At 42.0% G+C, this 130,969-nt stretch overlaps 1 protein-coding gene across 3 annotated transcripts; it reads right to left on the bottom strand.

Annotated features, from left to right (window-relative positions):
* Positions 1-33,904: 33,904 nt before the first annotated feature.
* On the bottom strand, positions 33,905-129,804 carry GAK (cyclin G associated kinase). 3 transcript variants are annotated; one of them, XM_072991944.2, is made up of 28 exons: positions 129,533-129,804; positions 107,975-108,036; positions 103,351-103,410; positions 101,639-101,753; positions 99,936-100,078; positions 91,086-91,211; positions 88,248-88,337; positions 84,718-84,853; positions 83,806-83,918; positions 81,435-81,546; positions 80,454-80,568; positions 70,832-70,881; positions 70,563-70,711; positions 68,728-68,850; positions 68,193-68,326; positions 66,275-66,469; positions 64,780-64,897; positions 63,989-64,068; positions 61,537-61,730; positions 61,221-61,376; positions 58,906-59,397; positions 55,645-55,809; positions 42,207-42,344; positions 39,958-40,077; positions 37,985-38,227; positions 36,501-36,649; positions 36,042-36,218; positions 33,905-34,645 (listed from the first exon to the last, which is right to left on the bottom strand). In XM_072991944.2, the coding sequence occupies exons 1-28, from the start codon at positions 129,672-129,674 to the stop codon at positions 34,544-34,546; spliced, it is 3,999 nt and encodes a 1,332-aa protein (XP_072848045.2). In that variant the 5' UTR covers positions 129,675-129,804; the 3' UTR covers positions 33,905-34,543. The 3 variants fall into 3 exon arrangements, with proteins under 3 accessions (XP_072848045.2, XP_078240950.1, XP_078240951.1); XM_078384824.1 differs by having other exon boundaries at positions 80,454-80,578; positions 81,436-81,546; XM_078384825.1 differs by having other exon boundaries at positions 55,708-55,809; positions 80,454-80,578; positions 81,436-81,546.
* Between the last annotated feature and the right edge of the window lie 1,165 nt (positions 129,805-130,969).

Here is a 130,969-nt window from a genome sequence, read left to right as displayed (position 1 = left end):
TAGGTAGGTAGGTAGGTATTGACAGGAGGGAAGGCCTGAGTATACATCCATGTTTTAAGTTGTCTCTTAAAGGTGCCCAGCGTGGGGGCCGCACAAATCACCGGAGGAAGGTTATTCCAGAGGCGTTTAAAAATTACCGTTTTAAAAAGTAATGGTGATAATGGGCAGCATTGTTGTGTTCCTTTCTGTATTTCTATTTCTTGTGTACATTCTCCATTGATTCTTATCTTTGCTGTCTGTCTGGAATAGATAATCTTTATTATTTCAGTGAAATTTTGACTTGTCCCCATTTCTTCTAATTGTGATATCATGAAGTTCTAATTTACATTATCAAAGGTTTTTCTGCATCAATGAAGAGACTTGCCATCTGTTTAGCTGGTTGTGCATAATATTCCAAAAAGCTGATGAAGTCGCTCGCATTAGAACTTAAATATCTCTTCAGGAAAATCCTGCTTGGTCTTGATGAATAACTTCTACCAATACTCTCTTTAATCTCGTTGCTAATGTTGCAAATATCTTATAGTCTATATTCAAGAGAGATATGGGCCTGTAGTTTGATATTTCCTCCACTTAAACACTGATTTCTCATTACAGTACAGTGGTGCCTCGCTAAGGTGAAAAAGAAAGAAAGTGTAAAAGAAAGAGAATGAAGAAAGACAGAGGAAAACCAACTAATTTGAAATGTGGTGTTGGGAGAGAGCCTTACAGACACTACAGATAATCAGAAAGGCAGAAAACTGAGTGCTCAATCAAGTCAAGTCTGAACTCTCATTAGATACAAAAATGAATAAACTTGAGGCCATTCTACCATGCATGTATAATGAGAATACAGAACTGACCAGAGAATACAATATTGCTGGGGAAAATGGTAAGGGGACAGTAGGAAGAGAGGAAGACCTAACATGAGACAGATTGTCTAAATAAAGGAAGCCACAGCTATTAGTTTACATGACCTGAGCTGTACTTACTTGCATAGGCAGTATGGCTAAGAAGATGGGGAAGGGGCAGTAGAAACAGAAAAACCTGAGATGCTGTTGATTCACAAGATCTCAGCAGAGCTGTTATGGATATTACATTTTGGAGGTCTTTAACTCATATAGTCACCACACATCAGAACTGACATGATGGCACATAACATCTTTGGAGTTTTTTCTTTAATTATCGAACAACTGTATAGTGACAAGATGGGTGGAATGGTTAAGACTATGAGAGGATATAGGCACTACACATGGGAGCTTTGTATTCGTATCCTGGGAGATACTAATACAAAGTTCTGCGCCACATGTGCCATGATGGTCCATTCCCCCCCCCCAGAACCAGCCCGGTCCACTCAATGGCCTCCTTGCAGCACACATGTCTACCAATGGTGACATCATACCAGTTACAGACATAATCTCGCCAGTGTTGCCCCACCTCTCCCCACAGCCAACTGCTCCAGCAAGGATACGAAGACAAAGCTCCCACGTTTAATAGGCACCAAATCTCAGCTAACATTGAGTAAGACCACCTCTAGTCCCAAAATAAAAAAACAGTAGTTTAACAGGTTAAACAAGTGAGCTTCTGAATACTTGTTCTCTATTTTAAAAAGATATTTTTAAATATTTTTACAGCTGGACACAGAATACCTTTGCAAGCACAAATCCCTGTTTGGCCAAGAAAGAATTTAAAATTTAATTGAGTACTTATTGACAGGTTCAAAAGCTCAAATTGTCTCAGACTTGAACTCAAATGTCAAAACTTTTTTTCTTGTACATATTATGGATGATTTTGATCTTGGTTTCAAGTGACAATCTTTGCTAACTCCAAACCCACTCTTTAAAAAAAAATCAAAAGGTGAGGGGACATATTTTGGAAAATATACACAACAACATGTTCATAGAGGTTTTGGTACTATTTAGCTTTTCTTCCTCAGGTTGGCAAGTAAAGAAATTGGAAGATAGGTTCCTAATCTGCTTTCTGTGGAGTGTGCATGGTAACAGTAGTTTACCTGAGAGGTATAAGGGTGTGTATGTTTCTCCATTGTCACACTTACATCTTTGTTCCACCATTTCATAAAATCAAAAACAGTCCTTCAAAATATTTTGACACGGAGTGACTAGAGCCACATCCCACCTGCTCTTGCTTCTGTCCTATCCCTGCAACCATGGCACAGATAATGTGCTCATCTTCTGGGGTCCTCTATCATTGGGTAATTCTACAAGAGGGAAGTTTGTATTGGGATTTGTGTGTATTGTATGTATACTTAAATTTATGTATTGAAAAGCCAGGAAATACAATTCTTTTTAAAAAAAAAATACCTTGAGTCTCTTTTTGAATGACAGGGAGCAGAAGAGGGCATCATGTAGACCATCTTACTCCTCTGGAAAAACATCCACCATAATGCCCTCTCTCAACAAGAGTTAGAGTCCCAGAAGTGTCACAAGCTTGTTTCCAATTTACCCTATATTCCTGTGGCCTTAATTTCGGGGGGGAGGGGGAGGTTTGAGATACCTACAGCTGCTCATCAATTGTGATTCCTTTGCCACCACAAGGTTGATCCAGCCATGTGTGTGTGTACACATTATATATATAATGTGTGTGTATATATATATATATGAGGTATATAATAAAGTAAATGCAAAAAATAATAAACCTGTTTCCTTGTCCTTGACTTTCATATTCAGCACACACACACACACACAAAGAGCTTGATTGCTGTATTTGGCCCATGGTACGTATTTTGGCATTCTTGAGCTAGAGTTTGGAAATGGAATTGGAGATCCTGATTTAGCTCCTCACTGAGCCATGTAATACACTGAATGACCTTGTGCAGTCCCTCTCATCCAGTCTGTTTTTTGCTATCTGAGAGGATTGTTGTGAGGGATATCTGTGGAGAACCATGTATATCATCTTAAACCAATTGGAGGATGAGGAAGACATAAGTGGTGCTAATAAATACACATTCCTTTGTGTTACTGGCAGACACACAGACCCATGGTGCCACACCATCATCTAGGCTTCCCTGCATTATGTGTGTGTGTGTATAGCCTCCATTTTAAGAAATATCAGTTGGAGACTTTCACCTTCAGTGACTTTGACTGCAGCTTTGAATAGACAAAGATCTTTCACATCCCTTCCCAATTTGAAAGGGATCCATACATTAATCCCATTTTTTCTGTTCCACAGTCAAAGGCTCATTACAACTTTGATTCTTGCCATAACACTTTTGTTGAGTCAGTTTACAAAGTGACAGGCCTAATAATCCTTTTCGAGTCCTTCTCAGCTTCAAAGTTTGTTTTAATTTCTGCAAAATCTCTCATGTAAGATTAAAGTTTGGCCCTTTTACATTTCTTTAAAGAAGCTTCAGTGAAGAAGACCCTCTGTGCTGTGTGCTCTGAAGATCTCTGCTTCCCCACTGCTCCTTCTTTTTTACATTCAGATGCTGACTCAAGAGGTGAATGTGCAGGGAAATCAGATCCCTTTGATGTGGGATCTTGAGAGATGCACCAAAGCGGGAAGCTTTTGAAAAAGGAAGTTGGTGGCTGCTGCAGCAGTTGAGGAGGAAAGCTTTCCACTCAAGTGACTCTTTGGGGACTGAATAATCTCATTTTCAGCACAAAACCTAAATGAAACACCCCATCCAGGTTTTCCTACAAGTACAAAATGGCAATAAGCATCCCTGAAGCAGCACATGCGGAGTGCATTGTTAGATGAGCCACATTCATCAAAGCAGGCCCCCAACTGAGACATTGAGGCCAGTGCAGAATTTAAGAACTACAGAGACATTGTTCTACTTCCAGACAGGGCTACTAAAAGTCTTCCAATTACCTCCAATCCGGCAAGTTTTCCATTTGAAAGCAAAACAGATACTATTCTTTTATTCTTGTCCAGATTGCCGTAATTTGCGCAAATCCTCTCCGCGCTGGTCCCTTCCATTCTCAAAAGCAAAGCACATGCACACCTATACACACAGGGCAAGTGACACAAGTGCTGGCCAGTTTACAAACAACGTGAGTAACACCACAGATGCTTCGGATCCTTGAATGTCCACATGCCTGAGCAACCTGCTCAGTCATTTTACTCATTTACTTCGTGTTGAACCGCTGTTTCTGTCAGTGCACAGTTTTGCTTCCTTGGCACAAGGAATCCTTCCCCGTGTTCTCTCCTCTTGCAGGCAGTGCCAGAAAATACTGCACCTTCTCATGGGGGGAGGAGAATACCATTGCCATTTCTTTGGAGGACAACAATGGGGCAAGGTTTTAGATCTGTACTCACAGGCTCATTGTGAGGATAGCAGTTGCAATTATGGTGAAGGGCCTTTCATTTATCCTTCAAGCTTTGAGCTCTCTGGAAAAGAAACAGCATATACTGTACAGGGAATGCCCTGATAAAAAATGCCAAAGTGGCCAAAATTCTCCCCAAAGAAGGAATATTTTAGGAAATACGAGTAAGGATTACTCTTTATTTATTTATTTTATTTCATTTACAAAAGAGTCTGAAACAACAGAAGATTAAAGTACAGTAAAACAACGCGCTTTAAAATATAATTAATTTTAAATGCCATTACAATTAAACTGTGTACAACCGCTTAATTAAAAACTGTAATAATAGATTAAAAGAGTGAAAACAAGTGCTTCAGCCAAGGTCTTATAATTGGAGGCTTTTAACTGTGGAAAACATGCCTAAAGAAAATGGTCTTTGCCTGCTGCCAGGGGGAGAGCAGAGAGGGGACAAACCTAATCTCTCCTGGCAAGGAATTCCAGAGCTTGGGAGCAACTCGCTAGAAGGCCCCCTCTTGAGTTCCCACCAGGTGAGCCTCTGAAGGTGGTAGGAGTATGAGAAAGAGCCTCTCCAGTAGATCCTTATGGCCGAGGCCAGTTTGCATGGACACACGTAAGAGACAAAGTGGCAATGCATCATTAATACCATGAGGATTTTGCAAGCCCCCTCCCGTTCCCAACCTGCTGCCTTCCTTCAAATCACCAGTCATAGCTTCCAGTTTAAATTCAACAGGTTCATTAAACATGGTACAAATATTTGTCACCTCAGGGATATGTACTGTCTATAGACATTACATATCCCTTCTTTCAAATGTCAATGTCCCCTTCTTGGGTTTGAACTGAACTTGGAACAGGTAATAACAAATTGGCTCCATAGACAGCCACAGCTAACTCCATGCCTGGATCAAGTGATGAAACACCCAAACTATATTTGGTTCCCAGACCTTCCTGCCTGAAACACTACAGATTTGTGAGGAAAATGGTCTCCTCCGAAGACGGATCCCAGGGGAAGTTAGGCATGCCCCATTTTGCTCTATTCTGTCTGTCTGTCTGTCTGTCTGTCTGTCTGTCTGTCTGTCTGTCTGTCTGTCTCTCTAAACGCTCTTCTTCCTTCTTTCCCTCTTGGCTGTTCCTCCTCCATAAGGAGGTTTCCACACCTTTTTACTCATCCACTCTCTTTCAGCAAATTCTCTCGGTACCTTGAAAGTGACCCATTCCCCTGTCCATGGATCCTCTTTTATTATTTCTATCCAGTCTTCCTTCACTTCCTCCTCCTCCTCTTCCTCCTCTTCCTTTCCTCAGCACTCCTCAGCAACTGTCCATTGCCTCCACCACTCCCCCTTTGTTCCCCTTGTCACCTGCCAAAAAGGTCTCTCCCAACGGTTTTTCCTTTGCAGAACATTCCAGAGTTACATTATTCAAATCCATCATCCTTGGCCTCAACTCTGCTAACAGAGGATTGTCTTCAGACAACTCTTCAGGTTTTGGGATTGGAGAGGACAGTGCACCAATTGGTTCTCTCTCTCACACACAAATACATGAATATGACTACCAAGTTGTTAATTACTTGCAGTTGCAAGCCGTAGCCAGAGCAATAAACTGTAAGCCAAATAGATTTGCTTATCACAGAAATGTTGTGTTCTTTCTGGGTCAGAGCTCAGAATCTATCAAACGGTTGACATTCTGCTGGGCTACTGGAGCCAAGCAAGTTTAATTCATATTCCCATTAACCTCAGTCACCATGATCAATGGTAAGGGATGATGGGAGTTCTACTTAAAACTTGGAATAATGTACATAAAGAATGAAAAAGGTACTGGAGATGGTCTTTTCATCTATCTTGCACTTCCTTCAATGAGTTCAAAATGGAAGTGACATTAAGAGGTGGGAAATGATCTGCTTCTTTAAATCTTGTTGAAATGTACACAGAGTATTAAACACACACATGGAGTATATTCTTCCTTGTGTGTGCCAGCAGCTGAAATAATATTCACTTGGTCACAGTGAAAACTTTAAGAATTTTTACTGTGAAACATATATGTAGAATAAACTAACACTGCTTGAAACATTTGGCTTGCTACTTTGATACAGGCTTGTTCTTGATAGACTTACAGCAGTGGTGCCTCGCTTAGCGATTGCTCCGTTTAACAACGAAATTGCTTAGCGAAGCCTTTTTTTGAGCATTTTTACGCTTCGTTTAACGATGGTCCCTATGGGCGATTTTCGCTTAGTGATGGTTGGGACCATGCTTCGCATAGCGATTAAATTTTGGGTCCCCTGTTTCGCTTAACGATAGTTTAAACAGCCTCATGTTTGCTGTTTTTTAAATGTTTTTCTGTTATTTATAAAGTTAATGTTTACAGTTTAAAATGTTTGAAATCATAAAGTGCACTTAATAAACCCTTTGTTAACCAAATTTGACTTTGTTCTGACTCTTTTTAAATTTGTTGTTGTATTTTTCCCCCATTAAGATGCATTGAATAGGTTTCAATGCATTTCAATTGGGGAACTGCGTTTCGCTTAGCGATGTTTCCTATGGCGATTTTCGCTTAAGGACGGCAATTCATTCCTATTGGAATGGATTATCTGGTTTTCAATGCATTTCAATGGGAAACTGCGTTTCGCTTAGTGATGAAATCGCTTAGCAGCAATTTTTTTGGAACCAATTAACATTTTTAAGTGAGGCAACACTGTATTTTACTTGGTACTGTATATACTTATCATACATAGTAACAGAATAAGCAGACTACATTTAACTGACATCTCTAATAGACAACTCCCAGACTATCACTACTATAGAACTGAATAACATAACTAGCACTTGTTTTTATCTATTGGCCGGTTAATCCTCTTAACATCTAATGGCTGACACCAGACAGAATTCGATTGGTCAAAATTCTCCACCATGCAAAAAAACACATTCCAATCATGCTGGGTTGTACAACTGTATATTCCAATAAATCTGATTTTCATACCAATCATGCCATCTTAAAATCCATCCTGTACTTCTTAAATTAGGGCTGTTGCCTGCTGAAATATGTTCTAGAAGAACAATAGTTTGGCTCCTAGTTGAATACCCATTGTAGAAGTAAACTAGCATTTATTTCCTAAAATGACAGAGATTCTGGACAGGGTTTTACATATCTTAGGGTGTTGTTTTGGTCTATTGTGGTGACCTCTATCCCAGAAATACCTCCTAGCATTCCTATGGCTGCCAAATCTACTGGCCTATAGCTATTGCCCTCACCAGGACCTGCTAATTTAAGTAATTTACAGCTCGAGAGCCCCATTTTTGGAGGTCACTCATTCATAGTTTCCCCATAAGTTGGAGGCAACATGACTGAACATAACACTCCCATTTCTGTGTTAATGAACCATTGTCACTTTGTCGATTGTCTGTATCCTCACAATGGTCAGCATGGGGATACGAGTTGCTTTGGGTCCCTTGTTGGGAGAAATGCAGCATATTGATAAAACTAATAAAATATTCGCTTTAGGGAAGCAGATAAAATGCTATGTGGCACTGTGTGCCCTATTTCCTGAGTGATGTTTGATGCCAAAACACCACACTCTGTATCAAATGTGTGATTATTTCTACACTTTGACACACACACACCCCAAATTGGCCGAGCCATCTCAAAAATACTTCATATTTCAGACACACACGTGCACGCACACACATCAACATTATTTTGTCATTTCTAGTTTCTATGGCAAATGTGAACACATTTGGAAACAATTACTGTGCGAGCAATTCAACAGATTTCAGTATTATCTGGAGATGTCATGCAGAACAAGCTCCCCGCTCAATCCCCTTTTGGTTTGTCGGGTTTTCTTTTTTGGTTGTTCACAGATGGCACCGCAGATATGCCACAATTACCAATTTTGGGAACAATGGAAGCCCTCTGAGCAGTGGAAGCTAGCTGCACTGTCAAGCAACTCTCCCTGCATATCTTGACAAGTCTGTCAGCACAATTATTCTTGCAGGCTTCCGGGAGCAGGGAGCTGTTTGTGGAAAGCAGAGAGCAGGAGAAGTACAAGACAGAAAGGCTATTATAGCATCTGGGTTTGATATCCTTCTCCCTGCTTCATATATCCACCTTTTTCTTTCATTCTTTTCTTAGGAGTGGAGGGGCAGATAGGACACATCCCTTCCAGAAGGAGACTGAAATGAATGATGAAAATGACCACAGTGCCAGCCAAGGGACACAGGGTAGGAGGTGGCATGAGACACACTCTCCAAACTGTCCTTTTCTGCGGGCAGGATGGCCCCCATGACCTCTTACAGAAGCTACTCCTTTGTCTAAAGAGCTGCTAGAGGACAGACTTCCTCTTGAACAGGTCCTCTGCATAAGAGGCTCTCCAGTTCAAGTGTGACAATGGCTGAAACGACACAGTCCAGAAAAAAAAATGGACTGACTCTCCAGTGATTCCTTCACACGATATCACACAAAAGAGCCTCGTCGCCCAGTGCTTAAACTGCACGACTGCGACCAAAATGCTGCTCACAATCTGGGGAGCCGGCTCAAGGTTGACACAGCCCTTCCATCCTTCTGAGGTCAGTAAATTAAGTACCCAGCTCCCTGATGAGGCAATGTGAAGCCTGCATAATCCAATTGTAAACCACCCAGAGAGTGTTTTAAGCGCTATGGCTTGATATATGAGCAGAACACTTTTTTAAAAAAATCAAGCCCTACTGCAGTTTAAAGTGACATCCAATCCAATTCTTTTCTGCCCCCATCTTTAAAGATACAAAATAGTATCAAACAGTACAGCCCCCCTTTTTTCCCCCCACCTGTTTTCTGCCCAGCTCTTCTTTTCCACCTCTTTTTGTTCATGTGGATGGATATCAGACTACTTTTTCTTCAACCTGTATTTAAAACCACTTATTCAAAGATGCACATGAACACTTTTAATTTTTTAAAGGGGGAGGAGACTAGAGCATGATCTCATCACCATCATCTTAGAACTGCAGCCTTGCATGGGACCCTATGGATGATCAAGTCTAGCCCCTTGTCAAGGAGACACAGTCAGGAATCGAACTCATGACCTCTGGCTCCGCAGCTAGATGCCTAAACCACTGAGCTTTCCAGCAGTCCAGCTACATTCCTGACAATAGTGTGCACACCCATGCTGGATTAAAACAAGGGGGGGGGGAGCATAGAAGTTTGGGCCCATGTGTTATGAGTGAGGTGCAGCTCAGGCAGTTTTTTGTTTGCTGTTGGTCTGTTCAATTAGTTGCTAAGCATATGTGCAGTAAAGAAAGCACAAATTGGTAGTTTCAAGCAATTGTAAGTAAATAATATTTTAAATGTTTTCTCTTACAACTGTTCCAAGTGAGTTTTTGAGACTTTTAAGTGCCAGTTATCAGGAAAAGGTGAACTCTGGGGAACTTGTAATTAATCTCATCTGTGAGTCTCTGTACTTCTCCTGCATAACAGAAAGAGACTTTTAGCAGAAATTCAAAACTCTGTGACCACATGCCTTTCCAGGATCCTAATTTTTTTTAATATTTTAATGTACATATATGGATGTACTGTATTGTAGTGGCACATAGAGTATACACAAATTATGTTGCCAGATCACTATGTAATCTTGTTCCCTCCACCTCAGAAAAAATCCTGCAGACTCTCTTGATGTTTGTATGCCACATTTTGCAGTCTTAAGATGTCCCTTGTTCTACCAGGACATGCTGTAGGAATGTGGGGGGTGGAAACAGGAAAAGAGAAGAAGAAATATGTATTAGTTCTGACATAGCAGGAACCTCTGTTTTTTATAAGAGAAAGTCCCTGTTCAAGTACAAATGCATGAAAAATGTGCATAGATGCCCACAAAATGGGTCCACCTTTTCTCGATTTTGAAGAGAGTCAGTGAAAACCAAAAGGGGAGGATGAAGCCATGTAGGTAAGGAGGTCTCTGTCTTCATCAGTGAGAGTAGAGAAGGGAAGAATTGCTGCAAACTGTAGGTGGGCGAAGATCCTTTAAAAAAAAAAACTCCAAGAATTCCCTGGCCAGTAGGTTGACTAATATTCTGGGAGGCCTAGTTCAAAGAAGGAATGTTGCCCCTCTCTGCCAGGAAGCAAGAAAAACAAAATGGCCGTTTCGTCCAGGGTAACAAGATGTGGAAGAAACAGACTGGTCCCATGAGACACAATCCTTTTTCATGCTCTCTTATACAATCCTCTCCTAGAATGAATGGAAAGGGTGCAAGAAAGCGCTAATGCACTGCTTGGATGCCTTTCAAAGAATGAGAATAAATTAGAGCCTATGTATGAGTCTTCTTTAGGAGCACCTCATGTCACAACACAGTTCTACGCAGCAAAAGATTGCTTGCAATATTATCTACACCTGGACACACACACAGAGAGAGAGAGAGAGAGAGGAACAGAAGACAGTTCACAGATACTGTACATAAATAAAAGGAAGAGGAGCAAGAGTAAAACTTCAGCAAGATATATTTAATTTAATACTTGAAGCATTCTGTAGAGCACATGGAATTTGTGGAAAGATCCCTGGAGCAGCAAAGGAGAATAAAGCCAAGATCACAGAGAAAGGCAGGGCTAGATGCCGTTCTAGCATGTTTCCTAAACTTTGGGCAGTACTGGGAATGTTCCCCCCCAGTTAAAATTGGGAGTCCCTGCATTCTTAGAAATGTGACGTTTTGAGACTGGATCTATGCAAGAACAGCTTTCTCCCACTTTGTGTGTTTTGCGTATACTTCACTATTCCACCATCCTTCAGGATAAGGAGTTTTATTATGTCTCTACAGTCCTTCAGGAATAAAGGAAAATGCCTCTCATGGCAGGTGATTCCAACATACTCCTGCCGTAATGGGAAACAGAGGAAGCTGCCCACTAACAGCCAGTCCTATTCAGGTTCGAGAATTTATCCATCTAAGTCACTTCTCTGATGGACAGTAGAAGTCTGTGGCTGATGGCCTTCCATGACCTGATTGCTTGAAAGGGCATCTTGCCAGGGACCTTCTGGTATGCAAACCATGTGCTTTGTCCCCTAAATTCCCTATAGAAGATCAGATCAAAAGGCCAGAATCATCCAGCATCCCAACAGAGGTTGATAGCAGGTAAGCAAGTCAGAAGAGCCCAAGGCATCTTTCTTGCTGGGTCCACACTTTCAAGAATATGCCTTTAGCTATTTAATACATTTCTTACAATATATAACTCATTCCCTTCTCATTCAGCAATGGAAGACAGTTAGTAAAAACAACACTGAGCACATATTTGGAGGATCCGAGTTGCAGAGCACGAAGGAGCAAGTAGTATCTCCCACCCCTTCATTGTATCATCACCACCCCCCACCATCAACCACATGTTTCTTCCCCAGTGTAAAACAGTTATTATAGTCAAGTGCCCCAGTGGGGCAATTTCCTTACAGCACTCTATTGTTTTTGAATAACGAAGACCATTATTGAGGGCAGCAACCTGCTCCTTGACCAGCTGGAGACTTGGGTGCCCTTGAGAACACCCTGTCATCTAGCATTCGCATAGCTCTTAAATTAGAAGCACTTCCACTCATCATCTATCAACTGGAGTCATTCACATTACGCTTGACATCAACAGAATTGGTTTCTAATGCATGGCTAATTGTGTTTACTGTACACAACTCTTTTAATGATGTTGAGAACAGTCTCTACCCTCAAATACAAAGTTTAGTGACCAGCTATTAGGGAATTAACAGTTAACCCTCTATTCTCTCATTATACTGATTATGTGATAAAGATGGATTCCTGTGAGAAGTTCAAAGGTTTCTAACACTGTTTTGTATCATCCATGATGATACTTCTAGATGTTCCACAATAAACTGTCTCGATGTGTGCCTTCCATCCCTGCTTCTTGTGACAGCGGTATGTACTGGAGTTTTTAAAACTTCACGTGCTTTCTATGGTTTGTGTGGCAGGGAGGGACCTTTCTGGGCTGAGGTGACTGTCAATCTATCCAGCCCTAACCAATGTAATTCCTTCCTGCCTCTGAATTCAAAGAGAGCCCCGCCTCTCTTCTGAGTCCTCTTTCCTTCCCTTTACTCCATTGAAATCTGTTGCTTTGCTTGCTATTGATGTGTTCACAAATGTAAATAATTAAACATTTTTATTCTTTGTCCTACAAACATCTCAGAGTGAGTTACTGAAACGTTAAGTGCCTGTTGATGAGAACGAGGTGGGCTATCTGGAGAACTTCAAGCTATTCTTCTCTGTGAATCTCTGTACTTTCACTACACAGCAAAAGGAATTTTACCATAAATTCAAAACTCTGCAACAGTATCTCTCTTCATTCTTTCATGGGCAGAACTAAAAAGCGTACATGTACTCTCCTTCCCAACTTTCTCCCAATCCTGTTTTTACCCGTGGCCCACTCACTCATCTACCTATTTCCCTCACTGTGAAGCAACACTGATTACTGTCTATGTGGTCATGGATTTATCTTCAGTGAAGTCTGTCTTCCAAGGATACTGAATGGCAACTTTGGCTTGGTTGAAAAGCAACTGATTGCTTTTTTTTTTTTTTTTTTTTTTTTTTTTTTGGAAAAATCAGGATAAGGCTGCATGGTTGTGGAAGCAATACAAGTGCAGGAGTAGGTGATACCTTTAATCAACCATTAAGAATATATATAAAACAAATAGCGAGCTTTGTTTATGGAGGCAGCAGGGTCTCAGGTTACATTTGCTTGGATGTTTTTCCTCCATTTTGGCAGGGAATTGGGTTGTTTCTCATCTCATCATTCACAACAGCTTCTCTCTATCATGTTTCAGATCCAGAGAATTGCACGATACGTTTGTCCCATTACATTACATTGGCACTGACAATACTCAATTACATAATGCAATAGAATTGCTGGGACATTTTCCCTGCACCTTTTTTTTTTGTCTCTTAAAAATTGTATGTAGAACATGGCTGAAACTTGGAGCCAATATTTACAGCACTTCAGATGGCAAAACTGTAAAAATGATACCTCGATTATTGCTACCTGAGAGTGCAGCAATGACCTTGTGCAGTAGAGCATTCTTTATTTATTTATTTACTTATTTATTTATTTATTTATTTATTTACAATATTTTTAACCTGCCTTTCTTCTTGAAAAGGACCCAAGGTGGCTTACAACAATGAAAGAAAATATTTAAGATGACAGCAATGAGTATACAATAGTGGTTAACATCATTAAAATACGATATTTAAAAACTATGAACAATTAATGAGGAGGCATCTTACATGATTGACAAGCAATATTTAGGCAAAAATCAATAAGTAAAGACAAATTTTAAAAAATATTACTCTGAGAAATGGAGAACACAGAAATGGAAAACACAAGTACTGTAGTACTAAAAGTCCAGTCAAAGCTGTAATGCATAAAACCTAACTGAAAATCACACACAGGGAGCTGGTTACTGAGGGGAGGCTTGCTTGAAACGAGAGGTCTTTGAAATTCTGAAAAATGGGGGCAGCCCAAATAAAAATTAAAACTTTTAAGCTGGACATCAGATCATCATCAAATTTGTCACTGTTGTAGCAGAGAGTATGATTTTGCTCTGTGCCAAACTTGAGGGAAGTTTGGAACAAATGATTTTCAAATTATAATTATTTAAAAGTAAAACTGTTTTAACAGGTGACCCTAAACTATCCCAGATAATTACTCTGATAAATGCTTTGTGTTTGGGTGAGAATTGGTTAACTGAGGAAAAATGAGTCAGGTTCTGGGATTTCCCCCAGTTTGGTGTCTTTCTGTGAATGGTAGTGAGCACAAGAGAGTATCCTGAAGACCAGCTGATATTGGTGTCATCAACATTTAGGCTGCCCTTTGTTACTTGTATGTAAAGCTTGCAATCCTTTTTCCTGTTGGCAATGTGGACATGATGTTGTGGAGCAATATTGGGTAATTTCCTGGCATTTTGAATCATGGCTACAGAAGCACAATACCCCCCATTCATAAACAAGAGACGTTTTTAAGATTATGTTTAAAGGACTGAATAAAGTTCTATGAGAACTCTGCAAAAAATGTGTTTGTAAGGGACACAAATATCCTGCTGACATAGAGGAGGCTTAAGTATCTTCCACAATGATTAGCTTAAAGGCTTACAGTTGAATAGAGGAAGTAAAAAAAATAGTTGTTGTGGGGTTTTCGGGTTCTTTGGCCATGTTCAAGAACACGGCCAAAGAGCCTGAAAAACCCACAACAACCATCAGAGCCCGAAAAACCCACAACAACCATCAGATCCTGGCCATGAAAGCCTTCGAGAATATATCAAAAATAATAACTAAAGAATAATAACATAATAGAATTATGGAGTTGGAAGAGGCCTGTAAGGCCATAAAGTCCAGCCCCTGCTCAAAGTACATTGCTTAATATGGAATGTGAAGAAACTGAAATTTTTAAGGATTTTCTGCAACTTGTTTCAAACGATTCATTACTTAATGTAATTGAACCAAGGTACGGTTCAAATGAGACTGCAGCCAACAAATATAAAAGGAAAGGCAGTCATGTAGGAACCAGAAAAGATTGCTAAAAGTAAGAATGTGAATCTGTTTTATATACAGCTTCTCTTTCATTTCTCCATGTAGAAATACATTTTGACATCTAGGTGCTTGACTTGCATCTACTTGGAGACTGCCACACTCAGGCGCATTCTTATAGTGGTGAGCTTGACAACAGGAGCAAAGGTTTCCTTGAAATCTTCTCTGTACTTGAGCAGGAATCCCTTGGCAACTAGTCTTGTCTTATAGTGCTCCACTTCTCTGTCTGAACTTTTTCACCTTGAAACCACTTTCACCTGATGTCTTTCTCACCTAGTGGTAGCTCGGTCAGGGTTCAGATCTCGTTCTTATGTAGTTCTTCTGTCTCTTTTCTTACAGCACCTCTCCATCTGGCATCTTCAACTACTGGCATCTGTTCAGCTTCTTCTCAGGCCTCTGGTTTCTCCATCAGTGACAACCTTGTGAGGTAGGCCAGGCCAGGAGCTGGCACACCTTTGCTGAGCTGTGATGAGCATCCGATGGCTAGCTCTGGACCATCTGATGGCAAAGGCGCCTCTTCCAGTTCCACAGCCTCAACTTCTCCATTGCTTTCCCCTTCTGTTGGTGTACTGCTCTTATCCTGTGTGTCCTCAACTTCCTCCTCCTCTCCCTTTGGCTCAAGTTGTGAAGGAGTAACTTTTTAAAGTTCTATGGGGCTATAAAGGCATTGGCACTACTGTGCCTAGGAGAAGATCAACACAGTGATCTTGCTCTTCAGAGCTATCTAAGACAGACCCTCTTTTGTCAGCTTGCTTTTGTTCATCCAAATGAACCATATGTTTCTCACTGACATCACCAGTTTTTCAGTTCACTGCTTTATATAGCCTTTGCAGCAGGAGCGTAGACAAGTGAAACATTCTCTTCAGTTCTAAAGTCCAGTTTGTGCCCTTCCTCTTTTGGAATATAGGCATATGCAAGGCCTCCAAAGACTCTAATGTCTTCTACATATGGTACTCTGCCATGCCATAACTCAAATGGTGTCCTTGTGGTGCCTTTGGTTGGTAATGTGTTCTAGAAATGTGTAGCTGTCATGATTGCATCACCCCAAAACTTACTGGACAACTCTCTGTCTGCAACCGTGCATCTTGTCCTCTCCAAAAGAGATCTTAGCTGCCTTTCAGCAATCCCATTCTGCTCAGGAGTGTATGCAACAGGCCCCCTGTGCAAAATGCCCTATCCCTCCAGGAAAGCTTGTATGCGGTGCGAGAGGTACTCCTCACCACTGTTTGTCTGAAATGCCTTGGTTGTTTTCTCAAACTTGTTGCTCACCATGACCATGTGTCTCGCTCTTCCCCTTCAGCAGGGAGGTGACACAGTGCCTTGAAAAACCATCTACAAATATTAAAATAAATCTGTTGTGTCCCAGTGATGGGATACTGAGCGGTCTGCACAAGACACTGTGTATCAGATCCAACACCTTGGTGCTCCTTTTCTCAGAACTTGTACTTTCTCTTCAGATCGTTCCCAGTGACACTAGCTTTTTGAACTGTGGCCCTGCCTTATCCTTGCCTGGATGATAGGCATGCAGTCATAGTGTGAGGGCAGAGAGCATGCCCGTGAGGATGTGTGCACAAGGGAGGGAGGAGAAATGGGGTTTTGAAACGGCCGCTAAGGATATAATGAGAACAAACGGGAGAACTATGAGAATTACTTTTCAGCAGAAACATACTGTAGAAGTGCATTACTTACTGTAAGCCACTGGGAATCTATGAGAAAAAAGAAAGGATAAAGGAGTCTTTATGCATAATGAACGTGCCTGCTCAAATTCAAGAAGTATAAATTTTCGTTTAGGTTTCACCAGATGGCAGCATGCATTAAAATTCCTACCTTGTCTGACAAAACAAATAGCTGTTAAGTTAGGAACATGGTATACTCAGGAAAGGATCTCACCGGATGAGTCATTGGCTCTGAGGAAAATAGATTTCTGTGTCCATACTGTTTTTGTAATCCGAAAGCCCTCAGAAAGTTTGCCAGTTGGTCCACAGGAGAAAACGTGTTGATTTGGATGCTAATTAAAGTTCATGTAAGGTATTCTAGAGTAGCCGTTCTCAGTGGGGGTCATGTGGCCCACATTTGAAGGGGGCTACAGACTGGAAACAATTCTTCACACACCACCTTATTAGGTTTGTTATGAGACTATATAAACCTGATTTGGCCGATATTTCTTTCCTATTGTGTTTATGGTTATGCCCCCCCACAAAAGGATTGAGAATGTCTGTTCTCGAGGACAGTTTCCTGTCTATTCTGCCCTCTTCCCTGCTGCCTCCCTCTGTGACCCATCATAACTTATTTGGGATCTCTCCTCCCCTGTCATCCTTCAGAAGGACATTCCAGGGGCTGCAGGTAATAGTAGGAGACAGGAGAAAGTTTAGAGAGGGACTCTATACTTCTGTTGTGGGTCCAAGAATTGTTTGTGTAGCTGTACGTCTTCACCTAGGAGGCAAATAGCAGTGGTGGGGAGGGGCAGATTTAGGCCAGGAGGAGAAATTGTATGGGAAGTTGTTAAAGCAAAAACCTGAGGCCTGGTGAATGTCTTACTACACAGTTGACTTCCAGGACAGAAGACCATTCTAGCTCAGTGGTTTGGTCTCTGGCTCTGAGGATGTGATTCCCCACAGTGCCTCCTTGACAGGGGCTGGACTCAATGATCCATAAGGTCCCTTTCAGCTCTGCTGCTGTTCTAAGATGATGATGATGATGATGATGATGACGATGATGATGATTCTTTTTTTAATTAAAAAAATTCCTTTCACAGAAGCCAAAGTGTCTCCCCCTCTCCAGCCAACTAATTCCTGTCTCCATCCCATTGAGATCCAAATTCAAAGGCTGGAAACCATGCATTAAGATTTAATTGTGTTATTATCAAATATTAAAAATTACACTAGGACCAAACACAGTTCAATTTTTGAATTAAAGTCTTACCACGTTTTTCTGAAAAAATTTTTGAGGCTTGTATGAAACTGCAAACCATTGAAGTGTTAATTTTATGGTAGAAGATTTTGTATTCACGAAGGCTTTCACGACCAGGATCTAATGGTTGTTGGGGGTTTTTCAGGCTCTTTGGCTGTATTCTGAAGGATGTTCTTCCTAACGTTTCGCCAGTCTCTGTGGCCGGCATCTTCAGAGGACAGCACTCTGTGCTCTGGTGTAGTTGGCTTGGGAGTGCAGTCACACCCAGCAAAATTCCTGTGGAAGACATAATTGCCAATGTGGAATCAGCATTATATCATCTTCCAGAAGAAAAAGCAGAGGAAATAAGAGGGGAAGTGAATCCCACTCCCAAACCCACTACACCAGAGCACAGAGTGCTGTCTTCTGAAGATGCCGGCCACAGAGAGTGGCGAAACGTTAGGAAGAACAACCCTCAGAACACGGCCAAAGAGCCTGAAAAACCCACAACAACCAGTAGAAGATTTTGCTTGAGAATTTTCTTGTAATATTAATTTCAGCTCCTTAACGTCATGGTGTGTTTGCATCAAGCATGTGTGTATGTGGTACTCAGAACAAATAAAGAAAATGGGTGTTTATTTTAAAAAGCGGACAGAGGAATCAAACAGAATCAGGCTGAATCCTTAATTGCCCCTGTCTTACAGAAGTGTCATTATTTGTTGCAGCCAAAACTGGTAATTTCTGCAATTTATAAAGGCTTAAAAATTATCCAAGAATGCTTTACTCTACTGCAGTGTTGTCCATAGTATTATACGAGTATGTGCCTTCTCAGAAGTAAGTCCTATTGTGCTTAAAGGGGGTTCCCTCTCTGTTAAGCAGTTATGGTATCCTTTAGAGAGATACATACAGAATATTTCCAGAGGGAAAAAATGTTATTTTACAGAATCCCAGTTTCTTTTGTTGACTGAAAAATGTGAAATGTATCCATAACGAAATCAACTTATACCTACTTACATTCTTTTGTGGCTTTATTCTTAGCCCTCCTGAATTTTAATGAACAAGACTTGTACAAATTAGGATGGATTGATTCTCTGCAGATTTTTTTTCCCTTACAAGAAACAGAAAGTAATGAGGAAAAAACCGTACAAAACAAGATGAGGAATGTCTGACAGATGGCAGGGAAATATGACTGGCCTGGCCATTTAGCTGGAGTGAGGCAGGTGCCTCAGGCAACAGAGTGCTTGAGAGAATGGCCGGTTGTTTCAAATCACCACCGTTATAGTAATTGTGGCAAAAACTTCTGTCCTACCTGAGCTGCATACACCAAGGACTGACAAACAGTGGACTCAGAGATGTTTTTGGTCTATGTGTGGTAGAGAATTGAAGTGTGGGGCCCACCATTATGGGCAGGAAATTATGGACAGAGTCTCCAGTCAATGGCTCAACGAGGCATGTTTGTTTCTGCCGAACAGTAGGATGCTATAATAGTGACAGGCGTGAGGCTTGCTTTTGCAGCCATATCCCCGTGCGGGACCTCTACAAGGGTGGGCATTTGTGTATCACCAAAAGGAGAAAGAGAACGGGAACAGCAACATGAAGAGTACGTGATAAGAATCGATGCAATAACACCCAGAGACAATTCTTAGATTTTTAAGGCAATGTAGTCACATCCTAACTTAACAATACAACTCCTTAAAATTCCTAAGGTTGTGCTTGGCTTAGAAATATTTGGTTTCAGTTTAAAAACTCACCACTTTACTTAAACACGGGTTCTGGCTTGACCAGCAGCTTGACACCCAGAAATTCAGCAGGCAGCCATTTCCCATTCTTGTATCTGTTTGGATGGGTGGCTTTATTACTAAGCTAGGAATGGACAATTGCTGGTGTCTGAAAGGGAGAAGATAAAGAGGGTTAGGGTAAAGGTCTTATTCCCCGCCCCCCATAAAGGTTGCTACCATGTGGGGGTTTTGTTAACTGAAAAATGAGTTTAACTTTTTAAAAATGGTTTTCAAGCTGAGAACACCATCTAGTGGCAATTTTCTTTTTAAAAATTGGAAGGTATGTGGGGGACAGGGATGCTGGTGGCTTCTCGCAACATGGCACAATTGTCCTTATACCCCCAAGTGGCGCAAGAGGGCTTTGTGAGCAAATCAATTCCCCCCACCCCAAAAAATATTTTGGAGGGTATCGGGGTGGGGTGGGTGGGAGTGTTGAGAGGGGCCTGAAAAAACACCCCAAGGAAGCTACACAGGACCTCTGAGCCACCTTTTGCCCACCCTTACACTAAGTCTATTGAGACAGTTCTTCTGCTTGTGGGTAGTTTGCCGTACGTCTTTAGGTCCCCAGGTGGAAAGGAGCACCAGAAAAGATGAAGGAATGAGCTTTGTGTGAGAGGTGGCTCTGAAACCTGGACCTCCATTGCCATCCATTCTCACCTGGTGCAAAGGTTCATTAGCACAGTTTAAAGGTGTTCCCATGTGGGTTGTGCTTGCTATTTTGAGGTGACACCAACCAAGTAATGACTTTAATTGCTGGATAGCTCAGTGATTTAGGTATCTAGCCAAGGAGCCAGAGGTTGGGAGTTTGATTCCCCAGTGTGCCCCCTTGACAAGGGCTGAACTTGATTCCTAGGGTCCCACCCATTCTGCAGTTTAAAGATGATGATTCTAAGATGATAATTATATATCTGAGACGTGGCTGACCGGGCAGACCAACATACGTCGGTGAGTAATAAAACCAGTAATATTAGGAGACCTAAAGACCTTTACTTTCTATGTTGTTCCCTCCTATTGTTCCCGCCTTTCCCCTCCCATTACCACTGTTACACAAGAGCGCACCATGTGACACTCTGCCACCTCACAAAGCTCCAATCCTTCAACAAAGGTTTTGACCATGATTTTCCATGGAACAGGAAGATTTTCTTTCTAGCAAGTCCCTGAATAGATAGGAACTTGTTTTCATAAAGCCGCAAAGATAGAGCAACATAGTAAGAACAGAAAGAGCAAGTTGGAGAGGAAAGACTAACTGAAATGGAACAACATTAAATATATGGTTTGGGGCTCATTTGGAGTTGTTAAGAATGGTATGGAATAGTGCTTTTAACCCAGGAGCGAAATAATTAAACAAGACGTATTATGTAAATAAATACTAAATTATGTAAGAGACTGGCATTACTTATTTGCCTGCACAAAATCCCTTTTGCTATGAATTTCTCTAGAGAGAATTCTATAATAAAATTATTGGTTTTAAAACGCACCAAAAGCAGATTTGAATGACACAGTGGTTACACTAGCACATTGAGCTCAGCAGATCTGGAATACAGCCCTAACAACAGGGGAGGGAAAGGTTGCCACCAGTTAATTAAGCTGTTTCTTGGCCTCACCCATAACCCATATATATATATTCTTTTAACTTCTGCATAATCTTACGTTTCACCCTCCTCTGTTTCTAAGGTCGGTTTTCAGTTGAGAAAAACAAATGCATTTCCCCAAGGACCTCTCACTGCCCTCTCCAGCTATTAAAAAAAAGAAAGAAAGATAACAGCTTCCCGATGGAATCAGCATTCAGAGACAGGAGGACGTGAGGTCAAATATTCCATTAACAGGCAACCAGAAAGGGTGCCAAGATCACTTAGTGTTATAGAAATTCATAGTGCAATTGACAGGATCCAACTAATGGGCATTAAGATGAGAAATTAGAATGAGGATTAGAAGCACATTAAGGTGCTGTCAAATGAGCAGAAAAGTGGAGACAGGCAGAATGGAGGAGCTCTAGACTTAAATGGCAAAAGGCTGAATCAGTGGCACTGGTTTCTTGCCGCTGACTTCCAACCTTTCGATTTTTTGGTAGGCGTCCCCATCCCTACCCGAAGCAGCCCTTTTGTGGCCACTAGGCTAATTTTTGGAGTGTCTGCCTCCATCTTTTTTTCCTAGGAAACTTTCTTATATTTTGCTGGTATATACTGGTAAGCCCACAGGGACCTCTTCTTGGGTGTCGGCACCTTTTTGATTGCAGAATCAGTGACATACCCAGCCTGAATGTACAGAATGTCCCACATCACTGTTCACTCAAATGGGATCATGGCCCCGTTGTGACTTTGAATATGGGAAAACATCCATGACGGAAGGCGCATACATGCTTTTAGCAAAAGAGGTTGTCGGTGGGAAGGGGAAGCTAGCAAGGAGCCTCATGAGGTTGGAGACTCTTTGGAACATCAACCTAGAAGCAAATTTGTGCAGTTGTTCAACCACAGAGCAATGGAGAAAGACAGGCAGTAGAAGGTATAGTTAAATCTGTAGCCAGACAAAAGCAAAGGGGGAAGGGAAGGAGTGGAAGTTCAAAAGGAAATTGAGGAAGAAAAAAAAAGAGAAAATAAACTTCTGGGTATAAGAGAGGCTTTGCCATTCATTTTGGCTTCTGTCTTTTTTTCACCTCTCAGAAGGGACACCATGTGTTCTGGTTCTTACTGAGCCCTTTTCGTTTGCATGAAGAGAAACGACAGATTATTTACCTGTAATTTTAGTTCTTTGGGTGGACCTCTGTGATTCACACTATGGGCAATCTGCTCATGCGCAGAGTCTTGTTGGAATATTCTAGAGCTTCTGTGGTAGCAAAGGAAAATACATTAGCATAGACACACACACCCCTGGTATATGTACCTTGGTGCCAAGGCTCTCCCTTCAGTTAGGTCAACCGCCGCTTAAAGAAAAGGGTGTGACAGTGGGGAGGCCAGGTCGGGACGTGTGAATCACAGAGGTCCACTCAAAGAACTACAATTACAGGTAGGTAACCTGTTCTTCTTCTTCGTGGCCTCTGTGAATCACACTATGGGTGACTAAAAAGCTACCGTACCCGGAGGAGGGTGTCATGGCAAGGTAGATGATAACACAGCACTTCCAAAAGCAGCATCAGATTACTGCTGAACGTCCAGTCTGTAGTGACTGATAAACGTGGATGCCCGTGACCATGTGGCAGAGACACAGATGTGTCAAAATGGAGGTTGCTGTCAGTGTTGAGAGAGCTGTTCAGGTGGTAAAGGCGTCAATGGACGACACTGTATTATGGTGGAATAGACAGACGCTGGTGATGCTGAGTGGGATGGGCACTCGTGGTCCTCCTAATGGAGAGGAAAATAGTAACTTGCCAGTGCTGCAATGTGCCCAGAGCTGAGGAGTATTGATCGGCTTGGTTGGGGCTCTTAGGTGCCGGCAGATAAGAGGTGCCAGGTAGTCCTGGATGATCACGGTAATAAGATTGCTTCGACACCAAAGGCTCCCTAGCAGAGACATCCTGCAGGGACAGCATCGCCAGACCAGGAAGAGCAACTGGCCGATAGTGTTTGGCGGGCTTCTCCGTTAGGTACAGATGAGGACAAACGGCATCCTAATGATGGTGCTGAGCATGATCTCTTTCCGCGCGAGAAGGCAAGCGGACGCTCATACAGGCTTGATGCCTTTGGTTATGTGCTGGAGGCCGAGGTGGTAGGCCTACAGGGACAGAGTAAGGCACAATTGCTGGTTGCGTTTAGCGCCATGTATGTCTGATGAGACAATTTGTGAAGATGCACTTGGAAAGCCTGAGGATTGTCGCGGGCTATCAGGGGAATCCGTGAGTCGATCAACACACTGTTTCCATTCGGGAGACTGCGATGGTGAGGTTGATGAGGTGGAAGTGCCTCCTCATCTGAAAGAGAACCGACGTAGATGAGGTTTCTAGACTCTGGTGGTTGTGGAGTAGGGAAACGGTTTCAGAAGGCTTCAATTTCGAAGACTTAGCCTTCTTCGGAGGTGACGGTTCCAGTGCCAAGGAAGCGTCCATGGACAGGTTTTTTTTGAGGCTGTTTTCGATATCGAGGGTTTCAACGTCGAATGTTTGGCTTTGTGCACTCGTGTGACCGTTGATACCAGGGGCAGAGTAGGTTATCGATTAGAACGAGATGGAGTAGCTGATGGTCGCTGTTTTGTCGCTTTGGAAACAGCTTCATCCATGGCTTTAGGGCTTGCTCCCAGAGCCAAAGCTTGAGTCTAGAGAGGCGCATGTGGAGAACTTTGCATTTAAAGTTTTTGCAGTGAGGGGACGAGGAAGGTGGATGGCCTCACCAAGGCAAAAAGGCATTTAGGGAGGCCATCAGAGAGCGGGATCTCATTATCACAGGCTACACAGCTTTTAAATGGGCCTGAAAAGGCCATGAACCAAGAACCAGTTTTGAAAAGAAAACAACAGAAAGGTGGGGGGGAACACATCAGCCCTAAGGTTGGAGCGTATCTTGTTTTGAAAATAAGAAGATAATAAATAAGTTTTCAGATTTCTCACAGAAGCAACGATTGAGGCTCTCAACACAGCAGTTGAAAGAAACTGAAGGGAGATCCTTGGAGCCAAGGATACATATACCAGGCGGGAGGAGTCTACGCTAATGTATTTTCCTTTGCTACCGCAGAAGCTCTAGAATATTCCAATGAGGCTCCGCGCATGCGCGGATTACCCATAGTGCGATTCATAGAGGCCACAAAGAAGAAAATACAGATGCTCCGATCTCTGAGGCAGCTGGCCTTGGAGAAAAATATGCCTAGCCTTCTGTTTCTTTTCTGTAAGCATTTGGTTGTGGACTTTCTAGGAGAATGTGGTTTGAGCTACCAGCACTTTATGCCACATAGAAGCAAGGAAGGTGGTTACACAGGTAGGACAACATTCTTTGAGGAAAGGGGTCAAGAAAGTTAAGGAAAGAAGGGAAAACAACATTTGGACCCTCCATGAAGCCACGTACTTTTCCTCTTGCTCCTTCTTGTGGCCTTGGACTCATCCTCAAGAATCAAGGACCAGCCTGAAGGGGAGCCGGCGTTCAGTGAAGTGGATCCTGCTGAGGCCAGGGCAGCATCAGGTTGTTACCCAACAGGTTATTCTGGCCTTTGCGCTCTTTGCAAAACCAACCCTGGTTCTGAACTGCATCCACATGTTCCTTTTGTCTTCGACACTCACCTTCATCATGAACATTTCTTGTTCACCAAAAGCATATTCCTTCTCCAGTGAATTCCCCTACAAGCCAGACCAACAGTCCACAGCTGCTTCCCGATGTTTTGGATGTCCATTGGTTTCTTTTAGGTGCAGAAACCACTGCCATGGAATGTATTCTCTTTGCCCGTGGGTGGCTCACTTTGCAACGAACAGGATGGAGGCCCACAAGCACCTTTTATGCAGCATTTCCTATCGTTTGCACTAGTTCACCTGAGATGTGATTTGCACCACCTGGGAACACTGGAGCAGAGCAGGACAAGGAAGAATGTACATTTTTGCCAATAGTGGTATTACCTTCACACTGTAGAGAGATTGGGAATAAAGGACAGCCTAAACTGTGTATTTGAAAACAACAGTAGGCTGGCAGTGTGAAATCACATAAACACATAAAAAACGTCTTTCACGAAGTGTCTCTTTAATTAAATGTGCAATCCTTTCCTGTTACTCCCTCTCTTACCTCAAATTCCTTTGCCAGCTATATTTACTCCCATTTTCCTTTTGGCTCATTCTGTTTCCTAAATCCATTATTCCCGCCCACCCCCATGAATGCTGTCTCTTACTATCCTCCCCTCTCAAATTTCTCTCCTGCCTTATCTTCTATGTATTACATTTCTTTCACAATCATCATAACGCTGTCAATCAGCTGCAGAATCTAAGTGAATCATGGAGGTCTTAACACACAACTTCTAGCTTTCCAGAGACTGGGTGTGGGGTGATGAGTTTACAGGCCTGTACTCCTTTCTACTAACTCCCCTGGTTTATCACAGATGTGCATCCGACAGAGCTATAGCCAATTTGTGGTCCTGATGAATCTTAATCATCTTGCCATCAAAACCGTGATGGTACAGGGAGGGCTGCTGCCTTCACACTCTGCGCGTGATCGTCCAACAACTCTGTGTGTGGCTGTTGCTAGAAACAAAACTCTGGGGTAGAGATGGCATGAACCAAACCACAAACCAGAAAAACCTACAAGCCAGGCTGTTTTATGGTTCGGTTTGTGACCCGGTTCAGAGATCCCCTTTTGGTGAAGCAAAACGAAGCACTGAACATTCTTCTGCTTGATGCTTCATTTTCCTTTGACCAAACGGGTTGTCCTGCCTGCCCTCTTCCCATTGCCTCTGCCTACCTGGTCCTGTACTGATGCCATCTTCAGAGGTAGCAGAAGGCTCCTGGCAGGAAAGCTGGCCCCATTGCCTCTATGCATATGCCTGCCTATCGGCTGGGCGGTGGGCACATGTGGAGAGGCAGCAGCCAGCTCCAGGAATGCAGGCCTGCTGCCTTTGTGTATCCACCTGCCTATCAGCAACCTGGTTTGCCTTTCAGGGGGCTCATGATAGTTTGTGGGTAGCCACAAACCATCATGAACGGCTTTCTGGTTTGTGCCATTCTTTACTCTGGACGAAACAGTTGATCACAAAGGGAAATAGAGTACAATTTTGACTGCTTGTGGAGTGGTCCACTGTGATCTAATTCCCCGTGATCACACAGCATATGGGGAAATGCACTCCAGCTTGACCCTAATCCGTCTTCAGGCTGGACCTTTTTGATCCAGCTGTAAGGCTTCGACATTTCTGGGATGGCTGCAGCAATTCCTTGGCAGACAGAAAGGTTACTTTAAGGAAGATCACTCCTGATGAAGCGACCCATTCAGGTAAAATTGGGTGGCATCTTTGTGACTGTCTGATCACATCCTAAGTGAATTCTAGGTCTCTCCACCATCAGGGGGCTTTCTGGCTGAGTCAGCTCACTCAGTCAGCTATGAATCCTCAGAACATGTAAATCATGCTGGTCCAGATTAATGGCCTATCTCGGCCCACATTTCACTTTCCCCCTCCTGATTAGCCTGGTATTTCTGAGAATCCCACAGAGAAAACATGAGTAACAACACCCTATTTCTGTTGTTGTTCCCTAGCAACTGCTATTCAGAGACAAGCTGTCTTCAATCGCTGGGCAGGAATGCCTGAAATATGATGAATATTATTATTATTATTTTAAGGGGAGATTCACAATGACAACACAGAAGGGTAGACAAAGATGACAATGAACAGGTAAGAACTATTTATAACAATCCAATGAAAAAGGTTCTAGCCAATGCTCCAAGATGTTTCCTCAATGGTGGCTGAAAGGGAACTGGGGTCTGACCGTGAAGTACAGGAGCATGCATACTACAAGGAGTTGGTCTAATAGTGTGTACCCCCCGCCCCCAGAATGTTCCAAGGAGTATCATGCAGGCACAGAAACAACCCACGTGTGATTCACAGAGACTACAAAGAAGTGTATTGCCACCAGGACTGTTAACCATTGTTTTTCCTTGCCTTGCCTAATTCCCTTTTCAAAGCATCCATGCTGATGGCCATCTCTCCACTGAATTTCACAGCTTTAACTACAAACTGTGCAAAGAAGTTACTTCCTTTCCTCTTGACTCTACTGTCCATATACATTAGATAACCCCAGGTTCAAGTATTTTAACAGATGATGAAAATTTCTTCTTACCTATTTGCTCAATATCACATTTTCCTACAACTCTTGTCTCAAAGATAGAACCAAAAATTGGGAGTTTGATTCTCCATTCTGCCTCTTGGCAGAAGAGTCAACCTGAGTGGCCCTGGGCAAGGTGAACAGTCTCAGGGCACCCCCAGAAGAAAGGAATGGTAAACCATTTCTGAGTACTCTCTACCTGGAAAACCCTGAAAAGGGTTGCCATGAGTCAGAAATGATTTGACAGCACATGATGATCATCATCATGTTTTTGTTACTTGCATTTTACTGAACTGAAAAGCCCCCAAACTTTGTACCCTTCTGTCAGACAGGAGTCATGTATCAAATAATCCAACTATATGCATATGTGAACTAGATCTATGACTCTCTCTCTCTGTATTGCTTTTTGTGGAAGAATCTTGTTTACAGCTGTTGCTTTAAGCAGAACACAAAAGGTGGATCTGTAATAAAAGCATAAGACACACGTGGAGGTGTTATCAAATCACAAATGCACAAGGAGCCACCTGGTCTTTGTAATTATGAAGAAGGGAAGTTATGTTTGATTTCTTTTAATCATTGAATCATCATAACTTCAAAGCAAGATACTTTGACATGATGTGCCAAACATTCAAATAGATTATCCACAATTGTTTACAAGGTGCAACACTGTTCATCTTATATACATATACATTTATACTTTTTGCATTTGACCTTTACCAACCTTAATCAGTACACAGCAATTGCCCACCCCCAGTGAAGACAAAAATAAGATTTGTTTCCCTTTTGCCCATCCACTTATTCCCCCACCCCAACACACAAGACAATTTATAACAAGGACTTGAAATGATGATGTTATATAATAGTGAGCAAAATCCTTATTCAGTCCGTGTTCTTCAGTTCTGTAAGACAATATACAGTACATTCACCAAAGGACGGATTTCCAAAAGTGTCCAAGATGCCGCAAAATCCTGCTTTGATTTGCTTTTTATTTTAGAAGATTTTTCTTCTAAAATCTGGGGGTGCCCAGGTTACATGAAATGAAGCAAAGTAAGGGGAAATATGTGGAAACCGGACTGTCTCTCCCCCCGCCCCCATCCCCTGTGGGAATGATAAATCCTTTTTTATTGCCTTAATACAGTTAGCTTGTGGCTACTGCGCCGGAGGACGAGGCAGACCAAAGTGAGTGGGAGTTCCTTATAATCCAAAATATCTGCTTGCACCTTAAAACAAGAGAAAATTTCAATTGAAATAAAAGTGATAACTGTGGAAGTGAAAAAGAAAGAAAACAGCTCTTACGTGCCTAGGGTTCACCAGTTCATAATAAGGATGTCAACATGGAAGAGGCACCTAGGTTTCAGCTAACCCAGGCCTTAACCATCGCCTGCCCCCAACTCTCTTCAGATATAGAAAAGTGCAAAATCATTTGATTGGCAGAGAGGAGGAGATTTCTGGACTGTCCAGGCATAAATATTAGTAAACCTGGCGGCTTCTTTCAGGCAGTCTTTATCCCCAGCTCCTGCCACTCTCTGCAGAGACCCTTGCTTAAAAATGTACAACAACAGGTAGCCCTGATAAGTCTGGCGAATAACAATATACACTGGCGGAGACAGTACTGTAGCACCCACAAGACTCACCAGCTTATGCCTTCATATGTCTAAGCACACTTCTTCAGAAGAAGCGTGCTTAGACGTGCAAATTTATGAAAAATTAAAACTATTTAGCCTCACATGTGCCACATTACTGTTTCTGGTATAAACTGCTTGGGCGATATACATCCCAGAATGGTTTTAGTCCAGGAGCCTTGGCCTGAACATGGATCACTGCTTATGTACATGCATTTGTTCCATCTACACATAAGCCCAACTGTTCACTGGATAAGGGAAAGATGTCAAATAACTATCCAAGGGGGTTATTTAAAACAAAGAAAAGAAACAGACAAGCAGTAAAATGGTTTACAGAGTTGATTCCACAATACTGCTTTCTTGGTTACTTGTTCTTATCAAGCATCCCTTTGTGGTAAGGAGGAGATAACACTGGAAGAAGAGAAATATGGAAAGAGGTCACAGAATTGCTGAAAAAATTTGACAAGAAATATCCGGGTTTAACACACTCTTCAACATGCTTTACAAGGACCAGAGCCTCTGAGAGAGCAGCAGGCCAAGAAAAGGGAAGTCACAAAAACGGGTGCCGAGTTAGCAAATTCAGACGATAAATATTAATTACATTCTTAGAGGGCCTGAAAGACCAACGAAGGGCATTACATCCTTAAGAGTAATTCCTCACTGACCTGCAGTTGCAACTGAACTGAAACAGAAGAGCAGCAGCATGGAACGGTTTGGGGGGGGGGGAACCCTGGTGGGCTCTTCTAACGACATGAATGGAAGATGCAGTTTCTTAACTCCAGCCAGAGTTGACGGTGTACGGGGAGGTACACAGACATCCTACTGAGTTTTGCAAATTCGGGGCCAACAATAGGGTAAAGTTCTTTTTTGGTACAGCTTGGGCTGTCTTGCTAGGCTACAGCCCTTCTTTTTAAGCTACATGGGAAGACAGCACAGCTCTGTAGGAGAGCACAAGCAATGCACGCAGAATGTCTTGGGTTCAATCCATGGCTGGTGCTCTCCAGATGAATTGGGACTGCAACTCCACACTGACACATGGTGGGACTTAACAATCCAGTATACCTGGAGGACAGCAGGTTGAAGAAGGCTAGTGTCAATCATACTGACTGAGATGGACCAATGGCCTAAGTTAGTAGGAAGCATCTTTCTTGGTTTTCAACCCCAGGAATTGACTGGAACAGGTAGAAAACACATAGGTGATGTGTGGCTGGCATGCAGTCTCATGGCTATTTTTTGTGGCCCCTCTGGCCCCCTATCCCCCCCCCAAAAAATGCAATTAAAATATATTAAAAGATGTTTTCTTGTTCCTGGAGAGATGGATTTTGCATTCAGGGCATCACAGAGTCCTTTCAAAGCCTCCCAAATCTTGACGTCCCATAGTCAAAACCAGAGGTAGACTTCCAGTTACTTCCAGGTACAATTTTTCTTTGGCTTTCCCACCTGCTTTTACCACTTCTCCCCGGCCCCTTCAAGAACACTTAAAACAAGCATCTTCTGCCTGTTGCAATAGATCTTAGGAGTCTGCTATCAATTCTGGCTGTGCAATTTTGGAGGGGAGGGGGGAATCTTCAAAGCTCACCCACCCTTACTTTAAAATAATCAGTCTTTGAACTGCCTACTTTTGAACACATCCTCCGTTTACCAAAATTTCAATAAAGGTGGTGGTCAGAAAACTGAAGATTTTTTAAATAGTTTGAGCCTTCAGCATTTGTTCCTACACATCTCCTATTTTCATCTCAGTCACAAGCATTCAACAGGAGCAAAGCAGTCTTTTAAAAGAAGGTGTCCTGTCACCCACAGCATCGACCATTAAAGTTGGCCACTGCTGAACTGTGAAAAGTTTGTTATCCCACCTGACAACTGTCTCTCTTCTGTTCTCTTCCTCTTTTTGGTCCCTGTTCCCCATTAAAACTTAAAACTGAAAACTCCATCAAGCAAAGGTCTGTTTCTTGTTTCTTTCCTGTTCCATGCGATATAATACATACTAATCAAACCATGCAAAAATTATTTAAAATGTTTCTTTCCTTTCTTCCCCAGGGGCTCAGGGCATCACACATCAGATACAAGTGCCATGGCATGCAAAGGAATTCTTGATGGGACCTTCCCAACAAGCCCAAGTCTTCTGTTAGGTTAAGACAACGTTCCAGAATGGCCAACATCCAAAACAATGGATTTTTCCTAAAGCAAGAGATATGCATTTAATTACCCATCCCCAAATTAAATGGCCTATGCTGGCTTCAAGCAGCAACAAAACTTCATATTCTGGAAGGAGGTGAAATAGACTTATTCCGTCTGTAACCACGTTGTGACATTTGTAGAACAACTGCTCAGGAGAGTCTTCCTGCAAAATAATTTGCTGCACTTGCAGTATCAGAAGACAACGTGGTGCAGAGTTATGAAAAGGCAAGGTTTAATTCAGAGTGGGGGGTGAGGCATGGAAAGAAGCCAGTAATCTGTAATCTTCATGTTTGCTACAAACATCCTGAAAGTATGTGGGAAGTTTCGCTGATATGAAGCTGACCACAAGATATGGCTTTATTACAGATTACACTGGGAGAAGGAATTTGATGCGAGGCTGTTTTTTAAAACAGGAGACCTGTGTTCATTAAAATTTTATACACATCTTCTCCAAAACTAGTTCCATCCACCAAGAGACAAAAACGGGGGGTGGGGGGGGGAGATACTGAGTTACATTCAGCAGGTTCCTCAAAAGAGAAAATTTCTAGGCTCTGCTTGCAACTGTGGTTGTGCCCAGAGTTACTACAGGCAAAACAAAGCACCAGACATGGTGAATGCGTTAGCAAACATGTCCACTTTTCAATGCCAGGTGGCAGCTCAGCAAAGACCTCTTGGGTTAGCTATCCTTTCAATTGTGTTTTGTAATAGTATACACACAGTATGGTATCCTATACCACAATGCTGATGTTCCCATCCATTAGACCACATATTACTGCAAAATGGAATCAAAGGCAGCTGAAAAAAGTGGAATCTGGAATATGGCTGGCCCACGTGATATGCTGCCTATCACAACAGTATGACCTCCTTTACCGGACCTTTTGCATGAACATGGGGTCGGCATAGGAACACTGAACATGAACTTGTACTATTAAATGCAGTGCTGTTCTTTAGGCCAAGTTCTCTCAAAACCAGAATCTTCTCAGATAAGCAAATATTGCAAGGAGACATTCTTCCATAGCTGGACGAAATGAGGTGCAACATGGACTGCAGTGACCCCTTAACTTACGCTCCCAACATTTCTTATATAAAGTGCTCTTTTCCAGCAGTTGCCATCACCACACTGCCCAGTTGACTGAAAACTTTGACAGCTCTAACCTTCTGAATTCCTCTTCAACCTTCAAGACTGATATGGTCTTCTCAGCCACTTTACAATTCTCAAAGGCATTGGGGAATTCAGCTCATTCATCAACACTGGACAACTAAGAGCCATATAATAAATAACTGTTTTAAGAACCCTACCGACTGAATCTATACAGGATGATTTTGAATGGCTCCTTGAATGAAAGGCAGTTTGAGTTCATGAAAACCAAATTCAGAAAGTTCCTTATAGGGCAATGTTTGGATAGCCCAAGTACCATCCAGAGCAACATGGAATCCACATGAGTTCTGAGCCCCCCCCCCAAAAAGTTAAGCAACCAATAACTGTTAACACATAACTCAGCGCAGCTGCCTCATCACAGGGCTCATATAGCTGTTTGGCACCCAATGCCACAAGAGAAGGAGGCCATGTTCAACCACATCTCAATGTGGTTGAGTGTCTTCCCTAAGAAAAGCACCACCACCTTGTTTTCCGAGTATATATCATGAGAGAATTACAATCCACTGATTTAACAGTCTGTATAACATTGACATTAGGGATGGGTGCGAATTTGAGTTGACCCAGTCAATAGGTCAGCCCACTGGTTGCCCAAGCATCTGATTTCCTTTCCAATAGTCTTAACCAGTTTGAGTTTGAGTTACAATGCAGGTTTTCTAAAAAAATGCCTCAGTTTCATTTAAATAAAAATGACAATTAAAAAAAACATGGCACACACATACTCCACACTTCAACAATCTTTGGGTTTGTACTCCTTCCCCAGGTTGACCAAAATTTGGGAGTCTTTTATTACCTGGCTGTACAATCTACAAGCAAGAAGACAGGTTGTATAATGGCAACTTCTGCATCAGTCAACCAATCCCCTTTGATCCACTCTTTGAAGAATAGAACAGGTCATCTGAGAATTAAAAGCCAGGTCTTTGTGAAGTCTCAGTTCACTGAGCTCTATATGAAATTTGTCCAGAAGCTCAGCATCTGAAAAATACTCCTCTCTGACTATTCCAAATCAGTTGTTTCAGTGAAGAAGCTTTAAAACCAGCTGAACAAACTATGATGATGACTTGGAGGCAGATCCCACTTGAAGCAACTTGAATGATAATAGTTACAAGGCCAACACAAGCTCTCTAGACCATAATGCTGATTGCATAAAGTGAATCCTAATACTCAGCACCGAGTATTGTATTAAACCCTTCAGTTTACAGAAGGAAACAGAAAGCACAGATCCCTTTCCTTTACAACTAGCCAGGGGATCAAAAGGTAAAAGAAGTCTGAGGCTGTTTTGAAGACAGTGAGAACTATATGGACTTTTGAACCACACACACAAACATCTTAATCCACAAACTATCAAACCTGTGAGCAGGAGTTATCCATGGCTGACAAAAACATGTACACACTTTCAAAATGGCAGCTAACGACACAACATTTACTCAGTTTCATTCAATAAAAACCAAAGCAAAAAAACCACTACGCTCACATTTTGGATGTCAGCACATCTGCTAACTGCCAACAGAAGGTACAGACACCTCCCATTCAGTAAACTAAGGAGGGAAAGAGATGATGCATATAGTTTCAAATGAACACTTTACAATTAACACTTAGCATAGTCTTGCCTCCAAAAAACCATGATAAATAAGGCAAGGCCATGCAGTTCTTAAATTAAAGCCCAGATCCGTCCCCGTGTTTCTATTTCATAGATTCAACCCCACCCCTCCCAAAAGTTGCCTTAGCCAAATTTTCACCCCACAGGAGCATTTTGGCTAAGCAACTGTCAATGCAGTGTAAGGAATGCAGGTGTTGTCAGAAAAACACTTTAATTATTTACAGGATGATTATCGGAATGATTACATAAAATACAGAAGAAGAAGAAGAAAATGTACACCTCTCACAGAAACAAGAGACGCTGAGCAAACGCAAAGCTGATACGGAAACTAAAGCACTTTGAATAAGGCCAACAAGTTAATAGCAAAATGAAAAATCACAAGGACTACCTGGGGGGGAACAGAAATGCAAACAAGAGGTTGTGTGTTTCTTCAAATATGGGGGTGGGGTGGGGAGGGGAGTTAAATTAATAATTCAGGATTCAAAGTGGATGATGTTCCCCACAGCAAACTTTGCCCAGGCCAACAGCTAGTATTCGAATTAGAGGCGTATTCCACCCCATCTCAGCTGGCCTGGAACTTTGCACTCCCAGGGCAGAAGCTTCCTCATACTGATGGAGCAGAGTGCCACCGGTGTAATCTTTTGGATTCTACACCCTGCAAGAAACACCCGTGTTTGCGAGTGCTGAGTTTCAATGTGTGCAAAAACGGGGAAATATCCCCCACACAGAGACAGGCTCCTCGATCTACGGAGGGAACACGAACAGCACACACGATTCGGTTTTGGTGCCGATACATTTTGAAAGCTACTCCCTCGTCTCTCAAAGGAGGTGCACTAGAAAAGGGATTTTGAGCCTTGGTTTTCAAATTCTGACCACGCATCATTCAGTTCCATGAAGATCATTTTGGCATACTGTTCATAAGGTAGCCCCGTGGCCTGCAAAGAATAAGAGAACAAGGGTTTCAGCATAAACAGCCTCTATCTCCATTAAGAGCAACTGCCCTTGTTTCTAGAATTAAGTCCAGAAGACAAAAGGAAGGCCATCCTATGGCTACCACCTGGTCAGTGATGCACCATTCTCACCACTGTCTGTCCTCCCGCCCCCATTCCCCAACGACTAAAGGACAAACAAGCTTTGCGCTATGGACCAATGCAATGGCAAACGTAACTGAAGACAGCACTGCAGACTGAGATGGGGCAGAAGGAGCTGGAGTAAGATTGGACAAGCCACGCCCCAAGCATGGAACCACTCTTGCTTCTGCCATGGAAGCAGTGTCGCCTAGCCATGACAGAGAGAAAGAAAGAGAGACGGACAAGCAGCCTAAATGTTCAAAGAGGCCCTTGGAGCAAACTTTACTATGGCTGCAGTTTCTGTCCTTACTTTGGTTTTGTATCTGGTTATATCATTTCATTATATAACCCTTCTGATCTGATCCTTTTATTGGATCTTCTTAAGGAATTTCCTCAGATACAGCTGTGTTAGTCTGTCTCAGCAAAATTAAAGAGGGAAAAGGAAAAAAAGAACACAGGTAAAATATTGCAACACTTTAAAAGTGAAGGACACGTTCCAGTGTAAGTCGATCAATATCCACTTGCAACTGAAGGAGTGGTTTTTGATCTATTGACGCTGATCCTGTAAGTAATGTGCTAGTCTTTAAAGTGCTACAATATTTGTTGTTTTCTACCTTAGTTTTCAGTTTCTTTTCCTCTGTTAATTGTGCCTGCACTGTTAAGGATGGTGTGCTTTTTTAGTTATTTTACTAACACTTGTGTCAGACCTCTTCTGTCAGATTGTTGTTCAGTCAAATCAGCAAAAGAACAACAGGAGAACGAGAAAGCAGCGAGAGCAGATTTCTCCTAGCTGCTCATGTGCCCTTTTTAGATGGTAGATCAGTGTGAAACTCTCACTTGCTTAAGCCTACTCAAGAAGATTCTTTGCTAGAGTGACCGGCCTCTCTGTAGCTCCTTCCTCTGGTCAAAAGGTGGCGATGGCCGCACACATGCTTAAGTGCCCATAGTTTCTCTCTGCTCTCTAGTTCAAGACCCAAAGGGCCTTCTATGAGCTGCCATTGCTTTTGCTGTATAAAAGGACTTTCTTCCTAGCGGACATAGTGGAGAGCACTCTGTACTTGGGCAATGAGTGCGCTGAAAATGATACAAAGTGCAGATGTTGGGAATGTAACTCTGATAACTCCTTATTCATTGAGTCATGCTACCTACGGCTAGTGGGAGTTCATCACCATCTGGGCAGGCAGAATTTGCTCACCCTGGCATTATGTAAACAGGAGTAATCTGTCACTAGCAGTCTGATGAACGCTCTTGAAACACTCACCTTATCTGGATGAACCACAAGCACTGCCTTCCTATAGAACTTCTTCACTTGTTCTGGAGTCACGAGGTCAGCCATGCCGACAGGCTTCCATTTGGTTTCACCTTCCCAAAGCACAGTATGAAGAGTCGATAATAAAGCTCTTATATTCCTCTCTTTTCCCTCAATCCAATCTAGAATCTTAGGAGAGAAAGCGAAAGAAAGAAATAAGCAGTAACTACTACTACTAAATACTCTGATTTCTAACTTGTATATAATATTCACATCAGGGGAAAGCAACCTGGCCTTCTTCAATTGTCTTTCCCACACTACCAGCACCAACTAGTTCTCACCGACCAAACTCACCTCCACCTCTGCCCTCTCCACCCCTCACACTGAAAACTGAATTATACACTCTCGTTAGCTCCTGGCACACATAAGAAATTTGCAATGTGACTAAGAATTCCATATAAAAAGTCTAACCTTTAATTTTAGAGGATCCATATCTTTAGACATTTCTTGCTTTCTCATCTCTGCAATGGTCTTTGGTCCTTTTTTGTCAGATTTCGCTGCAAACCCTTGATTTGACAAAAGGTCCTCAAAATCATTTTCTGAAACTTTGGGCTTCTGTCCTAGTAAAATAAAACAAGAACGATGAAGTTCCTTGACCACTGGAAAGTGACAGCATCTTTTTTTTAAAAAAAAACTGTTTATTCCCCACCCGCTGCATATACTTTTTAGTAATTAAGTGCTACCAAGTTAACTCCAACTCATGTCAACCATAGCACAGTTTCCAAGGTATGTGAGATATTTAAGCAGTGGCTTTACTGATGCCACCCCCTAATGAGCTGTGACCGCTGAGCAGGGATTTGAATCCAGGGCTCCTGAGTTCTAGTCTGACATCTCACTCCACTGGAAGAAACTGTATTTACCATAATCTACTGTCATTGAGAAATATTTACATATTAACAGCCCATTTCCTTGCAGGCACAGACCAAAGATGAGATGGATTGGCTCCAAAAAGGAAACCACTGACTCAAGTGTACAAGTGCAAAGCAGGGCTGCTGAGGACAGGATATGTTGGAGATCTCTCCTTCGTAGGGTCGGCCTAAGTCAGAGAGGACCGGACGGCACACATAACAACATCAACAATGACCCGATGGCCGTTAAGGTTTGTTGAAAGTCAGATAAAAATAAGGGAACCTGATTTGTATGGGCTGGATCCAAATTCAGCCATATTTAGAGTAGTCCCATTATGCTTCTTGAATCAGACATCATAAATGAATCCCATTTCTTTTGCTGGATTTACTCTAAATACAAATCCAGTCCAATGTATTTTAGAGAATGAAGGCTGGAGATCTACATTAACGGATCTCCCTCCCAACCCCTACATCATAAAGACATGTGGGGAAATGACACACAGGGAAACATGAAAAAAAAATGAAGGTAAACTATATTTTTGTGAATATTCTCTTCTACATAGTTCAACAAAAAAGTTTCGCAATCAGTTCTTAACAATGCAATCTGTTACACGTGCATTTAGAAATCTCTCCCATTGAGAAGAATGGGACATACTCTAAGGTTGGGGAGTACGATACGATAAACCTTTATTGGCATTAGGAGGTTGGGGAGTATAGCAGGGATGCAGGGAATGTGGGGTCCTCCAGAAGCAGATTTATTTTATTTCCTATGCTGTTAGATTACTTGATAACCAGAACACCCTGGACAGGGTTACAATACAATAAAGATGCACACTTGTATACAAATCTATATAAATGGATGACTGTGCTTACTGCTTACTGCTCACCCCAGGGATGGGGGCCATGTGGCTGTCTTCCCATCAGCTTCTGGGCTACCTGAAGCACACATCTGAAGGGCCACACATTCCCATCCACTCCCCCATCGGCTGCATATAGGGTTGCGCCTACAAAATCTCCTATGTGTCGTCATCAGATGGAGGAACTTACCAAAGCCAGGGGCTCGGATGCCTCTCTCTTCCCGCCCTCCAATAACACTGAAGTTCACCGTGTAGTTGGGCTTTGGCTGGGCGCTTGGCTTGGCTTGTTCCGGTGGTTTCGGCTGTGCTTGGGATTGCCATGATGTGCCTGCCGCCGCCTGTGGTTTGGTTGCCTGCCACTGATTCCCTGCTTTCTGAGACGGAGTGGATTTCGGAGGGAAATTGCCAGCTGGGAATCCTCCACTAGAGATACCTGGACAGCAAGGATCAGTTCTTGGTTAGCTTTCCCACCCTTTGTTTCAAAGGACAAAGAAACTTTTTTTATCTAAACAACTGAGTACACAAAGAAGCCAAAGGCTGCATCAGCATTATTAATCAGGGCTGGTCCTTGACTTTTTACTGTCTGAAGCAAAAGAAAAGCCCGCCCCCCAACCCCTGTTTACATACATAAAGTGGTTGGACTGCCTGTTGAATCCAGCACTGCAAAGAGACAGTGTCCTTCATTGCACACAACAGCAGGAGAAAACTCCTCATCTATTTAATTATCAGGATTCATAAACCACTCAAATATGTCAATTTCAGACAAGATTATTTTAGGGGATGAGGGTGGGCAGCACGGCACATACAGCTTTGCCCTCCGGGAAAGGGTAATAGCAAGGAGGCTCAAGAGGCAGAGAAATAAATACTAGCACTACCATTGCCCCCAAACATCTACCAGAAGAGGCAGTTGCTGTATTCTGCCTAATGGCAGAGATGGCTCAGCTATTAACCAGGTGGCACTCTCCAACAGCAGAATTTCAGAGCTGCACCTTGAAGTGAAAAGGCAGCACAGAGGCACCTCCGACAATGTGAAGTACAAGCTTGGTGATAAAAGGTAGGAGCCTCTCTGAGACACTGCAGTTCATGTTAGCCTGATGGGACAAATGGAAACATGGCATTTCTATTGGCTTTTCAGGAGGGTCTCTAAAGCAACAGTTAACTGGGCGAAGGTAGAACAAAGGGTTCCTTCTGCTGAAGGAAAAGACACTGGCTCTAAAAATAAATAACTACGACTATTAACAATGAGCTCACTGGTAATACGATGCCCTACACATTCAATGTTCCATGGTCAGAAATGATGAACTCTCTGAGTACTGGATGCCCTGAACAGAGAAGGGCATTTCATTGTCCTCTGTTTGAGGCAGGATACTGAGCTACATCATGGCAATGACCAAACTCTATGGCTGAGAAGGTGCAAAAGTAGAAAGAGAGAGATGCTCTTTTTTAAAATAGGGGTATCTTGTCAAGCAGTCTCTGCAAAGCAGGGGAGCCCAACCGGTTCTAGGTCTATTCAGACCTTTAGGTTAACTAATGAAAATAAGCCGGACGACTAAGCGTACTACTCCTGGTAGCATTAGGCGAGTATTTGACTTAGAATGTAATCCAGAAAGCAAGATTAAAATATAGAGAAGAACTTATGACAGCTTTGAAAATTGTCGCAATAAAAACCTGGCCCTGTTTGGCTGTCAAAATCAATTACACAAAGCATTTCTGAAGCACAGCTTTTCTTCCAATGGCTTCTACACCTTGAAACTGGGCTGGAGGGAGGCTAGGGCCCCTCTGAGAGGTTTTAGCAGTCAAGAAGCTTGTTACATGTGCGTCAAACACAGCCCCTGTTTCTTAGCCTTTCAGAGATGTTAAAATGCCAACAACACCCTGTAACTAGAAAATTGTCCTAGTTACACTGTGTTCCCAAGAGTACACACCTCCAATTATGTCTCAAGCAGCCTCTTGACCTGTCAGGCAACCAGTGTTAAACACCAGGACATGAAATATTTGAAGATGATGCTGCTCAATTTCAATCTCCTTGTTTCTAGAAGACCATATTTTACTCTGAAGATCAACCCCTGTGTTTTAGGGAGTTACATATGCTAACCACCCTAGACAGATGAGATATTCATATTCACTAGTTGTTTTCCTTTTATTAGTCGCTCACACACTTACCTGGAAGGCCTGTTTTCAGGTTAGCAAGGTCAGCAAAAGGGTCAAAGTTATGTGATTTTGCTTGACTGAATGAAAGGCCTGAGGAAACACTCGTTGGACCGCCTGTCGTAAAAGCTTGGCCTATGTAGCAAAATGTAATTATTATTACAGGATAAAATGTCACATTGACAAATACTCCTATGTTCCCATGTCATTAGCCTTCTCTTCCAGTTGTAGGCTGAGATGCGCTTTTATAGCTTGAAATCACAGCCTAGAATTATTAAAGTGTTTCCAAGGGAGAGCAAATTATTCTCACGGTGGAAATCAGATGTAGAATTATAATAGACGCTTTTGTACAACGTGCCAAACTGCACATTGTTTTGTTCCCAACATGGAAGACTTACTATATGAACAAACTTATTGCCACAATATTTGTATTTGTATACATGCCTAATTTTATCTATCTATCTATCTATCTATCTATCTATCTATCTATCTATCTATCTATCTATCTATCTATCTATCTATCTATCTATCTATCTATCTATCTATCTATCTATCTATCTATCTATCTAGAGAGAGAGAGAGAGAGAGAGAGAGAGAGAGAGAGAGAGAGAGATGCATACAATATATATGTTGCAACATTTAAAATATGCTGACTTTTGCTAAGTTTATTTTTCAGGCTGGAAAAATAAAAGAAACTGGAAGGATAAACACAATAAGGATCAGAATACTCGTCATTTCTGCAAATTGTAGAGAGCATTTTGACAGAAATCCTGTTGCTTAGCACTAGAGTAGGCTCATGATATCAGTGAGGATGTGGTGAGTCAACTCTTCCATAAAGAATGGGCCTACTCTACTTGCAAATTAATGTGTAAAAGTAAGCTGCAACTAGAGTAGGCCCATTTGAATTTATGGAACATACAGGGGGTTCACTCATCAAACCACTGATTCAGTGGGTCTCGTCTAGTGTGACTTAGTATGCTAAGCAACAGGATTTCAGCTAACGTGTCACTGGGAGAAGGGATTATGCTCTACCGCTTGTATACACACAAGTTCAGTTGCTATAAAGGGGTGATTTCTGGCTCATACAATTGTGAATTAGAGACCATCTGGTGAACGATCACCTTGTTTGATTCTTTTATTAGTAATCTACATATGAAACATGTAATCATCCCAATGGTCCCCAACTTTTTAACTCCACAGACTGGTTGGGGAAGGCAGGGCTCACACGCGGGCATGTGCACACTTGTGCGCATGCATGAAGAGGTGCTTGGGGGCACTCGTGAAGGGGTGGGGGTGCTTGCACACTCGTGCACATGCACAAAGGGGCTGTGCAGGTGGCAGGAGTGCGTGCGGCGGGGGGGTAGATTTGTCTGTGGCCCAGTCCGGCCCAGGCCACAGACTGGCACGGGCCGCAGACTGGGGGAATGGGGACCCCTGCCTTATTCTACTGACTGCTGCTATTTTAGATTCCAACTGATGTGACCATGATGGGAAGTCAGTTAAAAACCGCAGCCCACAAGAGCATCACAGATTCAGTAGTGTCACCCACGGCAACTTTAGCATTAATATAAAATAGAGGCTGGGGTTTAGGAGTCGCTCACCACTCATTTGTGTTATACGGATTGCCCACATTTGGGAGAATTTGTTGACAAGAAACTTCAGCCCTTTGCAGGCTCTGAAATTGTGTGATACTTATTTAAGGATTCTTGCTAACTTTTATGCAATAAGTGGGTGGAGAATATCAGTGATGAGGGCAAGATGTGTTGTCCTCCCCAAAGCCAGGGTGGTCTCAATTGTACCACTACCACACCTGAAACTGCTGCTACCACCTGTACAATGTAGTGATGCCAGCAAAGAAGAAACAATAAGAAAGAACAACTGTGGTTTACTTTTAAAACCAAAAGACAATGAGGATACTATAGAAACAAGGAACAAATTTTCCATGTGCTTTGTTTGAAGGCAATTTCGGAGCACCATATATCACCAAAATTCAGCAGCAAATACAGCCAAGGTCCCAACTTCAAAAATGGGCACAGAAAACTAGGCTTAGCCTATGTTTTGCACAACCCTAATTTAGTATTGTGAAACTACTGTTGGACGGGAAAGGGGTTTTTTATAAATAAGCTTCAGGGTTTCTACACAGCAAAGTGTTTCATATAAAAACAGGCATTCCATTCACCCAGCAGTCATGCCTCATATACTGGAAGTGTTACGTACTTCTTCCAATTAACTAAAAATATAAGGTAACGTTTCTGTGACAATACCTTCCAAAGTGGCCTTCTTCGGTGCCACTGGTGCCGAGGTACCAACTGAAGGGGAATCTGCCCAAGACTCCCAGCCACCTAGAAGGTCAGGCTGGCTTGCAGAAGAAGCTATTTTAGGTGGGTCTGGTGCTAAACCTCCTATAGGAATAAAAACCAAAATCCAAGCATTAGGGGGAAAGCATGTGAAGAACTTGGCACGTACTTGATATCATGCAAATTAAAACCTATCGATAATACCAAGATGTCAACCCTCTACATCCCCCAAAAATTCCTTTAAATGTGAAGACGATTGTTTACCAAAGTGCTATAAAGCTCCTTTGAGAAATACTCAGTAGAAAGAATGACCTCTAAATCCTCCCCACCACCCCCGACTTCTGGAAGAACTTCACATCTCTGTTACAGCAGAACGACACTTCTTTCCCACATCCTCCATGTTGGAAAGAGGGAGGGAAAGAGGAAAACATTCGCCAAAGGCGACACACTGAACCTTCATACCATGTTTCCCCCAAAAATAAGACAGGGTCTTATATTAATTTTTTGCTACAAACAACCCTTTAAAATTATCTTTGCACAAAGTATCTTTCTCAAGACCTCAGGAAGCATTAATTTTCTTTACTTCAAAAATCATTAACCTCTTCAAAGCACTGGCCAATTTCAACACTGTAATACTGAGTTTACCAAACATCTTGAAATAATTTCTGCATTTGCATGGCATATTTTTGCTACAAAGAAGCCAATCCATAGGATGAAAGTTGATTAAAATGAAAAAGAGTGTGCATTTTTTTTATCTCTCTTATCTTTACTTCAGAAGATAGCTCACAAGAAGATTAAAATGGGATATCAAACAAAGAAACCTATAATGTTAAGATACAATTAGAAAAATTATGAAAGATGTGAAAGGAGATTTTTTTAAAAAAATATATAAGCATATATAATTTGGTGGCATACTACTGTAGATGAAAGTCCATTTTTAAAAGAATTTAAAATTGGCTCTTAAAATTTAATTTTAGTTTTTAATTTGAAACAGAATTTTAAATCTTAATATTTTTTGAAAAGATTTATCATAGTATTAGTCCAGCGGTCTGTAGTTCTAGTTCTAACTCGATATTTGCACCACTGCCATAGATTTATGCTGTTTGCATTCTTTGCCTTAGGGTGTAGAGTCTATTTCAAACCTCAAATTCACAGCTTGATGAAGGCATCTGGCAAACTCAAAAGCTTGCACACCTTTGTAGTATTTTGGTTGATCCTAATAAAGGTATGGCTTAATTGCAAATGTGAAGGGGGTTGCCCCCCCCCACAAGACCTTTCATTTTTATTCTTAATACAGATGTCCTTTAAATTAAACAATCCTTTATTGAACTTGAGAGTCTAATTGGCATTCCTGCTCATAATGAAACAATTATTAAAAAGCACAGCAAAGAGACACAACCCAGATGTATTATAAGCCTTAGGAGGAAGATCTGTTAATGGTATGAATAACAAAACTCACACATTGCTGAGAAGGGTGGGAATCTACCGATTCTTAGGAAAACATCCTGAGCATTACTAATCTGCACAACTGAGTTTTCTGTCACTGCTGTGCCAGTGGGCCTCCTACAAGGCCTTAAGACAGCCTTGCACAAAAGAGATCTTTTAATTCTCTAATTAAAGATGACAACCAGAATTTCCTGAGATTCAAGATAGTGGCTTAGGATGACATAAGATTTAATTCTAAGATCAGCTTCCACTTATACTTGCTCTTCATTATCCAGCTTCCATCATCTACAAAGGGCATAATGACACAATTTAAAATCTACTTCTTTATGTTCATTGCTGTTGGACTTCTAAAGCTTATCCTGCACAACCTCCCTTTTGGTGCCCTGTCTTTCTGCAGCAGGGCTAGTGAGTCTGCGGCTTTCCAGATGTGGGGGCTGCAGTTTTCATCAGCAATTATCAACTTGGCCAATGCTGAGGAACAGTGGTAGGAAGAACTCATTACCATCTGGAGGTCCGCAGGTTCCAGAGGCCACATTTCCACCTCCTGGAGGCAGGGCAGACTGTGCCACCCACAAAAATGGCAGGGGCAAAATGAAAAAAAATATTAGAATGAAGAGTGATTAGATATCCCTTCCATTTCCATTGTTTTGGGTTTGCAGGGGCAGAGTTTAGGACAGCAGGGTCAAGTGGTGTGATGGTATAATTGCCACTCCTGAAGGTTTTTAGGCAAGAAAAAAGACCTTTCTGGCCAAACAGATACATATAAATATTGGACAGGAGACCAGCAGAGATGTTCTGGAGTGAACCGGGGGGAGCCTTAGAAAAGCGCCTAGTGGTTGCATACAGTTCCACGGACCGCACACACACACGCACACACACACAATTCAAGAGTGCTCAGAATTAATAATGTAACAATAAAACATGTTCTCCAGCGCATGTTCTTAAGGGAAACAAGATCTATTAAATCCCCCCCCCGGCCCAAATGTTTTACAAAGTCTGCCCTTTTGAATTGGAACAGAATTGTTTTAAAACCACAGTGAACTTTGTAGTCTTACCAACAAGTAATCTTAAGAAATTATTTTAAAAGATGAGCCTATAGTTTGACGGTAAAAACTCATACAAGATCAACCTTCCACTGCTTTCTCCTATTAAAAGATCACAGGTTAAAAAGCTAGCAAAGACCTAAGGACTCCACTCCAGTATTCGGCAAGCCATTGCCAAGTTCTGGAGCAGTCCAATCTTCCCTAGCTTAGTGCCCTCTAGGTGTATTAAGGACAATCCCCATCATTCACAACCAGGATAGTCACTGCCAATTGTTAATCATGTTCATATTCATGAACTTCCATTTGTCTATGGAGCATTTTATCTTACGGCATCATCTAACAATAATAGGACCTTGAGGATTTTCTCAGAACATTAGTGAATGAAAGTTACACGTTGACACAACAGGGTAAAAACTAGTACCTCATGAGTTTCCGCTCTTTAGTGCCAAAACCAGGGCCAATCTTATCACTGGGTGTAATGGTTTACCATTTGCTTCTTCTGGGGATGCCCTGGGACTGTGCAGCTTGTCCAAAGCCACACAGGCTGGCTGCCCTCCCAGGAAGCACAGTGGGGAACTGAACTCCTAACCTTTTGCTTCACAGCCAGATACCTAAACCACTGAACTGTTGAAATGAAACTATCACAATCCAAGTATTCCTGACAACACTTCTGCTTCAAAGCAAGCCACATGCGTTGCCATGCAAAAATGCAAGCTGAAATCCTATTGCTAAGTGAAATAAGCCAAAATTAAACCCATTGAATCAATAGCACTTACAGAGGAGTCGACTCACCAAATCTGCACTGATTCAATGGGTCTACTCTAGTTGCAACTTACATACTGGCTTCTGCATTCTGAATACTTATAGTACTATCTCCAGATGTTTGGACACCTGAAGAGAAAAACTAGATAGCACCCCCTCCCCATTCCACATACAGAAGCTGATCAGCCTGGCAGGTGAGTTTGACTTTGATATCAGTGATAGGACCACCTCTTCCGTGCCACCTATGGAGAACAGGTGAGATTAGAGGACGTAGGGCAGGTTGCCCTAGACAAAGAGCTTCAATGGAAATAAACAGTGAGGGGACAAACAGCGCTGGTTCCTCCACACTACCCAGCATCTGTTACTTGAGGCAACCATACCTCTTTGCCCAATGGTAGGGCCAGCTCTGATCATATATAATTATAGGCAAAAGCTCCAGTTCTTTGTCATGGGTATTGTGTTTTTGTCAAAATTTACTTGTTTCTCTAATTTTCTCTTCTCCTTCAAAAACATTGCAACATTTTGTGTTTCAACCTTAATCTATGAACTCACAGATTAGTGGTATTCCAAACTTAATGTTGGTCTTTGTTTGCAGACTGGTATGGCATAGACCCAACTTGATCCTATGGTCATATATACATTTCTTCATCAACAGCAAAAACCCCAATCACTCTGACCAACTTTAATGGAACTAGTTTGTAGTTAAGTAGTCAGCCCAATCCCAAAGAAGGGCAGTACCAAAGAATGCTCTAACTACCGTACAACTGCATTCATTTCACACACTAGCAAGGTTATGCTCAAAATCTTACAAGATAGGCTTCAGCAGTATGTGGACAGAGAACTCCCAGAAGTACAAGCTGGATTCCGAAGGGACAGAGGAACTAGAGATCAAATTGCTAACATGCACTGGATTATGGAGAAAGCCAGAGAGTTCCAGAAAAACACCTACTTCTGCTTCATTGACTACACAAAATCCTTTGACTGTGTGGACCACAGCAAACTATGGCAAGTCCTTAAAGAAATGGGAGTGCCTGACCACCTTATCTATCTCCTGAGAAACTTAAACGTGGGACAGCAAGCAACAGTTAGAACTGGATATGGAACAACTGATTGGTTCAAAATTGGGAAAGGAGTACGACAAGGCTGCATATTGTCTCCATGCTTATTTAACTTATATGCAGAATACATCTTGCGAAAGGCAGGACTGGATGAATCCCAAACTGGAATTAAGATTGCTCAAAGAAATATCAACAACCTCCGATATGCAGATGATACCACTCTGATGGCAGAAAGTGAGGAGGGATTAAAGAACCTCTTAATGAGGGTGAAAGAGGACAGCGCAAAAACGGTCTGAAGCTCAACATCAACTAAATCATGGCCACTGTTCCCATCACCTCCTGGCAAATAGAAGGGGAAGATATGAAGGCAGTGACAAATTTTACTTTCTTGGGCTCCATGATCACTGCAGATGGAGACAGCAGCCACAAAATTAAAAGACGCCTGCTTCTTGGGAGGAAAGCAATGACAAACCTTGAAAGCATCTTAAAAAGCAGAGACATCACCTTGCTGACAAAGGTCTGCATAGTCAAAGCTATGGTTTTTCCAGTAGCGATATATGGAGGTGAGAGCTGGACCATAAAGAAGGCTGACCGCTGAAGAATTGATGCTTTTGAACTGTGATGTTGGAAGAGACTCTTGAGAGTACTCTGGACTGCAAGGAAAACAAACCTATCCATTCTGAAGGAAATCAACCCTGAGTGCTCACTGGAAGGACAGATCCTGAAGCTGAGGCTCCAATACTTTGGCCATCTCATGAGAAGAGAAGACTCCCTGGAAAAGCCCCTGATGTTGGGAAAGTGTAAAGGCAAGAGGAGAAGGGGACGACAGAGTACAAGATGGTTGGATAGTGTCATCGAAGCTACCAACATGAATTTGACTCAACTCCGGGAGGCAGTGGAAGACAAGAGGGCCTGGTGTGCAATGGTCCATGGGGTCACAAAGAGTCAGATACAACTTAACAACTAAACAACAAGTCAGCCTGCTTTTGAAATTTTCATTTGCCATCTTAACAGAGTGCTTATTAACTTGCAGTGAGATTCCTGGTGAATTTTCAGGTTGTTTATTTATAATAGTTTATACCCTGTCCCATTTTTTTAAAAAAATCTAGTGTTCCAGGCTGTTAACAGCAAATCCATAAAGCCTATTTAGAAGTACAATATAATGGCAATAATAAGACCACCAGTTATTAAACTGATAAAAGCAGCAGATAATTAAATCAGAGACTCGCATAGATCTCTATGGCCCAGGGAGTTATGTGCCATGCCGTATTGCCATTCATTCTTTTATCATCTTTTTGGCAAAATATCCTAGGTGTTGGGAAAGATCAACTCAAGTTCGAATACAGCTTCTATTGCACGCTTGCTAAATCTCTGAGAATGATACATTTGGTTTAGTGATTCCAACAGACAGAAGCCATTATATTAATCTATCAATGGAAATTAAAATATGAAAGCCTTGATTTTAATGTTGGCTCTTTTTTTTTTAAGCAAAGGACATGTGCTGGGGAGATACACTGAAGGTTACACTGCAGTTTCCGCAGTGGTTCATTTTTGCATTCAATTTATATGTCATTTCATTCCTGTCACCGTCAATGTTAACTATCTTTTGTGTTGTGAGTTAGCCTTCCTTACAAAGGCAGCTGCGTTTTGCTCTTCCCAAGTAGGTAAAAATTCACAGTGTCTACAGGTACCTGCAGTTTAGGGTTGACAATCATCAGAGGTCTGGGCCATGCATGTCCATTAAAAAGGGGGGGGCCCTCAAAAATAAGGCAATTTTTCCCATCAGCCCCAAAGGACACAAGGAGTAATCTATTTCCCCCATTCCTTCTAAAAAAAATTGTAAGTCATCTTAGATCCCTGTACTGACAGAAAGGCAGGAAATAAATGAAGGAATAAACAAGACCCCAATGAATTGCCTTCTGTTCCCAACCAGCCAGATTTCTAAGTGTTACATGCATCCAGTTCTGAAATTCCACCCCCCTCACCCAACAAAAATAAGAGTGGAGTAAAACCAAAACAAAGAAAGTTGATACAACAGGACAAGATCAGCATATAAGAGTTCTAATTTCTGTTTTCCAACAGTCACAGAGCACAGGCTAAAGTCTATTTTTTAAAATCTGGGCTCAATTCAAGATGGCAGTTATAGGCAGAATTATGTTCTGTTACTCTCTCGTGCTTTTTATACATTTACATTCTGCAAGCCAGGGATTGTGAGTAGTGACTACTGAATGTCCACAACTCCTTCCTTAAGTTTTGATTAAAGATACAGTATACTCACAATTAAGTCTGGATTTTATACCAGGGACTATCAGTTAACAGGCAAGAATGTATGACTATTTCCAGAAATGACTGAGGGCATGTTTCAACTAAGTTGTGCCCAGGAAAGAAACCCCATGATCTGATTCTGCCTTTGCATTATCCTCCTGTTTTAAACAATGTTATCCAAAACCTATTTTGCATATGTAATAAAACTTAACTCCCTCTTAGATAACCTTCAAACTGTCCATTCCTTTTCTGTCCATTGCCTTACTTCTGCACACTTAACAGAGATTATTGCAGTTAATAAAGAGGAAGTCTTTAGCACTGGGTTAAATGGTCTCCCAGTTCAGAGAGAGAAACAGATGCTCAACGATAGATATTCTCCCATTTCTTGAGTGACATGGGGTGTTCCTTCATCTCTGTTGGGTGAAGGGATGGTGCTCACCAAACAGTGGGTGAAGGAAAAATCCTTGGCAGGTTACTCTCCAGTTGTACACAATATTTTAAATTTATCTAGTAAGTTTAACACTTCAGCACAGATAGACAACTATCCAGATGTGCTATTTTTTTCTCAGGTACAACATGGAAGTCACCCCAGATCATATCCAATAGGGCTTTTTAAACTACTCTGAATATAATGATTGATATCTGTCTTCCAGATGCAACATGAGACTATTTTAAGAAAGCTGTTTTCCCTAATTCGGTTTGCTGTTGCAACAATCAGGCTAAAAAGGTTAAAGGTTCCCCTTGACAAGTTTTGTCCAGTCGTGTTCGACTCTAGGGGGCGGTGCTCATCCCCATTTCCAAGCCATAGAGCCAGCGTTTTTGTCCGAAGACAATCTTCCGTGGTCGCATGGCCAGTGCGACTTAGACACGGAACGCTGTTACCTTCCCACCGAGGTGGTCCCTATTTATCTACTTGCATTTGCATGCTTTCGAACCGCTAGGTTGGCGGGAGCTGGGACAAGCGACAGGCGCTCACTCCGTCGCGTGGATTCGATCTTACGACTGCTTGGTCTTCTGACCCTGCAGCACAGGCTTCTGCGGTTTAGCCCGCAGCGCCACCATGTCCCAAACAATCAGGCTAGCTAAGCAAAAATAAATACTATCTAAGTTTGCCTTCCTCCTCCCAGCTCTCATCCAGAATTTTTGAACAATAATTTAATCAGTGGTATCTGAGGACACTGATAAGGTGCTTGATTGCTTTTGTACAACTATTTGTGTGTTATGTATTGATTTACTCATTTTCAAATTATGTATCTTTTAATCTTCAAAATGCCTGGTAGTGAAGAAACTAAATAAATACATGCATGAATGAACGAACGAATGAACAAACAAACAAACAAAAAAAATAAGCAGTCCCATTTTTCCCACACAGGATACCAGAAGAGTATTTATCAGGTTGGGGGGTGCTGCTCTAGGTCAAGTGGGAGCAACTGGGAAGCTCAATTGCACATATCTGAAGAAAAAGAATACACAGAAACTGTTTCTGCTTTCTTGTTTGATTAGCAATTAATATTAAAAAGTTAGTATTCAGGTCTTCACGCTCAAGCACTCTACATCAGTGGCTCTTAAACTGGGGTCCCCAGATATTCTTGGTCTGCAATTCCCAGAAGCCTTCACCACTTGCTGTGCTGGCCAGGATTTCTGGGAGTTGCAGTCCCAGAACCTCTGGGAACCCAAGTTTGCGAACCACTGCTCTACATCAGTGGCCCCCAACCTTGGGCCTCCAGATGTTCTTGGACTACAGCCCCCAGAAGCCTTCACCACCACTTCTGCTGGCCAGGATTTCTTGGAGTTGAAGTCCAAGAACATCTGGAGGCCCAAGGTTGGGGACCATTGCTCTACATCACTGATCTACAAGGTTATTTCACTGTAAATGTCCATTATCTTGGGAAACATCTCTTAAATGTACAAGGCCTGAGCATATACATCATTCCAGTCGGTGCCCCCAAAGGATTCTTTTTAGCATTGCACTCTGCAAAGCTGGGAAAGATGGAGTTATAATCTGTCAGCACCATATTTCAAAAATACTGTTTCTAATGCAAAAATGCATTGAGGTCAAGAGGTCAACACTGGCTTACAGCAAGCCCACTAAGTCCCACTTGTAGACTGAGCATGATAATTTTAGAAAGACTCTGTTCTGCTTTACAGAAGGTGTGGACTGGATGCTATTTCTGTGTCACTAAGTCGGCGAGAGCTCTCTCTTCCTGCTTCTGCAAACTGCTATTTATAGCTTTAATCAGGAGAGAGGCCTAAACAGCAAATGTAATCTTCCTCCCCAGGACAGTTCTAAGCCACTATACAAGGGGGGGGGGGCATTTGGTTTATTTTATACATCCTGTTAGTGCCCATGCACGTAAACATGCAGTGAGAGTTTCTGTGCGTTTTGGTGGCATAGTACCAGCTCCAACACAGAAATACTGGTGCTACATTCCATAGTCATGATGACACTAAAGAATGAGTAAAGCCAAGGGATAGTTTAAAGTCATTATGATCACCTCTCTCATTACCTGTAGTAGAGAATACACGCATGCACAGTAAAAAGAAAGTTCAAATATGACCAGGTGACTCCCAATGTACTTTCTTATCATAAGGAAATTATAAAACAAGAACACCTCTGTTTGCAAGGTGGGGCTTTGGATTGGCACTATGGACAGTGCAATGAATTCACTGATTTCTTGCCAGTTTGAATAAAACTGAGGAAGCATATCCTAAGCCACAGAGACTTACTGTGGTGAATTCAATTCAACACTTTTTTAAAAAAATGAAACAAAAAAGGGACATCCTTTTTCATTTCATTTTTTTAAAAGGTTTTGAATGGATTCTCAGAGGAATTTAAAATGGTACACGTGTCTACATCTAATTTGTATTTTACTGTGGTTACACCAAGTTATTTATTTTGAGGATTTTTGAGTCAGAAATCTAGAAATGAACTTCCCACTTAAACATCTCTGCTCCCCTTACAGGTTCCAAGTCAAAAAAGCCATTTTGAAACACCACGATTAGTTAATACCTATAATTTGTTCCTGGGTTCAATCTAAGTGACTTCATATATACCAACAGTGTATCTATTTTGCAAATGCCAGTCCTTATGTCCCAAACGGCATGTTCTAAGTACACAGTGGAGATATCAGGAGGTTAGCGGGAACCCTTCTCTTTACAAAAGTACAACAGAATGTGCAAAACACATATCTGGGGCAGAGTCCTGCTGCAAACATAATCCAAGAAAGACATGGAATACCAGCCAACAATCAAGAGTGGGGAATAGAAAACCAAGAGGAAGGCAATATAGAATAAACTACCCTGGAAGAAGGCAAGGTTCCAGCCATCTGCTATAAAACAAAGCATTCCACTTAGTATCCTTTGTTTTTTTTTGTAGTTCCTAATTGTAATCTATCATTGTTAAGCAGCTGCTTTGCCTGCTTGCTTGTTTGTTTAAACTAAATGGTGGCAACCAGTCTGCATGGTACCAAAGATGACAATAAAACTAATCCAATTAGTTCCTAGTAAAAATATATTTTTTTAATTATATTCTCTGCACCCAAAGATGGAGAAGTGCTATAAAGTCAGCAAAAATAAGACTTGGAGCTGATCGTGGCTCTGATCATCAGCTTCTTATAGCAAAGGTAAAGGTTCCCCTTGACAATTTTTGTCCAGTCATGTTTGACTCTAGGAGGTGGTGCTCATCCCTGTTTCCAAGCCATAGAGCCAGCGTTTTGTCCAAAGACAATCTTCCGTGGTCACATGGCCAGTGCGACTTAGACACGGAACGCTGTTACCTTCCCACCAAAGTGGTCCCTATTTCTCTACTTGCATTTGCATGCTTTCGGATCGCTAGGTTGGCGGGAGCTGGGACAAGCGACGGGCGCTCACTCCGTCGCGTGGATTCAATCTTACGACTGCTGGTCTTCTGAGCCTGCAGCACAGGCTTCTGTGGTTTAGCCCGCAGCGCCACCACGTCCCTCTTCTTATAACAAAACTCAAGCTTAAATTGAAGAGAGTAGGAAAAACCACTGGGCTAGTCAGGCATAATCTCTAAACCAAATCCCTTATGAATACACAGTGGAAGTGAAGAACCGATTTAAGGAACTAGATTTGGTGGACAGAGTGCCTGAAGAACTACGGATGGAGGCAGCAACAAAAATCATCTCAAAGAAAAGGAAATGCAAGAAAGCAAAGTGGCTGTCCAACGAAGCCGTACAAATAGCAGAGAAGAGAAGGGAAACAAACTTCTCTTTTGGAGATAGGCAAAGTTACAGAAAATGCAATGCAGACTTTCAAAGAATAGCAAGGAAAGACAAGAGGGCCTTCTTAAACGAACACTGCAAAGAAATAGAGGAAAATAATAGAAAGACAAAAATCAGAGATCTGTTCAAGAAAATTGAAGGAACATTTTGTGCAAAGATGGACATGATAAAGGACAAAAATGGGAGGGACCTCACAGAAGCAGAAGACATCTAGAAGAGGTGGCAAGAATACACAGAGAAATTATACCAGAAACATCTGGATGTCCCGGACAACCAGATAGTGTGGTTGCTGACCTTGAGCCAGACATCCTAGAGAGTGAAGTCAAGTGGGCCTTAGAAAGCATGGCTAACAACAAGGCCAGTGGAGGTGATGGCATTCCAGTCAAACTATTTAAAATCTTAAAAGATGATGGTTAAGGTGTTACACTCAAGATGCCAGCAAGTTTGGAAAACTCAGCAGTGACCAGAGGATTGGAAAAGATCAGTCTACATCCCAATCCCAAAGAAGGGCAGTGCCAAAGAATGCCCCAACTACTGTACAATTTCACTCATTTCACACGCTAGCAAGGTTATGCTCAAAATCCTACAAGGTAGGCTTCAGCAGTATGTGGACAGAGAACTCCCAGAAGTACAAGCTGGATTTCGAAGGGGCAGAGGAACTAGAGACCAAATTGCTAACATGTGCTGGATTATGGAGAAAGCCAGAATTCCAGAAAAACATCTACTTCTGCTTCATTGATTATGCAAAAGCCTTTGACTGTGTGGACCACAACAAACAATGGAAAGTTCTTAAAGAAATGGGAGTGCCTGACCACCTTATCTATCTCCTGAGAAACTTATACATGGGACAGGAAGCAACAGTTAGTACTGGATATGGAACAACGAATTGATTAAAAATTGGGAAAGGAGTATGACAAAGCTGCATACTGTCTCCCTGCTTATTTAACTTATATGCAGAATACATCTTGCAAAAGGCTGGGAGGAATCCCAAACTGCAATTAAGATTGTCAGAAGAAATATTAACAACCTCCGATATGCAGATGATACCACTCTGATGGCAGAAAGTGAGGAGGAATTAAAGAACCTCGTAATGAGGGTGAAAGACAAAAAATGGTCTGAAGCTCAACATCAAAAAAACTAAGATCATGGCCACTGTTCCTATCACCTCCTGGCAAATAGAAGGGGAAGATATGGAGCCAGTGACAGATTTTACTTTCTTGGGCTCCGTGATCACTGCAGATGGTGACAGCAGTCACAGAATTAAAAGACGCCTGCTTCTTGGGAGGAAAGCAATGACAAACCCTGACACCATCTTAAAAAGCAGAGACATCACCTTGCCAACGAAAGTATGCGTAGTCAAAGCTATAGTTTTTCCGGTAGTGATGTATGGAAGTGAGAGGTGGGCCATAAATAAGACTGACAGGTAAACAATTGATACTTTTGAATTGTGGTGCTGGAGGAGATTCTTGAGAGCCCCCTGGACTGCAAAGAGAACAAACCTATCCATTTTGAAGGAAATCAACCCTGAGTGCTCACAAGGACAGATCCTGAAGTTGAGGCTCCAATACTTTGGCCATCTCATGAGAAGATAGACTCCCTGGAAAAGACCCTGATGCTGGGAAAGGCAAGAGAAGGGGACGACAGAAGACGAGATGGTTGGACAGTGTCATTGAAGCTACCAACATGAATTTGACCCAACTCCGGGAGGCAGCGGAAGACAGGAGGGCTTGGCGTGCTCTGGTCCATGGGGTCACAAAGAGTCGGAGACGACTTAACGACTAAACAAAAAAAAATGTAATCTCTAAAGGTCAGATAGCACAAGATGCTACTTCAATGCTAAATACAACTGAGTAAGGATGGTCCCCATCTGCACAAAGTGTTGAAAATAAACTAAAACATTCCTATTATCTTCCAGGGTGACATGATCTTTCGTAGCTACCTCTCACTTTCAATCAACCCCAAATCAACTATGCTGGATGGTTCCCACTGCCTCATGCTGGATGGGCTTGATGGGAGTTATAAACCAAAACGTCTGGAAGGCCTGCTTTAATTGGGATCCAGGGGACCCAAAGCACTTTGAACTGCCTGCCTTCAAGAACCACGGTGAAAAGGTCAAATTCAAGAGTGGTAGAAGACTGTCCGCAATTTCACTCCTACAGAAAGAGCATCATGGCTCCAAATTATAAGGAAAGCCCTTTCAATGCATCTGTTTGGCATTTTGCATCCACTGCCTTAGCACAAGCTCTCCACAACACAGAAATTGGCTTTCTTTGCTTTAACGTACTGGAGCCTTTAGACACTATGAGGAGGAGGTCATTCACTGGAAAGATAACAGTGTCTGTTCCCAGTTCAACCCCCTGCACGCACAAAGACTCTGAACATAAGAGAATGGTTACCTGTGTGAAACATCAGCCATATTACTGTGGAGATTATGACACATACAACTGCAACAGAAAGCTGGTTAAAATAGCAACACTACCAAGCTGATTTGTTCAAAGCTAATCCACCTTTCATAATCTGGGCGCACTGTGTTACTCCGCATGCCGTGTGACTGAGGATGGGGAAGGAAGGAAATCATGACACTTACCTAAATTAAGGAATTCTGTGCTGGAGGAAGGAGGTGGTGCACTGTGTGTGGAAGGAAACATACCGGATATAGTTGCCGCATTTGGACTGAGGAAGTCGCCAAAGAGGTCGGGACCAGCAAGAGACGGATTGTCTGGCGTGACTGTGAATGGGTCAAATGGATCCGCTAAAGATGGAAACAGACGGCGCTGGTGTTACTTGAGAGGAGGCCTCACACAATAAGTCACACAAAAAGAAGATGAAGAGTGACATGCTTAGGATAGCATAAATGGTTGTGCACACTGTTGACTTTGTTACAAAACCATTTATTTTATTTTTAATTTTTATTTATTTATCAGATTTCTATCCCGCCCTTTTAGACAAAGTCCACTCTGGGTGGGTTCCATCAAACATTAAAAGCTAAAAAGAGTTAAAACCAATTAAAACAAGTATAAACAATAGTAATAAGTAATGGTTAGTAGAGCTCAAGATGGAAAAACAGAAAATTATAGTAAAAATAAAGTCAAGTATTGACAGGAGGAAGGCCTGCCAAGAGAGCCAATTTTTTTGGCTCTTTCATGAGGCCATTCTGACCTCATGAGCACCATCAGTTTGGGGAAGCATCTCATATTAAAGCATCTTCCTCGCAGTCTGCGTCTCGGCCTCCCGCCCTCGAAATAAGGGCTTACATGCTATTACATAACCTGAGGATTTGGATTTCTGCCAATTGACAGGAAGCAAAACAATCTGTCAAGATAAGTCCTCAGACCCCTGCCTACATTTCATCCTGCTAAGTCCCCCAGCTCCTGATGGGGAAAACCCTGCAAACCCTAAAATATGATCTGCAAGACTCGATTTATCATTCTGCAAAGGAAAAACCCAGTTAAAAAGTGATATCACTACAGAATAATCAGCAGAGCGGGAGCTGGCCAGGGGCTTCTAGGAAAAAAAAATAACCCAACTGGTCTAATAGTCACCCTAGTAGCAGTCTGAAAGTCATACTGTACCCGTCTGGATGGAAGGCATTGCTGGTATTTTCAGAATCGCAAGCAACAGGGCAACCAAGCAGGCAGAAGGGATGCAGAAAGGCAGTCTCTAGACAGAAAGTCTTTCCCTGATCACTGTCCAGCAGGAGATAATTGGAGCCGCTCAGGGAACAGTATTTATACTCAACAGGGAGTGGCATGCCATGGTCAGCAGGGATCGCGGCCAACTCTCTCTACCTTGCGGCTGTCGTACTCAAAGGTCAAAATCTCTTAAGAATCAAGCCTGTTCTGACACTCTCACTCTTACAAGCGTAGAGGCAGGCACATTCGGTCGGGAATCATGTGTTGCCCATTGCTGAAATACCACACCAAGCTTTTCCCTGCCACGGCAAGCATATACTTAGTCTCCCCTCCCCTTTCCCCAAACACACTCATTTTCACCATACATCAGTAGAATTGAATAATGAACGAGCAAGTTGTCCGAACCAGTGGACATTTCTCATATTCATCTTGCATTAGTAAGCATTCTAAACAATCACAGTACTGTTGCCCTCATGGGACACCAAGATCTATTTGCAAACACCAGAACAATGTGCTTTTCAAAAGCATTTTGTGTGTTCGGTGGTATGGGCTGGGAGAGAGGGTTGCCATGTGACAAAGTCATACTACTTCTGCCCATCACCCACCCAGTCAAGTTCCATCACATTTCCAACTAACAGAACAGAATATGGGGGAAAAAGTGATTAGTGCTCATACTGGCTCTAGGATTGTGGGGGGTCTGTAGTCCAAAATTAAGCTTTTGAAACCAGGGTGGATATGATTTAAATCCATTTGATTTAATCATGATTTCAATTTTTTTAAAAAATGAATTTTTGACCATTTAAATAAAAAAAATCTATTTTTAACATTTAAATCATGATTCAAATTAATTTGATTTTCAAAAATCATTGTTTTTTTAATGCACCCTGAAACTCTGCATCAGAAGACGTGATAATTTTAGAAGGATGAGCCTGCTTAAGTCCAGCAAATATTGATGACCTCTCCAAGAAAATAAACTTCTCATGCATATCACCTTGAACGTGAACATCATCTTTTTCTGGGGGCACAATTTCCAGAAACATCTTGATTGAAATTCCTGGATGAGTTATAATGAGAACAGACCAGCATACCCTGTTGACCAAAAGCCAAATGATAGGTCCAGAGCTACCAGAGAGTGACAGGAACTTTTTCAGTGGGGCTGCCAGGATGCTGAATCTCCTCAACAACCTACTGGAGTCAGCCGGGTTTCCCAGCCAGAGTAGGTGTGTAACAGATCTATGAATTCCCAACAAGAAACCCAACCACTGGAGATACTCCCTACCAAAAAAAAATCTAATTATCACAATAATTTTGTACTATAGTTAGCTTAAAGTAGCTTGCCCAATCTGGCACTGTCCAGATGTCTCTTATAAAACTACCCATCATTCACAGCCAAGGCAGCAAAAGAGGACAATGGGAAGCTGTAATGCTTCTTTATGGTTGGTTGAGGATGGCTGGCTTAGAAACAAATCTCCCGCAGATCTTCTTCACCAGTGGTAAATCTGTTATCCTTTTTCTGAGAAAGAGATGGGACATTTGGGGCTCACACACAGCATCTTCCATGCTCACAAAAGATGCAACAAGGCCTCCTGTACTAGTATATGAGATCACCCTGAAACTGTAAATGTGCCCCTTTCCTTTTCCATTTGAGAAGAATTCACAGATCAGCATGTTCTAACAAGTAGATAAATATTTCATAATCCTCATTTCCTAAAATAAAAATTACAAAGTCAAGGTAATACCAAAAGCGGCCCTGTCAACTAAGGTTTTCTGAATCTTGAAGCCTCAACACACTGAATGTCTGCTAGAGTAAGAAACCAATACCTCTGGTGTTGCTTGTGATTATCATGCTGAAACCTGTAGTCCAGCAATGTCTAGAAGGATTATACATAGCTTATTGCATTTAAGGATACTCAGTATGCTGCAGTGGATAAAGTGATGGACTAGAGCTTAGGAGCCTGAATTCCTGTTCAGCCACTGAAACTCACTGGGGGTGCAGAACAGGCAAAACCACTTCTTAAATATCTCACTCACCTGGAAAGCTCCACTGGGGTTGCTATAAGTTAGTTTTGACTCGACGGCACACAACAACACAGCAACATCTCATCTAAAGACTTAGCATGATTGAAAACTGAACAGAGGACCGAGCACAATAAAAGTAAAGCGGTTGTGTCACTTTACATCCGAACCCCAGTGAAAAGGAAGCCCTGGTTACATACCTCCAGAAGCAGAGGCAGCTCCTGCTGAGGGCGCGCTGCTTCCTGGGCGTTGTGTCGAGGACTGGGACTGGCCCCCGAAAAAGAAGTCCGTCCCTCCTCCCAGAAGGTCTGCAGTAGAGTCTCTGGAAGTCTCGGCCGTTCCACCCACAAACAGGTCGTTCAGCAAGTCTGCATTGCTTGAAGAGCTCTTCATTTCTGAAGGAGGCTGGAGGCATTCTGGGGGCGCTTCTGAATCCAACCCAAGCAAATCAACACTGTCTTCCACAGGAGTCTCTTCTGCCGGAGCAGCTGGAGTGTCAAAGTCAGCTTCAAAAAGCTGTTCGTCGTCCTCCTTGTCTGGCGTGCATTCTTCCTCTTCCTCAGCTGGCCTGACATCACCAGGAAAGGCAGCAAATTCTTCATCAGAAAGCTCACTGTCCTCCCTCTCCTCAATAGGGCCAGGACTTCCTTTGGAAAAGTGAGCCTCAGGGCCCCCTTCAGCATTTCTGCCTTCTGTTCAGGAAAGAAGGCACCATGACATTCTGGTAACAACTTTTAAGTGGTGCCATCCCTCCAGCCAACAACGACCATATGTTTCCATGTATAAGACAATACTTTTGTCTAAAATCTTTAGACTAAAAATTGAGGGTCGTCTTATACACAGAAGTAAGCCGAGGAAAGAACAAAAAACAAGTGGAGGGGGAAAGGGATCAAAGTGATCCTGCAACACTTTGATCCCTGTTTTCCCCTCCACTTGCTAAGCCCCACGGGTGAAGGTTCCAATTTGTATTCCTGCACTGGGCAGGGGGCTGGACTTGATGACCTCACAGACCCCTCTTCCAACTCCATTATTCTATGATTCTAACCCTTATTCCACAAATGAATGCTACACACCTCGTTCTTTCCACAGGCTTCTCTCAGATCTACTTCACCACCATGTCAACAAAGTGCCAAATGTGGAATGGGAACTCCAGTTGCAGATCACCATTCTTGTTGAAGGGAAATCGGGGAATGTTCCAGGAGCAGAACTGACCAGAGGAGAAGCGATGCTTTATGGGACAAAGGGGTGCTTTGGAAGCCCATATCCAACAAACTCAAAAGGAAACCAATAGGGAAGCAAGTACGCAGGAGTGGGCAAAGCATGGCCTTGGGACTACATGTGGCCCCTCCCAAGTTGCTTTTTGGAGATATCAGCCACCCCCAGCCCACTCATTTTCCAGCAAAAAGGATCAGGAGTGGCAATTCAAATCAGTCACAGTCCCTTCTTCCAAACTGTTGAATACCCATCAGGCTTATTTTTCACAACTGAAAATTGATTCATGGCCACTTCTTTCTTTCTATGCTTCTTTGCCCGCTAGAGCAAAAAGATGCAGGGGCAGAAAGCTTGTCCTATGGAAACTGCCCACCTCTGGTTCTATCCCTCTAGTAAAGCACTGGTAGACAGCTGTGGTCCTCTAAAGGTTCTAACCCATAATGCCTATTAGCTTTAGCCAGCCTAGTTTCTTTCAAAAGAATTAAAACAGAGGAAGCAAAGAGAAATGCCACCTCATTTTTCATTTATCTGCAGTGAGAGGAGCTTCTCTAGGGTCCAAGCAGTCCAACCTTGGATAGCCCCTTAACTGAAGGCAGGCTGTTCAGGTGCAGCCAGAAAAGGAGCAAAGTATGCAAATAACATTCCTCCAGAAACACCTGGACCACCACAAGGCAACTGCAGGCTCCTGACCATGTTGCAGACTACAGCTTTCCTGAGCAAAATCATCAGCCTCGTTGTTGGCACCTTCTGAAGGATTTTAAGACGTTAAGTGCACACAAAGTATTGTCCTTGTGGATTTTTCAATTGTTGGAGGGAGAATTCTTAAAGCCAGTGAAGAAAAGAAAAAACAGCACAGAGCAAGGCCACCCTTTTGGCTCTGCTGAAAAAAGACAAACCCTACCCAGCACCTTCCTCTGTCAAGAATATCAGCACTCCGTCAGCTCTGGTGACATACTAGCTCACTCCTCTACTCCCCTCTTAAGCTACTTCCATGCTAGCGAGATGTTACAGTAACTTCTCTAGACCATTACTTTAAGAATTATTTTCCTATGCTCTCCATATCCTTTTTTAATCCTGCATCATACCCCTGAGACTATAAACTGGCAGGCAAGGCCGGCCTTTTATTTATTTATTTATTTATTTATTTATTTATTTATTTATTTATTTATTTATTTATTTATTTATTTATTTGCTGGTCATATATAAGCTACTCTGGGAGACTCCTTAGCACAAAAGCAGAGCAAACATCCCTTAAAGAGCAAAGAAACAAACAAACAGCCTATTAAGTAGCTGGTTCTTTCACCTTGCCAGTCTAGCGTATGGAAGAAATTGGCCTCCATGCCGCTGCTCTGTGGTGATTCTGGCTCCACAGGTGTACTTTCAGAAGATGGTTCAGACTTCGATGCCTCTGCTTCGTACTGGGCTGTTGACCCTGGCTGTCTGGGCAGTTCAGGCTTACCTACAAGGTGAGAATTCAAACCCAAGAAATTTAGCAACACCCCTTTCTAGACTCCCTCCCATTATAGTGGGTGAATGTATTTAATAGAACCCATATTACAAATTAAGACACACACACAAAACGGTGGAAGGTTTTGAATCTAGTAGCATTTTTTCTTTACCAAATTTCGTTAGAATCTCTTGCTGTTCCTCACGGCTGGAGAAAAGGATCTTGGGGTTCAAACCCTTGATGTTCAAGTTATCCCAAGGGGCTCGTTCAGTGCTGGGCCTGTCCCGTGGTTCCACTTCAACCTCCAGATTCACTTGGAACAAGTCGGGATACTTCTCCTGAATGTCACAGGCATCCAGGTCATATCTGCAGCAATTTTACACAGTTAGGAAAGCACCATTTGTTTTTATTTGAAATTAGAGCCTAAACCACCTTGAAACAGTCTTGTTCAATCAAGCTGCACCACAATGTCCACAAGCATTTCCCTTTTATTTCAGTTGTACTTGTCAGGCACACCTTCCAACAGATTGTGCAGTTAGATATTACTTATTTATTTGCTTGGTATTATCTAACACCAGTGTGGTTTAGTGCAGTGGTTCTTAACCTTTGTTACTCAGGTGTTTTTGAACTGCAAATCCCAGAAACCCCAGCCAGCAGAGCTGATGGTGAAGGCTTCTGGGAGTTGCAGTCCAAAAACATCTGAGTAACAAAGGTTAAGAACCAGTGGTAATGGACAGAATAACAGGCTAAGGAGATCAGGGTTCAAATCCCCATTCAGCCATGGAAGGCCACTGAAACAACTCCTTAAGTATCTAATTTACCTTGAAAGCCCTATTAGAGTTGCTATGAGTCAGTTATGACTTGACAGCACATAAAATCAATTATTTATCGACCCCACATAAACTCTCCTAGAGCAATGAAATATAAGCCTAAAAGCATTTTTGTAAATCATAAAAATCTTCCACTCCTTCTTAACAAAAAATAAACAAATCAGATTGACAGAGCTATCATATGAAAAATATATTGGAAGTAAGTCCTAGTATGTTTGAGTCTTTGTATATACAGTGGTGCCTCGCTTGACAAGAATAATCCGTTCCAGAAAAATCGCTGTAGAATGAAATCGTCGTCAAGCGAAAGTAAAAAGCCCATTAGAATGCATTAGAAACCAGTTAATGCGTTCTAATGTATGAAATACTTCAGCGTCCAGCAAAGATCCTCCATAGGGTGGCCATTTTCAAGTGCCTGTAATGCAAGGAATCCATCCTAAAACACAGCAGGGAGCCATTTTGCACAGTGCGCAGCCATTTTGAAGAGCTGACGATCAGCTGTTTTGATCGTCGTTAAGCGAAAAATCGGTTCCCGAAACAGGGAACCAATCGTCGTAAAGCGGTTTTTCCCTCTTTAAACATTGTTTTGCGATCGCAGAAACTTCATCATTAAGCTATTTCCTCATCTAACGAGGTAATCGTCAAGTGGGGCACCACTGTAATGTTAAGACAGGCTAATCAAAACAGTTTTCACCACAGATAATCGTAAGTAGACATTACTGGTCTCAAAATAAATACAATGTAACAGAAACATATACATATACATATAGAGCACTCCCCTGCACTCCCATGTTGAAAGCCTATGATACTTGCTGCTCCTCTTCCCTTCTGTCCCACTGCATGCCTATGATAGCTGCATTGCCAATGTCTATTAGGAATGTACCAGTCATGTTTTTTGACTTCCACTCCCAGAATCCTCCAACATGGTTGTCATGTTAACTACACTAACCTGGAAACATATTGGTATAAATATGCTTTCAAGTACACGAGTGATTGGAAAAACTCTGCCTGCACTGGTAATTGTGGAAACAATCTTCCCCTTCAGCAGACTGTCCTTTGCATGCCTGCTTTTGTAGCCAATGCACAACTGGCTGTGCAATAGACAACATACTCCAGAGGGAAACACTGCACAAGGAAATTGTGCAAACATAACCCTATTTTTTGCACAAGACTTGTTGTACAAGCCACATAATTTATGAGTCCCTCCTTAGCACCTCCCATCTTGCAGATTAATTCTGCTTACCCAGCTCTACCAGTGTTCTAGTAGTATGCCCTTGACCTTCAACATGGGTTCATGATAAACCTGAAGCCTCCAACTCATTTTCAGAAACCAAAATTTAGAATTTGTCTTAACTCAAGTTAGTCTTGGAGTGGCCAGATGCAATGGCAAGTGCTGTTGAGCAGTGATGAAAATCTGCAGGACAGAGAGAGGGGCCACGAATCCTAGAATCCCCACCACAATCAGTATGTCCAGTATTATACAATCTGAGGATTCTGAGAACTGTAGACCCCAAAATTTAACTTCTCTAAGCTCTGAGAATGTCCATATTAGGACCAAATGGGAATGGGACACGCATTTCCCAGCACCCTGCCATTTCTTTAAACACTGGTTCACATTGCATTTGTACTAGTCCAGCGTAAAATGCATGACTGAGGAAGAATGTCAACAGAAATATCCATTTAAAAACCCAACCACAAGTGCAAGACGGCAACTCTGTCCCATTAATTAAAATCATACATGGCTGTATTCCTTGCAGTTATGTTGGGAGGTTCTTTCCAAAGAGGTCATCAACATACTTTGCAAATTTCACAGTTGTGGCATTCCGAGGGACAAATCCTGTATGAAACTGGATCTGGAACATCTTCATTGATGCCATCTTATGGAGGAGTAGAAAAATGAACAGAATTTATAAGTGGGACAGCAGACGTTGGAGGCATTAATATTACTCAAGGCATTTGACTCTTGCTCAGCTATGTTGCTGTGAATTTAGTGAAGGTGTTGCTTTATGTCACAATAATTTATTTATCACTCCTCCTGTATAATTAGTAACAGTTTTCTTTATGCTTTGCAGGTACAGGCAGACAACAATAATCAGGATTGTCAAATTAAATGAGCAAGTACATTCTTTGACTTAGTAGCTAGATATTATAGCAAACAAGCATACCTTCGAAGAACCATGTAGCATTCAACACAGCAGCATTCAGATTGGCTAACTATTGATCCTGTTGCCTGGGAATTTTAAGTCCAACAACAAGGTTGGGAACTATGGCTATAAAACAGTGGCTCCCAAGAGGTTCTTGGAGTCAAACTCTCAGAAGCCTTCACCGCTAGCTGTACTGGCCAGGATTTCTGGGAGTTGTAGTCCAAGAACATCAGGAGACCCAAGGTTGGGAACTACTGCTCTAGAACAGTGGTCCCCAACCTTGGGCCTCCAGATGTTCTTGGACTTCAACTCCCAGAAATCCTGGCCAGTAGAGGTGGTGATGAAGGTTTTCTGGGAGTTGTAGTCCAAGAACATCTGGAGGCCCAAGGTTGGGAACTACTGCTCTAGAATATAAAAGGTACATGTTTACAACTATTGCCTTACCTTGGCTTGGAGTCTGCCACCTAAGGTGGACCTGGCATGATAGATTACAACAAGTACATCTCCTTGGACTGTTACGCCTAATGGGATTACTGCTTTGCCATCTTCTATTTTAAAATCCCTGAGGGAAGGAAAAAGCAAGAATCATTATGTTAAAGTTTGGTAGCAACCGGAATTCATAAACAATAGAATGACAGAATACTGAGGGTGATTCCTTCCAGTCCCTCCCCTTGAAGACAGCTTTGGAATGCCAAGACTTGGTTGGCTCCCAACTGGACTTGGAGGCTGTATTGCAGCCAAGGTACAAAATGTGCCATTGGAAAAAAATAAAATAAAAGTAAAATCTTTATTTGCTAGGGAATAGAATTAAGTTTCACTTTAGGATGAGACTTCAACTATATGTCAGACTTCAATGTTTGCTTCTAAATGCTGACAGAAGCCAAGATGAGCGGACATCAATCTGCCTGCAGTGTTACCTATGTTTGTGAGAGACTGGCTTTTCATGAAGAAATTGCATGTTAAAATCTAATTCTGGATCCAGAGAGATTGGCCTGAGAGGACCAAGACAGGCCACTAAAAGTACGTGGGAGAAACCTGCTTGATTCACATTTTAATATGACCCAACCTAATTTGTACTAATTATAGGGAATGCAATGCAACTGTCCTTCAGCTGTCGTAGTTCTACACATTTTGCAATGCAGTTCTCCCATTTAAAAATTTGTACAAAAATGCACATCATTATGGATCACTAGGCACATAAATGCTTATCTTTTTATACATGTACACTTCTCTCCAATTGTATGCCTTTAAGCATACACTCAGCCTAGGAATTTGTGGCCAGAACCTGAACCAAAGTCACAAGTTCTGGCACATAAAAATCCACTCCTGGCTTTCCCCCAATTCTTTTTCAGCAGACTAATTTAGAGGAAGGAAAACTTCTCAGTTTTTGCTGCTGGAAAGCAACCAGGAGGTGGAAGCCCATTCTCATTCATGCAAATCAATTTGATCTACCTTCTGTCCAATTCCAGTTGAAGAAACATAAATCCAAGTATTTCAGAAGCAAACAGCATTTGTGGAATTCCAGCTATAGTATTACATACTGGTACTTGTAGTAACTCTCTGTAGTGCTTTCAATTCAGCTGGTCTTTATAAGAACTCTGTAAGTGTAAGGAGCAGTGCATAACTTTTTGTTTTGTCTCCTTCTTGCTTACCTCTTCCTTATCTTCTGAATTGTAAATCTAGGGGCACAGACTGTATTTCTTTTTTTTTTTTTAACTTGAAATCACTTTGAGGGTCACTGGTTGAACAGAGGGTAAAGAAATATTTTAGATAAAGTAATCTACTTTGTTAGCATATACTTGATCAAGTGGGCTTTACCTGGTGAAGGCTCAAGCCACAATAAATGTTGTTTAGATGCCAAGATGCACTGGGCTTTTTATGGCTGCTGTTCACTTTGCTGGAAGTGATTAAACAGCTGTCCTTCAGAACTGGCACTTACTTCATTTTATCATATTCTTGTGAGGTTGTGGCAACTCTTTCATCCCCAACATAAACTTCACAGAAAGGTCTGCAGCCATTGCGCTGTTTGCTGAAAAGAGGGACTGGGGTCATGACGACAGATTTGATGAGAATTGGCTTGCTGTGAGGGATAATGGGTTCTTCTGCCATCATGTCACACATATATTCAATATATCTAGGAAAAAACATAAAAATGTATCCAAAATGTACCATCTGTAAGTCAAGCCAGGTGTATGGAGCTGAAGTGTTACAATTCCTTCAGCACCACATTCACATACATCTACCTCACATTAACCTTGCACGTCAGTCCATATTAATCCTTTTTTTAAATTAACCACACATGGGAAGATTATCTGCTTTAAACCTTTTCTCACATATTTTCAAATGATATGGGTGGGGGACCTAGTTTTAATTAGTAAAAGCTTCCTTGGAGGTTTGCATGCCATATGCAGTGAGACAAGTCACTGATTCACAGGCAGGCCTTGCTGAAGGTAAGGAATTGTGGGAGTTGTACTCCAAAACACCTGGGTGGGCCAGGGTTCTTCAACACCTCCTTTCTAGAGAAGGTCAAAGCATGCTGCTTATATACCGCCTCACAGCGCTTAAAGCACTCTCTGGGTGGTTTACAAGTTAATTATGCAGGCTATACATCCCCCGCCCCACCCCCGAGCTAGCTGGGTACTCATTTTACTGACCTCAGAAGGTTAGAAGGCTGAGTCAACTTTGAGCCAGCTACCTGTGATTGAACCCCAGGTTGTGAGCACAGTTTTGGCTGTAGTACAGCAGTTTAACCACTGCGCCACGAGGTCTCCTGTGGCTCACCCATATTTTGATGTTGGGACTTAAATGCCAATATTAAAATTCTTTGACTGTAGGTAGAAATCTCTTTTGGGGGGGGGTGACTCTCGCCGTGAAGAGTGAGGTTCGCAGCTTGGGAGTACTGTACATCTGGACCCGGTGCTCACCATGGAAACCCAGGTGGTGTCAGTGGTCCGCTCCGCCAATTACCATCTGTGGCAGATTGCCCAGCTGCGTCCCTATCTTGATGGCGGGGGCCTCACCACTCTGGTCCATGCGCTTGTAATCTTGAGATTAGACCACTGTAATGCGCTCTATGTGGGGCTACCCTTGAGATGGATGCAGAGGCTTCAAATGATGCTGAATGCGGCAGCCAGATTACTTAGTGGAACGAGAAAATTCCAGCATATCTCTCCCATTCTGGCTGCTTTGCATTGCCTGCCCATTCGTTTCCACATTGACTTCAAAGTGTTAATGATGACATACAAAGCCCTAAACGGTTTAGGACCTCGATACCTGGCAGAATGCCTTCTCCCACCTAGATCTACTCAAGTCACTCGCCATAGCCAAGAAAGAGGGCTGAGGGTCCTGATGCCGAGAGAGGCCCGGAAAGAAAGAACAAGAAACCGGGCCCTTCTCGGCAGTGGCCCCTCAACTATGGAACAGCTTGCTGCCAGAGATCTGCCTGGCACCCTCGCTGGGTGTTTTCAAGAGCCAATTAAAAACTTGGCTCTTTAGGCAGACCTTCCCTCTTGCCAATACATGATTTTTATTTTTCTTGGTTTTGTTGCTTATCCTCCATCTTGGTTATATTATTATTGTAGATTTTAATTGTTGTTTTAATTTTTTTTTATGCACAATATATTGTGAGCCGCCCTGAGTAGACTCCTGTCTAGAAGGGCGGGATAAAAATCCAACAATAAATAAATCAAGATCATGCAAATTGGCTCCAATGCTCAACCTGCTTCACCCCTGTTTATATTTGCACAGGGTGTGCATATACCAGGTCTGTTTTTGCATAGCAAGTCCAACATCCTTTGCCCAAACATAACGTGAGCACAGTTTTCAAGAAACTGGAAATGTTTCTGTAAACACCTCACCTCTTATGTGATGGCCAGATACCTGGGGGACAGCGCTTCATACTAAACATATAAACAGCAGCTTCAGCAGTAGTGAAAAGACGACAGAAACACAGAAAAGAACAGACAACAACAGCTGATGCTGCTCTTCCATCCTACACACACAAAAACAAAAGAGAGAGAGAGAGAGAGAGATTAAAATAACCCCAAAATCCAGGAAAAAGGTAAAAGTTTAATTACGCTAACTAAAGGCAGAGAAATTCCATTTCCACTTGGCATCTCCACTCCACCCCACTGACTCACTAAGGACTTAATCAGCAATTTTTTTGCGCTAGAAGATACAGCAAGCTTTGCTGAAGCTACAGAAATATTTCAAAACCAACTGCCATTTACAACCAAAAAAAGTGGCACCTTAAAAATATTACTTGGACTAAATATTCATGGACCAATTTCTGACGAAAACTTCTTTGGAGTTTTGTTTATTTTTATTCTGGAAAGTTTATCCTGGAATAGATGGCCAAAGGACAAGACCATCCCTTTGGAAATTGCTACTTACAAGGCAGTGAACGACACAAACATTCTTTGGGTCTTGCTTCAGCCATACGTGCATGTTCTTGCAAACAGTATAAAGGTTCTGAAGACTTGGGGCACGCCTTGCTGGCCAGCCACATTCAGACACCTGTTTTAAAGATAGCACCAGATAGGAAAGAAGAATATTAGCTAGAGAGGAATTCTTGAATTTAATTACTTCTGCAGCATGCAAAGAACAAACATTCCAAGCACACCTGACTCCTGCACGCCAAAGCAACTCACACATCCTGGTGGCCTGTTTAGAAGTCCAGATTTTTGACCTAGAACTCTCATTCTGAACACCATCACTGGCACAATAGTTAACTGCAGTTAAGTCTCTGCTCACAACCTGAGTTCAATCCTGACGGGCTCAGGTAGCCAGCTCAAGGTTCACGTAACCTCTATCCTTCCGAGGTCCCTAAAATGAGTACCGAGCTCGTGCGGGGGAGGGGGTGGCACAATGTTGCTTCCGTAATTATGTTGTAAACTGCCCACAGAGTGCTCTAACACTAGGAGGTGGTATATTTTGTAATAAGAAGGAGGAGGAGGGGGGAGGAGGAGGAGGTTACTTTTTAAAAGTGATTTCATATTTTACACATTGTACACACACTTACTTTGTACAAGGCACTTACTTTTACAAAACAAGTGTTTAGTGACTTTTTACACTGCTTGTTGCTTTTCCATTCTCTTTTTTTAAGGGCAAAAAACATTAAAGAAAATAACATAAAATGTGGGAGGAAAATCCACTTGAAATGTCACTAGAAAACTTTAAAAATGTTACTTATTGTATCACCGAAGACCCCAACGTTTCAATTTATTATACTACGGGTACTTTTGAAATGTATTCTTATTACACCTTTGATACAAAAAGAAAAAAGAAATAGTGATTCACAGGGAACAGCCTTACTTGTATCTTATTATGTCCTGGTTCTGGGCCATCCCTGCCAGGACTCCTGGCCCAAAGCTTGGGAATGCTCCATTTTTCGATGGCAACCCAAATCCTCTTGCTTAGTTATGCTTTTTGAGGCAAACTGATGCGCGTTAAAAAATCCCTGTAGCCACTGCCAGTCGCATGCTGAGTCACACAGCTCCATATGCAACGGGTAATGTCTATGATGATTTTTTAACCTAAGGCTATTTAACTCCAAAGGTTACACAGTCTGTGTGACGCCAATGTAACTACACAAGGGGATTTGCATCTGTAACTTCCTGAATCCTTCAGATAGTATGTTCATGGGTTCGCAATATGTCCACATTGGCCACGCTGGCTGGCAGATTCTAGGAGCTGTGGTCCGTATTTCCAACCTCTGTGCTAGCAGCAGATATTCTAAAGAGTGTGGTGCCTTCCTGTCTTTTCCCTGAGACCAAAAAGGTCACTTTTTTGAACCAAGGCTCCCACATCCCCTAGAAATGTTATTCATTTTTGTGCTGAACACAAGATATTCTATTGGACCATCAAGACCTATACAGGGTTGGTACACATGTTCTCCATGACCAGGTATGATACACTATTAAACCTACCTCGGGATGGCCATCACATTTTGCCATAGTTAGTTTCAAAACTGTCAGCCTTAAGCAATGGAACTGAAACCAAGGGTTGGGAAGAAGAACTTTAAATAAAAAATGATTAATGATTACTGTTATAAGCTACCCATTCAATTAAATGATGACCTTGGTAGCAGGAAGTTCAAATAGTTCCTCTTTCTGCATTGCAGCACTCTTGTAATTTCACACAAATTTAACATGCAATGGGTTCACACTGGGAAAGTATCACAACAGATCAGCAAACAAATGGCAGCAAAGCAGCGCTGGTGTACAAACCCGATTGTGAAATCTTGAAGGCCTGTACGTTCTGGGAGACAGATTGTAAACAGCGTAGCGGCCAGGATGTTTCGAATCTAAGAACAAACGCACATCTTCTATGTTGTTCTTTATGGCAGACTCAACACCTTCTGCTGGAAAGGACATCACTGGGGAAGGAGGCAGTAGGAAAAAGACAGAAGGGGGGGGGATCAATGGTCAAGGCTAAACTTGGATTAATTAAAGTAGCTGAAGTATATAATTTGATTTAAAAAGTGATAATATTGTACCAGCAATTCTGGAAGTGATGTATGATATATCCAGATCTCCCTTTGCATAACTGAAATATAAAAAGAGAAATACTGAAACTGACTGACCAGAATCAACATTTGTTCAAAAGTGAAATGGAGCTTTCAGTCTGGGGGGTAATTCACTAGCCTCTCTCTACTGTCTCTCTTGCTCTTCAAGAAAGAATGATGCCAACTAAATCAAAATTGTCTCTCAAACATCTGTCTCAAATAACTAAATGAGGGGAGGTATCTAAAGTATTTGGAACAGATAGGTGACCATTCCCCCAGCCTGATGGGCCACTTATCTGGAAAATCTGTCTCTCAGGCAGAGTAGAGTAAATACCAGTCATCCAAAAGCAGAAAGGGCTTGTTCAGCTAAGGCAAAAAAATTTTTTTTCATAAAAGTCTGGAAATAAAGAGAAAGAATTCTCAATGGAATGCTGGAAAGAATTCATGAAATGAATTACCTAATTTAGTCAAACAGCCACTGCAATATTCGTTAGTGGCTTCAGCCACAGCACCCAGAGAATCTCTTCTGATTTAGCTAAACTGGGCACGCATGTCTCACTCTTCCCATCTGATACTTTAAACTCTCAGTACAGTTCAGATTCTAGAGCAAAAGCTCTATCACTGGCATCACTTCCACAGCCAAATGGAAAAAAGAGATCCTACTATGTTACGCCAAGAACCATGTGGGGAGAACAACTTCCAGCTAGTCCTGCTCTGAATATGCTTCATGGCATGGACCTTCCAACCTATAGAAGTCAAAGAATTGGATGCTGGTGCCACTGAGGTAAGAAAAAGCACGCGTACCCATGTTAAGGTCAGGTCTCAGGTTAAGACGTTGTTTCCTTACCATCAGCACAAGGGCCTCCAAACCCGCTGCCCTAGTGTCGTATCTTACAAGAGCTGGAAACAAACTGGTTGGGTTCCACATAGGCTTGTGCATAACTGGGGTGAGGAACTTGAGGCCTCCTAAGATTCTGGAGTACTTTTTCTATAATCCTTTACACTGACCATACTGGCAAGTGCTATGAGGAGTTATAGGGCAAGCCATCTAGAACGCCAACGTCTCCTCACCCTTTGTTTAAGCACCCCTCCTCCATGAAAGATTCTGCAACATAAGCAGATCTGAATCACTGTGACACTAATGGGAGAGGGATACAAATTGAATAAATAAAGAAATACATTTTATTTTGCAATTCTTTTACTTTTATTATTTTATTTTATTCTGCTTTTGGAAGACTGAAAGAGGGTGAAGGGGGCTATCCTGTGCTCTGAGCCCCCAACCTCTGGGTCTTCATATTCAGCAGCTCCTCTGGCTTCTCAGATGTCACCAATAACTACTTACCTGCTTTTTAGAACATCTTGGTAACCATGAGGACTAGAAAGTAGGGTGTCTTGTTTCAAAACAAAAGGTAATCTCTAGACTCTCATGAAATTGATACACTGAGCCTAAAGTACACCTTTACAAGGGCACCACCGGAAGCCATGATTCCAGACAAACATTAAATCTACAGGATTTCACAGAGCTGTAAACATACTGAACACCATCTCAACAGAAGGAATAAAGTCACTCTTAGACAAACAGAAACAAGCTTCCTAAAAGTAAATTATATTAGGCTGCACAGATTAGCACGAGAAATCTGTAAGATCATAGTACATCACTAGTATTATATTAAGATGACCACTCTCAAGCAGCTAACAGAAGTAGTTACAGTACAAAGAAATACTGATCAACAGAGATGTCACTTAGCCTCCTTAATTGAGTTAAGTGTGTTTACAGTTTGGAAAGCAGGATTAGCAGCATTAAAGAAACATTGGGAAGACAGAAAATTAGGGTGCAGTTCACATCCACCCTCCAACCCAGCAAACCTCTTTAACTCCTTAAAACATTCCTGCTTTTGCTGTAGCCAGTGTGATGTCATGGCTAGAGTGTTCATCTAGGACCTGGGAGATGGGGTGTAAATTCCCACTCAGCCATGAAATTTACTGAGTGACTTGGGGCCAATCTGCGTTCCCTCAGGCTGACATACCTCATACGGTTGTTATGAGAGGAGGGGAACAGAAGGACAGCCAAGGGCCCCACCTTGAGCTCACTGGAGGAAAGGCAGGATAAAAATTTAACACACAACTGCACAAATAAACAAATGCTGTAGCAAAGCTACACAGTAACTTATTGTCTCTCTCTTGCATATCCATGCTCACAATGCCCAGTCCTAGCAAGGGTATTCTTAATAACTCCTTCAACAGAAATCAACAGTCAAGGTCAACAAAAATCACACAGAAGAATCCTTTCTAGTCTTCAGATGGCAGGGCAGGAAGCAGAATTTCTGGATCTCAGAAAAGGGCACTGACATGTAGAAAATTAGCACATAACAGTCGGAACCCAGTTGGGGAAACTGCATATACAATGGCAATTGGTCAAGTGTTCTCTCCCACCATCCTAGGCTGTTCATCATGTCAGTCCTGCTGTGCTTGTCTTCATAAGCAATATATACCAGTTGCAGAGAGGAGAGTTCAGCTGGGGAGAAAGTGGTTGTATAACTGTCCTTCCATTCCATGTTTTCTCCACAGGGTTCTGGCCTAACAACGAAAGTTATAGCCTCATCTTCGCTCTGTCCACACCAGGGACGTCCAATCTCCCTCACATCTCCACCTCCTGGGCAACATGATACAGCCCCAGGAAGGAATGCATTCTTATATTCTTCTGAGTCCATAGAACGCTTGGGACAATCACAGGCCTCTGTTTCAATATTTTAGGACATAGATCTTTCCGATCAGTAGCCCTTGCCAGAATTCTTGCCCCTTTGGTACCGCCAGTCAAATTTTTAAACCTCTGAAGGAAAGCACAGAGCTCGGTTCAAAACCACACAACCTTTCATTTCAAACCTGCTAGGACTTGCCTCTCCTTAAGCACAAGTTGGTCTTTTCCCCTCTTTAACAAAGACAGGTCTCTTTAGAATACCACTCAAATCATAAGTTTTCTCCCAAATCATCCCTTAACAGGACACACCAACACTACTGCTTTACGTATCTTAGGAATCAATTTTATTCTCTGTGTCCAAATTTGATACACTGAATGGGTTACAAATAACAACAGCCAAAGAGAGTGAAAAAAAACACACCATGGATCTCTCTTTGTGTCCTGTAGTGCAGTGGTCCCCAACCTTGGGCCTCCAGATGTTCTTGGACTACAACTCCCATAAGCCTTCACCACCACCTCTACTGGCCAGGATTTCTGGGAGATGAACTCCAAGAACATCTGGAGGCCCAAGGTTGGGGACCACTGTTGTAGTGGATATCTCACTAGTAAAATACAAGACTGAATCCATTCAGCTGACCAAAATTGACCTGGGTACAGTTGCTTGTAAGTATTATCAAGACTAAGAGGCAAAGACCATTTTTACACAGAGGGCAAGGCTTGCCTGCACAGGCCTCCATGGGTTTTTGGACTGCATAGCCAACCAGGAGTAGACATTGAGGGCTGCTGGCAGCTGTAGTCCCATATATCAGAAAGACCAGACTTTGCTTGCCTCTAGTCTAAAGCAGTCAACTGATAACAGAATGCACCCAAAGAGCTTGCTCACACACATATGGCCAGAGCTTTAATGTCCTCAATTTAGCATGAGGTCAAGTTCCAAACGGCAGCCAGTGCAACTCAAGACACTCGTGTCTTCTCAGTGCTTGAAGAGACCACCAATGTAAACCCAACAGTCTTCCAGCCTTCAATATTCTCTGTGCACACAGTCTGACAAGCTGCTTCCCTCCTGAAGAGAAAGCACACTGCTGCTTTACATCATCCTAAGGAGTTCCAAATAACTCCAGGGCACCTTCTCACTTAGCACTGGGAGGTATGTGTGCTGTGAGAGAACTTGGCCAGCGCCACTCCTTCAACAAGACTGCACAAGGCACAATGAGAAGGAAGCAACACATAGAATCAAGTGATGGGCTAGAAGCGGCACTTAGATTACTGGTTCACCCACAGCAGCAAAAAACAAAGGCAACATAATGGCAGTCACACAACAGTTAGGCATTTTAAAGGGCCTAAATATCAAGGTCTAGAAGAGGGTTTTGATGAAGCTCAATCAAGCTCACCAATATGTATTACTCGAGAGTGTGTGGTGGTTCTTCTTCACAGGGAGACTGGATGTTGCAACTTTCCTTTTTAAGAAAATGATGTTTCCCAGTCAACAAAGAGTGCACTGCACATGAACAATCCCCAAAGTAATATACACTGACATGACACTACTACAAAAAGATATCATATCAGCAAATGAATTAGTTTAAGTTCAAGTTGCTAAGAAGCTTGTATATGTAGAGTTTCTTCACTCTGGTGTGGTCATACAGCATTCAAAAGTGTAGTTGCTTTTCTGACCCCTAAGAATTAGGGTGAACCAAGAAGCTTTTGTGCAACCCAAAGAACAAGATTTCTCTTTTTCAAGTGAATTTTTCATATTCAAGAAAATATGAAATATGCGGTATTTTAGCTGATTAATAAAGAACAGACACTCTGAAGTTATATGCACATAAGAAATAATAAATAATGTTTCGATAAAGGTAAAGGTAAAGGATCCCCTTGACAATTTTTGTCCAGTTGTGTTTGACTCTAGGGGGCGGTGCTCATCCCTGTTTCCAAGCCATAGAGCCAGCGTTTGTCCAAAGACAATCTTCCGTGGTCACATGGCCAGTGCGACTTAGACACGGAATGCTGTTACCTTCCCGCCGAGGTGGTCCCTATTGATCTACTTGCATTTACATGCTTTCGAACCGCTAGGTTGGCGGGAGCTGAGACAAGCGACAGGTGCTCACTCCGTCGCGTGGATTCGATCTTATGAGTGCTTGGTCTTCTGACCCTGCAGCACAGGCTTCTGCGGTTTAGCCCGCAGCGCCATCACGTCCCTTAATGTTTTGATACTCAAGTATAATTTAGGAGTTACATGGCAATTCCTTAAATCATTCTAGTGCAGGTCTACTGATGTGTGTAGACCGACACAACAAATGTTACCAAAATATTATCTTTTACATATAACTTGAGAGCTCTGGACTATTTCAGTAGTTAAGCTGTTAAAATTAGCAAGTGAGGTCAAAACATTCCTGTTAGTATGCAGCACTCAGAACATGTACTAAAAATTTTATGCATATTTACCTTGGACTGGTAAGGAACGTGGATATGGAATGATGAAAGTTGAAGGGGAAAAAATGGGCAAAGCAATAAGCATCACATCCCAAATCAAAATAATCGAAATGCAAAAAATAAGAAACAAAAAGAAATGTGGGGAGGGGAAAGAAAGGGAAAATCCTCTCCGTACAACTCTCCCCATACAAAGCTTTCTTCCTCCCCTCATAAGAAATGCTTTACATCAACTTAGAGGAACACTACTGTATTCCAAAAATAAAAGCCATTCATGACAAGCACCTATGAAAAAGCATTAGCCATTGCATTTTCCCCCCTTGCATAAAATAAGAAGAATGTAAAGTTGGGGTTGTGAGTAGAGAAAGGAATATTCATATTCATATATGAATACCCCCATCTCTAGTTGCATTAACCCTACATCCAACCAATTCATTCCACAGAGTAGAAGGGTGAACAAATTCCAACCCTGCAGACGCTGCTGTAATTCCTAGTACCAAAATCCATAGCAAGGAACACTGGAAGGTGCAACTCAACTGGTGGGCTGCCTTCTGACCACCACAGCTTAGACCAGTGATTCCCAACCATGGATTCCCAGAAGTTCTTGAACTACAACTCCCAGAAGCCTTCACCACTAGGTGTGCTGGCCAGGATTTGTGGGAGTCGTAAGGACATCTAAGGACATACTGGCACCCACAGTCGGAAACCACTGACTTAGAGGACCAAACAGTAATTACACTTAGCCAGAACAAAATATTGGTTAGGTGTCGAGAGAAAAACAGTTCATTTTAGCCAACTTAACCATTTTAATGAGTGCTGCCTACGCCACACTGAGAATGGCTTCACATGCACTTCAGAGTTCCAAAGAAAACTTGGCATATTCAAATCATAAATATACATTTCCTTGGAAGTCCAGCCAGCTCAACATAGCTTGCTTCTAGAGAAGCATGTTTTGGGAAATGATATACTGTATAGCAATGCTCATCAAATGTGTAGATTATGATTTCCTGGGTGCGACTTCACAGTGGATCCATTCGCATTTTTCCAGCTATGTGCAGTATCACACCCTCAAATCACTGATAACTAACCCAACACATCTCTAAGGGGCTTAACAGGGCTGTTTTAGGTAGGTGCCGCAAAACACTTCCTGCTCCCCTCTCTAAATCCCTCATATTCTTTGTACAACTGCACCCACATGTGAGCCACAGGGTGTCATAAGGACCTTTACTGTACAGTCAAATGCTTCACCTTGCCCAGGAAAAGGACTGTTTGAAAGTCACAGCTCCAATCCATCCCAAAGGTGTTTGCCTCTGGCAGAAGACAGCAGCTAGCATTGAACCACCACGTGTCTAAGCAAGGGGAGAAGACAGAGGGTCAAACTGATCCTACTCTTGACCCTGGGGCCCTCTGTACTGTCATGGCTTAGTATAGCCAATGGAACTGTATCATGAAAAGTATTCATGTAACATGATTTCCAATTGGTTACTTAACCCTGACATCATAAATACCCCTGAGGAATTGGACTGACCTTCCCCTATGAATCAGCTGAAGGTGAATGCCTAAGGAAAAGGACCTTCCCTCTCCAAAGTCCCCTTCAGGGGTGACTCAGATGCTGAGTGTCCAGGGCAAGAGGTCAAGGTCTAACTCCAAAATTTTCTTCTAGTCCACTCTTGTTGCTTTCTCCCATAAAAGTATGTGTTCTGTACAATACTATGGGAAACCTGCACTGTTGATGCAGTGAGAAGTGATGGTTCCAACTCCCCCTGATGCCTTCCACTGCTGCACTCCTCTTGGGAGTAAACAAATGGATGCCAGCCAGCTTACTGGGAAAATGTAAATCCACTGAAACACCACTTTGTCACAAGTAGGATGTCTCCCACCAGCACACACATAAACACTGTTGTTTCCACTAACATAAACCTTATTTATTTACTTTCTTCCATATAGCTGCAAAGAGAGCAGCTGCCTTCTACGAGGGAAAGCAACAATCACTTCCTATGGTCCATTCTGAAAAACCACTAAAGAAGCAAATATTACCTACAGATCTGGCATATTTCCCACATGAGATATCTGTAAGCAGTCGGACAGCCAGGTCCTGAGGACCTCTAGTCCTGGACTTCCTGTATCAAGTAAGACAGGGTGGCCTCAAGACCTCCCAACCCCAGGATGAACATATGTGGAGAAGGGAAGAGATTCCATTTTCTCTTGCAGTCAGTATACTGTATGTTCTCATTAAGAAAAACATGTCCTTCTGGAGTTGAGAGTAAAAGACGTATATAGCTGGATCAAGCTGAAGAATTGGGGCAAACATCTCTACTGAAAACCCAGGTGAGTCTCAAGTTAACACAAGAGTGTATGTAAACATGAATGGATTCCTATTCTAGTGTGAAGGCCACACACCAACTGTTAGAAGTCCAGCATCTAATAAACAAACACCAAAAAAAGGACAAATTTAACCCACACTGTGGACATCAAATTCAAAAGTTACACTGGAAAAAAGTAATATGTTCAAGATACCAAGGTAGTGTGGCAACTATGCACAAAACCCAAATCCATATAAATGGTCCCATATCATATAATAACCCATACTACATGAGGACTGATCGCTTTTATACCTACATGCTCTATATGGTCATGGAAAATAGCTTAAGAAGAACTGAAGTGTTCAGTGTGCTTCATAAAACTTAAACCTTCATAAATGATGAAGGCAACAGGAGATGGAGCCATAGAGGAGAAACTCTGCTTCCTGACCCCACTTCTATTGTAGCCACTTTTGACAGAATAACTGATCCTAGACCCAAATAGAGACCAAAACAATCCCTTCTGATAGGTGTCAAGCAATTTTTCAAAACTGAAGTAACACATGCTTTAGGAAGAACCCCAGATGTATTTCTGGTCTCCTTCATTCCCTTAATGCAGGTGATTGTGTCCTCTTACAATTCTGTACTAGGCTAAAAATCAGAACCCTGTAGCTTTCTGCCCAAAGATACCAACACGCAACCTGCGCTAAAAGCAAGCAGGAAGCTAGGCCACTGTACACTCCTTTTGTCAGATTCCAACTCAAATGCTTGTTAGTGGGCAATCAGCCACATTCTTAGCTATTCTTACTGTGGTTCTGGGTGAAGGTGATCTTGCTTAGGTCAATACAGTTTTACAAACGGCACCAGCAAGAGAGTTTACAATCAGACACCCATACTGAGAGAATGCCACTAGATACCAGTTCATTTCCATACATGCATTTGGTACACCCATCCTGAACTTGAAAGGACTATCGTGATTCAAGACATATGAGGTCTCCACCAACAAATCACTTCATTACTCAACATTACTCAACTTCATTACTCTGATTACTAAACAAAAGCCTCTTTTAAGTGCCACAATCCCCTTGGAACTATGGAGAGAATAGGAGCTCCCTTTAATTACTCAATGATGGAACTACTGCTTACTCTCATTCCAAATAGCAACAACTGGCTGCTCGCACTTTCAAGCCCACAGACCAGTCACTCCCCTGGTTTTTTGAGGAATGGGGCTTTGTGGGGAGCGGCCCAATCTGGAAGATCCATGCATCAACCCTGGCAGGCTAAATTAGGACCCCTGGGTGAGAGGTTTCAGATTCAAGATGCAAGGTCTTATAAGATACAAGCTCTTAATATTGGTGTGTATGCATATTATATTTCATATTTCAGTTTCAGGTTAAACCAAACACACACACACACCAGGGTATCCAGTGTGGTCTAGTGAATACAGTAATTTATTAGGACTCAGGAGACCTGGATTTGATTCCCCGACTATGCCATGGAAACTCACTGAGGGACAGGAACTGGTAAAACCACTCCTTAAATACTTCACTTACCTCAAAAACCCTATTCGGATCGCTATAAGTTAGTTATGACTGGACAGCACATAACAAAAATATACAGTATAAACACAAATATTAAGAATTTGTCAGATGCAGCAAATGGCCACTTCTGTGTTGCTTATTTTTATACACAAATGAAGCCAGCGAATCAGAAACGGCCATGTGGCAAATGTTCCCTTTTTAAAAAAGTATCTGCTGCACAGCAAGGATTCTCCAGTTGATTCTTCACCTCCTTCTCCGCAAGATTTTGAAGTGCATTACTCAAAATGAATAAAGCACACATATCAAATAACACAGAACATGAAATACGTAGAGCATGAGGAAAGATAAATAATTAGTGGTTTTACAACTCCTTTATCGACACAATGGCTGGAGGCTGGATAGCTCAGTGGTTTGCATATCTGGCTGTGGAGCCAGAAGCTGGGAGTTCAATTCCTCACTGTGCCTCCAGAGAGCAGATCCACCATGTACGGCCCTGGGCAAGCTGCACAGTCCCAGGACACCCCCAAAAGAAGAGAATAGTAAACCACTTCTGGGTACTCTATACCTGGAATACCCTTTAAAAAGGTCACCATACCACAATTGACATTGTTATAATTATTTATCAATACAATAGCATTTCTACTTACTTGGCCACAGACTGAATAACTTTCGAAGACGTGTCCTTGATATTTGTGAAAAGCCTCTCTGTCCCGCCCCTGAGAATATCGAAGAATCCTGCATAGGTCTGGTCATATTCTGCTACTGTCAAACCAAGAACACGGGATTACAGCCCAAAGACCTTTCACCATCATGATTTCTATTCAGATCCCCAAAACAGTGGCGCTCCTCAGTTTTTGCTGGACTTCATGTCCCAGAACTCCTAGCCAGCATAGCTGATAGTAATTTTGGGAGCTGTAGTGCAACTGGATGCAAGACAGGGAACCACTATGCTAAAAACTATTTACATCTATTTCAGTTCATATGTTTCCAACATCAAACAATTTGCTTATGTATTCAAATGTCACCCTTTTTATTCATGATTTGCTTTTAGAAGGGTTACTCCCTTATTTAATCAAACAGTCCACTGATTCCTGAGGAGCTGTTATGAATTACTAACAAGGAATTAAATCAAAGGCGGGGTACACATGCCCTTCCAGATGTTTCTGGACTGTCGCTCCCAGGAGACCAAGCCAGCAGAACCCATGGTGAGTCCAACAACATCTGGAAGGCACTGCATTCCTCATCCCTACATTAATCAATATGCAGTTAGCATAGCCTCACATCTAGGAAACATCACATATGTTTAGCTATGCACAACAGCAATATATCTGATTTCAGATAGCAGTCAGCTACTACTATTCTAGTTAGCCAATGTTCTGGCCTACATATTTTACTAATAAAGGCATGTATTGTGGATCCAAAACAACTATGGCTTTAAAGAAATAAAAACATTTGGAATCCCACAAATGCAGACAGGAAATTTCTCATAGGCCCTGCCAAGAACAGACACTGATAAGGGATGATGGGAGTTACAATCCAGCCACATGTGGAAGGTCACAGATTGCCATCACTCCTTCCGCCTCCCCCTGCACTGTAATTTCTGAGGAAAACACCATTCAGCAATTTACCTGCATTGTACATATTGCTGAGCTGCCCTGCAGGTTTTGAGTTTTGTGGCACTAGAGGAGATGATGTTCTGGGCTGAGCATTATTTCCATAGCCTCCATTTTGTTCCAGAAGCTAGAGAAAAAATAATTTCCAGAATAAATTAGTATAACTACATCTCTCTCACATACCAAGAAAAAAGGACAAACAGGTAGGTCTCAGAAACAGAAAGTTGTGAGACACACAAATCAAATCCTGACTAGCACAACTGTTAATGATTCTGAAATAATAAAAAATTTCCCCTCACCCCCCCCCCCCAAAATGAAAAATGCAAGAAATATATGCAAGGAAGAGGGCTATTTATGTGTTATTTTGTATCCTAAACTTCCTCCACTAATCTCAAGGCAAAATCCATGGCTCTACTCCCCTAAACTCATATATTTGCCCCAGTTCTGTGAAGCAGGTCTAACTGAGAGATGGACATAGGCCCATAGTTGCTGACTATGTTTTATATCTCAGAGTCCCACGTTGAATCTCACAAGCACTGGTTGGGTATACTGTTGTCAAGTCAAAAGCAACCTAGAGCAATCCTAACAGGATTTTCAAGGTAAGTGAAATATTTAAGGATTTTTTTTACCAGTTCCACTCCCCCAGCCAGTTTCCATGGCCAAGTGGGATTTGAACCCTGTTCTCCAGAGTCCTATTCTGTCATTCTATCCATTATACCACACTGGGAACTACACTGGGCATATTAGAGCTCTTTTATTTTTCTTATGTGGAAGAAGAAACAGCTTCCACTGGTATAGCTTTTGCAACACCCACCAAGATTCCTTCCTATGCACTGCATTGCCTTAGAAAGATGGAAGGCTGGTGCATACAGCAGAAATGTGCCAGAGGGTGCTATAATACAAGATGATTTTAAAGGTGGTTCTGCTTTGAGAAGGTGGAAGATTAAAGTTCAAGCTTTTAGTTCTGACAGCAGCATACCTCTCAACCACTCTGTGCTAACTCCTGAATTTTAGTAAGTGGGCTTGGGCAAGCTACGGTTTTCTGTCCATTCAGTCTCACTCTCTTAATAAGAACGTTTCATGAACTGGAAGCCTATGAGCAGTGAACACTGTACATTCCACATAGTGATCAAACATGCCAAATATTATTAGTGCCAAATATTATTATAAAAAGTGAAGCAGGTGCTGCTCTATATACCTCTACTGCTCAGTTCATTTATTCCTGAAACCACTCCAAGGGAGGAGAGAAAACAGAATTTCATTTAAAAAAAACTATTTAGACAAATTTGGTAAAGCAAAAACCTGCTGATCTGCTACATTTATTTCAGCCTCCAGAACTGAAGCATCTTTCACTGAGCAACTGGGAGTTTCATTCATGGATCAGGACAGTGTAATCACAGTGAACAACAACTCTGGCAGCCTCCTGACTAGATTACAGTAACACACTGCACATGGAGCAGTCCTTGAAGACAACCGTTTCACTTGTATGAAATCTGGCTGTCAGACGGCTAACAGGTACAGAATGATGAGATCACCTCATACTGATCCTAAGGGAGTTGCACTGCTTCTGGGTCCAATTACAGCATGATTTTAACCTAAACAAATATGCCACAATAATGCTATATCCTAGACCAACCAGCCTGTATCTTAAAATCTGCTGGGAAGAGTTATCGCACAATACTTTCCACACATTATATAATTATAGAAATGAGAATCTTCTCTGCCGTGACATTCCATTTGATGAATAAAACTTCAGCTGGCACAAACTTTTCTTATTTTTTCCAGTATCAGTTTAAAACCTGTTCACTTCCCCATTAATTTGGGCTGTGCTGTATCTTTTATTCATTTCATAATTTAGGTAAAGGTAAAGGTTCCCCTTGACAATTTTTGTCCAGTCGTGTTCGACTCTAGGGGGCGGTGCTCATCCCCGTTTCCAAGCCATAGAGCCAGCGTTTTTGTCCGAAGACAATCTTGCGTGGTCACATGGCCAGTGCGACTTAGACACGGAACGCCATTACCTTCCCACCGAGGTGGTCCCTATTTATCTACTTGCATTTGCATGCTTTCAAACTGCTAGGCTGGCGGGAGCTGGGACAAAGCAACGGGGGCTCACTCTGTCACGTGGATTCGATCTTACGACTGCTTGGTCTTCTGACCCTGCAGCACAGGCTTCTGCGGTTTAGCCCACAGCACCACCACGCCCCTACTAATTTCATAATTTACTCTCTCTTAAATTGTTTACAGCTGTGCTCTGTTTCATTTTCACTGTTTCGGACTTCATTTGCCTTCTTGTAGTCTTTTCTTTTGATAGAAGAGTTAAAAAATTTTTAAAGCAACCATCATCCACAGCACAAAGCACCGGGTTTTGCTCAGAAGTGCCCATTACCTCTGTGATGGGGGATTTGGGGTTTACATTCCTAGCGGCTGCAATCTCTTGCAGTTGATTCACTAGCTCAGTAATGGACAGTCTCTCCTCTGGGTTCACCTTCAAAGTGGCGCCTTAAAAATAATAATCACAAAACAAGCAGCATTTAGACTAGTAAACAATCTGCAAATCTCCTTGAAGAATTTTTATTTTCCTCTAAGATTTCCATCCTATCAGGAAGCAAAAGAGACTTTCATGATGGCTAAAATGCCTGGTTAACATAAGGATTTGTCTGTACAACTATAATTGAATCTACAAGTCATAAAGACATGGCTTTAATGCAGCCTTCCCTAAGCTAGTGCCCTCAGAATGTGGTAACGATAGCTTCCACCATCTTCAGACAGCCTGGCCAGTGGTACTCCTGGCTGGGGATGAAGGGTGCTGTAACTAAAATTATAGAGGGCTGAGGAAGGCTACTTTATTTGCTTAAATTGCAAAGTGCTTTGAATAACTGTGATAATAGGGAGAGGCTCAGAACATTCTGCATTTAATTTTATTCATATGTTTGCTTCTGTCCTGGTACTAAAAGGTGCATATGTGCAAATAGCATTTCTATATAGAATGGTAAACTAGCAACCATCAATTTTTAAATTTAGGATCAAACCACATATTTTATCAAAACAATGCCCAAGCAATAGAAAGCTGGGACCTCTAAACTTCAGTGGCAGATATAATTTCTTGCACTCATGGATTTCCTCTACAAACTATTTCTGTATGCTGCCCTTTTGTGTTCTACTCCATGTACACAAAAACAATCTGGAAAAGCACACCCACAGTTTTAATAGGGGGGAAATATGCACCTTTATAAAACTATCCACTTACATTAAGCTCACCTACCCTATTGCTTACTTAACATCAGTGCCCGAAACTTACGGATGAGATCATGAAACACTGTGTATCTCGTGTCATTTTCTGGAATAGAATATTTCCCATTGACTATCCGAAGCTTGGCGCCATCTTCAAAGGGATGTTGCCTAAAGCACAACAAGTACAGGATGCAACCCAAAGCCTGGAAGGGAAAAATAAAGTGGTTATTGATAAAGCAACAGATAAATAAACTTAGATCAAACAAGTCTGAACCGTTCCAGGTTAAATGGCCATCAGCTATGGGAGCAATTATTTTGTTTCATCTGATGGCCTGTCTGATAAAAATGAGTTCAGAGAAGGCTATATCATTGAGTAACACGCCACAGACACAGTAAGCCAGAATCAGTGCTAACTATGTTTCTTTGCTGTAACACTTGTTAAAGGTCCCCAATGTTTGGTGAAATCAGAGTTTGGCTTCCCAAGGCAAATCTCGCCATTGCAGGTCAAAATAAAAATTGCTTGCCATCCAATGTTTCTGCTAAGGATCCAACACCAGCCTTCCCACTTCAGCAGTTTTTAGGTCTTGCTGCCCCAACTAGCAACCTACCCCACGGACTATGGCCAATGCCAGTGATCAATTTTCAGTTATGTTTGGAGCAAACAAACATCTGAAGGCTACAAATTGGAGGTCTGTGGAACAAACCACATTCTCCCACAGTCATTTCTTTAACAACCACAACACAGCATGAGGCACAACATGAATCAACACTGGAACCGGGTGCTGTTCCTCTTCTGCCAGGAGCTTCCGCCACCACAACAAGAAACATGCTGGAAACCAAAAACTTGCAAGAAAGAAACCAGGGGGACGCATATTCATCATATGGAAACACCAACATTCATCTGCCCAACCCCAAAGGCACAAAACAGCGTTCACGTTTTAGAGCTTTTTAAATGGATTGTTCCACTTTGCTGCTTTGAATGTGTTCTGATGTTGTTTGTGTTTTTTTTAGTATGGTATTTGTTTGATCCATCTTAGTATCTGTATACTTACTGTTGTTAGCTTTAATATTGTCTTTTAATGATGTAAGCCACCCTGGGTCCTTTTAAGGACAACGGTGGGGCAAAAATATTTTAGGCAAACACACCAACTGACCAACCGATCAATGAAGAAGGAGACTTGATCTTTAAGCTGTTGTTGCTTGCAATGGCGAAGCAGTGCCTGACAGCCTCATGAACTTGCTCATCAAGTGAATTGATGCAATTAGATTTCAACTAGAGTCACCTCTTGGCTTACTAGGAAGGGGAAAACCTATGAGGTTCAATGTTCCATTTCGAAAATACAAGCCTCCCTTGTAAAACTAGATTGAAACTCACACTTCTTTAATAACTTGAAAGCCTGCATACAATTTTATGCCTTTTTCGCTGGCCTAAGAAAGGTATTGCCACAATACAGATTGTGAGATATGACCATTAAACCACAAAGAGAATAACATTATTCTTTATTACATTACGGTAGCAATGTAATTACATTCTTAATATTAGAAAAAAGAATTAATCACAAGAAGGACTGGTAAACCAATGTTGAGTATTTATACCTGGTCGCCATAAACTGAAATTATAAGTTGTTGACAAACAATTTCAACTATACCTTTCTTCAGTAACAAAAGTATAATTACACTAGAACTGTATGTTAATCAGTTTACTTAACATAGCTAGTTAATTTCTATGATCTACCAAGATCTGATATAAACCAGTGGTCCCCATCCTTGGGCCTCCAGATGTTCTTGGACTTCAACTCCCAGAAATCCTGGCCAGCAGAGGTAGTGGTGAAGGCTTCTGGGCGTTGTAGTTCAAGAACATCTGGAGGCTCAAGGTTGGGGACCACTGATATAAACCACTTGATAACTACACTGTACACTGTCCTAGCAGCCTATTGTAAGGAAACCTTCTACCAATGCCAACTATTTGCCTTCAAGAAATTTAGCTGCAGCTAGTGATGCTGCTCGATATCCATCCAATAGCAAAAATCTGAAACTGGACCAGGCAGCTAGGTTGGCTAGTACAGGAATAGTCATTGACAAACTTCAGCATACAGATGGCAATTTGGATTCATACTCCACTGGTTCCAAACACTAGCCGTCACATACACAAATCCTCTCTTCTTAGGTGGAGAAACACCAGCCTATCTACCACTTCATTAATTAGAAGGCAAAATATTAAAACGAAGAGATCAGGTATTACTTAACAATATACAGATTAATCAGCAGAGATCTCTCTGAAGACAGGTTTTAGATGTCACCTTCATGTCCCCACTATTGGGGCTATTGTGCTTTTACAGGTAATTGACAGAACATAAGGTACAAAGTAATCAAATGCAGAGCTGGTGATCTGAATATCAACCCAATGAAGTGGGATCCCATCTATTTCTTACACATTAATTAATGACTCCCACAAGATGGAAACTATACAGTAGGAGAGCTGGAAAAGCAGGACCCAAGTTCATCTTCTCAAACAAGAGGCCTTTGGCTTTTTTCCCCCCTCAGCAGTTTCAGACAAGTGAATAATTATGTAACTTTCGATGGGGTGCCTAAATTGCTTCCCACTTCCCTCCTCTCTTCTTTCTTTTCATATATTATCTTTTAGACCAGTTGGACAGCAACTCCCCAAAACTCCGTCCAGCACTGCTGGTGGTAAAGGCTTTTGGGAATCACAGTCCAAGAACCCTTGCATAGCCCAAAGCATGGAACCACTGTTTTTTTAGACTATAAATCTGTGGGCAAGGGTTGACTCGGTTTTAGTCTGCAGGCCATGCTCAGTGAATGTGCGGTGCTGTGTATTTGATAAATTAGTCTATGGGAAAAACAAGAAGAGTCCTGAAGCTTCTTAAAGACTGAAACATTTTTGGCATAAAATTTTCTGGATTCCTACCCACTTCTTCAGATACAGGCTAACATAATTCTTCCCTTCTCACCCAGAAATTGATAAAATTGGGGTGGGGGGTGGGGGAAGGGGATGATTAGGAACTAAATTAGAATCATTCATAGAGATGGAATTTCCAGATGAATGCCCTGTTCACCAGCTCAGATAAACAGTCCTGTTTTCATGAAACATTAGCCAACATTTTTATACCAGCTTTTAAGTATCATTGCATTTTTATGCCCTTTTTGTTGCTGTTGCTGTTTTGAGTTGTGGATTTTATACTTCATTGTTCATCTGTAATGTAAGACCAGGCCTAACTGGTTCTCTGTCTTTGACCATTATCTATCTTGATGTGATTCCTAAAGTGCTGTCACTCCTCCATGATAGAAAGGACTTACACACCACACTATAAACACATTGTTGCCCTACTCACCTCCTTTATGCATGCACTCATGTTTTCCAAGAATTATAGACTGCTAATATTTTAGCTTGCAAATTCAGGAAATGATACATATTACAATGGTGTCTCTATATACATTTTAGCACTTTGTTGTAAGTCACCTGGTAGATTCATCAAAAGGAAAACAAATGGGTGAAAATCCTATAAATAAGAAGTCCAAATAATATTCAGAGACATGTCATAAAATCCAATCTGTGGACAGAAAGAAAATGCATACCCATATATCCTGTTTTTCATCTATTGGATAATTTGAATACAAGTCTATTATTTCAGGTGTCCGATACACTGGTGTCGTGTTCCTTGTGATCTGTAGACACAAAATAAGAGATCTATTGATATATTTTATGCTTATAAATACTCATACCAAACACACCTGGAAAGTAATTAAGGACATCAAATAAAATGAATATCTTCAGTTAAGATTAAAAATCTCTAGTCCTCTTGCCAGAATTTGGCTTGTGTACATCTCAGCACCTTTTTCAGAAAATTAACTGCCTGAAGTGTGGGGCGGATGCTAATCTTTGCAAACAAAGCAAGCAGCAAGCCAAAAATGGAGCGCACAGTACCAACACAAAGGTGAAGGCTGATTCTTGCTCCTAACTACTAGTAGCCTGCCAGACTGGATGTGACTGTGTAGGCTAACAATGTCTCCTTCTTTGAAGTCACGGGTGGTTGCACAGTGAACTCTGAAAGCAGAGGATCTGCTTTTAGTTACGCTAAAGTGGGAAGGAAACCAGGCTATTTGAGTAAGCTGATCCTCCTCTCTGAGACCTCCTTACCACTATATCACTAACTTAAAAGAAGAGGATATTGTTACCAACATAGTCAGAATCCTCCTTTTCCCCACAGAACCGTTCAAGTAATCTCCATATATTCATAGCAACTCAAAGTCAAGAAAGAGAAGAGCAGTCTGTGGTTTGAAAACTTGTTGACAGTAGATATTATAATGTACAACACAGTGATAACATCAGTTCTTACAATCTTTTAAAATTCAATATATCACTCATAACAGAGAACCCAGAGGCCAATACCCCAACTACAGATGGGATATTTGTATTCGTATACGAATACGAATATCCCATAACCAGGAGGCCCAGTCCTCCCTCCCCAAACCAACCCATCCACTCACGGGCTGCTGTGCAGCATGCAGTGCCAGCATCCTGCTTGTTGCGCCAATCTTGGACGTAGCTCGGCTGGAGCTTCCCCACTTCCATGTGCTGCTGACCAATCAGCAGCTGAGTGGGAAGACTCATCATTCCACCCCCTGGCTGGAGTGGCCAGCAGCGCAGGGAGATGGAAAAGCACTAGCTGAGCTATGTCTGAGATTCGCATGACAAGCAGGATGCTGGCCGCGCATGCTGAGTGGTGAACCGTAAGAGGATGGGTTGGTTTGGGGAGGCGAGACTGGGCTTCCTGGCCACCTGGGTTCGGGATATTCATATTTGTATACAAATTTGTATACAAATATGAATGTCCCATCTCTAGCCCCAACTCATTCATCTATAACAGGGGTCTCCAAACTTTTCACACGGAGGGCCATACAATATATTTGTGATATATTTTGTCCACAAAACTGCTGCACAAATACGGGATTTGCACAAGTTGAAAAACGTAGCAGCCTGGGATACTTTAATATTTTTTTAAACTCATTTTTCTTATAAGTATGTAATTAAATGAATGGAGTATACCTATAACCACAGGGTAGTTCTCCAAGGTAAAATTTTGTTGAAATTGCAGCAAAGAAAAAGGAAGAGAGATGCTAACTCAAAGTTTTGCCCTCACCAGCAGATGGTACATTGGAATAATGTGGGGAAGCCTTGGCATTCCAGTTATTTTCATCTACAGGCACATATGACACTGCCAATAGTAAGTGATTGTGTTGGCTGTAGTCTATAATATCTGAAGGGCCCAAAGTCCGCCCCCCCCCTCAATTCTTGAGGTTTAGGCATGCTCATGCCTGTGCCCAGATGCTTCAGCAACAATGGTGGTTTTGAACAACTTAACAGTTTATACACAGCCTTTTTATTGTGCTGTCTTTTTAAGAGGAAACGGTTCTACGCAACATCACTTAGATGCCTGGATCCATAAGAGCTGACTACTACCATGGCCTGTCATGTAGGACTCTCTTTAAGTACAAGGTCAGCTCTCCTGGCATTGCCAGATGGCCACCAGCATCAGTCCTAACCCGCACAGCTACAGCAGTGCAACCAGCACTCCAGTCTAACTACATTTGGACGCCCCCACGTTTCTAATCTCTTTTGCCAGAAACTCTAGAAGCTTCAGCAGAATAACATAACTTCCTGTAATTTGGGGGAAGGCACTTCAGAGCCTGTTATGGCTCCTTGCTTTTCCCTCTGGCTGCTATTTTCTAATCTCGACTTTTCTTTCCCATTCTACTAATGCTTGTAAAAAATGTTGACGTTCTTTGGAAGAAAACTGTTCTAAGAAGTAGCCGCCTAGAGTGGTCGTATAGACCAGATGGGCAGGATATAAATCAAATAAATAAGTAAATAAGTAAATAAGTAAATAAGTAAGTAAGTAAGTAAGTAAAGAAAGAAAGAAAGAAAGAAAGAAAGAAAGAAAGAAAGAAAGAAAGAAAGAAAGAAAGAAAGAAAGAAAGAAAGAAAGAAAGAAAGAAAGAAAGAAAGAAAGAAAGAAAGAAAGAAAGAAAGAAAGAAAGAAAGTATGATTACACAAAACAGGACAGTGCATGTAGCTCAGTTGATAACACATTTTGAAAACCTAATGCAGAACGTGGGTTCTCTTCAGATACATCATCTGTGTTACTCATGCGCAGCATATGCAGCCCTCTCTGGCTAAGTCTAAACTACACAAGAAATGCTGCACGTACACAAGCTGTGGTTTAGAAGAAGAAGAAAATATTCAAGGCCACCTTATTTGGGACTTCTTAACAACAGAGGCGAAGACAGCTTTTGCTATGTAATTGGAATACCAAGCAAACAATGGAGCAAGGCATTAAGATTTCCAGCTGTGCACTCAGCCATAAATGTACTAGGGATACATTGAAAATTAATCACAGTGCCAGGTTTCTCACCTCCTCTTCAACGGTTGCTCTTTTCTGGGCAGTCCAGTTGTAGTCTGGGTAATGTGCTACGGTGGTTGCACTGCCAAAGTCACACAATTTAATGGTCCCCTGGTTACTCATCAGCATATTTTCGATCTGCAGAGACAAGTCAGCTAGCAATTTAAGATGAGAAAGTATATGCATATATATAAAGGGCAGCTAGTCATGTATTCCTACGTGCCTGTGCTCAAAGTACACAAGCATTATCAATTCTTGTACTTCATTAACCTTCCAATATTTATTGCGTACAGCTGAAGTAGTCCGCATTGATTCTTTTCACCCCTTTCGGCATAAAACATCAGGGTGGATTTGATTTTTAGAAATCTGATTTAAATGAAAAGAATTATAAAAATTAGATTTTTAAGTTACATTGGATTTTTGAAAATTAACCCAATATTTCAATTGTTTCTCCTTTCTGCTTTTTTTTCCTGCAAGACTACAAGTCTTATAGGAGGTTAACAGGACAAACAGGCAAGATAATTGTTGATTGGAACATTTGAAAATGAAAAATCAAAAACACAATATGCTGGTCAGAAACTTAAATATACATCCTGAGTCCTTGCCATTTTGTGTTATACCTATACAACAGGCATTCCTAGTCAATTGTTTCTTAAGAAATTCTAATTTAATATTGGACATTTTAAACACATTTCAAAAACATTATGGTTTTTACATGTTCTCTAAGCAAGGGGAAAACAGAATTTATGCTGTATATGTTTTCCATGTGACACAACAAACTAATTATATCTCAATGTTTTTCTAAAGTAATGTTATTTAGAGATTATAATATATTTTAAATTGTTTATGGACAATTGTTATCTTAGAAAGAAAGAAACTGAATTTGGCAGCGGACGATACTGGCAATTATAGGCCCGTCGCCAATGTTTCTTTCATTAGTAAAGTTGTCGAGAGGGTGGTGGCCGATCAGCTTCAGACACATTTGGATGAAACAAATGCCCTGGATCCATTCCAGTCAAGCTTCAGGCCGCACCATGGTACAGAAATGGCATTGGTTGCCCTATTAGATGACTTATTGAGGGAGGCCGACAGAGGGAAAATGTCTCTGTTGGTCCTCCTCGATATCTCAGCTGCCTTTGATACCGTCGACCACGGTATCCTCCTGGGGAGGCTCTCCGAGCTGGGAATCGGTGGACTGCCGTTGGCCTGGCTCTGATCCTTCTTGGAGAATCATCTTCAGAGAGTCCAGCTTGGGGAGGGGGACTCGGCCCCGTGGAGCCTCAACTGTGGAGTTCCACAGGGCTCGGCCCTCTCCCCAATGCTGTTTAACATCTATATGAGGCCGCTGAGTGGGGTCATCAGGGGGTGTGGAGCATCGTGCCACCCAGCTGTACATCTCCTTCTTTCCAACCAGAGTGGATGCTATTCTGTCCCTGCAGCGCTGTCTGGGGTCTGTACTGCAATGGATGCAGGAAAATGGGCTGAGGCTGAACCCGGACATGATGGAGGTCCTGAGGGTCGGTGGACCCACTGTCAGTGGTTTGGAAAACTCCCTCTCTTTGGGGGGGGGCGTTGACTCTCACTGTTAAGAATGAGGTTCGCAGCTTGGGGATTCATCTGGACCCGGCGCTCACCATGGAAACTCAGGTGGCGTCAGTGGTCCGCACCGCCTATTTCCATCTTTGACGGATTGCCCGGCTGTGTCCCTTTCTTGACGTTGGGGCACTCACCACCTTGGTCCACACGCTTGTAATCTCAAGATTAGACCACTGTAATGCGCTCTACGTGGGGCTGCCTTTGAGATTAATGCGGAAACTACAAATGGTGCAGAATGCAGCAGCCAGACTTCTTAGTGGGGTGAAGAAATATCAACATATTACTCCCACTCTGGCTGCATTGCATTGGCCGCCCATTCAATTCCGCGTTGATTTCAAAGTTCTAATGATCACATACAAAGCCCTAAACGGTTTAGGACCTCAATACTTGGCAGAATGCCTCCTCCCACCTAGATCTACTCATATCACCCGATCTAGCCAGGAGGGGCCTAACGCCAAGGGAGGCCCGGAAAGAAAAAACAAGACACCGGGCCTGTTACATAACAGCACTGATGTTACCTGTCTGTCATGGGTTTGGAGGGAAAGTTCCATCCTATGGGGAGTGGAAGGCGGGACATCAGGAGGAGGGGCTGTACTGTATAAATATGTGATGCCTGTGTGGTGAAGAGTAGATGCTGAGACAGACTGTGAGACACTGGGTTGGGACGAAGCAGCAGCTGGGGAAGAAGAAGCTGTTGTGGGAGTCTGGGTGTCTGACAGGGTACTACTGTGTGTCAGAGTACCAGCCTGAAAGGTTCAGGGGTCTGTGGGTTAGCCAGAACTGATGGGTTCAGGGTCTGTGCTTTAAGTTAAAGGTTCTAGGTGAACCAAACTGTATGCTTGTGTGTGTGAGAATAAGCCACGTTACTTTATTTTATTCACCTGATTGTTTTATTTACCCTGTTTGTATTTAAAATAAACCTTATTCTTTTGTTGTTTAAAAATCCATCCCTGGTCTGTGTGACTTATTATAGGGAATGGTTGGTGGCAGCTTAGTAACTGTGTGATAGATCCCAGTAGGTCTGGGTTTGTCACATTGATTGGTGGCAGCGGTGGGATACGACTGGTCCAGTTGTCCAGCGGTCCAGCAAAGCCTTGGCAAGTGTGCCCAGAGCAAGGGGGATCTAGTCAGGGACAGTCTGAGGCGCGTAGGTAATCTTCTAGGTGTACCTCACGGGGAGGTGCGCTAGTAGAAGAACGTGCCAACTGGGGAGACTTAGATTAAGGTGCTCTGAGGCAGCCTAGTTTTGGCGGGAAAACGCTGAGGCAAATCTGCGTAGCAACAGCGAGCTAGCTTGCCAGCTGAGAGGCCCAGCAGAGGGGGGTAGGCTCTGACTCGATACTGTTGCAAGTAGTGCTGAAGAACAGCAGCAATCTCTAGGGAGAGCTGGTTCTGAGGCAAAAAGGGAAAAAAGTGGTCGTTTTATTCTGAGGCTTGACTTTTTAAAGTAGCCTGTTCTGAGGGGGGATTATGCCCTTGACTCGAAGCCAAGTGGCAGACATGAGTGAAGTGAAAGACCCCCAGATTGACCAAGGCTCTGAGGATGAATTTGGCTCAGTGCAGGGTGACAGCACGGGAGAACAGACCTTAGAACTCAGAAAAATGCTCCTAGCCCAACAGCATGAATTTAGAATGAGACAATTGGATAGGGAGGCCAGAGAAAGAGCTGAAATCAGTCATGCAGAGGCAGATGCCAAGAAAAGGGGAATGGCCATGAGGATAGAAGAGATGGAACTGGAACACAGAGTTAGAATGGCACAATTAAAATTAACATTCCTAAATAAGAAAAATAACAACTTATCAGTTGAAGAAATTGCGGAAAGAGAAAAGTATGAGGCTCAGGTCAGACAAAGTGAGCAAGATCTTGAAAAATATAATCAGCAAAAAGACATTAAATTAAAAGAAATCAGAGATGAGACTGAAGAAAAAGTAAAAGAGATAAAAGCTAGGGCTGAGGAAGAAATTTTACAGATCAGGGCTGAGTTTGAGGCTAAGCGAAAGGAGCTGGATTTGAGTATAAAAGGGAAGAAATTGCAGCAAGGGGGAGGGGCCCATGGTGAAGGGAAGCCCTCAGATATGAAACCAAGACCTCAGATTTTGGAGGGAAAACCAAAACAAGATGAGAGAGAATCAAAATATACCAGAAAATGCTATTTCTGTCAGGGAAAGGGTCATCTAATCTCAGAGTGTGAGAAATTAAAGCAGCTAAAAGGAATGGTGCCTCAGAATTCTAGTGGGACCAAGCCAAAAGCTGTGTTCTGTGTCCAGAAAGAGCAAAGCTCATTGTCACAGAGGGAGCCTGTTGCCATGACTACTAAGTCTGGGACAGCTGCCTCTGCTGATCAGGCTGAGGAAAATGGTCCTCTTCTGGAGGTAAAGCGCTGCTTGCTGATAAAAACAGATTCTCAGTTGTTTGAGACAGCAGGGGTGGACGTAGGAATACTTGACCGTCAGTATAGGGGGCTGCGGGACACTTGTTCCCAGGTAACCCTGTGCCATCCAGATATCATCCCTAGGGAGTTTATAATCCCAAATGAGAGCATGAAGGTGGCAGGGATTGAGGGGCAGATAATCTCTCTGCCAGTAGCAGAGGTACCTGTCAACTTTCAAGGCTGGAGGGGAGATTGGCGGATAGCGATTTCATCGACTCTGCCAGCAGCCGTGCTCGTGGGAAATGACCTGGCTGAACATGTGAAACGGGTGCTAGTGATTACACGCTCACAAGCCACCACAGGGACAGTTCAGGGGGGTAATGATGAGCCAGAGACGGAAGCAGGTGGGGGGAGTTCAGAAGCTGTGGTGGAAACCTTAACCACAGACAGCAGATTTGGACAGGAGCAAAAGGCAGACGCCACTCTCCAAAAGTGTTTTGAACAGGTGACTGACGCCCAGCTGACACCTGAAACCCCAGTGAGATTTCTGGAGAAAAAGGGGATTTTATATAGAGAAACCCTGAGGAATATCTCAAAAGGGGGAGATGGGATCAGAAGTCAGCTGGTGGTACCTGAAAAGTATCGCCCCATGATCTTACAAAGGGGGCACTCTGACATGTTTGCTGCACACTTAGGAGTGAACAAAACACAGCAGAGAATAACACAGAATTTCTACTGGCCTGACATAGGGAAGCAGATCAGGGAGTTCTGTAAACAATGTGATGTGTGTCAAAGGCAGGGGAATAACCGCGACAGGACCAAAGCAAAGTTGTGCCCTTTGCCTGTGATTGACACTCCGTTCAAATGCATAGGGGTGGATATAGTGGGACCTTTGCCCAAGGCCACAAAGAGGGGGAACAGGTTCATCCTAACAATTGTGGACCATGCCACAAGGTATCCTGAAGCCATACCCCTGACTAACATTGAAACTAACACAGTGGCCGATGCTTTGGTGGGGTATATGTCCAGGATGGGATTTGCCTCAGAGATAATCACAGATTTGGGAGCATCGTTCACATCAAAGCTCATGAAACGCTTATGGCAGATCTGTGGAATTAAGCACAAGGAAACCACTGCCTATCATCCTGAAAGTAATGGGTTAACTGAGAAGTTCAATGGGACTCTAATGCGCATGATTAGGGCTTACTTGGCAGAGAATCCAAACAATTGGGACCAGAAGCTGCAACCCCTTTTGTTTGCTTATCGATCAGTGCCACAAGCCAGTACCGGGTTTAGTCCATTTGAACTTCTATTTGGGAGACGGGTGAAAGGGCCCCTTGATTTGATCAAACAAAATTGGGAGCAGATCACCCAGGATGACCCACAAGACGTTGTGACTTACATAGACACCTTGATGAATGACCTAAGGAGAAATCTAGAGCTGGCAGCAGAAAACCTGCAAGCTCAGAAGGTCAGACAGAAAACATGGTATGACCACAAAGCTAGAGAGAGGCACTTTGACCCAGGGGAGGAAGTGCTTTGGCTTAGGCCCTGCAGAGAGAATAAACTGCAGCTCAAATGGGCAGGACCATATAGGGTCATTTCCAAGATGTCAGACCTGAACTACCTAATAGAGCAGGAGGAGAACCAAGCAAGGAGGGTGGTTCATGTGAATGCCCTAAAACCCTACTACAGAGGGGAACAGAGGGTTTTATTTGCGATAAAAGCAGCTGAGAGTGAGGAGGCGGAATTACCCTTCTGGGAGGGTAGAGGGGAAGTAAAATACAACCCAGAGGAGGTAAAGATCAGTCCTGCACTCACCCAAGACCAGCAGCAAGAACTAAAAATGCTGCTTAGTAAATATCAACAGGTGTTTTCCAACAAGCCGGGGATAGTGAAGGGAGTGATGCATCGGATCCACACAGGGGATGCACCCCCGCAGGCAGTATCCCCATACCGAGTAACGGGACCCTATAGGGACAAGGTGCGGAAGGAGTTGGACGAAATGCTGAGGGAGAACATAATCGTCCCCTCTTCTAGTCCTTGGTCCTCTCCGATAGTCCTTGTGGACAAGCCTGATGGGAGCATTAGGTTTTGTGTCGATTACAGGAAATTAAACCGTGTAACCACTCCTGATGCCTACCCAATGCCCAGGCTAGACAACCTGATTGAAACCATAGGGGGTTGTCGGTTCATCTCATCATTGGACCTGGTAAAGGGATATTGGCAATTAAGAATTGATCCCAGGGATCAAGAAAAGACTGCCTTTTGCAGCCCTTTTGGTCTCTATGAGTTTCGAGTCCTGAGCTTTGGTCTCAGAAATGCACCAGCCACATTCCAAAGGCTGATGGACCAGACCTTGGCAGGGCTCAGTGACTTTACAGTGGCCTACATTGACGACATAGGGATCTTCAGTAATACCTGGGAAGATCACCTGATACACCTGGAGTTAGTGCTGCAGAGGTTAAGTGCAGCAGGGCTAACAGTAAAGGCCAGCAAGTGTCAGCTGGGTAGCCCAGAAATAAAATACTTGGGTCACATGGTAGGGGGAGGAATGATAAAACCCCTGGAGGCCAAAATAGAAGCAGTTCGTGATTGGCCTAGACCCAACACCAAGAAAAAGGTCAAATCATTTCTTGGGTTGGTGGGCTACTACAGAAAGTTCATCCCGAGGTTTAGCGAGATTGCGGCTCCGCTGACCGATCTGACGAGGAAGAAGGCTGATGACCGCATCCCGTGGACCGGCGACTGTGAGGCGGCGTTCCAGAGGTTGAAGCAGGCGTTAATCAACTATCCTGTCCTGCGTGCTCCAGACTTCGACCGGGAGTTCATCATCTACACCGATGCGTCTAACAGCGGGGTAGGAGCAGTTCTGTGCCAGGAGGATGAGGATGGTGACCAGCATCCAGTGTCCTACCTGAGTAGGAAACTTCAAAAAGGTGAGAGACATTTGGCAACCGTGGAGAAGGAGTGTTTGGCCATAGTCTACGCGATCCAGAAGGCCAAGCCTTACATCTGGGGAAGACATGTTGTTCTGTGTACTGACCATTCACCATTGCAATGGTTAAAGACGATGAAAACCCACAATAGCAAACTTATGAGGTGGGCTTTGAACTTACAGGACTATGACTTTGAAGTGAAGGTGGTCAGAGGGTCAGTGAACTGTGTTGCTGACGCCTTATCAAGAAGACCTGAAGACTGAAGACGGCGAAAGAACATGGACTATATGTATATAATGAAAACAAAAAGTTAAAATGTACCTGGTTTTGAATTTGGTTGGTATTAATAAAGGTAAATTGATGTACTGTATATGGTAAAATGTTTAAATGCATATTTGCTATGGTTAACTTGGAGTGTAAGTATATGTAAGTATTATCTGGTATGTATAAATATTGTTGTGTATTTTATGCAGGTTGTTTTTTTTGGTGAAAAGCACTTTTAGCTTTCCCCCTACAAAACAACTTTTAAAGAGGGGAGGTGTTACATAACAGCACTGATGTTACCTGTCTGTCATGGGTTTGGAGGGAAAGTTCCATCCTATGGGGAGTGGAAGGCGGGACATCAGGAGGAGGGGCTGTACTGTATAAATATGTGATGCCTGTGTGGTGAAGAGTAGATGCTGAGACAGACTGTGAGACACTGGGTTGGGACGAAGCAGCAGCTGGGGAAGAAGAAGCTGTTGTGGGAGTCTGGGTGTCTGACAGGGTACTACTGTGTGTCAGAGTACCAGCCTGAAAGGTTCAGGGGTCTGTGGGTTAGCCAGAACTGATGGGTTCAGGGTCTGTGCTTTAAGTTAAAGGTTCTAGGTGAACCAAACTGTATGCTTGTGTGTGTGAGAATAAGCCACGTTACTTTATTTTATTCACCTGATTGTTTTATTTACCCTGTTTGTATTTAAAATAAACCTTATTCTTTTGTTGTTTAAAAATCCATCCCTGGTCTGTGTGACTTATTATAGGGAATGGTTGGTGGCAGCTTAGTAACTGTGTGATAGATCCCAGTAGGTCTGGGTTTGTCACATTGATTGGTGTCCAGCGGCAGTGGCTCCCAGGCTTTGGAACATGCTCCCCCCCCCCGAGATTTGTCTGGCCCCCTCGCTGAGCATTTTCAAAAACCAACTCAAGACCTGGTTATATAGACAGGCCTTCCCTCCAGACTCTACGTAATTCTCTTTCTCTCTTTATCTATTCTGTTTTGAGTTAATGTCGGGAACCGTTATATTATATTGATTGTTTTTATTATGTGTTTGTGAGCCGCCCAGAGTAGACTATGTCTAAATGGGCGACATATAAGCTCAATAAATAAATAAATAAATAATTTCTTGGATACATTTTTTTTCTAAAAAAGGACTATCATTAAAAATGTCCTATCAGTAGATTATACAAAAATCACAAATAATGAAAACAAATAAAACAAAACTCTACTTCTGCTGAGAATGAATTTAGGAATAATCAATGGGCCTAAGGCTGCTATTTTTAGAAAAAAACCTGGGCATTTTCATCCCATGAAATACCTGTCAGAACAGAAAAGTCAGACTCTGGTACTGAAAGATGATAATGTTGGAGCCAGGCAGGCTGTACCGAGGAATGCATTCCGCAGATATGGATCCTGCATGGCACTGTTACATGCTGTATTTGGTGTGGCTCCCCACATCTTGATTGCTAAACTTGTAACTGGATTCCATTGTGGATACTACACATATAGTCAATTCTCACAATTCTTTAGCTCTTTATCTTCAGCTATGGCATGGGTTAATCAATTGACACAACCGGTGCAAGACGTTTCAAATGACTACACGACAAACTCTACCTCGGTACTGTTGACGTTCATTGTGAAACTGGAAACACTCCTTTTGAGCCCAGATCCACCACAGAAGCAACTTTGGATTCCATACCTTTAGATCTCTATGAATAATAGGAAGTTTCTGCTTGTGCATGTGTTGAACTGCTCGACAGGTCTGGTAAAATATCTTCAGCACCGTATCGCATGAGAGGGGGCCTTTGGATTCGGCTTTCTTTAAGAATTCCACTAGTTGCCCTATGGACATAAAATTAAAGTTAATGGATGGGTCACACTGATTAAGGAGGAGGCACTAGAGCAGGTTATCCACATCAAAGATGTGCAGAAATCTTCTTTATCATTATTGGACATCATATTTGACTGACTGCACTGCCACAGAAAGAGGGTTGGTTGTTCAGAAGGCTTTGCCCATCCCCCATCTAATGCCAATGAATGGAAGAAAAGGGGATAGGTTCAATTCCTCCTGAGGAAAAAATTGTCTCCAAATGGCTTCAGTCTGGCCACCCACCCCAGCAAATTTTAGCAGGAGGCTTCTTTTAACTCACTGAGTTAAAAGAAGCCAAGATTCTTCCCTTCACAAACAGCAGTTATCATAAAACAGGGGAAACATCTCTACCTCAAAAATGCTGCCACCGTGAAGGGGGGCACTTCATCTGGCCTTATTTTGAGACCTGCCCTGCCGGTATGCTTTTCATCATCATATTTGCAATCTTTGGATACAAAATATGCCCTCCTATCCCATTACATGCAATTCCTGCGTACATGTCATATCAATCACCCAGCCCTCAACTCTCTGTTCTTTATTTATGACTTAGTTCCCAAAGGAAAGGGGGAGAGGGGGAACAAAGCCCTGTATGCTACCAGTTTCCATTGCCTACAGTTCTTTTGGGCAGAAGAAAAGGCATTCATGTCTTCAAATGCAAAATATCTATTTGCTTTGGAAAGCCATCAAAAGGCAGAGCTGCAAGCGAATTTCTTTTCTCCTCTTTCAATTTGGCACAGGGACAAAGGAACCAACCTGTCTGCGTGACCTCCACAGCGGCACGTCCTTCAGTCTCGGTCACACCAATTAATTCAAGAGCAAATTGTAAACCTCAATTAAAGTGGTGATTAAAGCTCACAACCCTAATTAATATCCATCTCAGGGAAAAAAATATGTAACCATTTGGAAAGAAAGGAAAGAGAACAGCTCTTAGTCATTATTCCATAACGCTTAGGCTTATCACGAAAACCAAAACCAACATTTTGTGCCAGCTTTGAAATAAACCTTCTGTGGATTATGACACAACACTCCCGATGTCTGTGGAAGCGGATTATAATCCACAAAAGTTCACACAGCAATAAATCTATTTTCCTGAAAGGTGCCACAATATTTTACATTTGGTATGCATTTGGAAAAAACTAGCACAGTGACCTCTTTGAGAATCTCCTGACGCTGTTCCCAAACTCCCGTGTAAGAAATGAAAGTAACAAGACCATGAGCCTCCCAGCGATAACAAGGCGTGTAGTACTGGCTGGAAGTGTGCACAGATTCTGCATCTCTTTATTTGAGAAAACTGGCCCCTGTCATGTCTCTGCTTCACTCACTGGAGTAAGCCAACAAAAGATAAAGCAGCCACCCTGAAGCCAAGGCATTCCCAGCTAGGTATGTTGTGGTCTGATTTGAGGAAGGCTGTCTTAAATTGGCCTACTCTGGAACCTCTGGCCAGCTATACCAGATTTCAGGAGCTGCAGTCCAACATGTCCGAAGGGCACTAGTTTGAGGTAGGCTAACACATGCAGTCCATGTCATTTTACCTCTACAAAGCTCAGTTAGCAGCAAAAACTCCCCTTGGCCTGTATCTGATTCTTCTTTTCCAATCGATGCAGCCGAACAGAACTGGACAATGTTTGGGTGGCCAGACAGCTTCTTCTAAAGGATTACAATGGTTAAAGTTTCAAAGGTTTCTGTATTTGGAACACTTTGCAGTTATACAGTAAAGCACAATTTGTTTTCCAGTCTCCAGCCCTTTAAGGAGAAGTCAAGAAAATGCTAACCCCCACACACAAAAAAACAAACAAACCAAACCCAGCTTATTTCCCAGAAACTCTGTGGCCAAAATCCTATTATTTCTCCCTGTGCAATGGCACATCAACTGCAGATTGCCACTGATGAAAGACTTCATTTTTTTGGTTTTGAGTGTTCACAGCTCATATGCAATGAGATGAAGTCGCGTGCACCCCAAAACTGAAAAAAGGAACTCTTTAATCAGTGGCAATTGGTCACTAAGAATGGCTTCATTCCTACTGCATAGGCAGAACCTGCCCAAAAGAGTTCAGGTTGGTGAACAGCATTATATTCCTCTTTGTCATAGTATGACTTTATAAAATTTAACTTGCCTAGTTAATTTTAGGCTGAGTATATAAAGGTTAGCTGTGCACAATAACATTCTGTGCTGATTCTGAAATGACAGAGACAATCACAGTTCCAGCAAAGTTCACATAGCACATTTGACTTTATTGTCCATATGTTCAAAATGTCCTGTTCAACTGTGAATTAGGAAAACAGAGCCAAATGAAAATTTCATTCCACAGACCTTCAGTGAACAAAAGAAAGCCAAGACTTATTAAAAACCAAATGTGCTTGTATCTCATTTTTTCATGTATACTGAGATACAAACGGTATCAGCAACTATACATGATATATATACTAGTGTAGTTTGTCTCCAGACACATGTTGCTAGAAATTTATTCCTTATACTACAGTTCAAAAAAAATCTGTTACTTTATTATCAACTGGTTTCGCAAAAGGCCCAGTTCAGAGATCCCAGGATTAGCTTCATATGTGCCTTAAACAGTCCCTTAGCTTCTCCATTTATGCCAGCAATGAAACAAAGCAAAGCCATAATGCTGGAAAATGGTTTAGAGCAGTGGATCCCAACCTTGGGTCCCCAGATGTTCTTGAACTACAATTCCCACAAGTCTTCACCACTAGCTAAGCTGGCCAGGATTTCTGGGAACTCAAGTCCAAGAACATCTGGGAACGCAAGGTTGGGAACCACTGGTTTAGAGCTAGCTTCTGAATCATGCCTTCTTTGCAAGCCCTTAACAATATTTCCCACTTCAGAGTTTGAAATAATGTTTTTAAGGATTTTTGCATTTATTTCTAGTTATTACTGCTTTAATTTTAAATGTTGCTTTCAATCTTCAAAAGTAACTAACATAGCTGTTTTCTATTACTTTAAATACGACACTTGAACACTAAATACAAGACCTGGTCTATAGTACAAAACACTACAAAAAGAGTAGGTTTATCCCTCTTTCAATTGTAAGTTAATTCACTTTCACCTTCAGATAGTTCCAAACTGAATTAATTACAAGTAATGCAGCTTATGGGAAGAGAGAAGTGATGTGGCAGCAAAGTGGCTGAACGGAAGACACATAGCTTATGCATATCTTGGCTTATTAAGCATAGATTTCATCATGCAAATGCAGATAAAAGTGTTTTTATCTTCTCTTAGAAAGGATACCATAAAACAAACTTCTTGAATGATGGCTTTGTTCTTTTCTTCCTCATTAGACAATAATCTCTGTTAGAAAATAAAGATGTTATAGGTAAAAATCCAACTCTAAATCAATTCCTTTCGGTTATTCATTAAAATACGTACTGTTACATTGCTTTTTATATCATGACAACGACTCAGTATAGGAAATGTTTTAAAAAATTCAAACATGATACTGTATACATTCAAGTAACATCAGCTACAAACATAAGAAGTCACAAAATATCTAAACAGACAACTCACATTAACTAGTTTAATGCCTGCTAGAATAGGAACATCTAAGGAACCCTGCCCCATGGGAAAGATGTTCCACAACTGGGTTACTCCAAAGGAGGAGGTCATTTCTTTTGTAACAACAGTGCTTAGACATAAGAAAATCAGGTTTTAAAATGTTAAGACTAATAGGGTTCGGAAGATATTAATGCCATCACATGGTGCTGTTTTGTATGTTGTTCTTCGTACTGAAAAATGGCTCCTAAGGTCTACAGGCAACTGCGTTTGAAGAATGTACAGAAGCCATAACCTAGGCAAAAATCTGCTGTGGCTGGCCTCTTCGTGGACATGTTGCTGGAACTGGATTTCTCCTTCTCCAGTTTAAGCAGTAGCAATTACTTCCATAGACCCACTCAGATCAAATGCAAACTTTACATGGAAACTTAAGAGAGAGTTCTGGGCCTGTGTATGGATATCCCATGTCATGCAACCCGAGCTATCATGCCTTGGTGCTGATTGAAAGTCTAACTCTGGAAGCCCAGGTGGCCAGGGGTGCCTATACCAGCTGTGGCCCTACCTGGACGAGCAGAGTCTCATGACAGTTACACACACACTGGTAACATCTCATATAGATTATTGCAATGCACTCTACATGTGTCTGCCTTTGAAGACAGTCCGGCGACTGCAACTGGTCCAGAATCGAGCTGCGTGGTTGGTGAGTGGTGGGGCTGCTAGGGGACACATCAAGCTGATTCTGTTTAAATTACATTGGTTACCAGTTGCTGCCTGGGCCCAATTCAAAGTGCTTGTTTTGACACATAAAGCCCTAAACAGCTTGGGCCCTGGATACCTGAAGGACCGCCTCCTTCCATATGAGCCTACCCAGCAGTTAAGATCTAGCCAGGGGGCCCTTTTGAAAGAGCCGTCCCTCAAGGAGGTTAAGAGTGATGGTTTGTAGACAAAGGCCCTTTTCCGCAGCTGCCCCCAGACTATGGAATGCCCTCTTGAGTGAGATTCATCTGGTGCCGATGCTGATGACATTTCAGTGCCAGGTAAAAAAACTTCCTTTTCCAGAAGGCTTTTAATTGAAATACTGTAATATTAACTGAGCGTCCTGATTGCAATTTTTAGAGTATATATTTTAATTGTATTTTAATAGTTTTATCTTTTCTACTATATTTTAATTGTTGTAAGCCGCCCAGAGACCTTTGGGTAATGTGGGCGGCATATAAGTTGAATAAATAAATAATACTGGATGCAAAATTCTTGGCAGTCTAGTTTCCCCTTCAGGCCACTCACTGTATTGTAGTTAAACCTATGCAAGTAACATCTGAGGGACAGTATTTCAGGAGGGGAAGCTTCAGTATTCCCAATTCTCATTATTGGTTCTCTCTCCCTCAGGGAGGGGAAGATCTACGCACTTACATGTAGGTTTGATCAAGAAATGTGAGGAGGACAAGAGACTTCCTCTCATCCCCTCCCAAAAAGGGATTACCCTCAGATTAAGTTGACCAAAGCAGTGTGGTTAGAACGCTGATCTGAAATTTAGAATGTCTGGTTTCTTATCCCTTGGGAGCCATGAAACTCATTGGATGACTTTGGGTCAGTTGCTCTCCATCAACTTGCACGACCCCACGAGGGCTGTTGTGGAGAGAATGCGAGAAGAATCATGTATATTGCCTTTCACTTCCTGGATGAAAGATGTGCTCAAAATGTAACTAATAAACATTAAATAACTGGAGAGGACTCTGCCAGATTTACCTTCAAGACCCCTCCCTCCTGTATGTACCTGCCCAGAGTCTGAGAGCCGTAAATGCCCTTTTGCACATGCTACTGCTTTGAGAGGCTAAGTAGCAGCACCTCAGCTGTGGAACTCTCTCCCAAGGGAAAATAGGCTGGCTTGATCTCTGTTGACCTTCTAACTAGAAGCTAAAACAATACTGTTTCAAAGGATCTTTGGTTTCTAGGATTTTTTTAAAAAGTGGCTTTTAGAGAGAATGTTTGGATCTGCATTTAAAGGGTTTTTTTAATCAGCTTCTCAAATTTTGAATTTTTTTTTTTTTTTTACAAAATGTCATGAGTGACTTTGGAAGTCCTGTTTGGAAAAAACAACAACAAATGCTTTAAATAAACAGAAAGGAACCTCTCAAAGGCTAAATGTATTCAAACACTGAAAAACTATTTGGTCAGCTCTGAGGCAGTCTTATGGGGATGATTCTGGAAACCACCTTTCCGAGTAGCAGAACAGCATGCGACAAAACTGCCAGTGTGGTGAATCCAATATTGCAGGGGAGGCGCACATTCCAAACCATATTTAAAACACTGTATTCACGGGGGGGGGGGGGGGGGAGAGAGACATAGCCTTTGGCAAGTCACTATTTCTCTGTCTGATCTACCTCAAAAAGTTGTAATGAAGCTAAAACCTCACCCTGAACTCACTTGCAAAGGGAAGGTGTACAGATTGAAGAAATAAGATAAAGGTAACTTTTTCTATCAGTTACTCTTATTTTAGGCATTTCAGGTAAAAGAAATAGCTAACCTATTGCGGCAATAAGACAGTTCTAAGCTAATTCACTTGCAGGTTCTTGGATATGATTTTACTAAACTTGACTTTCAACCTGAATACCAACGTATTCACTTCAATATTATTACTTTTTTATTGCTCATACACAACATTTCTGACTCCGTGCCCTAGAGCCGAATGTGAACATTTGGGTTACCTACTATTCAATGCCCTGGAACAGTCTAGTAGAAATTTAATAGCTTGCAGTTCAGGATAAATAGAAAACAATATGTAGGGTGTCTACAACAAAGGTTTAACGGTTTATCGGCTGTTCTGGGTTGTTCTGAAACATAAGCCTATGATCAAAAAAGTCAGGAGAGAAACCTCATTTGAAATGTTTCCCGTGTATTCAGTCACTCTCCTCCTGCTATCACCTCAGATGAGTTTGCAAAAACATACAATATCAAATGCCACCACCATAATGACTCTGTGTGGCTGCACTGCGCTAGGGAGGAAAATGCCTCATGGGCATATCATTAACCAGGAGAGTCCCGCATTTGACCCAGCCTCCACTTTCTTCCCAAGAACAGCAGAAAATATATATATTTAAGCCAGTGCATTGGTAGCAGGCAGAGCTCATTTATCTACTTAAAATTGTTTAATTTTCATGTTGCCTTTCCATGAAAAACCAGCACTCGAAGCAGCCAAAAAGAATAAAATACATATTAAAACAAAATTATGTTTAAAGCTCAAGGAAAAAAAATAAATACAAGTCCACTTAAAAACCATGATAAAAATCACATTGAAAGACAAAGCTTAGCACCCAAACTGTAAGACCCCCTTCTAACCGAGGGTGGGCGGGTTGTCTTTGCAAGGCCCCCTTCCAACAAAGGCCTACCTGAATAAAAAGGTCTAGTAAAAAGACAATAAAGTTAACAAAACCCTCCTCAAAAAGGACTTCTGGAGTCTGAGGGCAACTACCATTCCCTCATTCAAATATCTTCCAAGCCTGAAGTTTTCACCAAAGAGCAGAACAAAGTAGGAAGAAAACTTTGGTTTTCCTTCACTGGTGTATCTGCATTGACAGAACATGGTTGCCCTCATCGCTGAGAGAGTCGTTATTACAGCAAAACACTCAAAAGACAGCAAACAAGAGCTAACGTTGTCTAGGGACCTAGATAACTCCAAGGGCAAACACATGATGACTGTGGTTGGTACCCAGAAGATACTGGATGGGAAAAGAATCAGCTGAAGTTGGTGGCATGCATTATTTCACATGCCTGTCATCTCTAACTGAAAACTCCAAGAGCAGTAGCATTCATTTTATTTATTTAGACTCACCAACAGCCAGGGGTCTGAGCAGTATACATTACATTAAATACTGTACATAAAAGAACCTATGACTAAATACAGAAATAGCAAAATCAAGATAAAATTAGTCACAAAGAATAAAAAAATATTTCAGTACATAAAACTGGAGCACAATTAGCAACAAAGTGAGAAGAGCCAAGAGCTATCAGCAATTAAATCTGTTCTTAAACACTGCTGCCAGCATGGCTAGAAGAGGATTTCCAGCAATCATAATCTAAAACAACAGAGAACAAGAGATTGGGAAATCTCTTCTACTATGACTTACAGCACCTTTACCAACTACAAATTAAACGTAGCTACAAGCATTATCTCATGCAAGCTATTAGAATTTAAAAGAAGAGACAAATGTTTCAGACAAGCTGGAAACTGAACTGATTCATTATGAGCTAATGTATTTGACATTCACTGCATTTCTATTAAATAAGATTAGTAATGAAAAGATATAGCCAAGGGGCAAAATGCAGAAAAAGAAAGAAAGAAATGGGGGGGGGGGAGGATATTTACCTTTAAAGCATAATCTTTGCCACTTCCAAGATCCTGAGCTTCATATACAAAAGCAAAGCCACCTAAACAGAAAAAGAGATAATGGTGAAACCTAAAAGTCTTCTAATAATGTGTTAAGACTTCAGGAACAGAACCAGTTTTCACAATTCTCAGGATGTCCTATCAATCCAGTCAATTTCTTACATTTATGTCCCTACCTTCTAATGATTCAAGGTCATGTATATCAGGGGACCCCAACCCCCGGTCCGTGGCCCAGTGCTGGTCCATGAGCTTCCTTGAACTGGGCCGCGGACACGGATCTCCGGCACCCTGCCCGCACACACGGTGGGCATGTTGTGGTCGCGGGCGGGCATGTTGCACTCATGCGCACGAGCATGCTATGCCCCTCTGCAAAGCGCAGCACGCCCACCCGCAAGCATGCAGGGTCCCCCCCCCCACGCACAGAGCCCAAACACCCCAACCAGTCCGCAGTCTGACAAAGTTTAGGGACCACTGGTGTATATAGCTTTTCCACACTAAATCCTTCGTACAGCCCTGAGAGGGAGGCCATACTGAGAGATTATTGGGCCAAGAATACCCTATGAATTTCATGGCTCAGTGGGGAGTCTCTGGACCATACTCTGAATCATCCTAGTCCAGCAGCCTATCCCACTGTATCTGTGTGGCTCTCATCAGCTACCTCAAGTGCAGATAGCACCACAAAAGGTACTCCCAGATTATCCTTCCATTATTACTTCAGCCAAGGATCCTTTTGGACAAGAAAGTGTTAGGTAACCCTGGGCAAGCATGCTTTTCAAATGGTGTTCTCATAAAGTTCAGTATTCCTTGGAAAGGTACTGGCAGTGGCAGATAAGCTTCTTTCATATTGCACACCAGTCCCTCTACAAACGTTTAAATACACTGTATACTGACAATTAGCCATTAAAACAACACATCCAGGAAGTGATGACTTCAGCAGCGTGTTGGCAAAAAAAGATAAACCAACCATGAGGTACTGTCATTTTCATATGTTAGGAACTCCACGTGTGGCCTTAGAAATCTTTCAGGCTGTTTAATGGCTTATTGCTAAACAGACTGCTCCCGGGACAACAGTACATTCCCTGATAACAGGAAACATGACAGCTCTGAATCACGGGTTGAATTAGTTCTTTTGCAAAGTGCATCTTCTAAATCACCACATTGCATAATCTCGCAGCTGCTGTATGTTTTCGACGCAGCAATTGCAAACTGACCCAGAACTGAAGACTCAAAACTTCACAGAATAGTTACACTTCAGCTGAACCTACATATACAGTATCCAAGTAAATTGTTTCAGGGTGATTACTGAAAAACTTGTTCCAGTCATCTTTAGAAGCATAGTTCAAAAATGAGTTCTGCTCTTTCTGTTAGCTGTGCTTATTTAACATTTTTTTTTCCAATGCATGACTGATTCACACTTTTTAATTGTTTTCGCTTAGGATACACCTTGTATTTAATTTTGTAAGCCACTGCAAATATTTTGGGCAGAAATGCGTGATAGAAACAAACAGTAGAAATAGGGAACAGGAAGACTATACTAAGTCAGAGCTTATGTGTATATCTGATCTTTCTTGTTTCTCATTTATGTTGGGACTTGGCCAAAGGGGTTTCCACAGTAGAAAGATCAGCCAGCATCTGATGATGGAAGGTCATTTAAAATAATTTCCTATGTTAAAGAAATCTTCAAAAATCAAATTACAAAACATGTTATTTTTTCAAAAACTGTAATTACGAAACCATTATGTTACCATAAGTAAATCTTTCTGACTAACGCTCTGGCTTCCCACTTCTGGGGCATTTTCGTCTTTAATATGTAAGATGATAAGATGCTCTTTCCTGCTGTCTCGATTGATAAACAAAACAGTCAGCTACCTCACTCTGACACATGTATCGATGTGACCCAAGAGGTAGTTCACACACAGACACATATCATTTGATGATTATATAATATACATTTTGTGAAATGGCAAGCAATTGAACGTTGGATTTTCTATTATTTTAAGCCACCTAGTGATGACATAAAGAGTGTTCATGAATTTACAGTAGCTGCAAGTCTTTGCGATGAGTAATCCAGTTGAAAACTTGTGTGTGTATGAATCAATTCTACACAAAGTTTCCCTTTATTTCTCACCCTTTATTTCTCACTACAACCTCTCACTCACATCCCTTCATCTGTCACCTTTTTAAAAAAGAGATACTATGTTTCAAGATATAAAAAAGGAAAGAAAAGGTAGTGAAGATACATCACAGTCACTCAGCGATACTCAGCAACCTCTGTCTTTGCCTCCCTCAGTTACTACTGACATATCCACTCATTTTATTTCTCACTACAACCTGTGTTTTGTTTATCTCTTTAGACAACAAGAAACAGCATCTTATCATTTTACACATTAAAAACAAAAATGTTCCAGAAGTATGAAACCAAAGTACTGGTCACAAAAGTTTGCTTATAATGTGCTGATTTTGTAAATCAAGTGTTTTGAAAATACAAATAGGCCTGCTCTAAATGCTTGTATAGATACGTTTCAATATCTTGCATGACACTTGAAAAGATGTGGTCCAAGCTGCGTTGGTCTCAGCCATGAAGACAAAGATTTCCTATATTACTTATTATTGAAGGGTACTTTGAAGTATACGAAAACTTTGTTGTGACTGGGAAAAATCACAGACAAAGCCCAAGACCACATTTTGCCATAGCAGAACAAAATTATATTATATTAATAAATTCATATTGTATTATATATTGTTCAATAATATATTATTTTAGCTATATTATTTTAGCCGCCTAGAGTGGTCTTAACTGACTAGATAGGCGGGATATAAATAAAATAAAATAAAATAAATAAATAAATATATAATATAATATGGCACTGGATACCTTAGTGAGTTGGAGCTTACTTTTGAGTAAACATATGCAAGTGTATTAAAATCTATTTTGAATTATAAGCTTATGTGCATCTGTTGTCCTGAAGAGTCCCCTGGAGAAATAGTTAAACTGCAGTACTGCAATCAACACCCCACTGTACCTCCTTGGTAAAAAGCAATGTCTTTGTGGCCTTGGACTAGCTTCATGGGTTCAGAGCACAATTGGAAGGAAGCACTGCTAAACCATTAGATTACAGTGGTGCCTCGCACAGCGAGGTTAATCCGTTCCGGATTAACCCTCGCTGTGTGAAAGCATTGTTGAACGGGGCAAGAAAACCAATTGGAACACATTAAACAGTGTTTAATGCGTTCCAATTGGGTTGAATACTCACTGTTCAACGATGCTGGCAGCCATTTTCGCGCCCTCCCCTCGCTGAACGAGGGCGCGAAAACGCTGCGATCAGCTGTCCGGCGGGTCCAAAATGGCCGCCGGAACAGCTGAAAGGGCCGGGCGCAGCGTTTTCGCGCCCTTGGTAAGTGAGGGGAGGGCGCGAAAACGCTGTGCGCAGCCATTTCGGCTGTTCCGTCAGCATTTTGAAGCCGCAGAACAGCTGATCGGCGGGTCGCAAAGCGAAGGTTGGTAAGCGAACCGCTTACCGACCTTCGCTCTGTGATTCCTGCCCTATCTAGGTGCCGTTTTGCGATCGCTTTTGCGATTGCAAAAACGGCACCGTTGCGCGGATTTGTTGCTCTATGGAGCGACTGTTCTCCGAGGCACCACTGTACTTTATAGTCAGGGAACCTTCCAAGGAGTCTCCATAAGTTGAAATCGACTTGGTGACACCTAGTTTTACTAACACAACCTCACAGACTTACTTCTAAGTAAACATATGCAGGTGTATTAAAATCGATTTTAAATTATATGCATATGTGCATATTTGTTGTCCTGAAGAGTCCCATGGAGAAATGATTAAACTGTAGTACTTCAGTCAAGCCTCTGCGCACGACCCAAGTTTGATCCTGATGGATCCAGGTAGCCGGCTCAAGGTTAACTCAGCTTTCCATCCTTCCAAGGTCAATAAAATGAGTTATCCAGCTTGCTGGGTGGCCAAGTGTGCTGTAAACTGTCCAGAGAGTTCTTCTAGCATTATGGGATGGTATATAAGTCAAAAGAACAATGTCATGTGTAGTCACCAAGCCATGATAATGCTTAATATAGTGAGGATTTTCCATCATATTAAGGCTTCACTATACAGTATAAAGCACTAGCATGATCTGGTGACCACTTGCTCAGGTAGATCTACCTTATAGCAAAAGATTACTTGAGGCATTCCATGTGATTTTTGCCAGAAAAAAAGTTTCTGCATACTGCAAAGTACTCTCAAATAACAAATACTTCAGCAAAGGTCTTTTTACTCCCACAAACAGTCCAAAATATAAGAGTCTGAAAACATTTTTTTCAAATAACAACTTCCAGAATCCCACAATCAATTCCCCCATGGAATTGTTCTGGGAGACCAAACCCAGATGCCCCACTCCTAGACTTTTCCCAGTTTTAGCTAAATGAAATCTCCTTTCAAGCTTCTAAAAATAACTCAGGTGACTGTCAGGAAAAAAGTAAAAGCATGCCCTTGCTGTAATTCTAAGCACTGTCACAGACCTTAACACATTTGGCAGCATGGGCACAGGAGACAAAGAATAGAGCCTAGCCCACCATTCACTGGAGTTGCAATCCAAATTGTTTCTGATGCAGTTCAGGAGGAACCTCTACCTTGTTTCTGAGCAATCTCACAATTCAATCTCTACTGGGTCTCTTTACACAGTGCTAGACTCAAACCAGAACTTGGAATATGCATGGAATGAAACTTGCTCTCACATAATGCAGGGGTAGGGAACTACGACCCATTGCAAGGCTGGATAATACAGTACCAGGGGTGTGAATGCAGGAAAGGGAACAGGTAAGCAAAAAAGTTTCATCCACCACTGAGTGCCAAAGTTGGGGGCTTAACACCATGGTTCCAAACCTTTTTCAAGTTGCAACCCCCTTTCGTAATAGCCAAGTAACCTGCAACTCCCCCCCCATACACACTATATTTGCATAAAAAGGCATTTTTAAAGGGATAAAGAAATATTTTCTCAGAAAACAGAAGCTTCTTTCTCCCACAAAGGGTTTGTTTCTCATACATACGTATATAAGCTGACTTTAATGTCTGGCTCCGAAAGGTCAAGGAAGAAATTATTTAAGAAGGGTTGCAAACACATATAAGGAGACCCACAACCTCCCAGAAAATACTTCATGGCCCTTTGGGGGTCCCAACCGCCAGACTGGGAAACACAGGTCTAACAGACGCCTCCAAAGGCCTTCCTCTTCCTTGGCCAGGGAAGGAGACAAGAGGCGGAAGCTCGTTGTATGTCACTTACTGGAAGCAGCCGCAGAATGCAGAGGTGGCTTCGAAAGGACAGAGAAGAAGAAAAGGTTGTTTACCAGTAATTGTGGTTCTTGAAGAGACCATTTATCATCATGGTATTGCCTGAACAAAGCAGATGGAACATTCAAGAGCTAAGCAACAGATGTTTGGGGAGGGCTGCCATGACACAAAGGTCCATGAAAATACTACAAATGTATGATTATATAGAAGTAAAGATCACTCTGCACTGTGGGGGGCAGTTTATCTAATGATGATGGCTCTTCCAAACATTACTCTTGACAAGACAGATATAATAAAACTGAGTTAAATGGAGGGAAATCCTATGGACATGCCCAGTGGACTGGGTGGGGCTCCTGTCAACAGCTCACTGCTCTGCATCAGAATATTCAAATGCTTTGAACAAGCATGCAAAATCGTACAGGTGAGTTGCAAGAACTGCAAAGAAGCATTCCCACCATGTCCAATCATGTTCTGCGTCTGCCTGCACTAAGGAGAACCCTTGCAGTTATCCAAGATGGTGGGAATTCTTTTTCCCACTAGTCAAGGGGTGGGGCTTGTTCAGAAGCCTCCGGAGCTTAGACTGGTCCTCTTTGCAAGCTGCATAAGATGTGCAAGATTGCCTCCCCCCGGTATATTGCTATGGTGGTGGGTCTTGCACACTAGTTATTCAAACATGTATGGGATCAGCAACAAAGTCAAACCCCTGTAATGTGATGCTATACCATGTGTGTGTCTCTAAATTTCAGGGGTTTTTTAATAAAAGCAGGCAGCCTCAGTGGGAGATAGGGATGCTAATTAGCAGGATAAGAGCAAGCACAAAGGGATTCCTTGACTGTGATTGAGAAAAATCCCTCCTCTACACCTATAGTTTGCATCTTGTGAGACCTCCTAGCCCCAACGGGCACCAAATGAGGATCTCCTATAAACAGTTTGCCCACCCACCGAAATCAATCAACATTTTAAACAATGCAGATGTGACAAAGGTAACCTAAAATGTGGGTCCTGGCATGAAAAGTTTGTTATCTAGTTTTCTTCCAGCTTCCATGCTATAAAAATAAACCATTCTTGGAGTTTTACTGAGGGGTGGAGGGTAAGAAGTCAGTAAAGGCTAACAGAAAGACAATATCTTCATTCCAATGAACAATTGCTCTTTTTGAACTCCAGAGGACAACCCTTTCAGGTTTAATTTAGGAAGCATTACGGACACACGAACTTGATTTTCTAGTTTAGCAAGTCCTTGCTTTAGTTCACAGGCAAAGCCAGCACCTGAAGTCTGAATCAGAAATAAAGGGTTTGATTTTAAACAGGGTGGATGAAAATCAACGATTTTTTTAAAACAAGCAAATTTATATAAATAACAATTTATTTTTAATCAATGTTTAAATTTAAATGATTTTAAAAAATCATTTTTTAAAATTTAAATCATGAATTAAATTGTCATTTAAATCAAATAACACCCTTTTTAAAATGCAATTCTTGGTTTTATTTATTGCCTATATATAAATATAGGAGTTCATTACGATATGCAGATATCTTCTACCAGGACATAAAACATCTTCAACATTTGCCTCCCACCCATATGGACAACAGGGGTGTATGGGCTTCCATGCCTACCTAAATCTACCAGACAGTCATTAACTGCAGCCTGCTCTGAGGGAGAGGAATATCCACCCACTGCCCCAGACACTCAACAAAAAAATGCTTTGTCATTTAAATTGAGTTGCTCTCTGCTTTAGGGAGAGAGGTTCTTTACAAATTCTGTTCCTAATCTAATAGCATCAACCCATTCAGGTGGTTAAAGGGAAAGGGATCCCAAAGACAGAAGATGCACACCCTTTAAATGTGTGACATTAGGGAGTGAACTCAGGATCTATTGCCTGCAAAAGGTTAGGCTCTCCCACCAAGAGTTCCCCTCAAACAAAACAATAGTACTGTAATGCATTACATAAAAGACTGCTTTTGGAAAATAAGGAGATTTCAAAGATGTTTGTAAGGTGGCATGGGAGGCTGTCCTTCGAAAGTAGGCAGGGTGGAGTCAGACGGTTGCCTGCTACCATGCTCAAGCCCCTGCTTTGGACAGGTTTTTAAATTTGGACAACCACAAGCTGATTCTCAGAATAAACAAAAGATACTTTCATAGCTAGTCCACAATCAACAGGACCAGGGACCTGGAGGAATGGGGGCAGGTTTTTACATAGTGTTTAGAGCTGAAACACTATATCAAAAACTCATTCTGGTTCTCCAATTTCAGATTTCCCTTCCATGTTTTATATACTATTTATTTAAAATATTTATACCCTTTCTTTCCCCTCAAGAGGATCCAGTGCAGCAGATGCTAGTCCCAAATAAATTCTCAAGTCTTCTGGCACTGGCCTCAATTAAGTCCTACAGTACCATTAAAAACTAGTCCAAAAAAGCACAGAGGCAAGGCAACATGGAATCCATCTACTGCGAAAGCAGGCAGCAGAAAATGAGCTTCTAGAATAATGATTAAGAAAATAATAATCTAAATACATACCTTTAACAGAATCCTCTGAAAATTAATCAAACAGCATTTTTTTAAAAAAATCAATAAAGCTGAGAAATACGGGGAGAAACAGCAAAGTAAAAAAAGAAACCTCTCCCCAAAACCAATCACCCCCGAAATAATATATACAGTATAAGTAAAAATACAGAAAAAGATCCAAGATGAAGGCACAGAGTCAGGCAGGCAAGCAACACAAACCAAAATGGAGAGCTCCAGGAGCTCAGCAGCAGAGCAATCCTACCCACAAGAAAACTGAAGAAGCAAAAGACCATCTCTCACTGGATTCCAACTAATGCAGGCTCCTTTACAGATTCAAGACTTCCACTCTCCTCTTCTGAATATTCTGATTGGCTGCTAACACCAGCTCTCATGACACCACTAGATTAAAAAAAATCTCAGGTGGTTTGACAAAGTAGAAGGGAGAAACCTGAAAGAACAGAAAACCTTTGTGTACCCCTCTTTCATTAATACAAACAATTTATGTTTCAGAGGTTATTTGATGGGAATAAATAAAAGAACATGAAAACAAAATGAGAGAGCGTCCTTCGTGTTTTTCCTCTGGCTAAAATATGCCTAGTCACCACAAAGTTAGATAAAAAGGAGAAGTTATGTCATATACACCTGCATATTATAGTACGAAGGCTGAAAGATGGGTTCATGCCATTCATACCCCAAAATTCAATTATTAACCCACAGATGCAACTTATGAGAGAGGTGTCTTCTTTCCACATGTTTCAAACTCCATGAGATGATTCCTTGGTTGTAACTACTAAATTTATTGCACTGATCAAATCCATTCATTTCTTCTGATAAATCTATTTCTTAAGATGGCACAAGACTGTTTGTTTAGCTTCCACAGGCTACAGACTAATACAGTGACCCTTACAGAAATTTTTTGAATCTACTTTTCCCTTTGCAAGTGATTATCTTGAATATTTTCAAATACAGTCTTCAACGCTTGCACCATATTTCACCTCCCCCTCAAAGTTTGCTTGCATCACTAAGATCCAAAATAGCATTCCAGCCTACACCCAAACAAGATATTTAAAGCAGCTTCCAGCATTGAACTGAGTTATGCCACTGAAGGGACATGTTGATGTTATCAGTGGGGCATCGTGCTGAACCTGACACTTGGGTTGAATCCCAGTTTAGCCATAAGCAAGTCTCATTCATCAATTCATCCTCCCATAAATGGCCAATTGTGACTCTTTGTGAGAATTAGAAAATGCATGAGATGAATATATCCTCATTTAGAAATCTCTCATGTTCAGCTAAAATCCAGATACTGTAGTTTTTGAATACAGAAATTATTCTGTTCTCTTAAGGAAGCAAACGTTATCTTGGCATCTCAATCCTACCACCACAATAAGTATTCATTCTGCACTCTTTAATATTTCAATATAAAATGCATATACAGTAGTTCTGAGAATGAACCTGTTGGCACAAGATTATTCAATACCACAGATTGTTCAAGGCCGCTGATCATTAAGTGGGAGCATTACAGCCACACAAGGGACCCTCTTTTTCTCACACAAAGCTCTTAAACAATTCATGCCAAATAACACTCAAAGTCCTGTTGTGTTCAAAAACACTAGCATTTCATTCTGTTCAGATGTGTTAATACCTTTGTCAATTCAACAGACTCCAAGAGTGCTTCAAAATTTATTCCACTGTTTTACAAAGGCAACCAAGCTTGATTTTTTAAAAATTTACATACACTGCAGAAAACCACTCTTGCTAATGGCTTAACAATTTAAACAGTCTTTTTTATTATTAAGAACTATTAATCCTACATGTAATTATTTGCCATTCAAAGTAGAAGCAGGCAGCCAAATCCAAGGTGGATTTGATTTAAATCACAATTTAAATCACAGTTTAAATTTTGAAAATATTTTTAAAATTTAAATCATGATTTAAATTGTACAGTAATTACAATTTAAATTGTAATTTAAATCAATTTGATTTTTAAAAAAAATCATTGATTTTTTAATCCACCCAGGCCAGATCAAATGTACCAGATGCAAAGCAATTTAAAAAGCAGGACTTGAAACAGTTTCACAGTCATTTCATAAACATCCTTCAATGCACTCACCAACAATCTACAAGCAGTTACATCTCCAAACTTAGTTTGCAGCAGAACATTATCATCGCTAGAGAAATGTCACTGCCCTTCAAACATGCACAGTATTGGTTTTAACAGTCTGCTGAGGTATCTGTACCGTCTTCTACCCAGATCTCTGCAAGAATGTGACCCATTCTAACAGTTAGGTTGTGGTAATGCATTTCTAAAAAGCAGGAACAGTGTGTGTAAGAGGACAGGGAGCCTGTGTGAAATATACAAAGAGGTCTACAGCGAGGATACCAGTCATTCAAATGCTTTTCTACAGATATTGCACTACAGTTGGATTTCTGATCTTATTTTCCACCATCCCAAACATGTATAAATCTTGAATTGGATCTCATGGAAGTCCAGTGTAACTAGGTCTCTGTCCTCAAGTAAATCAGTGTATTACATGTCCTCTTGAAAAGAGGCTCAGCCGTTCAACTTGGAAAGTAGAATAATGTAGTAGAAAATCCTGTTGCACAGCAATGTCTACGGAACGCAAATTGCATTGTTCATGGCTGCTTCTTCCTTGCTATTAAAAAGTCCCTGCTTGGATTTGGGGCTACATGTCAATCCACCAGACTGGATCATGCCCAAAAATACAAACAGGGGCTTGTTAATTAGTAGCAGGATCCTACTGCAAGTTACACCATTTACCTTCCAGAGGCAGAAGCACACAACAGGATTCTGCTGTTCTGATCTTCAAGGGAGATGCCATGTGGTAATATATTTTGCATTCTGCCCCTCACAGCCTCCAAAACCCAGGATCATAGATGAAGCTGGAATACAAATTTTAAAGAATGCTTGGAAGCAATGAATTACAAGTAACAACAGTTACCTATAACTCATTCTGTCTTGGTTTGCTTTGTTTTTACTTCACAGCATACCAAATTTATATTTCCAAAGGAACACAGTCAGAATGATATTACTCTCTTTAGGATGTGTGACAAGGAACACTTTATAGTGACATTTCAAAGGATTTCTTATACAAGTACAGTACTGTATTTTGAATGGAAGCATTCTCCTGTCAAACCTAGGGTGTGTCTTTTTTTAAGTAACAAAAAGGATAACAAGCAGTGTAACAAAACATGTAAACATTAACTGCCACAAATGACAGGGCTCATTCGAATCAAAAGGAAGACTTCCAAAGTATGATGTTAGCATTGCATCCCACACACGGTCACACAATATTGCTGAGGCACCAAGGCGTTCAACAGGACTCATGTTACACAGTTACAGAGAATATTGAACCTATAAGTTAAATGCCCAAGTTTAATCTCCCTTGGGCAACAGGAGTAGAAGACAGGTACCGGTATGCTAAATTGTTCAGTAACATAATTCTCACACCTAAATAATAATAACAACAACAACAACAACAACAACAACAACAACAACAACAACGATGATAACAACAACAACAGCAACAACAACGAAGAAGAAGAAGAAGAATATTCCAGACAACGAACACATTGAAGTACACACAAAATACTGCCACCAAGGATGACTTCAGAGGCTACATTAAAGGAACCCAAATCTAAACCTGTGCTGGTGGGGAAACTGAAAAGCACATCTTTATTGCAGCTCGCTGGAGTATAAATACATTAAGCAAACAGATGTCATATTCACTAGGTATGTTACTTTTTGCTGCTTAGATCCTCGAGTACAACTACATAAAAGCAGATAACGGCCTAAAGTCAACATTGGACATCCATTCACTTTCTCCTCCTCCTTTCCCCAACAACTGTTTTGCTCTCCGTTATCTGAAGACGTGCCCCAGACAAACCCTCGCCACTGACAAGGCTTTGAGGGTATAGCGTGAACTGCAGGGCAAAGGGGCAATTGTATTGTGCCCCCCCAAGGTTCTACTGAAGGAAGCCGTTTTGTCAACAGAAAAATCCTGTTGGCTTTCAGCCAAAGCCCCAGGAGTAAAAAGGCAACCAGCGCAGTTATCGCTCAGCTGCACGAGACTCTTCTACTCCCCACCCCCACCCCAAACTTTCTCTTTCTCAATGAGAGACTTTCTTCCTGCAAAGGGAAATGCCGCCTTAAACCTTTCAGTGTTTGCTGTGGGGAAACCGCTCCCATAAGAAACTATAAGCAGGTGGCCTCTAAAGATAATAAATATATAGCAGTTGTTTCCTAATAACTTTGGAAAGCTTCACCTCAGAGCCATAAAATATTTACAAGATGACTACTTCAGGAGCTTCACTTCAGCTAATTAACAAACTACAGTGCTCCTCAGAGTTGTTAAAAGGCACTTCAGATGCCAACATTTTGTAGGACGCCAAGAAGCTTAAACTGGAGAATGCAGAACTATTAAGAGGTTTAAGTAGCGCAGTCTGAACTAAGGCTCCTTATTCTGCCAAACAGCCAAAATCTTACACTACATAACAAACTCCCCAATCTGGCTCTACAGTCTTTATTTACTGAACGTATGGTCTACCTTTTTGTGAAAAATGTAGCATGTGTTTTAAAACTGCAGTCCTCACTAATTTTCTCCTCACAGAATTGTTTCAAATAAATAATGGCATACTGCCTGACTTATAGAGACACTCCCATGGTTGTTTTTTTAAGCATGAAGTATTCGGAAGCGGTTTGCCAATACCTCCTTCTGGTGCTCCTCTGTGGCAGAGCAGCTTGCCTAAGGCCACACAGGTAGCTCAAAGGAAACTATGCAGCCCATTAACCAATCAAAACTCCTCCTCCTTTATTTGTACCAGAGCGTTGCGCAATTTAAATTATGGCTGCATATGAACTATACCAACAATTAAAACAAATTAAAACATTAAGATAATTTAACTACTTTTTACCAGACGTGAGCTACTTCAATAGCATTATCTGGGTCATTTACTAGATCTTCTTTAGTACTTGAGGCGGGGCACAAACTGCATGCACATAAATGCTGCACTGATTTTTCCACAGCCACAGAAAATTTGTCCTGTATCCCAGCAGCCCCGTTTTGTTGGATTACTCTTTGATCTTCCTACTTCACTTCGAAGTTTATTAAGTGACTTCCAGCCAGAGTCTTGTCCCGGTGGGAGACACTCTTCCGCATTCATCCATTCAACAAGGCATGCTGTTTTTGTTCTCCATAGGTTCATAGTCTAGCTCTTCTGGTTTAATTTTTAGAGCTTGAGATGCATGCAGAAAACTTTCCCTTGATTCTTACCATCATCTAAGAGGATGGCATCCATGAAGTGGATGGGTTTGATGCTACATTGCCTTATTTTGTTCATTATTTACCAATTCCCATTTCAATGCTTTTCCAATGGTCATTTGAGCTAGATACAATTAACAAAACAATCCATACATTTTAGCTTACAAGTTGCAGAATCCCTCAGCCAAAATATTTCCAAGCTCTAAGTTACAAGTGATGAAGGCTTCTGGAAGTTTTAGTCCAAGAACGTCTAGGGACCCAAGGTTGGGAACCATTGGTTTAGGCAATTGGCTAAACTTTAGCAAAAATCAGTATGAGGTCTGTCAAAGGCTACTCCTATAACTGTTAAAAAAGTATCTACATATTCAAAAACAACACACCTCCAGACACCATATGGTATTAAAAAAATAAAGCGTGGTTAGCAACTGCTTTCATGTTGTGCTTGTGTGCCTCCCAGAAGTAACTGGCAGCAACCACTGAAGCTAAGACATTGGATTAGATGGGCCTTGCTCTAACCTCAAAAGGCAATTTTCACATAGCTTTCACTACTTTGTTGAAAGCAAAATGATGGAATGCAGGTTTGCAGGCATCCCTGAGGAGCGCCTGATCCAACCGAAACTGTGCTACCGTCTGGGTCTGTTTACATAGGGAGAGCAACACCACCATATACAAGAGCGAGTGGGGTGTATTGAACCAGGTAGTAGGCTGGAATCTGAGAGAACCAGAAGTGAGTCACCAGGAAATTTACCAGCTGATCTTGAGTAAGGCCCCTAAGAACCCAACTTTTTCAACTCTTTTACAGAAATAGGAACACACAATGAACCTTCACTAGGCTATCAGCCTTCCATGTGATCTGCAGGCCAGGTGATTGACAGCAACTCTTTTGCAGTCCCAGACCATCAGCAAGGATTATTTAGATCTGGACAGCAATCCATAGGTTCCAAGTACCATCTTAAATTCTTAGTTGCTATGGTTGACTTGGCTTGTATGCCCACTCATTCTGCTGTATCTCTCATTGTAGTTATGGATGCTCTAGGCATGAATACGCTGAACCTGAAATGCCCAATCATTAAGACCTACTTCTACTAATTGGTGTGTTGCTGACAGATTTTAACTATCAGTGTCACATCCTTTGCAGGCTGAGCCACTGCAGCTACTCATTATGAACCCTCATTTCCTTGTTCCTAAACAGATACACATACAGTACATACAACCAGCCCAATTTTCCCTCTCAAAAAAGTTTCACCTGCACTGCAGGTGCCAAGTGCCAATGATGTGCCAAATATTAAGGAACACAAAGAGCTTTTAGTGTTTTTTAAAAAATATTTTTAGCTTTCACCAACACCATGTCGTCCAGATGGTTGGAACAACAAACCTCATCAGCCTTTAGTCAGCATGGCAAATGGCCAAAGATGACAGCAATTATAGTTCGAAATATCTAGAGGGCATTACATTGAGGAAAGCTGGATTTGGTAGCCCTCTCAGCTATGTTTCTAAGAGTGCATCTCCAGTACAGATCACTGTTTTCTGGTTGTTGTTATTGATTTAAAGCAGTTTCACAAGCATGGGCTTCTATTTTTAAGAATCTTAGGGATTAACTTTGGCTGTTCCTGCCTGCTGAGTGAACTAAATTACAACCCCAACATGTGGTGGAGGCTGCTATGTCTTTGCCATGTCCCTTCCCCACCCTGACAGCCAAAAAGCAAACTTGATGTAGTGTCAAAGCAGGCAATGTTATTGGAGGGGGAGCAACCACAGAATAATTGGCCACCTTTTGTTCTTAAGAATGGGGTGCCAAGCCTTGCTGCAAGGATGCTTGAAAACACAGCCTCAAGAGAAAGGGATTCAACTCTCAAAAGTGAAAAATCAATTTTTGGACTCTTGTCTATTTTTTTTTTTTTTTGCACTATCCATGCGGGAGTTGTGCTGTGCCTGAGGAAGTGGGGTTTCTCCATGAAAGCTTGCAATTTAAATGATTTTATAGTGGTCCAGTAAAGAGTACCACTCACCCGTGCATTTGGGAATTATAGTTCAAGAAGGTGCAAATAAAGTTTGAAGAATTACATAGAAATAGATACATTTTAATTAATTCTCCTCCAACTGTGTTTCTGTCTTCTCCAACCTTTAGGGGAAGATAGTTGTATTCATTGAATAATATGGATGGAATAGGTGAGAGGCAGATGGACCAAGCATAAAAAGCCTTCCTCCAAAACAGTTAAAAGAGAAAGCTATGCGGAGTTCCCCAAACTCACAAGCATAACAATGAGGTAAACTGCTGTACACAGAACTGTTGATCAGTTGTAACCAAAAGACTACAGAAAAAATCCTGGAAACCAGTTCTCCTTGATATACATAAGCATATACAGCTTGAGATGGATGCTGGTTTAAGCCACCACACTTTTTTCGAATGTGGTGGTTCATATCACATATCACATGAACTTTCCTCATCCAGTCCCTCCCTCGTCACGTGGGAATTCCTCGAGAATCTTCTAGAGCCTTCAGAGTTACATCTGCATTGACTGTACCAAGAGTTTTAAGATTTAACCAATGCTGGTATCATGGTTAGGGCATGAACTTCCTTTATACACTATGACTAATGTCAGCCACACCTCACTGTTGTGGTTGAGGGCATTATGAGGAAAGCCACTGAGAATCTGAAGCCATGAAAGGGTGCTCAGAAGGAAAGACATGAACTTGGGGCCATCTCTTAACATGTAAGCCATTGTTCTGGAAGACAGCACTCCAAACCCAACCACCACTCTTAGGGAAACTCGAGAAGAAATCAACAGAGACAGATCCTTTTACCTATGGCGGAGGTAAAATACATCCCCTCAAAATGAAAAGTACCATCCCCAGTTATAAAGTATGTTTTAGCTTTTGAAAAAGGGACTATCCTGTACACCACTGGTTCTTAACCTTGGGTTACTCAGGAGTTTTGGACTGCAACTCCCAGAAGCCTTCACCACCAACTGTGCTGGCTGGGGTTTCTGGGAGTTGCAGTTCAAAAACATCCGAGTAACAAAGGTTAAGAACCACTGCTGTACACAATGCTAGCTTTGTAGGCACACAAGAAGTTACAAGTACAGTGGACCCTCAACTTACAGACAGCTCGACTTACAGACTTTTTGAGTTACAGACTTCTCTGGCTACAAAATTTAGGTTCGACTTGCAGCCGGAGAATCGACCTACAGACTATAAAAAAACCAAGATGGAACAAAAATGGAACAAAAACGGCCGGTTACAGGATTAATCGGTTTTCAATGCATTGTAGGTCAATGGAGACTCAACCTACAGACTTTTCGACCTGCATCCACTGTTCCAATATGGATTAATTCCGTAAGTAGAGGGTCCACTGTAGAATTGTTGTTTTTAGTGTTTATTTATTATTTCAACTTACATACTGCCCATAGCGCAACACACTCTCTGGGCAGTTTACAGCAAAGCATACAAACAAAAAAAGAAGAAAATCTAAAGCAATATACAAATACAAACCAACAACAATAACAGTACCATGTTTCTACATTCCCATATCTTCAAAACAAAGCAAAGCAAAGCAAAGCATGCTGCTTATATACCACCCCACAGTGCTTAAAGCACTCTCTGGGCAGTTTACAATTATGCAGGCAACACATTGCCCCCACAGCACGCTGGGTACTCATTTTACCGACCTCAGAAGGATAGGAGGATCTAGTCTACCAGACGTCTAAAATAAAACTTTTTTCCACCCCCAAATGGCAAGCACAGTGATTGTGTTGGTAGAGTGAAGAGAAGCAGAAGCTCCCGCTGCTCAGCCACAGACGAGGCCTTTTCGTCTGTCTTCAAGGTTTTGCCCCCTCACTTCTCAAAAGAATTACAAGCAGCAGCACAGTGCAACCTGACATTTATATCCAGCCTTTGCAGTTTAACTTATGACTCACAGCTCTTCAAACATCCTGAGTATGCCTCAACACCTGATGCAGAAGGGGCGGGGGGAGAGGAATTCTGAACAATGGCACTTTACAATGCAGGTGGGAAATCACATTCCTAAATACACATACAAATAAAGTAATGTCCAGCTTGAATCAAATCAATTCATCAGAGAGAGAGATTATGTTAAATCGAGAGCATTAAGCTCTCACCCCTATGTGCTAGTTCATCAGGTAAGAAAACATTGAAACAGTACTTCAGAAAACCTAGAAAACTGACAACTCAGTGTGTCCAGTATTTATTTATGCATAAAAAAGGACTATGTGCTCCTAGTTAGCTCCTTTCTTCCTTAATAGGAATGCTTCCCACCACCACCAAAAGGGAAAAACTGCCCCATTTCAGTACAAATAAGCTATCTTCTAAGGTTTGAGGAAGTGAACTTGTCCAAAAAAGCTCACATTAAAATACAGTAGTGTATAGCAGTTAGCCTTCAAGGTGTCACAACATTTTTGTCTTCTTTATTTTATATTTTTCTCCTTTTTTTAACCCAATACACTACCTTCTAAGGCCATTATTTTTACTGTTCTTTTTTTCTTTTTTTGCTTACATATCTGCTACCAAATTACTATTCCAGAATGTTAGTAACCAACATTACCTGATTTTTTTTATGGTTTCCAAAGTTCTTAGAGAACGTTATTTTGTCACACAGTGAGGAGCCCTGTGCAACCTTAAAAATCGCCAATTGTATTAAAAGATGAGCTTTTATGGTCTATAGTCTCCTTCATCAGACTCACAACATGACAGCCAGAATCTCATATGGTTTGGGCATGAGACTAAAGTCAAACAGAAATTAAAAGAAGAAGCTATTGACAAGTGCTATATTTCTGTACTTTCTGCATCTGATCAGAAGATCACCCTGAAACTCTGGCTGAAATCCCATTGCACAGCTCCACAAGCTCAACGGGAATGATGTCAGCAGCAAACTGCTGATTTAAAGTCTTCCTTTGACGATTTCACAGTGCACACAACTTGTACCCAATGCAACAAAGTCATGTACACCTTGAAATCACCAAAGGGAACATTTAATCAGAGGAGATTTGATGCTGCTGATGACATCATTCCCACTGTGAATATGGAGCTACGCAACAAGATTTCAGTCATTCTCTTTTGGCTTCAGCTGATCTGATAAAGGACAGGAAATGTCCAGTTTCAACACAACCTCAACAAAGATGACATTCAAAGTTACAAAATTCACAACTGAGCACTTCCTTTATTAAGAGTAGGGAAAACAGAGAAAAGTGTGCAAGCTTTCTTGACTACAGACTACCATGTAGAACATACAGACAGTCACATGGATCAACCACCTTCTGCAGCTAATGCTGATGTTCAAAAACACCACATGCATTGCAAAGCTCATCCAAAGCCTACTGAACATGCTAGGTATGTTCTGACACAGAAAACGAACATGGCTCCATATCTAATTAAATATAAATAGTGGGCCAGCTGTACCTGGACAAGAGACAGTTTCCTGTTTTGAAAATGATGGTGAGGCTGGCATATCTTATTTGAGGCACAACAGTTACGGAGTGGCTTTGATCATGTTCAACTTCTTTAAAAATTAACTGACCATTTGCCATTAACTTAGTGCTTAAGATCCAGGTCCCTTGAAACAGTTCATCTGAGCAGAGGCACCTTCATAAAACTGGCAAACATACACCCAAACAGAACAACGGGGAATTCAATGGGGAACAAGGGCTAAGGTTTGAGGACTAACCCTATTTTAGATGTAAAAGAGCTGCTCTCTTCAAATTTGTAGAAAAACAACAGCAAAGAGTTTAGTTTCCAAGCATAATGAAGGCCTGAATCATTAATGCAGCCTGAACATTTGCTGTCAAAACTGGTATTCTCTAGAGTGGGGGTGGGGAGTTCTTTTACTAGTTGTGTACCAAGTGTTTTTTCACCATGTTCATACATGTCAACTTCACACGCTATCTCTTCTCAACTCTACAAACATGGCCCAATTGCTATTTGTACATAGATATACCCAGGAGCCTTTGCATGCTGAGACTAAAACACAAGTAGTCCCAAATCATATTATTTATGGTCCTTGTTATCCTGGAATAACCCTCATCCCATTGTAGCTATTATTTAACCACTTCAAGGGTATTTATTCTATAAAGTGCACTGAACAGTACAATTACACATGCTTTTAGCAGCTACATGAAGCCAACACAAAAAAAATTTACAAAGTCAGTTTTGTCAAATATCTGTGCTTTAACAAACTACTAAACACAAGAGTCAAGGCCAGAAATAAAGTTGATAAATCTTTATATATCTCTAGAAAAAATATTAATAGTGGAAGAATGGAAGGAGCAAAGAATTGCAAAAGATAAAGGTCATCTCACCAATGTTATTCATCCATTCTGGGTATTACACAAGTTTGAGTTTATTATTTAATACATGGTGACTTAACTCCATACTGTATACTGAGTTTAATAGATTCTCCTTCCCCAAAGTTGGCCCAGGCAAAGATTTCAACTCTTCTGTATGCTGACAATACAACACTGTTGTCCCAACCTAGAGTGAGACTAGAAATAACTACCAGCTGATCTTGGAGATCACTGTAGAGAAAACCAGCTAACTATTAATTATGGAAAATCCAAAGTGCTGCTTTTCTCTAAATAAAGAACAGTATGTAATTGGAAAATAGATGGTCGCTCAGTAGAACAGGTCAATTCCTACGACTACTTTAGTATTCATTCTAATTACTCTTTGAAATGAGGAATGCACAGCAAATCTGCAATACCAAGATAAGAACACCTTGCAAAACTGACATTACACTCCTTTCTGACTAAAGAAGATGGGTTTGTTGCTCCTGAAAGTTGAGTATTTAAAGTCACTGATCTCATAACTTTTATGTAGACTAGAAGTTTGTGTTATTGATCTGCACTCCTTCATCCAAAGGGTTTAGTCCACATTACTGAGATCTATTCTGGGTGCTCCTAAATGTATATCAGACTCAGTCTTTACTCTGGAAGAGGGCTTATGCTCATGAATTGGGGAGGAGGAGGCTGGAATCTTGTTACTGGAATCTTGTATCCCATCACAAAGATTTAAGCATCTATGTTTAACTGCCATCTATTTCTTTCTGTAAGAAAACTCTGGGTCCAAGACTTCTTTACTTGGTTTCTGCTGAGAACAGCTATACAGGCAGAACGGCACATATTCCAAATGCCTGATTAAGCAGAGAATACTGGTAGGCACAATGCCTTAGCCATGTCCAAAGAAATGGGCTCCCTGTAGCACAAGGATTAAATGTTTCTTGTAATCATGAGTGTGTTTCCCAAGTAAGCCATCAGTGCTTACAGTCATGAGGTACTGTTTCATAGTAAGGGTCAACAAGATGTACTTTACAATCACAGAAAGTCACCTTCAAGGTACACCTCGTCTACCCAAAAATATGTCCATGTGGTCAAGGAGCTGTAGGGATCATGGTGCATATGTTTCCATACTATAATTTCTACATCTGGGTGAGAGGCAGAATACTGCCCACCTTTCTGGACCCAGTTTCCTAACAGGCCTGAGCTAGATATTCTACAAGTATGCTTAAATGGAAACATCACTATTCTCATTCATGCTGCTGAATTTTTAAATAAAGGATGACGATGGACATGTTATCATTTACTGAACTTCTGGTCCTCTGATTACTGCAAGGTTTGATTTTTCTGTTACGGTCCATAGATCAACAAATCTTTGTTGTTGCCCTTTCCAAAGAGCTCTAATCACAGCTGTTGAGCTGTTGTATCTGACAATCACAGTGCCACCCAATATGCTCCCAACCATCTCACCGCAGCTTGTTAAACCAAGCAGATTAGATGCTAGCTCTCATTTTAACTGTCTGACAGCGAGGGGGGGGAATCTCACCTGGTCATTGCTGGGAATCTTCATAAATTGCTGTTGCTATTTATTGACCTTCCTTCCTGTACCTTTTTTTCCCCCAGACAGCTTGGCTAAAGATTAAGGCTGAATGCCTACTGCCCCTGTTTTAATTTCTCCTGTGTGTCTAATGCGTTAATGCCTACCATCACCCTCGTTTACTGATAATAAATTATAAGTGGAAAGGGATACAGCAGATGTTGGTGGCCGATTCAGGTCTTAAATTACTATTACTCTCGTTTCATGGTGGGATGGTTTTTGACCGCACTCTGTACTAATCGACTATGGGGGGGGGGAGTATCTTGAGTCCCTGCTTCTAAAACTGACATGAATGGAAAGGAGGAAGAGATGAAGAAGGAAGAGAAGGTGAGAAAGGGAAAGAGGAAGAAGAGAAGGAAAAAGGGGTGGCTGGGTTCAGGATCCTAGGGGAGCACTGTGGGTCACAGGACCTTCCCCACCCCGGAGCCCTTTTCCTTCTGAGCCCCCGAAACCTTTCTCCCATCTCCACCTGCCTCCCCATTCCCCACCACCACCCCCTACACACACACATACACACACACGCACACACACATACACACACCTACACCTACACCCACACAAACACACACACACAAACCTTCGGCGATGACCCTCTTGATCCGCAGCTTCATCTCGCCCATCTCCACCACCTGCCCCACGAAGTCATTCTGGTCTCGGCTGGCGGCCCCCAAGGAGCCCGGCCCGGCCAGGAATTCCAGCGCCGACTGCAGCAACGACATGACCGCTCCGCCGGGAGGATCGCCCGCCTGCCCGCCAGCCGAGAGGCAAGCCAAGCCAGGCCGGTTCCTCCTGCCGCTCCCGCTGCTGCCTCTCCGCTCGACCAATTGTAGCCCTCTCCAGCCACCGTACTGGCTCCCTCCCTCCCTCCCGCGCGCGCCCGCGGGTCTCCTACGAAACCATTTCCGCCAACGTTGTTTGTCGGAGGAAGACACGCAAACGCCCCGCCCTTGTCGTCCGCAGAACGTTCCCTTAACATTTTCTCTGAAGCCTAAGAGATAGACAAAGGGAAGACGACGCGTGCGACCGAAACGTCAGGTACGAAATCGAACGCCACCCTTGGGCGGCCGCATATCACGGCTCAGCGGGTCTTGCTCTGGGCCGCCGACTGGCGAGCAGCTTCCCGTCTTTCCGAAGGAGGAAGAAGGGAAGAGTTAACATTTTTAACAAAGTGGTCGAAAAACATTTGGGGTAATAAATACTCCCCTGCTACTATTGAGAGTACAATCCTTGGCTGCTGAATCAGAAATAGAATCCACACATTCCGCGGGACTTGCGTCTTCTAAACGCAGTGCTGCGTGCACTTACTCGTGAGTAAATCCCCTGGAAGGGAAGGAACGTTACTCCCGAGTAAAACTTGTGCGTTGCCTTTCTGGTTCTAAATCCCAGTGAGCAAAAAAAAAAGAAGAAGAAAAAAAAAAGGGAACTCAGATCTTGCGGTGAGTCAGGCTCAAGGAAATGCCATTGAAGTACAAGGGTCGCTGCGTGGTCCAAACAGAATGAAATCTAAGTTGCAGAAACAGGCGATGCCTTTATAAGCCACTTTTTAAAAAAAGCCACCAACATGAATTTTGACCCAACTCCGGGAGGCAGTGGAAGACAGGAGGGCCTGGCGTGATCTGATCCATGGGGTCACGAAGAGTCGGACAGGACTAAACAACAACAAAATCGTCGCACAAGAAACGAGCTTTCGTGCATTAAAACACACTTTCATCGGGTTTGTACCAGTGTGAAGAAATTAAAAGTCCAAAGCTTAAACTCTGAACCTGCATGGCAAGATGGATTTTGCCTGGAAAGTTGGTCTTAGATGTTAAGTCCAACAGTTTTTGGCAAGATGGGTTTCTGGTATCGCCCTTTTTTATTTTTTTATTTTTTGCAGTTGGATGCTCAAGGAAAGGTTTATGAGGCTCTTGCGTAATTTACTACCATTCACACAGCACATATGAAACTTTGCAAACCGCCGTCCAGTGTCAGAAGGAGGATGCGCTGCACGACCTAAGCAAGAAGGATGCTATTC

This window comes from Pogona vitticeps, chromosome 2 (assembly GCF_051106095.1).
Source record: "Pogona vitticeps strain Pit_001003342236 chromosome 2, PviZW2.1, whole genome shotgun sequence".
NCBI lineage: Eukaryota > Metazoa > Chordata > Lepidosauria > Squamata > Agamidae > Pogona > Pogona vitticeps.
This window is presented reverse-complemented; position numbering and strand designations above follow the sequence as displayed.

Bases quoted from the DNA above. Each gene is read 5' to 3' on its own strand.
- GAK (XM_078384824.1), bottom strand. From the start codon at position 129,674: ATGTCGTTGCTGCAGTCGGCGCTGGAATTCCTGGCCGGGCCGGGCTCC. The intron at 83,919-84,717 runs GTAAGTTTCGGG...ATTATTTTTAAG, and splicing joins AGTGTTTCATGATCTCATCC to GCGCCACTTTGAAGGTGAAC. The intron at 36,219-36,500 runs GTTAGACTTTTT...TTCTCTCCTAAG, and splicing joins TGGATCCTCTAAAATTAAAG to ATTCTAGATTGGATTGAGGG.